The 106,550-nt window shown below is 37.1% G+C and overlaps 2 protein-coding genes across 4 annotated transcripts; both read right to left on the bottom strand.

Annotated features, from left to right (window-relative positions):
• Positions 1-345: 345 nt before the first annotated feature.
• On the bottom strand, positions 346-86,193 carry grin2ab (glutamate receptor, ionotropic, N-methyl D-aspartate 2A, b). Its single transcript, XM_052544770.1, has 14 exons — positions 85,173-86,193; positions 84,427-84,613; positions 78,768-79,163; positions 22,882-23,477; positions 12,816-12,930; positions 10,654-10,856; positions 10,217-10,382; positions 8,257-8,410; positions 8,040-8,165; positions 7,621-7,850; positions 6,469-6,629; positions 6,162-6,349; positions 5,030-5,268; positions 346-4,601 (listed from the first exon to the last, which is right to left on the bottom strand). Exons 3-14 carry the CDS (start codon positions 79,146-79,148, stop codon positions 2,820-2,822), a joined length of 4,341 nt encoding a protein of 1,446 aa, XP_052400730.1. The 5' UTR covers positions 79,149-79,163; positions 84,427-84,613; positions 85,173-86,193; the 3' UTR covers positions 346-2,819.
• Positions 86,194-94,740: 8,547 nt separating this feature from the next.
• On the bottom strand, positions 94,741-102,956 carry LOC127949234 (uncharacterized). Of its 3 annotated transcripts, none has more exons than XR_008152268.1 (2): positions 94,905-102,956; positions 94,741-94,798 (listed from the first exon to the last, which is right to left on the bottom strand). XR_008152268.1 is itself a non-coding variant. In XM_052546265.1 (2 exons), exon 2 carries the CDS (start codon positions 101,752-101,754, stop codon positions 95,479-95,481), a length of 6,276 nt encoding a protein of 2,091 aa, XP_052402225.1. In that variant the 5' UTR covers positions 101,755-102,427; positions 102,534-102,956; the 3' UTR covers positions 94,741-95,478. The 3 variants fall into 3 exon arrangements, 2 of the variants coding, with proteins under 2 accessions (XP_052402225.1, XP_052402226.1); XM_052546265.1 differs by having other exon boundaries at positions 94,741-102,427; positions 102,534-102,956; XM_052546266.1 differs by having other exon boundaries at positions 94,741-100,636; positions 100,745-102,956.
• Positions 102,957-106,550: the final 3,594 nt, after the last annotated feature.

The following is a 106,550-nucleotide window of genomic DNA, read 5'->3' on the forward strand; positions in this document are numbered from 1 at the left end:
CAAACCAGTCACTTTGATGTTTGATTTACTTGCACAGCTAGATTTCACCTAAAATAATGAAACATACTGTAACTGGTCATATCAAAATAACCTAAATAATCCAAGTGATACTAAAAGTATATTTCAAGGGAAATGTTGAAAAATAGAAGTAGTTGCATTTTCTAAAAATTTCTGCTTTAGAATATAAATGACTTGCTGTCTGCTAAACAACCTAATGGAAAAAATAAACCGCTTTTAATCGTACTTTTCCATGGAAATGCATACATATCAAAACAACACACATAGCAAGACAAATTAAATTTGACTATTGTGTCTGTTTTTAGCCTACAAGTGACTATACTTGCATCTATGGTTTTAGTGGACACTAATTTCACATTTTTATAATGTGAGCTCTTCCATTTTATGACAAATTCAGATCCTACCAATTGTTTGTGAGGAATGGGACTCAGCATTAGCATAATTTGACATTATTACACTATTTTGAATTCTAGCGTGGATCAAGCAAGTGTAAATTGGTTTAAATTTGCATAATGGAAGGGATGTAAATGATGTAAAACAGATCAATGTGCAAATAGATTTATTCGAAATCTACCTGTAATTACAAATGCATACCAGTGGTTTGAACCACTACAATCTAAATCACAACCCATCTACTCTGCACATTAAAATATCCTACCGTGTCTTGGGTCTGGTTGCTGTTGTCTACATTCAAGTGAGATGTTGATGCACACAGACATGGCCTTTTCCATGGAGGCTGATATGAAATATGAATATGCAAGTATTGCGTAGACATTAATGAGGTTAAAAACAACCAGCTAATTTGAATATTTCTTGAGTGTGTTAACACAAGAACGCCTGTTCGGACACAGAATGGAAATGTTTAGAGGCAGACGTGTAGCATCTGACAGACTGACCTTAAGAAAAATCCTTCTCTTTTCTAAAGCCATAGGTTCTTTATGATTTTCAAACCATGTTCGTGTGGTGAGTCTGAAACCCAGAATGTACCCTGAAAGGTTAACCTCACTTAGCATTTACTGAAAACACAGCAAAGAAAGGTGATCCAGTTAGCATTTGGTCATACAACAGTTTTATGTTTGTATTCAAATGAGAATCAAAATCACATCTGAGATGAATCCATATTTTCACATTCACTGTAAACATATACTCCCATTCACATCAAAATCAAAAAGAACAATTCTAAAAGTTTGAGACCATAGAGAAGATTAACATGCTGTTATCTTTTTTCTTTTAAATATATATACGCAATTAAATCACATTGATAAATAAATTCCACATGTATAACAATTCATAAAATGAAAAGGGACTAATAATAAAACATATTAAAACTAGGAAATTTCATACATAAATATAATATTGCAACCTGATATTGTGCATATCGCTGGAACGATCATATAATTTAAAACAACCAAAAATATTTGTGAAGTATGAGTGTGTGGTTGGATTCTACAGGAAGTGGTGTGTTTGTGTGTTCGAGGCAAACAGGAACTTTTTATATCTCTGTGGGTCTGTAATGACATCATTAGTTGGTGTGGGCTTTTACATTTTCTACACCTTCTCCGAGTCCCTTACGACCACAAAAAAGACTGTATACCTTTTTTTTCTGTCACTTCCCTGCATTTCTTTTCCTGCAGTCTTCCTCTCTATAACACAACAAATACACTTGGCACACCTTTTTCAAATATTTGGCAGTGTAGAAAACTGTAAAAATTGACTATCACTTTTTTTCGATATTCTAGACAACTATAGAAATATGCTCAAGATGATAAAATTTAGATGAATTAACACTGACACTTACTACACTGTTGTGCTGTGAGCAGACGAGTGTCTTCCTGCATCTGCGCTCTGCATGCAGGCAAGGTACAGACAGATTCAAGGGTGGGGAGGGTCAAAGACTTTTTCCATTTGGTGTCCTCAGAGACACGAACGAGACGTAGGCCTTGTGTGCATCGAGTTTTCCTTGTCTGAAATTCTCTAACGTATTTGATTTCATAGAATACACCCGAGACTAACCATACAGGTAGTGCATTTTGTCACAGTTCAGGCTGAAATAGCTAATCTCTGAACTCTGAGCAGACTTTGTGGACCGTGCTTCACCGCAGCTTTTACATCGAAATGCACTTATACATACATTTATAAGCCTTTCAAACAGTGTAACAGATGTTCTGCTACCTTTCCAAAAACTCATTCAGGTTTGGATCTGCTAAGTGATTTATTTATTTCACAGCATGTGCTTGCGTGCAAGTGCACACCTGTCAATTCTGCTATTACATTGTATGTGGTACTCAGTTTTTTTGGTCGAGAGATTCTAGTTTATACCTAATGTTTCCTTTAGTAGTTTGAGATCGTTTGTGCCTCTTGAATGTGCATGTGTATTTTTGTGTGTGTAAAAGTGCAGTATGTGGGTATATTCACTCATGTTTTTATTTACTCCATTTTTTGGTTGCTTGTGTTGCGTGAAAAAGGAAACTCTTTGGAGCTGCCCCTGTACTTCCAAGCAGCTTTTGCTGCTCTCCCTTCGCTCGAAGGCGCGAGAGCGTCCTGCCCACCATTTTTGATGTTTTCTGGAAGACACAGAGCTGCCGCTCGACTAGAGGGGAGGACCTGATGTAAAGTTGAACTCTGACTTCTGTTCTGACAGATAAGTCCAAGAAGGGAAACAAAATATATTCCAGACTTGCTTGCCTTATAGTCAAATAGCTTTACAATCCCGCCAAGTGTTCCACGGTTAAGCCATATCCTGGTGGAAATATCCATGCATGTCTTTTCATAGTCTTTCAGACCACTATACACTCTATCCATCAGACATCAGACTCGATGCTCGGCATCTTCTTGTAGACGCGCCGAGCTCCCCCAGCGCTCATTGCCCTGGGAGCGGTGTATGTGCCGAGAGGGGGAGGGGCTACATAAGGCATGACATGCTCGGAGTAATAGAGGTCAGGGGTCGGCATCCCCACGCTGAGCATATTGCCATCAGTCTGGCTTAATGTGAGTGGCACGAGCTGCTTGTAAATGTCTGTGGAGCTGCGGCCGTGAGCTAGACGCTGGTCGTCACGGAGCGTCTGGAGGAAAGGGTTTTCCGTTGGGCGTGTCGGATACATTGACTTGCTGCGTCGACCGATCCCGAGTCCGCTGATGCCAACCCCCCCGAGCGTGTGGTTTAGGTGGACCGACTGATTTTTGGGGGGTTTGTCTAGGATTAATGTCGCTGAGGGAACGTTGGCATATGGCATGTTGTCCTGCAGACTGACCCGCCGTGAGGAACTCTTTTGGGGCAGGTTCTCATACGAGTGCTGGCGGATGATTACGCCCTCATTCTGGTAGTGACTAATAAGACCGTCACCCTCTTGGTCACTCTGGGGAAGATATGCTGTAAAGGAAGCATCAGGCTGAGAGAGAAAAGGAGAGAAGGCCCTGTCAACACTTCCGCCGCCAGTGCCCCGTCCATCTGGATGGAGGAACTGATCCTCGCTGATGTCGTACAGGTTTGCAGAGTGCAGACAGGCATCGCAGCGATACTGAGGGGACCGTACAGTGTAAAGCCCAGAGTAACTGGACACTTTCGACAGGCAGCTACGACAGTGTGTCTGTCGTGGATCCTGAATACAACCAGGCCCGCCGGCGATGGTCCCCGCACCACCAGGCTTTCCATATGTGTTGTATTTTTTATCCTTCATGATGGCAGTTTGCATCACATCTGGTTCGTGAGCCTGTGAGAGCAGACTGCTGTTGAGCTGCAGGATTGGCTGCTGTTCACAGGAAGAGGATGGCCGGTGCTTGTTATCGCGGTGATCGCTGAAGATATCTGGGTAGTGCAGGCTATGCTCCTGATCAATGGAGTCAATGGTGTAAATCTGACTCCCCTGGCTGCTCTGAGAGTAGATCTGAGCGCTGTGGTTACTCTGCTGGCTGGGCTGGCTTCGCAGAGTTGAAAGCTCCACATCGCTCAGATCCCGCGGTAGGCGGTTCCGTTTCCGAAGCGTTTCTTTTAACTTGTGCTGCTTTTGCAAGTCCACCCGACCCGAGCAATCTGACATATCTGAGCGGGCGGGTGCATCTTCAGGCAGGTAGCGCTGGCTCTTCATAGGTAGGGTCTCGGTGGGCTGTGGGGTAGAAGGAGGGGAATCACCCCCAGGACCTGGGTTCTGCCGCAGAGTATCCACAGACTTCTTCCACAGAGCACGTGGCTTGGAGGCTGGAGGTCGAGCGGTCTCACCTCCGCCTCCTGAGCCACCGTTTCCAGCAACACCTGACTGAGCATCCGTCAAGCTCAGGGCACGTTGCCCTAGCAACAGAGTATTGTTAAGTGGCTCTTTGTGACGGTTGCTGAGCATGGTGCTGGTATTGCTATAGGGAGCATTTTTCTGGGCGAGGTTGTTGCCTTTTGCTCCATCCAAAATCTCCAGCAAGCCCGTAGTAGGACGGAGAGTGCTACCCATGGGCTGTTTGGGCGAGGTAACTCCAAGGGTCGTGATCTCTTTAGCCGATTTCAGAAGGTGTAACATGTTGGCCTGAGGGCTGAAGCCCAACTCTGGGGATTTCTTCATCTCAATGTGGACACCGTGAATACAACTCCAAATCCCCTATAGATGAAACGGAGACGGAAAGGTTAACAAAAGAAGTTCATAAGTGCAGGCTCACACCAAAAAGAATATATTAGCACAATATTTCTCAATTTAGTCCCGCTGTATTTTTTCTGGGGTCTGAAACTCTATAAAACCGATGAAATAAAGTAATATATCCCGCTGTGACAAACAACCGCACCCTGTAACTCATTTCTAGAAATGGTTGCTTGTGCGATTATATTCTGTTATATAAGCTCTTTCTTATTTCGCAGCAAAAAAATGTGTTTGTCAGCACATAAGCAGCAATCCCTACACTGATGAAGCTTTAAGACGACTGTGGTAAACAGCCACCATGACAAGTTAATATGTCAAGATTGAGCAGATAATGGTTGCCTTCAGAAACGGAACCTCTCTAGTTAATTTACCACAGTCTTTCTGCGACATACCCTGCTGATAGTGAAGAGAATTCCTGGCTGCCCAGAACAGAGACCAGTGAAACAGTAACGTAGCCTCCAGTAGAAGAGGTGCTCCCAGACAAAAGTAATTAGCGACAGAGCCATGGCAGCCGCGAGCATATAGAACACACCAGCCATGTTATCCACATCCAGCTGACTGCTCATCACTTCATTCTTCTCATTATGACAGATACCAGTCAGCCACTGGGCCTCCAGCTCCTCCATCTCACCTAATACACAACATCACACAGTTAATACTTATGCACAGACTCACAGAAAAAAACAGGCTCACATCCTGGCTCTGTTCCAAACGCTAGCGAGCAGTTTACCTGGGCTGCATTTTTAAGCATTTCAGGCAAGCTCCTGATGCAAAGGCTGTTAAATAGGCGGCAAAATAATGTTGCCTTGTGACAAAAATAAATATATTTTTAGCTAGTTTTTTTTTAATTCATCTAAAATAGCAGAACAGTCTAATCTAAGAGAACTACACTGAGGAAAAAAAATTAAAAAAAAAAAAATTATACTCAGAATATGTTTTGATTATTTAAATGTGAAATGGTTAAGTAGAAACACTGAGATTGTATTTTCTTGTAAAAGCACAAAATAATCTTTATTTGGAATTTTATTTTATTTATTTGCATTTACCCATCATCTTCATTATTATATATTTTTTTAATAGCGATGACAACAAATTGCATATTTGACCTCTGTCCCTGCCTTTCAGTCTCCTAAACTTTCTTCTGCTATTCAAACATTTAGTCTCTTATGTTTGCCAAGGTCGCATATACTTTATCAGAAATACATGGAAAAAATGTAGTATTGTAAAATATAATTACAATTTAAAATAACTGTTTGCTATTTTAATATATTTTAATCAGTATTTCATGTTCAAGGTCAAATCTGTTCTAATCAACTGAATGTACTTCATGATATTTATCCTGCACATCAGGGTGTGCCTTTTATCTCTATGTAGTGTGTTTCAAATGAATAATTTATGAAGCTGCATACTATATATAGAGAGCAAGAATTCACTATGGTTGGGAACAGAGGTAGTGTTTAATACAGAGGTCATGAAATAAGTGAAAAAAAAAAACAGGAAAGAGATGCAGGAAAACACTTATACCATCTCCAATGATCCCGAGGATAGCAAGGTCAACCAGCCGTTTCCAGTAGGATCCTTTCTGCAGGGCAATGCCATATCCTGTTGTGGCAAAGATGTAGCCACTGCCAATAGTTACTAGCTTACAGCCATCATCACGCCCCGCCATATAGTTGAGCACAGCCGCGTCATATATGAAAGCATCCAGTTTACTATACAAACCAACAAAGCACCATTAGTGGCTTGTGTATACAGAAATATCAACATTATGTATACCAGAAGTATTCTCGTTGACCAAGCACAGTGAATAATGTGTGTATCCCAGCCATACCCTGTCTTGAGGCTGACCAGTGCATCCTGAACTCCAGTCTGATGGTATTTCACCATGTACTGGTGCATGTCTGGATAGTTTTTCCTGATGTTTCGCTCTGTGCTCCCATTTGGCACGGTCCCGAAGCGAAAAGGTGGTGAATAGGAATAGGGACTCTGAAACTAGAAAGGATAGAAAAAAAACACACCAATTACATGAAGAACAGTGAGGGCACCTTTAAGAGATACATGGAGAGAATCAATACAAGCTCAAATACAGAAACACATCCAGGGAGAAAAACCTAGTGACTGGTGTAGTTCAGATGCTCCATCTAGTTCATTTATAATGACATACGGATGCTTTCTCAAAACCTAGTGAGCTGCCAACTAGACAGCACACTGTAAAATATGTTTTGTCAGGTTTTGCTTCATGTGGTTACATCTAAATTAACTGGTTTTATCCAAGTCAGAGAAATTATTTATTACGACTTGAATGAATCAGAATACATTAGTTTACACTACCAAAAAAATGTGTGTCATCCATAGATAAGGTAATCTCACAATGGATTTGTGCTGAGCTCAGCAACAAATAATTGCTTAAATGGCTGACAGAGCCAGAGTAAGATGATGTTTATAAATGTAGGTATATATTTATATTAAGTCGGAACTTCAATCTCAAATGTTGTATGCATATATTTTCTCAGGGGGCACCAGTGCCCTACACAAGATAAGACATGATTAAAGTAAAAAAACACATCAACTACTAGTGTATGTAGGTTCTCTACATACACTACCATTCAAAAGTTTGAGAGGTCAGTAATATATATACAGTATATATACACAGTTTAAGACATGAATACTTATAATCAGCAAAAACTTTGAAACATTGAAGACTGGTGTAACACTGCAAAAAATTCTGATTTGCCATCACAGAAATTAATCTAATTTTTAAATATAATAGAAAACAATAACAATATTTCAATTTTTTACTGTTTTTGATCAAATAAATGCAGCCTTGGTAATTAAGAGACTTATGCTTATCAAAAACATTTAAATGGAAGAATAATTATCAGACAGTATTATCTAGTCAAATATTATAGTTCCATTCTAACATACAGTTACAGGTACAGATATAAATGCAGGTTCATGTGGCAGACACACACAAAAAAATTACCTTTCTGTCACTAAGACCTGTTACTTGGTCCACAAACTCCTCTTGGATCATAAAGGCAGCCAAGTTGGCAGTGTAGCTGGCCAGGAAGATCACAGCGAAAAAGGCCCAAACAGACACAATAAATTTACTGGTAGTGCCCCTGGGGTTCTGTACTGGGACAGAGTTGTTGAAAACCAGACCCCACAGCAGCCAGACAGCCTTACCAATAGTGAAGGAGGGCCCATGAGGGTCTATAGAAATGCAAGACAAGAAAGAGGGAAAGTTAATGAGTAGGAGTTAGGAGTAAATGGGAAATCATCAGAGCTTTGTGGATCTACAGGTTTTTTAAGGTGCTTATTGTTTCCATTTTTAATGCTGGAATTTAATTTTTAAACATTTTTTCAAAGCAGATTTACTGTGGTTGAGGTTGCGTATCATACCTTTGCCCTGTGCCAGGTTTCTATTAAAACCGAGCGGACTGATGAATTCAAAGAGGAAAACAGCGATTGCTGTGACGATGAGTAACATGACGAACATCATAACCCACACTGAAGCACTGAAGGGTTCTGAGGGAGGAGAGAGAACAGAGAAAATGCATGAGGGAAGGCAGAGAGAAAAAAAATACTGGTTCCAGAGGGATATTATTTCATCTATTACCTAGAAACGCAGAGGGCGACACCGTTCCATTGCTACGTGACACCATCACACTGATGCCTGTCTCAACAAATGGGACAGAGAAGTCTATGGCCTCTGACCGCTCTTCATTTATGGTCAATGAACCCACAGCCATTATAGCCTTTTTATAGACTACCTATACAGCAGGGAAGAAAAGAAAAACACCTCAAGAAACAGAAAACACACTCATACAAACAGAAATAGACAGAAGAATATAGATAGAATATATAATGAAAGACAAGTATGGATAGATTGATAGACAGACAGGCAGACAGAGAGAGAGACAGAGATAGAAAGATAGATAGACAGACTGACAGACAGAGGTTAAATGATAGACAGCTATATAGAAAGAACAGCCATACAGACAAACCGAACGATTGATAGAATGATAAACAGAATGACAGAAAGGCAGATAGATAATAGAATGACGGAACAATAGAAAGACAAGAGAATGACTGATAGACAAACAGAACAAAAGATATACAGAAAAGACAGATGAATGACAGATAGGTAGATAGACAAAGCGATTAGATATTTTATAAGTATTAGATTTTAGTCAAAATATTTCCGTCTAATTCTAATTCCATCTCATGCATTATGAATTATCTACACTGGTAAAGAGTTGGATTCTCATGCGAAACATGGCCAAAGTTTAAAAAGCTATTTGAATGTATGAACTATATAATTCGGTGTCAAATACACTCCTTCTGGGTTTGTACAAGTTTGGGAAAGTTTTTTTCGAGCATGGCTCTTCATGTCTTCATGAAGGGAGTAATTTCTTGTATGGGCCCTTCTCCTGGAAAAGCATGTGCGCCCTTCAACTTCATCGGCAGCGCTGCATAGGACTTGCTCAAGAAACATGTCTCTAAAGGAGTGTGTTTTTAGATGTGAGGGAAAGATAACCTTGTTCAACTTCCCCAAAACCCAATGTTACGTGAACAGTGAATGCAGTTTATTTTTTCTGGGGCAGCAAAGGAGTTTCTCAAGTGTTTCACAAGTTCACGCTTACATATAATTAGCTGAGGTATGGTATGCATATTTGGCGTGCTGTCCAGGGAAGGGCTCCGAGCTTGGGAATGGCCCGAACCTAGAGTACCCCCCCCTTCCCCGTCTATTTATAAAGTGAACTCAAAGTGAGGCGATGGGGTGGAGGAGGGATGCTGATAAACCGTCAATGGATAGAGGTAAGTCAGCGATATTTATACTATGGGATTGATTACTTGATCATGGTCCACCTGTGTTGATAAGGCTAAGTATCTGACGCGCTCCTCCCGAATCTTGTTAATAAAACATCATTTATTTGTTCCTGTCATTTTGATGACAATTTTTTAATAAACGAGGCCCAGTTTGGTGCTGGATTTGCGAATGGTTTGATACTGAAAGACAGAGCAGACCTAGCGATAAAAGCTCCTGCTCATTATTCCGAACCAAAATTTGTGAAACTGCATCAAATTTCTGTGTTTTCTTGGCAGTCGGTGCACAACTTCTCGTCACTATATAGCTCCACTCACAGCATGCCTCCAGGAGCTTGGCTGTTTTTGAAGAGAATCGTAAAGCTGTATCTTTCTTTTATAAATATGATAAAACTCTGTAGATATGACGGATGCAATACTACTCTATAGGTACTCAAGATTAACATGAGATTGGGCAAAACTGTGTGTGTTATGTCCCCTTTAAGCTTAGAAACATCACCTTGTTTTGGATCCAATAAAATGTCTTCATGCATAGACTATCTTGTCTCTTCGAATTTAATCTAGATTTATTAAATCTGCCATGTGAACATATTTTCCCAAAAAAGTTCTGGGGACGAAAGCCTGATAGATTAATATAGACACACAGACAGAACAATAAATTGACAGCCATACAGCCCGGAAGAACAGACATCTGTGTGACTGCAATTTAAACTGATGATTCATTCATTAGGTTATTGAAAGTGACTTACCTCCCCCACCATGCCGTTCCACACATTATTGATCTTCTTGCCATGTTTGCCATTTGTGACCAGGTAAAGATCATAGGTGAACTTTACATTTCTGGCAATCTTCTTCAAGATGTCTATACAAAAGCCCTTGCAGCACTGCTTGATATAGGAGCCCTCCGTGGTATTACTGCAGCATATACAGGCACAGCAATATAGAAAACAGCTGATACCGAGAAAGACTGAACTCAATCTAATATGTTCTAAATTTAACACAAACAAAAGTTCATAACCACATTAGAGACTGCACAATTATTTTTGCATTCCCCAGGGAAATAAAGCTCTCATGCTAAAGCTTAAGATAGGATGTATAATACCTGCACAACCTGCAAGTTTATTCAAAACTGGTATTAATTGCGATAGTTTTTTCTTTAAAGTTAAATAAACGAAACAAAACTCACTCTTTAATGTGTTTCCTGCAAGGTACAGAGTTGCGCATACATGTTCCAGTAAGAATGTCCACATCATCCACTATAACAAAGGGTCTTTCCTCTAGAGTCACAATGCTCAAGTGGTTCTCATCAGCGTCCATGTCCCCAAATGAGTTATAACGTGGCCAAACTGGAAACTTCAACTTCAATGTGTGGTTTTCCCATCGTCCCATCTGTAGACACACACACAAACAAATATTGGCTCACAAATAAACAAGGTTTGACGGTTCTTCTGAAGTGGCGTCCATTATTATTATGAGTTTGGGGACAATAATGTGATTTTCCGCTCTTCAAAACAAAGCGAAGAAATGTGATTGGAGAGGTGTTGTATATTTTATCCAGCAAGTAAATAAGTCACATTAAAAGACTGGGACCCATAGCTGTTTTTCCTTCAGTCTTCCTTATTCTCATTCGCCCTCTTTTAGAATGTTTTAATTTCCAGATTTTAGGGGTATATACATATTATACATTAAATATATTTATATATTATATAATTGTTTATTATAAAGAGTTTAAATCTTTTGAAATTTTTGCAGGCAATTCTCAGCTGGTGGATTGTAATCTAGAAATTGTATGCAGGCCTGTTTTGATGGGGTTTAACTGACAACAAGTGGGAAAAAAAGAAAAATGCTAATAAATAAAGCACAAACCTAGCCTGCAAATGTGCACAGTCAGGACAGAAAAATAAATGTGCTTATCAAGTTTTAAAATGGAGGAGAAAATGCTTCCTATATCTTTTGTTTACGTTAAAGGCTGTCCAATCAAACTTTATCGTGTTTTGATGCAAATTCATCTGTTTCTTATAATAATATGACTAATACAAATATTATATTTGGCCTGGTATTTGTTCCATGTGTTTGGCTGATAAATCACACTTGTGCTGCTGTTTATGCATTAGCAAAATTCTCAGTTTTCCCATTCATCCTATGTCATGTTAATCATTTCACACATTGTTTGGCCTGTGGAGTTCATGCTAATATTAATGTTAATGTTACTTTTGTACAATAAGGTCCTGAAACAAAACCATTTAGGAATCACAGATTTAAATAGTCCTCTGGGGTACAAACTAATTTTAAGAAGTGCCTTAAAACTGCATGTGCACTAATTACAAAAGAAAAAAGCGGTTTAAAGTAATTTCAGATAGTACGGCAAGATATTGCTGTTGCTGCTTGAAATGCCATGTCGACTACTGCCATGTCAAATTTACACCAGGTATATGCACAGCACTCTATGCAATAGTTATGCATTCCATCAGGTGTGTGTGCTTTTCTGTTGCAGCTTGAAATGCCATGTCAGCTACCACTGTAACAACATAATGTGTCAGGTTTACCCCATGTATGTGCACTGCACTCTTCGTGCAGTAGTTATGTGTCCCGTCAAGTGTGTGTGCTCGTCTATAAGCTCCGATAACACGATCGGCTCACACTCTGTTCAAGCCCCGCTGCAGTGAGAAATGATTAGTGTCACACTTTTCACACAATCACTGCAGGGTTTTAATGTGAGTGTGTGTGTCTTCACACACACTGCAGGGGCACTGTCAAAACACACAGCATCCAACACACCTCAGAGAAATAACAAGTCATTAAAAGAATGCATGAGTGAGCAAACGATTACGAAAATGAGTGTGTGAAGCACCGAGATAGAATAGGAGAACATGTAAAGCTAATAAGAGAAAGGGAGCAAAGACAGAGAATAGATTACTGTACAAAAAAACAAGCAAATTATCATTGCTAATAGCCAAAATAGAGACCGAAATGAAAAAGGGCATTAACCAGCACAATCAAACTGGATGGAGACACATGTGCACTCTTCTTCAATTTAAAGCTTGAAGTAAATACGTTATGAAACCAATGCCCTAATAAGGGCTATTTTGACTCTTTATGACGAAGTAAACAATAGTTTAAGTCATATGTCATGTGAAAAAAAAAAACCCAGGCTGGGAAAAGGGAAGTACAAATGAAATGTTCTTCTTCTCTAATAGCAAAGCCCAGTGCATTTTCAGTCACAGTCACAAAAAGGCTCTGAGCTAGTAAACAGAATATTGATTGCTTATGGTTCTAGAATCCCTTACAGGCAGAGCTAATAGAAGAAAATGAAGATTCGGGCCGGATATAAAGATTAAAGGCTCTTACCTTCTCCCATTCTCTCTGTGTGTTCAGAACAATGACGACCAGCTTGGGATTGACTTGGTAGCCATCGTCCATGAATGAATGATCTCTACCTCCTAGACTGACACCCATCATATATCTGCAACAAACACACAGACGCACACAATATCAGGAAAGTTACGACATGATTTAAGGTTAACTTGTTGGTCTGTCTGTCTGTCCGCCATCCACCCATCCATCCATCTATCTATCTGTCATATTGTGTTTGGACAAAAGTTTTCATTGTCTATAATCATTCAAATGTAAGTGAAAATCTCTGAGGTAAACAATATAAATAACGTCTGATTGAATGCCACTAGCTGTCTTATCTATTTTCGCAATACATTAAAATGCCTTTGTAATCTTAAATGAGGTAAACATAAGTGGATCCTAGTTTTGTATTTTTTTTTTTTTGCCAAAACCCAAATTCACTGAGCCAGCAAGCACAAACACACAGTCTTGCAAATGCATTTAGACACTCAACTAATACATTTTAAATGGACAAATTATGCATAGTTTTTTTTTCATCTTTCAATGCATTAAAAGTTAAAACTTTAAATTATTTTGATGTTGAATGTTAAAAGTATTCTGAACAACAGCAACAACAGTTTAAAAAACTATATCTTCACTATTTAATATTTGGTAGATCCACCCTTTGCTGCAAAGACAATCACTTCTTAGGGTGTGTAGTAGGAGCTTCACACACTCTACAGGTGTTCATTTGCCCTTTAATTGAATTCTGGCGGATTAGCTCCAGGTTTTTCAAGGTAAGAAGATGATACTCATGTTGTTTGCAAATTTAGTTTCACATACTGATGCTGTTGGAAATTCACCTTTATGTTCTTAAATCTGTTGTTATTTTGTTATCAGTGACTGACTGACTTTGTTTGTTTGAGAAACAGGTTCTCTTGTTTTTTTTTTTCAGCGTGTTCTTCATCTTTTCTGTAGCCATACACCAGTTTACACCAAACTGTTATTCACTCATTAATATTCTCCTTCTCATGGACAGTTTTCATGGAGCTTTTTGTTAGGAGCTTGACAACAGACTCCATCCTGTTTCAAAGCCTTAATATTTTTGTTTTTAATTAATCTTTGTTGTTCGATGCTTAAAATAAGGTCACAGGTTTCACACAACATGAAGGTGAGTAAATAATGTTTGGGTTGTTTTCCTTGAAATGTTCCCAATGGGGAATATTATCTAAAAACACATTATTCTAGTTACTTCTGAAAGTGGTTTCTTTTGCTACATCAGCCTCCTATATGGCACCATGATAATGCCTGACTGCTCATTCAATTTTTTACTTTCTTCTCAACTGTTGAACTCTGTAACTCTTTCAAAGTGATCTCTGGCCTCTCTTACAAATCTGATTGTGTGTACAGAGACTTTTGAGGGATGACCTTTTCTCGATTTCGATTCACGTCTTGGGGGTTTGTGGTAGTTTCCACTTCCTCATAATTGAACCAACACCGCTGGGACATCCAAAGATTTGGACAATGTTTTGTAACCTTTCCCTAAAGAATTTGTCTAACATTATTGAGGACATATTAAGAATGCTCTTTAGTCTTTATTTTCACAGCTGTCCTTTAGATTAACAACCTGAATTATTATCCTGTAACTGTGACATTTTTGTTTATTTAGGGAAGGTTATAATGACTCACAGGTATAATGCAGCTGAACCTGTTCAGATCCTCCACCAGCATATTTTGTTTTATTTTTTGAAAGTTATCAACTGATTAAAATTTTTATAAATGTTGTGCTGTTTAAGTAATCAAATGAACTGAATTAATAGCATATTTGCTGAGAAAAGCCCCCAAATGAATTCAGGGTTTTATTGTAAACTAAAACCATGTGAATTACTGAAGATACATTTTCAGTCAAGATAAAATAAAATGGTATTGGCAACTAACTGAAATAAGCTTAAGTACTAAATGACTAAAGACTAAAAGAGAAATAAAAATAAATTTAAGCTAACTAGAAAATGCTTAAAATGTCAAAAGCACATAACTAAATTACTAAAACAAATTTAGAATTTTTTTGAAAATAATGAAAATAAAAGCAAATAAAAAATCTATTGAAATATTGATAATAATACTATATATATACTATAACTATAATAGTATATCAATAACTCTAAGTCATCTTTTTTTGTATAATTAATTACTAAATCACTATTTTATTATACATTTACTCTAAACTTCCAAACATTGTACTTTTGCCATAGGGGCCGTTCACATATCGCGTCTTTTGTGCGAGCAAGTTCGTTATTTCCATTGTAGGTGCGCGGCATGCGCGCTCATAATGGAAGCAATGCGGTGCGACGCGCCCGTTTTTTTCCAGGCGCGTCCACACCGCATAGAGTTAAAAACATCTCAACGTTTCACCGCGGGTGAAACTAACCAATCAGCTTCATCCTTTCCCGTAACAACGTTGAAAACTCAGCCAAGATGAAGGAACAGCTGTTCATAGCTGTATATGGATTGCCATTTTGAGATAAATTTAGTAGCAGAGCTACTGCGAGCGATTTTTAGTGCTGCAAATCCACTATCCTTTGCTGAAATTTCCGCGTCTTCATGGAGAGAGCACGTCATGGTTGCTAAGCAAAGGCAGACGCCTCAGGAGCGCTTCTGCCCGAGTGCTTTGGAAAGAAGGAAAAAGCGTTTTTAGGCGCGATATGTGAACGGCCCCATAGTTGTGAACTTCTGTAACCTATAGCCATTAAATACACACACACACACACATCATATTCCAATTTATGTATGTATGTATTATGTATTAGATACAATGTAACCATGAACTCAATAATTTACTATTTTAGTGCTTAAAAGTACAAGTGCCACAGGAACCTGAACAATGATTTGTAATGAAGTAAAAAGACGGTTTGGTTAAAGAATTCATTCTCTCAAAAAGAAAACATCTGTTGTTTACTCACCCTCATGTTGTTCCATAACCATATAATGTTCTTTCTTCCGTGGAAAACAAAAGAAAATTAAAAGTTCGACATCTGCCCTAAATCTCCTGGAAAAACAATCAGCATCTTTTCAATTAAATGTTGATCCAGTTTACAAAAACTGTCTGACTCAACAGTTCACAGGAGGGGAAGATTACTATTATACACAATGCTATCACATGGCTTCAGAAGACTCGGAATAGAGTACACAAGTTGTATTGACTACTACTATCATACTTCTACAGTGCTACTCATGTCCTTTGAAGCCTGAAAGCTTCAGTCCCCATTCACTGTGATGGCATGGAAATGAGAGACCAGTCCCGTAATACAAAATGTCTCCATCTGAATCACACAGAAGTTTGGTCACATGGGTCACATGGGTTTGGCTCAACATGAGGGCAAGTAAATGAAGCCAGAATTTACATTTTTGGGTGAACTAATCCTTGAATACTTTTGCCAGTCCGCGTACAATCACACAGACTCCTCTGAATAACAGAATCTCAATACTGTATCTCTGCCTTCTCTGTGTAATGCACAGTGAAGATTAGCTCAGCTGGGCACTACTCAGATGGCACAAACACACACAAATTCTCTTCGGAATTTAATTAAGAAACAGGAACATAACTGGGAAATGGGGCTTAGCTTCAGGCAGAAATGAAAAGAACAGGGTCAGAGCTACACCTGCTACTCAAACACAGCTTCTGTTGCGTGTGTTTGTTTGTAAGTGTGTCTTATTCATATATTAGAGATTTCCACAGTGCAAAAATGAACATTGATTTTTGTCACAGCCATCACAGAGTTTTCTCTTAAACAAACACATCATTGTGTGCATCTAACAGAGAGATGGGGGAGAATATTATATACTAGACATTGTGCAGGGTGACCTTTATTTTGCATAGTCTTCTGGAAATTATTGGAAGCTTACAACTAATTATGTCAGTGAGAGTTTGTGGTTTATAAAATGTCATTTCAAATGGCTTTCTGTACACAGAGCCTCTTTATGCATGATCTCAATTAACAGTGAAATGTTAGTCGGAGATTAGATGTAGTTAAATGCATATTAGGTAATGATTATTCCGCATGGCGCCGCGAATGCTATTAATCTTTCTCTGGTCAGGTCTTTGTTAGTGCTGTGCTAAAGCGTATGATCATTAACAGCACTGTCACGACAAATTATTGCAATAGATCACTTTGTATAGATGAAATGTAAGTCACTTCATATTTACATAGAAACTGGAACCCTTGAATAATAAATCAGGCTTTGTAATACAAATATTGCACCTAAGACTAAAATGAAACATAAAAAATGAAATAAAATATAAAATAAAATCCATAACACAATATACATATAACACAAATAACAAATATATTCTATAGTCTGTTTTTCCTTTACTTTTTTTAAACCAGCCAACCTGAATATTTATTTTTATTATTCAATAAAATATTATATATATATATATATATATATATATATATATATATATATATATATATATATATATATATATATATATATATATATATATATGTAAAATAAAATGTCGTCCCATGAGCCTTTATTTCACATGAAAGAAGTCCTTTACATTTCTGTATATATTTCATAAGTCTTTTCATGGTGATTTTCTTTTCATATTTCTTTTCATCATTTTTTCATATAGTCTTTTCATATTATTCATTCTCTCCTCCCCATAAGTGGTTTATCTCTTCTGTTTCATGCCGTGTCAGTGACTTTGCATGACAACATAAAAAATATGTTTGCTTATATTAATAGTTCACAATGCATATTAGGCCTTTTACATTTAAAGGACACAAAAACATTATTATGATTATTTAGACAATCACAAACTTTTATGTAATAATCATGTCAGGCCAATCACATACTAGGAACACCTACAGTATATGTCAGTACGAATGCCCTAGCAGCCACATGTTAAAACTCTTCCAGAACACCCCAGCATGTCCAGTCTATAAATAAATGCCAAAATGTTGAACAGTTGAACGTCAACAGACACGAGACAGAAGAGCATTTACATAAGACTTATGAAATGTATTGCATTTTAAAGTAAAAATTTCTATTAAATGTATAAAGTAAAACTAAGAATTTCTCAGATCATAAACACAAAAAATGCAGAATTATTAACTGAATATCAGAGACCTTTAAATGGCATTTGGCTAAGATAGACTATGTAAGTAAACACAGGTTTGTCAGTAATAATACCCGGGCTGACATATACAAAGCAACCAATAAGAACTGGCCTAGCAGTTATTATGTTGTTTTGTGCGCTGAAAGACAATAAATAGGAGGTCAACAACGAGGGAAAGCTACAACATAATGCTTCAGAATCGATTTTCAGAGATCCTGCCTTGCCTACAAGCGAGGGAAGTAAACAAGGCCAGAATCAAAGGACAGTAGGCGCAGAGGAAAATGTCTGATGGAAAACAGATTCATGTTCCCATAATACAGGGCTCCCACCGCTAAGGTGTTTAATGTTTAAAAAGTATATCAAACGTTGGAAATACCCCCAGATGAAGTCGACTTTAAATCTGTACAGTGAGAAATACAGTACATGTGACTGCATTAAACTGAGTGAGGGGGAATAAATGAAACCAAACAGCAGCCCTCTATACGAGCAGATGATAATCGATGCCATTAACAGTTAATGTGTCAGACTGTGAATAATTTGGAGTAAAGGAGTTGCAACAACTTTGGCAAAACAAAAAGGCAGACACCGTTGCCTTAAGCTGTGAAATCACTCAAGCGCTTAAAACATGTCAGCCTCGTGGCAGCGTCTTCTGTGTAAAGGTGATAATGTTGCAGAAGGTGCTTATGAAAGGAGCTGTTGTGTTTACGCTTGAGCAGATACAGCAGGTCTGTGTTGGGCTCACAACAACAGTCAGATAAACACAAACACAGGCAGAACTTACAGAGTTCTCCAACTAACTAAAGTTAACCTTAACAACTAGGGATGCAGAAAATAACAGGGACTGCCGTTTGGATTAATGATGTGCAAAACTACACAAAAATATGCATATGAGCCCATATCTGATCATAAAAAAGAACAAATGGCAAAAACAAAAAGAGTTGTGATTTAACAACTTCTGTCTGTATACTTGCATGGACCTTGCAAAAAAACTAAATTACTATAGTTAAATCCAATTCATCACATTCCAAAATTCATAACCCTCACAAAAATGGGGATCTTGAGATCATGTAATAATAATGGGAAGTGATCAATTGATATTAGATTCTGAAAATATGGACAATAACAACAAAAATATTAATATGAACAAAAAAAATTGCAAAATGCACTAAATGTTACATTTAAGTTTATTAGAAAATTAGCTAAATATATAAAAATAACTTTTAAATAAATTAAAATACAGCTTCGTCACTAGTACTGACAATGACTTCATTTTTTATTTCATTGTCACATGAAATATGTAATGTACAAGAAGTGAGAATTTTTTTTAAACGCACTGTATATCTTTTGTGTGTCTTCACATGATATTTTCCAGATCATAATGATGTTAAGGTTTTTCATATATAGATCAAGTTACTGTCATACAAACTCGTTAGGTCTCATTCACTAATAATTTTGTGCATGCTGTGTAAAATGCATTAATTCCAATGTTGAAATGTTGGTATCATGACAACCCTAGTCCAAGCAACACAATCGAGGTGCTTTATTTTTTATCTACTAGAGAGAGTTATTCATTTTTTTGATGGAGTCAAAGATTCAATAATTCACATATATTCACATATTCTTGATTCATATTGCTAGATGAATCAGTGTTTTGAAATAAATTGCTTGAACGAATGATTCAATGATTCACACTTCATTCTAGAACGAATCAATGTTTTTGGGGGAATTTTTTTTTTTTACTATTAGTACTAATGCATAGACGGTCTGTCTGGAAAGCACAAAGACAGATAATCGTGTGAGTAATACAAACAGTGAAAAGTTGAAACGCTGCTTCACCAATCAAACTGAAACAAACTTTTATGATATATGATCAGATATTCAGAACAACAACACTTACTTGCTTATGTTATATTACTTAATTATACTGTAAAATCTGATTAATCTGTACTGAAAATACTGCGTTATCGTTCGAGGACAGCTGTATGTATACATATGTGTGTGTGCGGGAGAGGAATAACAGTCTTAATTAAGACAACACGTACAGTACATTTGTCAGAAACTGGGTTTAGCCTCTGGGCAGACAGAAGGACAAAAGCCAGATCTACACCTGCTACTCAGATGCAGTATTTTTGGTCTTAAGACATAGCGTCAACTGTTTTATGTTCTCCAACTTTCACTAAAATCTTACAGAACATCACACCAATATTTCTGATTACAACGCCATAATTCTCTTTGATGATCATTCTGTGTTACATAAACTCCGCTGCTCACACTATACTATATTTGTGTACTTTGCTTTTACAAGTATCACAACACATCTATCCATCTTTCTTGGAGGCATTTCGAAGGTTAAATCTAGCTCTGTGGATGGTGGCGTCATACAAAACGTTCCCACATTGAAGAGTCTGCAGTGTCCCAGATACAGACAGCCTTAGCAACGAGGGAGAGATCAAAAGGAACACCTACTCGGAGCAGACGGATACCAACACTGCAAACAGCTACTGATGGTAACCCATAGCAACTCCTGATAACTGTGCATTCTGAAAAAAAAAGAAAACAGCCACAGCAAGTGCCTTCGCAATCTAAACTAACAGTAGATTTTGTTTCCGACTACCGTGTGTGATATGGACGTCCTCTTCCCCGATGAAGACATCACAAGGTTGCCCTCACAGCTCAGAACGGAAATGAAAACCAATCCAATCATTGAGATATAAAAGGAATTGGGCAGGAGGAATTAAATGGGAACCAAAATAGCAAGCTTTGTGCTTCTTTAAATATCCAGCACCTCTCAAATGGAGCAAGAAAATGTCTTGCCTGAAAAACACTCCTTGTTTGTCACTGCTTAGTAAGCTGAGACCTAGAATTTTTTTTTTTTTAGATGCCTAAAGGCCAAGAAAAATTATTTAAGCAACAATAAATAAAGGGTATTTGCAGAGTTTTTCTAATTAAATTCAAGACATTTGCACAAATAAAATCAATAGTGTGTCCAAGTAGAACAAATCAAAACAATTTCAAAATAAATTAATCAATTTCATTTTCTTTTACTCAATTTTTACTTAAACACATTTAGCAAGTTACTGCAAGTTTAAAATACTCAAAACATATTCAGTATATACTGATGTACTGACACTTATTTATGTATCAATATATCAATACATACAGTACTGTATAAATTGGAGGTTAACCGATATTGAAGTTTGCTGATAAAGATAATAATGAAAGGTAATAAACAGATTATTGTGCTGACACTAGTAAAATATACATCCACCAAATGTGTTAAAAACTCTTTATCTTCTTTTAATTACAAATAAGCCTGAAATAAACTAGGACTTTTGTTATAAAAATGTCTATGATTTCCTACTGCCAGCCGCTAATTCAAAAAGATGACGAAAATAAAATATGCACTCTAATAGTCATAATATATCAAAAGTAGATCATAAGCAATCAAATGGCATAAATGTATAGTATTCATTGACTTTGAACTGCTGTGGAACCACAGGCCTGTAGAATCTGCATCCGCAGTGCTGCGTTTGTACATGCAGCATTCACATTCAATTAAGTCAGTCTTTTGAAGTTTCATAATAACATTAAAATGTATCACAATTTCTGTTTTTCAATACCCCAAATTTAAGACCTCTTTTGTTATACCATTTAAGATACTTTGGACTTGAAAAACTTAATTTCAAACATTTTAGGGACCCACAGGATGTATTAAGTAAATATTGAATCATTTTATACTTACGTAATATCAGTTACACAGTTTTACAATTTTCTGATTCCAGAAGTTGTAAGATCTATTTGTTCTTCAATAAAACACATAGTTTTTAGTTATTGACATAATGGTTATTGATTGTTTATGTTTTAGCAATTTAATTTAGGTCATTTAGATTGCCCATGTCTCCTCAACCTATGTCTTATCCACTTTGTTTGGCTCTTTTTCCTCATTCTTTGCAAATCGCAAGACCTTCCTCCACATTGTTTGCTGACATCTTGTCAAGAATGGATTTAGCATGTGCATGATTTTGTGCCTTGCGAAGGGTGCTGAGTTTGTGTCTTGTAGTGCGTGGAGGTCTGTAATGCCTGGAGAAAGCTGTCCGTTAGCATTCGTTTCAATGCCAGTTGCGCAGTCTTCTTGGAAGTACGCAATTTGAATGCTGCCATCTTTGCTCGCAGCCACACAGTACCGGACACAATTGTTTTCAAGTCAATCAGGGGCCAACTGGACCATGTTAACCAGCCAAACCTTGACCTCTTGGTGTATTGCCTGTCCTGATTTGTCTTCTGAAATAACCAATATGATGGCTTTAGCTTGTCTTCTGGCCCCAAAAGCTCTAAAAAGCATCCAGATAACAGACTGACCGGTGCACAAGTTGAAAAATTGTTCTCTGAAAGTTTGTCTTTACAACTCATTCAAAGTTATCTCAACATGACGGTTACAATGAAAGGATCACTTACATACAATAAAACTGCTTTTTTTAGTCCACTCATGTAGTGAAGATCATTTTGACACATTTCTCAAAAGTACTACTCATTTCTTTAAGTACTATTCTCATTTCTAAGTGCACCTATTGCAGAGTGGAATAATGCACTCTGGAAAACCATGTTGGCCACTTTTCTGGATTGAGTTAGAAAGAAAGGGTACTGTTAGCCAGTGAGTTTGAGGCTTATAAAAGGAACTGCTTGCCCAAAGAAGTAGGTGGCCAAGCTGTAGTACAGAAAGGCGAGCCAAAAGACACAGCATGAAGCATCTACATAAGTATGTTGAGATTACAGAATTTGAAAAAGATTGTGCTTTATCATGTTAACGTTGATGTAATCTCTCTTTCTCAACGTATAACTACCATTGCACAGTAAATATGAAAGGATTTGCCTTGGGTTAGTTTTGTATATGTGTATGTTCATCCATTTCATTATGAAAACAGATTTTCAAGCATGCAACCATAAGCAATCCATTCTTACCTTCGCAGAGCACTTGGCGGCACCTCCGGCTTCTCTGATTGGCCGTGGCAGCTAGCCGTTCCATCAGGTATCCGACCTTCCTCTCTGAACATGGCAGCGGCTGCAGAACTGATAATTCCCACAGCGTCGTGCACACGAGTCTCCAGGGGATAATCCCATTCGTCGTACACCACAGATATCATCCCCGTCGGAAAGGTTTCTGGGATTTGTTCAAGATTTCCTGTCGTCAGACCAGGAACAATCCACACAAAACCAGCCCCGGTGAGCCCTAGCGAACGGGCTTCCTCCATAACCAATGTCGCTTCATCTTTGGAGCAGTAGAGGAGGATGACAGGCGACTGGATGCGTTTAAGCTGCACGTGGGCTCGATCCTCAGGTTCGCCGACGCCGTCCAGCGTCACTACACTCTGAAGATCCCAACGAATGAAACTGTGGTCCACCGTGACGCGGACGGTGGCTATGAACTCCTGGAAACCTGGGAATTTGGTGGTGACCACCGAGAAGACGTGCCAGTCGTATTCCTCCATTATAGAAAGCATCAACAGCGCCTCCTGCTGGAGGGAGGCCCCAAACTGGAAAAACGAAGAACTGGCATCCTATAAAAAGTAGAGATAGAGAAAGAGCAAGAGGGAGAAAGAGCCAGAAAGAACAGGTGGTGGAAGAGAAAAGGAGAAAGGGAAACATGAGTAGGAGTGAAGACAGAAAAGGAAAGTTAGATGAAGAACTGCAGGGAAATACAAACTATGTGTTGTCACATCTGACTCTGATAGTTGGGTAATTGTACTTCCACCTGCATTCTTGCCAATGAAGAGTCGTCAGTTCTGATAAATCAACTAAACTATCATTATGTATTCAAGCTCATTTGGTTGGGGCTAGAAATATGCCTTTATCTGAAATGTATCTGAAATCCAGCCTTGGTGAACATAAGAGATGGTAGTGTACTTTGATATTTAATGTCTAATGCAATGATATTCGTAGATTTTTAAGTGTGTTACTTTAGGTACTCCTGCTTTAAACCATAAAATAACTGCTTTTATCCAGCCGTAAAACGTGAAATCATTTTATTTCATCACCCCTGAGAAATATTTGAAAATGGTGGAAAGGCTGTTTCTCACTGCCACTGATAAAGCAGAAGTTCCTTTAACCTACGACTGAAGCCTTCAGCTTTGCGAACGTGAAAGTGTGAAAAGGTTTACAGAGGGAACAGGAACGAGCAAGAGAGAAGGGCAGGCATCAGGAGCAGACAGTGAGCCGTTGAATACAGGAGAAAGGAGAAAGACAGAAATTGCTGCACACTGTCACACTGGAGTCACTGACTGAGTTAAGAATAATGACTGCATCCTTGTGCGGTGACAGCTTGATATCTCAGAATACACAAACACATAAACGAGCAACAATGGAGCTTATGAATATCATGGTTCACGGGCTGTGCAAACACATTGGCGCTGATCTGTCCACCACGGTGCTGTGACAGATTTAAAATACTGAGCTTAAGCAAACAGTGATACGCAAATAAACAGGTAAGGAGGAGGTATTTGCCGAGGATTAGCACCATACTTTGAGCAAAATAAAATAAAGAGGCCAAAGGCAATTGAATTTACATGAGGTAAATGTATGCTACTCAAACTGTACTTCACTGTAACCGAACCTACTGAGAAAATTGAATCTTCAGCTCGTAACTGAGTCACAAAGCAAAACATCTCCACTGATCCAAAACTGAGCGAGTACCAAACCTCACATAAACCAGTTATGTCACATTCTAAAAATATATCACACAAACAATTCAGGAGACATTAAAACTGTGTCCCAGATACACTGAGGAGTTAATAAATCAATGCAAATGTAAGGGCTGCACTCGATTGTTTTGGATGGTCCCTTTTGCACTGTGAATGCAGCACTTCAGCATTTAAGAGGCTCTAGGATGAAACTGGATTAGAGGTATGCACACAGCTTGGGTGCGCTCACACATACACGAAGGCCCACACAAATCTCAGGTGTAAACGGATATAAGCCAAGGTGCATATACTGTACGTATATAGCCATGTAAATGTGCGCACACATATAGTGTGTTTAATCAAAAAATACCCGCTCTCAGACCCGGTTTTTCGAAAATTAATCATACAGACTCACACATAATTTTTATATTTGGTACTGAGGTGCTGAAAGGTTTTCCAGTTTGGCAGGAGGTTGATAAGCATGTGAAGAGGGTTAGAATTTAGGTGCAGACCTGGAGGTTTGCAGGTAGATGCACACACAAACAAACGCACAAAAGATGTGTGACGGGAAATTGCTTTAATCAGAGAGGGTCTGGAGAGTCAGAGTGTGGAAATATCCTTCCATTAAAGCACTTCTTCAATTTTGTCACCCATTTATTTGTCCACACATCCTGACCTTGGAGCTGCCATTTTCTTGATAATGATGCATATGAATGTTGCTCAATGAAATTTCTTTTTTTTTTTTTTTTTGATTGCCAGTATGAAGATACGCAGTATAATCATTCACTTTTTGTATTCCAGCTTTGGAATGTCATGCAAATTTTAAAACAGAAGGAAAAATCACATCAATAATTTAACATCTGCTTGGATCTTTTGAAGTAATCTCAAATGATATGGACAGACTCCAGAGATTATCCTGATTATTCACACATACTTACTGATGCTTGACATCCACACATACTGATAGCCCTAGAAGAAGTTCATAATTCATATTTGTATTTCCGAAATACAGTTTATGAAAGATTATTTTATTTGTTTATGATGGTTGTTAGCATTATGATTCAGAATACAACGCTTGGGAGTTTGCTGTCCTACGGTCATTTATTTATTTAATTTTAAATACAGACGCTTAAACACATTAGAGAGTAATGAGCTACTCGTGCACTAAAGACATTTGGAATAAATCTTTCTGAATGTATTCTATATGTCCCAAAGCAATCCCATTTTTTGGTGGAAAATGCCTGCTGTTCTCACTTCATCAAAGCAGAAGTAGTACAGAAAAAGCTTCCTGTTCTCCTATTACTCAGCAGAGACTGGTCAGGGTTTGAACAACTGTGTGACTGACACTCCTGGGCAAAAAACAAAAATAGCTTTAAAAATAATAATAATAATGATTTAAAAGAGGACCTCAGGACAGGAAAAGAGACTAGCATCCACCCCTTGTACTTCTGGAGCAGAATAATGGAGGTGGTAAGCAGTCAGGGTTGACTTGCATCTCAATATTTTAGTAAAACTGTATCAGTAGCATGTTGGTAATTAGCCAATATTAGAAATGTTTCAGATTATTGATATTGGTTGTTATTGGTTATTTAATTGTACAGGTTCATTATTTTTACATTTAGAATGAGTGTTTTATAATGAAAAAGGCAAAGCAAATCTTTGAAAGAAATAATAATTTAGTAACCCTGTTAAATGAAAAATGAAATCTCCATTTTCATTTTTTACATTATAATGTTGTGATGCTCAAATGTACTTTTAGTGAATGATTGATATAATTTATTTTTCAGAAAAAAAAGTATATGGAATGTAAATATGATGATTCATCATTCAAATATTTATACTTACCAAGAGCTGTCAGTGTTTTTTTTTTTGTCTGTTTGTTTGAAAATAAATAAATTAGTGGTGGGCCGTTATATTCACCTTGATATTTTATATAACCGACTGGCTGAGGCCAGCCTAAAAAGATGCTCAGGACAGTTGACGGGCCACTGCTGCGCAACGTCATGAAAGCTTATCATTTTCACGTGTTTTTAAGCCTTACCGCTTGTCGATTTAAACATAGAGCATCCAAACACAAGACGCGGAAAAGCTGAACAGAGTAGCTGGATACTCGCGCGCTGTGTTCGGTGCGCACGAGAGAGATTGGGAGCTGCGTATCACGGACAGCGACACTGAACCTAGCTCTCTTCTGTGAATCTCTCCTCGAAGTCCCTCCTGCACCTGAACGAACAAATACAAATCGCAGTTTGAACAAACAAAAATATGTGAAAGAGCCCAATTCAGTACTAGCGGTGTTCTGGTGTTCAGATCTAACGCAGAGAAAGGCATCTCAAAACACTTCAACAACGAAATTGCTTATTTTTGCTCTTGTGCCGACAAATACATACAAAATATGTCAAAATATCCACCTTGGAAATTATGCTCGAAAAAACTGTCAGTTATTTCTGAAGCGAAAGTAAACAGTTGAGGAAAAAAATGGGATGTGTATGATATTGGATGCGTTCATCGTCTCTTAAAGTGACCAAATTTTTGATATATATATATAGCAAAACTGTAATAATGTGAGAAATGTTGAAGGTGTCTAAATAAATGTAGGTTTGATTGTATATTTCATTTTTACATTGAAGACTATCCAGTGCTATTTTACATTTAATTATTTGGTTTCTGTACCTTGACACCTAAAAACTTGAAAAAAACTTAAACATTGGTGTGAAACTGGCGTAAGGTTGTTTGCACCTTGTGCAATGTGAAATTAGTTTACAGTTTTTTCAAGCACTTTGTGATGCATTTTGGAAACAGGAGATGAGCCCCTTTTCTAATGCACCACCTAGCTTGATTAACCCCTTCTCAAAGACTTACTGTTTGTCAATTTTATTTGGGTAACACACATATTTTGTATGCCTTCGGCAGAATTCAAATGAGCCATTTTAATCTAGATTAATTTCAAGATCACAGTGAGATTAATCTAGATTAAAAAAATTAATCTATACCCACCACTAAAATTAATACTTCTGATTAATTAAATGCATATTTGCAGAATAACAGTCAATTCAAGACATTTAATAATGACATTTAAAGATATGTTACAAAAGCTTTCTATTTCAAACAGGCCACTTGTGTTTCCACTTTTTTCTAGCTGCTGAAAATTCAGTTTTGCCATTACATTATATTCTAAAATATTTTACAATAGAACATAACTATTACAGCTGTAGTCAGAAAGGACAAAATCATTTCAGCTGGCATGATTTTGGAGAGAATAAAATACATAGTCCATGATGTTTATTAATTTAGACAGTACTCATCCAATTATCTCCAAGTAAGAGCCAACAACAGAACTTGCCTTTTTTGGTAGAGCATGTTCAACCCTTTAGCATCCCCTCCTCTGATGATCACTGAAGAGCTCAGTCATAAAGGATAGGAGCGATTTGGACCGTAATTCTTCCTTGGAATGAAAGTGGTACCTCAGGCATTCTGCTAGATCACCTGTCTCTGCCATTGCCACTGGGTGCTGGGGTTCCACCATTGACCTCTGAGATCAGATCAAGAATGTACACTCAGAAAGGATCACCTTTTATACGCTGGGAGCCAACACCATCCAGCCAGCTCATGTTAGCCAAGGGCTTGAACTTACCTTCATAAAGATATATTAGAGCCAAGGGATCCATCAGTCAGAAACTGACCCTTACAAAAAAGTCCAGGTACACAGAGGTACATGAAGCTTTTGCAAACAAGTGTACTGTTCTGTTGATAACATCTATGAAAGTAATAGAAAACCAGACTGACCTGAACATGATTTCTTGTACATGGTGCCAACCGACAATCCTTGACCTTGCTACTTATATGCTACAGCCACTGACCCGGAAGCTTGACAACAAATATTTCCTTTTTACCTCTACCACTTCAAGAAACCCACTGAGAACAAAAATTTCGAATCATGTACACTAACCCAAGTATCTGAATTAGTTGCACTGCATTTTGTCTAAAGTTCAGAAGGGGTGGAGCATTAACGCGTTCACACTGCACAATTTTAGCCCTTATTTACACTCGCTGACACGTTTTGCGAAATCGCAGACAAATGCCCGAAATCGGAGGCAAATCCATGCTTGTTTATGCAAGTGACAATCACGCAGTGTGAATTATCAAAGATGTAATCTTAGAGAGTTGCCAAAGCCTGTAATATATTTGGCATGCTAAGTATATGGATCTGTCAGCGATTCAAAATTGACTGCTATGAGAAAAGCCAGTGGATATCATACAAGCAATTTGCTAACTTTGTGCAAGTCAGACTTATGCCGGCAAACGTCTTTTACCATGATAGTGAAAGTAAAAACGTACGCCGCTTTCGGCATCTAACAACGCATTAACAGCATATATTCTCACAGCCTGTGAGTCCATGACACTTCTGGGGATGGGGACTTCAGACAGATAACCATCTAGCTGTTGACCAGTTGAGCTTGTCATCTGCCTGACATTTGAGAAATATTTGAGAAAGTATATTTAAATAGTACCAGGGCATAAATAAACAATTTTTTAATCAAATTAAAGCAGAAATCTAGCAGAAATATGGCTACAATCTGGTATTAAGTATGTATATGTATATGTATATATATATATATATATATATATATATATATATATATATATATATATATATATATATATATATATATATATATGTGTGTGTGTGTGTGTGTGTGTGTGTGTGTGTGCGTGTGTGTGTATATTATTATTATTTGAGGCACTTTCTTGCAGAGTTTCAATTTCACTGAACATTCACTGAACATATCAGACAACGATGGTGCATGCCCAGAGACGAGTCTTTTTTTCTGCGCTCTGATCTGTCTCCTGCGCTTCTGCATCCAATTATTGGTCTTTATAACCCGGATCAAGCACATTCGCAATGAAGTGCAGAGGATCCGAAAAGATCTCAGTGAGACGTGTGCTAACAGACTCTATAAGACTGTAATTTTCTTTGTTTTCACTTCGTGGTCCGTCTCAATCTCTTTGTTGGGAGACGCTTTAGATCTGCGAATAAAGGAATTTAGGGGTGTGACGGTTAGTATATAACCGTGAGACCGACGGTTATAGTTGAACACCGTCATTAGAACTCTATAACCGCCAAAACCGTGTCATTAAAATATTTTTTACAAACATTTTTTATCAAAAATTATTTTCATTTTTTAGATAGGATCATAAGATGCACAATATATCGGGAGACATGGTTTTTACCACTTAATGAAGTTTTGTAAATCGTCAGACATGATATTTACCACTTCATAAAATTTTGCTTTGTAGAAAACCTTTCTTAAAAACGAATTTCGTTTTGTACAAATTTTATCTTAATTTTAATAAATGTTTCATCAACCAATTGCATGTATTTTAATAAATAAAAAGCAAGTAAAGCAGACAATGATAACCGTGACATGGAAGCACCAGCGCGCCGCTTGCACTGCACTGTGACCTAGAGCACATCTCATTGTAAATGAAACTCAGCGTAGGCCTATGCCTCATACTTTAGCATTAAATATCTTTGCTGCATCCTTTCTAGAACAGACAATGGCTTTTTTTTGCGGCTCGCATCAGCAAAGCATTGCATCGCCATAGACCGCAAAACAAGCAGTGGATGGCGGGCGGGTGCGGCTTTGAAATTTGCTGTATGATTTCCATGAAGCAAAAAACGAGGACGGAATCTCGAAATCCAGTCATGAAAATGAAACTTGCATTTTAATATGGACAGTCATGGAATTTGCCAAAGTTAGCATAAAATAATCAAATCAAATCTCCATATGGACCAGTATCTGTAAATGTTAAGCCGCAAAAGTTCTCTGCGCGCCTCTATGTGAATTAATGAATGGCAGAGACGTGCGGGTTTGTTTACTACATAGACTGAAGCGCATGACGCTTGCATTAATTTCAGCATCTGAGCTTCAGAGTTCTCTCTCCTTCAAGCGATCTGAACTTTTCAGCTCATCTCAATGGACGCACAGCACACCTGTATTTGATGCTCTGTAAACTCTTTGTGAAGGCACACGACTCACCGTCACTTTACTGATAGCGCTGTTTCTCACACATGCAAAGAGAGAGAGAGCGAGAGTCTTACCACGCTTAAACAACACGCTATATGTAAACTATTCTTTGTTGTCTTCTCCTGTCAAAATAATGGATTTAATTTAGAATTATTCATATTCATTTTCGAACAAGCAGAAGACATACCAGTTTCTCCGGTAGTGGGCGGAGCTAATGGGCAAATGGCAATGGCTTTTTTTTGCGGCTCGCATCAGCAAAGCATTGCATCGCCATAGACCCCAAAACAATCAGCGGATGGCGGGCGGGTGCGGCTTTGAAATTTGCTCAAAAAACGTTGGCGCGGATGATGAGTTTTGTGACAGATCTCCCCCCCCCCCGATGGTTATGTTATGAACCGTCACATTTGACTCACGTCATAACCGTCATCACCAATTCTGGAACCGGCACACCCCTAAAGGAATTAGAAGAGAGAGAATGTTCTCTATTAAGACCCACTGGTGTGAAGTGAATGTCGCGGGGAGCTCGTGGTCTGTGCTATGCAGGTGCACGTGCAGGTCCCGGTTTCTGTTTGCGTCATCACAACATTTTGGCCGTGTTGTTTTGGTGATAAAAGTATTTTCGGAAAATTTTTGGTGGCCGAATATTCAATGCATCTCTACCTAATACGTGATATATATATATATATATATATATATATATATATATATATATATATATATATATATATATATATAAATAATGGTTTCATTTGTTTTATTTTTTTTTATGTTTCTCTTGTGACCTGTTTTTGAAAGTTGGTGCATAAAATTGATAATGTTACTGAAGTGTAACAATTTTATTTAAGCTATAGGCCTACAATTCATTGTAGGCTATAATAAATCGGTTTTAAAATACATTTTAAAACATATTTATTGAGGAGTAGCCTAAGCTAATAGCCTAATTTTTTATTTTCCTCACAGGCTGTGAGTCACAGCGTGTCAGTTACGCGGTGTTATAATAAAAGTAAGTATTTTATTTGATTTATTTGTAAGGCAGATTTATGTTTGATTTATGTTTAAGTGTTTAATGGCTTTAAATGATGATACTTTTTGGTAATCAGGCTATCAAAAATTATGTAAAAATGTGGATTTAGATTTATAAATAACATATCGGTTATTGGCATATTGGCTTATTAAAGTTAATCTTTTCATTAGTCTTCTCCACTAGATGTCACCCTCTTATTTACCTGTCACAATGTTACAACCTGTTTTTATACAGTCTATGGTTACAACAGAAAGCTCTTCAGTCACTCATTCAGTGATTATCATGGTGGAGATACTGTTGACGTGTGCCGAACATGCCGCCATGCTGAGGGGAGTGCAGGCCAGAATCATGGGAACACTGAGTACCAACACTACCATTTCCATTGGAGTTGTCCCTGGGATGTTTAGACGGCTGTCTGTGACAGTACCCCTTACGGCCAAAGTCCTAAGCTACATACCCAACTTATATGTTAGGGCCTCTGCCCGGGCTAGAGCTGAAGACTTGGAATCAGGAAAGAGATACGGCTAAGAACCTAGCATTTTACAATAAATATAAAATGTCTTGCCTGTCACACAGGGGCTAATCTTCGTCTTCGCACATCGCCTCAATGTCTGCACAACTCTTATGCCGAAACCGATGGATGCGAGAAGAAAACGGCCTCTTTCATTTTTTTTTTATCTCTGTATGGAAGACTCACCTGAGCTGGAGACTTATGGTCAGAAAGATAACGCTCATTGAGGCGGCCTCACGGTGTCACCCTGTTAGAGCACTTTCATGGCAAGTCCAACTTTGCTGTGGCGCGATCCATAACCTCCAACAGCTCTACATATGCAGGGCAGGAGAATTGAGAAGGCTCCGCCTCAGCTTCTTCACCATCCTCAAATATCTCCTGCTTTTCCTGGTTAACCTCAGTATCAGAAATTGTTAAAGATATAACATCCTCCTCCTGAGGCTCTCTCTCTTGTCTGCCGCCAATGAGCGCAAAAGTGAAAGTCCCTCTCTAAACCATTCAGACAGATCCACCTGAAATTCTCACAAGCTCAATCTCCTCCAGGCCTCAGCAGTGGTGGGTCCTGAACCGCGGCAAGCAGATGGCTGCATTTTTTCCAAAGAGAGACAAACGGGAGCGGAGCTTTTTAATTGAAAAAAAGAAAAAACGCTCACAATGCACGCAGACTGCCTCCTCAAAGACATTGCGTGCATGCTCTTCATCCAAACAAATGACGCAAAGATCGTGTGTCATCGGGTGTCAAATAACACAGAAACAGATGCACACATTGTCTTAACGCTTGCTAGTAGTCGCCATGACAGACAGAGAAAGATTGCTCTTACCAGTTCTTTCAGATGCACGCTTCAAACAGAACAGTCAGTGAAGACGAAGAAGAGAATGACATTTTCTCCTGGTGCCTGTTTATAGACACGCCGGTAGTGACGTCAGAGGCTGTCGCCGGCCAAATCGTTGGTGTTTTTTCAATGTATGCTTCAGACACGGGTCATGACAAGGTGTTCCCCATAGCAACCCCTAGAGGACGCAGTTCGAAGTTTCCTTTGAATGGGAAACACCAATTACATCCCCAATTGCTCTGAGAGTTCATTAGCATTTTTTTGTTTAATTTGACAAAACTACTTGGCTTCATCACACTGTCTCCTCTCCACCAGTACGCTGTTGTGTGGTGGGCGTTCTGGCACAATATGGCTGCCGTCGCATCATCCAGGTGGATGCTGCACATTGGTGGTGGTTGAGGAGATTCCCCCCTTTCATGTTGAGTACCCAGAAATCACATTTTATCTAATAGTTAGATTGCAGTACACAAAAACAACAGATTTCAAAATATTTTTTCAATGTGCATTGTACCATGACCGAACTATACTATAATAATATTGTGTCTTGGTATTCTTTCTCATTCCTGTCTCTATAAAGACTTGCTGAAGGCAGCGATAGAAAATTTTAGCATCATAAAATTACTCTTGCACAGAGAGGCTATAACAAATGATGAAACCTCAGGAGTAGGAGATAATGAGCCAGTTAAGCTAGCAAAACAGAGATAAATTAGATAACGGCAGAACTGGACAGACTAACAGAAAGGAAAAATGTGCAGCAAGAAAGATCCTGACAGTACCCAAACCACACAATTTCATCTGTGAATCAAAGGTATATGGGTACGACTGGTTCTCTCCAATTTGTCATTGTTGGTGATTAAACTGTTGGCTCTTATCCACTCAAATGCCTTAATCACTGGATGATTGATTTTTCCCTTGGCAGCTTGACTATAACTCTGCTTAGGCACCCTATGAGCGTTCAGGCACAAACAAACTATTTTTTTTTTTAAGCAATTGTTTAATCTGAATCCAACTGTGTGTTTTTGATATCAGAATGACAGCAAACAAAGGTTGCAACATTACAAGCCTGGCAGAGCAATACAAGGGAGCATGTCCATTGTCTATAGTCTATGAGCTGTTAGTGTCAGGTAATGAATAATTACTAAACTATAGTTAGTCTACTGCTTTCCACCGGGTTGTGCAAAATTCAGTTTTGAAGAATTAGCTCCATTTCAATTCAAACAAAAATAAAAAAATTAACTGGCCATGTCACACAAGAATTTACTGAACTTTAATTCATAGACATTTAACACAGGCAACATGCAGGGCAATTAAATGTTCAAGTCTACTATGTGTCTGTCTCTTTTGGACTGTCCAGCTATCCACCCATCCATAGATCAATCCATCTATCTATGCACCGATCCATCTATCGTTTTATCCATCCATGCATCTGGGTTTCCCATACACTATTTTATTTGTGGCGGCCCGTCACAATATCCACATTGATCGCCACAAATATCCACCACCCCTGCCCTTAGCTACTGCGTCTCACACGTGAGTGTGACTATGGAACTATATTTAACAACCCTTTTAAGTGGCTTTTTTCCATAAAAGGTACATAGTGACATACCTAGTGCCTTTTTTGGATAAATCTTGGCTATCATTCGGTTGGAAGATGTCGCCAGTACTGCTCCGCAAGTGCAAAGTCTGACTTTTCCTGCACAGTATCCCCTCTCTCTGTGTCTGTTCTATGCGGCAAGCGACAGAGAAGCAGCACATTCAGTTGGCCGTACCTCAGCCGACTCATCAATAAGGGAGCATAAAAGAGTGTTTCCAAGCTATTGTCATTTACGGTTTTGATTTTTAAATGAACATAATTCATGTTAATATGCTCATAGTTTGTTACTCAGACACAGGCAGTGTGCTGCAAGTGACAAAAAAGTAATATTGCCAAAACCATTGCATAGTCGGTTTTAAGTGTAGATTTTATCAGACGGTGTCGCGATTATAAAACAGGATTTAAGGAATAAAGTGAGAGAGACTCCTGGTTAACATGTAATATGTATTACAGTATTGTAAAATGTTGTAAGAACAGTACGTGACAGTTCATGGAGTAAAGTGCCTAATTTTGTCTGAATGCAAACTTAAAGCACTAATGTCATACATATGCAAATTAATGTGACATCATCTGTCTGTTTTTATGATACCAGTGCCAAATCAATACTTTATAACTGTACCAGTGCCTAAACAGTGCCTGAACCAATACAAAAAAAAAGAGCCACCAAAAAACAAAATTAAAAATGTAATAACATTAAAAAAACATTAAAATATTTAAAATAAATATACATAGCATTCACATGCTCTTTGGATGCTCTCATTTCCCAAGTTGCGCTTCCCTTACTCTAAGGCTAATAAATATTTAGTTTCAATAAATGAATTGACTTAGTGCTGTCTGTCACTGTCTTTAATCAGTTCTGTGAATGACTATGTTATGCCACATGCACTGTAATATGTTTTTTATTAAAAATATTTTTTTTTATGGAAATAGCAACATGATCACTTTATAAAGTATGCGTTCATATGTGATAAGGGATAGATTTTCGCTGAAGGAAACAGCTATGGTGTGATGAGGGATGAACCCAGTGAAAATTTCACAGTAGATGGGAAACCGATTGCTCCCTCATGACCTTTAGTAAACTGTATTTCAGTCAGGATCACTCTGTTCGAATCAGAATATTGTAGAGGTCCTGAACTTTATATTTGGCCTCAGGCTTCACTCTGAAGGGATTAGATTCTGAGCTATCCACAGGCAAACCTCACTGAGGTTTAAACCCCCGAAGCCTAATCAATTAAAGCTGCAGTAGGGAACTTTTGACGCTCTAGCGGTTAATAAACAGAACTGCTTGGATCTTGCGGAAGAACATCGTAGCCGGATCTACTTCTCTCTGTTTATGTCTATGAAGAATCACAAAGGTACTGGGTTACTCCACCGCAGTACCCCCGAAGCAATCTAAAATAGTCCGAATATAAACACTTATTATAGGTGCACCCTAGTGATTCAGGACAAGCTAAAAACACGGTTTGGAAAATGGATTCATGGTGTACTCGCTTATTATATACATTTTTCTACATTTTGAACACAAACAAAGTTACAGACCGCAGCTATGATTGGTTGTTTTTTACCGGGAGCGCATGACTTTCTGCAAATGGCAATAGGACCACTGAGAGGAGCCAGAGGAGCTTGATTTTTTTCACAGATTATCTGTCTCATATTCTACTGTCAGGACATAATGACAGGTTTAATGAATATGTAAAAAATATTTTTTTACAAAAGTTCCCTACAGTACCTTTAACAGATATATATTTTAATATGCCCAGCTATATATACCAATAAGAGTAATACCATACTGTGGATAATATTAAACAATCTGATAAACATGAGCTGGATAGATGATATATCTCCATGGGTGAGCAGTTAAGAAATTAAGTTATGAAATTTAAAATGTACTGTACTGTCTCTGAGGCTATCACAGACCCGGTTCTTGACCGCTATAGAAGGGTGGGCTGGCAGATATCCTGGGTGGGAATTTTTGGGTGGGTCTTCATAATCATCACATAGTCTAGATATTTATACTGTACATATTGCTATATTAACTATATCAACTATATTATATGTGCACTGAAAAAAAGCTTTCATAGGAAGCCTAGAATATCATGCACTTTCTTTTCTTTATTGAATAGTAGGAAAAAAAACAACTCTGTTCTCTTTCTCTGGATCATTGTTTCTACAATGGTGACTCTTTTTCTGTATTCAAAATGAGCAACATGTATACAATGAGCTAGTACATCATGAATTCATCTTCAAAACCATGTTTTTGTCTTATCCCAAATCACTACGGTACACTTATAAGTGCTTATTTTTGGACTATTGTAGCCTGGTCGGGTCGTCACCGCTGTGGAGTAACACATGCCTGCGTGAATCGCCATAGAATGTTCTTCCTCGGTATGCGTGCAGTTCTGCTTATTAACCACTAAAGCGCCAAAAGTTACATAGTGCTGCTTTAAATGGATTCAGGGGAAAAGTAAAAGAACAAGAATAATAATTTTTGTAATCAATCTGAACTGCAAATAATATTTTTTTCCAAATATGCACCTATTCAATTTCGGGTGTATTGCCTACATGCATTTTAGGTGCTTATATTATGCTCCTGCCCCGATCATGCTCGATGTTATATGGCCGGGTTTTTTTTAAATCATTAAAACTGCTCAGGTAATTTTTGTTATTAGCTATGATACATGTTCATGTAGCCTATTAAATTCCCCATAACTCAAAAACTCCTTGTAATAGCGCACAAATATTTCTGCCCATTTTTTGCTCCTGGTCATACCTTTTTTTTTGCAAAAGGCTGAATCTCCGCATGAATTCAGCACGCCTTGGATTCAGCTAATAAAAGAAAAATGCTGCAATTTTCTGGTGTTATTTATCCAATTATATCTTTAAAATACATATTTTTTATATATCTATAAATATATCTTTTGAAAATACAGTCCACTTCAGATTGGTTTTAATCACTGCATTAAATTTTTTTTTTTTTAAATCTTTATCCAATTCTGATTGGTTGGTCAAGATTGTCATTAGGCTGCCCATCACAAATTTGTGTACAGTTTATGGAGCTTATCGCTTTTTTGGAGAACCAGGACAAATATTTCAATCGGTCCCTCAGGCATTTAAGTGGCACCGAAATCTGAGTTCTGATTCAGTTCTAGCACATACCGGTTACATAGGGACGTGGGTTTTGGTACCAAACCCTACTTCCACCACTCTTTCAAAACAATCTTTCATCAGAACACTGTACTTGTTTATTCTAACCATCCATCATCCACCTAACCATACACTCAGCCATCAAAACGTAACATTTCTTTCTTCACCTCCACCCTGACATCTCTCCATTCCTAAAGGCCTTTATCACAACAACTACTCATCCATCAAATACCACTATGATGCATGCACACACACACATAGACGAGAGATATAGGCAGGGTTTCTATTCTGCCACATGTGTCACTTATCACTTGTGTGTTCTCTCTTTTGAAAAAAGTAGAATATATTATATAATTTAGTATTCAGTATGCATACAGAAATACATGTATGTGTGTGCGGATGTACATTAGTATTCAGTGCTGAGTCTCTCTTTTTGAGCGGAAACACATAATTGTTTCTGCTTGCAGAAACAATGCCTTTTTAATGTCTCTATTATTCTCCCCTAAGGCCATTCAAACCCCCAAATACTCAAAATCCCAGAATTCATTAGAACTTCATTATTGTGGAAAACTCAAAAGTCCAATAAACTCGTAAGAGCAGAAGCATCATGCGACTAAAGAAAGACTGAGTTCATACTGTATGGTGCAATTCAACCAAAGTAAGCATTTCCTCCAACACCTTGCCTTTTTAGATCAGAAGTAATGAGAGCTCAATTAAAAATCATATTCAAATCTCATATTAAACACTACCTGTGACTGGATCCACACAGAACATGAATTGCATTGGTCTGGGGATCCCTGCCAATTATTATTAATATTATTATTTACTTAACCACTTTAAAAAAAAAACTTTTTGGTTGCTTTTAGTCAGAAAACGTAATTAAAATGGCACATATGGCAAGACAATATAATTTCACTTACCTGGCCTATCACTTAAAGCAAACCCTTCTTAAAAGTCTGTGTTAAAGAGCCGTGTTAAAGAGCCGACTGCTGTGACGGAAGCCTATTTCCAGCTTAGGCATGTTCCCCCTTTGTTTTAAATTTTTTAATTAAAGGGAGGCTAACCTCCCCTATAAGGTTTCTTTTGTCTAAAATCCTCAACGCTGAAAGTGAACACTCAATCCTGATTGGCTGATTATTTTTGTCAACGGAGCCACAAGAGCTCAGCTCTCCCCCGGCCTCCCCCTCCACTTCTTTATCACTTAGCGGATGTAATTAATTTTTTGGGGAAGCTGTGCTGTCCCCTGATGACCCGCCACTGGTCTTTGCACATTTTTTTTTATCTGACAGTGATGGAAAATCGGTGGAATGGATTTAAAGTGTATTCACAACCCATTTTACTTAAGTAATGTGACATATATGAAGATGGATATTACAGGATAAACAAAAAGTTGGATAGCACTCAGTTTCATCCATTGAAATTGAATGGACTGTTAAAAGTGGGCGTTATAAACCAAAGTGTGGCAAATTCACAAAGAAGGCAAGTTAATGCATTTTGCTGAAACATTTTTAATACTTTTTTCTTTGGAATAACATACACCAACGATGCACAATAAGACCAGGAACACATTAAGGATGTAAACAGGGTTAGTTTTGTTTTTTTGTTGACTTAAAGCGCACATGATCTATCTCCTTAGATTGAACCCATTGGCCATTGGTGAAGTGGCTACATTGTGTTGTTGCTGACTTGCATGATGTTAAGCTGCTCTTAATTAGGTTGCATCGCCCATAATTGTTCATCATTTAAAAAAAACAAAAAAAAAAACATTTCTTTTCATTTTACTGCTACAAATCACTATTATTGTGAATATACCTTTTTTTGATAGCTGAAGGTATTACCAAATTGTCCAAAACATTGATTTAAAAAAACAAACATGCAAGCAAGCAGATGCATGTGCAGAGCATTTTATGTGGAAACTGCAGAAATTATGCAAATTATGTGAAAATCTGTCCAGTTTTCTGCTAGTTTCATGCAAGCCTACCTATAACCACTGCTGTTATGCCCTTAACCCTTGTCCATGCCAGGAACACCATTTATGGCTGGCTGCACCCGTCTTGTTGCTCTTTCTCCTGTTTCTGTCAGTAGAGCATTGGCATGCCAAGCAGCCTTTCCAGTATTCCCAGGTAGATCAACTACATTAAATTCATGCAGCAGACCCAGAACTTCATACAAAAAAAGCAAAAAGGCAACTCTGGATAACAAAACAAAACCTCATGGGAGCACAACACTTCCCGGTTAACTCCAGGCAGAAAATAACAAAATAAATGGAAAACAATAATAAATGAAAAAAATAATTATTAAACTTATTATTATTATTATTAAAATTAAAAGTTTTATCTAGGGATGCTTGACAAATGATATAAAATAAAATAATACAAATTGTAAAAAAATAAAGTCATTTTTGTAAACAATTAAGTTTTTTCATGGTCGAAGGATATTCTGACCTGTGTGTCTGTGTAATTGAACCTTGATTTAGAGTGTATAGAGATTTGTGAATAGCAACAGAGGTTCAATTTTCTTTCAATAAAGTGTGCAAAAATCTCTTCGTAATGATGGAATAAAAAAAAACAGCCTCCCATCAAATCTACATTGCAAAGAAGTGATGCAACATAACATAAATCGCTTCAATTAAAATTCACAATGATTTCTACACTGCAAGCACAGTTTTGTTGATTATAATGGGAGCAATTTAGTTCTGTTGCATCTTCCAGTATAGATAAACTCTACTGATTTATCTTGCTTTTTAAAAGTACCTCTTAATCTCACATTCAAATGTTTTACTTAATTTAGAGGCAAATAACTGTGAATATTCAGCTGATTACTTTAAAAGTAGGGGGAAAAATTCTGTCATAATTTCTTTCTGTGCTCATGTCTTTCAAAAACCATATGCTATACCCAAAGGAAATCATAGAGTATGTTAACTGACTCTAATTACTAAGACTAAAAACTGAAGTTTTTAAAACTAAAGAAGTGTAACAATAATGCACTTTGAAATCAGTTTAATTACACGTTTGAATATGTAAGGGAAGTGGATTTACATTTATTAATAATAAAAATAAATACCATGTCTATTTTCTGGATGTGGGCAATATAGAAGAGCATGTGCTTTGGATACATTTATAATAAAATACACAAAACCCACTTATTGCAAATTATATAATCACATAATTCAACATAATTACAGAACAGAATTAAGGTGAGAATGACACCCAGTGCTGCTGAAGTGGCCATTCTAAGCAGTTTCTGGAAATGGACTCCCTTTATAGACATAAAATTATGTTTATTTGGATGGGATGCCAGCTAAAACCACAAACTTTTACAAAGGCAGTGTAAAAACTTTAGTTTTCAGCTTCAGTTACACTATACCATTACGATAAAGGTCAAAATAAATGAGAAGCATTGTGAAAAAATATTATACCACAATCACATACATTTCCATCCCAACAGGATTAGATTTCTCAGAGGACCAGAGTTAGCTGAAAAACACTAGATAATTTGCCAAGGTTATGTGAGAAAAACACAAATGCGCTTGCTTCGGATGGAATTAAAACCATGACGGTGTAAAAAACGTCTGTGAAAAACAGTCCTAAACAGCAAAAAGATAGGAAAAAAGGAAAGAAAAGAAAAAGAGAAAAAAATTAGCATATGAAATGAAAAATACACTGAAACTAGTATATACAGTATTGTAGTGCAAAACTATAATAACCTTAACACACACAGGCATGAAGATGAACACATTCCCTGTTTTTATATGCAGAAAGTATGCAAAAATCAAGTCATATTAGTTTCCTGTTTTTTTAACCTTACCCAGAGTAATGTTCTGTCAACATTCTGTCTAGCACATGGCAACAGACACCTATCCAGTTCAGACAAATACAGAAACATTTACAAGGTGGCTCACAGACTGAAGAAAAGACTTTACTCGGATCTCATCAAAATCATTCACACCCCCACACACATTTAGTTGTGAGGCACTTACCAAACCCTTCATCACAATCACACACAAACCAAACATGACAGGCCAATTAATTGATTAGACCGCCAAACAATGATTAAAACCATGCTGTGTTAAAAGAGGTGAAATCATGGTGAAACATTTTCCTTTCTGTTTTCCTAAAAGAGCATCTGCCATATTAAGTGTGTCTGAGCGCTGTAATGACGTTACTAGCATCTAAAAATCTAAAACCCATTCACTTGATCTTTGTAAGTGCTGTTGGTGAGACTGCTGAGGGCAAAATAGTTTGTGCCAACAGCTTGCTTCAGCAATGTAAGCAAAATGTATATTAAGCTTGATTAGAAAAAACATTAGGAACCACTTCCACAAAACATCCAAGTCCAATATCTGAGGCACTTATGAGGGAGCATTTCTTTTTCAAGGAACGCTTCCTGTAATTTAGCTATCTGACGTCTATGCAAATGATTATTGAACTGTTACAAATAATTTGCATATTCCAATGCCAAGCTATTAAGCCACAAGGCAAAAGACATCAAGCTACAGTATGGTAAATAAAACTACAGTGCAACAAGAGTTCAGTATCTGTATTTGCTTAACAACAACAAAAAGTAGTTTTACAAATGCATAACTATTAGGGATGTACTGATATTAAAATTATGGGCAACAAGTTAAGCTGAAACTACGGGCAAACACAATAAATGGACAATATTCAAATTACAGTATTTCGAAAAATAAATAAATAAAAACATTTGATTTTAAATGCTACAAGTGAATTTAGGAATCACAACGTTACGATTTAGAGCAGTGGTTTTCAACCTAAAAATGTCATAATGATCACAATTTGATATATAATTAAATAATGAGAAATAATAAACTGTTACTATGTGTTCACTATTTGAGCTTGCTGATTGGTTTAATAACAATCCGCCAGTTTATCTAACATATTTTTGCTGCATACATCATATGCTACAACAGATTTAAACTAGAGCCCGACTGATATATCGTTTTGCCGATATTATCAGCCAATAGGAGCCTGTCGCCTATATATGGTATCGGCGAATATTCTGAACGGCCTCTGAACGGCCATAAATTACGGATTTGAAATTATGCTGCACTTCATTCATTTGCCCATTGTCATATTCATGTAATTTTCACTGTGTGCTGAATGTAAAATGAGTGTTAGCCTGGCTTTATTTGAAAAATATGATTCCCAATGCACACAAACTTCCCAGAATACTGAGTGCCCTGTTGGTTACAGTGTTTACTTTTTAATTATATTTTTATTAAAAATGTATTTTTGAAAAATACTTTGTCATCTAAAGTATGTTTTTTTACACATACATTTTTTAATCCATTGTCAAATTATTTAAAATTGCTTAAATACTAATTAAAATACAAAATAAATTATACCGATTATCGGCCCCCCTGCTTTCCATGATATCAGCATCAGCATATCGGTTGACCACTAGTCCTAACCAGATGTGATGGCGACACGCAAAGCTTTTATTATAGAAATGGTTTCTATTCTTTGCAACGTCGCGGCTGGAGCAACAACATACAAAATATGAAAGTCACAATCTCAGGTACTGATTCAATGTTAAAAGTGTCTAATGTAAGTTTGAATATTATTTTACGTGTCATTTATAGCCATACTGAAAAAAAACAATAGATAGTTTACCTCAGATCTTAAAAATAAAGCAAACATGTTCATTAAAACTGTGAACTTGGAGTGAACCAACTAGTGTATTTCATAATAAAGATGGTATCAGTCACTTGGAATGTAATTCTAATGATATTAAAAAGATTTAATATTCATAAATAAGATTATAAACTTGTCCTTTTCGAAGGGAGTGCAGTGAGTTTCTGCTCTTCTGAAAGGCTGTGATATTTGATTGATTCTGTGGCGTCACATTGCGTCGCATCTCATATGGACAGCCAAATTACTTGTCCAGGTATCTTGTTGAATATAGTTAGGACTCGGTTTAAGAGTGGAGACATCTTATCGTGTTGCAAAGCTCATCGGAAAAAACTGGAAAACCTCAACCAATTTTACCCGCCACAAATAGCGGGAGTATTATTTTTTTTTTGTAGAGGGCCGCAGAAACATACATGTTTGGCTGTGTGAGCCATGAGTAAAAAAAGGTTGGGAACCACTGATTTAGAGTATGAAAAATGTATACTTATTTTGAAACTTACTTTTGCCCATCATCTTAACTCACTTAATTCAATAGGGGAAATGAGTCTACACAATTATTTATTAAATAACAACAATACCAATACTTAAAAAAAAAAAAAATTCTAACTGGGCTACTAAATAGTAAATAAATAAATGAACATAAAATATGAATTTGAGCTAAAATTATTTGATTAGAGAAGAATAAGATCATATTATTAAAAGGATTGAGATGAGTTAGACCTCACTATGCCATACTTGACCAATCAGAATAGACTTTCCAAAGAGCCGTGTTCTAACCTCAAAGAAACCTCTAATTTAAACATCAGAGCAACAGCTTCATTAATAGTACATGACAAAATATGAATTAATGTGTATGTGAATAGAACAGCGTTAAAAAAATAATGAATGTGAACAGTTACAATAATTACCACAGCTAGCTAAAAAGAAATTTAAAAGGTACAATAGTTTCTTGCTTTGACATTATGTGTGATCTAAAGGTTTAACAAATAACAAGAAATCATGAAACACTTAATCAATAACATACAGTATGTGGAATTCTATGGATTACCATAGAAAATGATTTTAGATTCCATACAATTGCATTGAAATTTTCAATACATTCTTTTATGTTCCACTGAAGTAAGAATACAGGTTTGTAACAAAATGAAAGTGAATGCATTAAAGTTAAATGTAGCCTATAACATACATACATACAGCCTATAACAAATCTGCTGGAGCAGATTCTGAGCAGGATTACAGATGACTTCCAGTATCTGCTAAAGCTGTACTCCCCGAAGTTTTAAATGAAAGCCATTATCATGAGCCTCGATGTTTACTTTGTTAAAAATCTGTCAGCGTCAAATTGAAAGAAGTGAAGGAAATTAAGACCAACTCTGCTGTAACAAGTTAATCTTCTTGCTAGAACATTGTCAAGTTGTCATCTCTTGAGCAACAGCCAGCAAGCATCATCTAAGCAATACAAGAAGATTCACTCAACACTGCATTAGGATAATTGATGATGGAGATTATTATGAGAAATGCTTCAGACTAAGTGGGATAAAAGGGCAGTAACAAAGATTGAGCAAGGGTGCAGACGATAACAGCAATGGAGAAGCAGCTGGCTCAGTTCAAGCTTGAATAAACACATTGGAGAAGCAGGTGCATGAAATAGATCACAGTGATAGTTGGAAAAATAAAAGGAGACAATGAGGATGGCGCAAAGACTGAAAAACATTTCATCATAGTCTAGTTCCCAAGATTAGATTGAGAAATTTTCACGACTGAGAATCAGATTTTGGATGGGACTCAACATTAAAATACTTGTGTTACTATTTAGCAGTGCCACTGATTAAATCTACAGTCCAAAATATACCATGTGACCAGTGTACTTCAACTTCAAAGGACTCTGAACCAGTTGTGTTCAGTGAATCAAATACACTTTTGAATCATTTAGAGTGGAAACAGAATCTGACTCACTTACTAAATCAAATGATGTCTGCATTTAAATCTGAAATCTGATTTATGCTGTCTGTCTGTCTATACAAAATGCAAAAAAATTGTTTTACTCCAGTAAAGAAATTACTTAATTTGACTGAAATTACCTGAATAATTGGGCAATGTAATTTTTCAGGGTTAGATCTGGTAAAATCATTTCCATTTCATTTAAATAAAACCTCTGAAAAACACACCAAAAAAAGAAAGAGCAAAAAAGCTTGTGGCCTTCCTGGGTCCAAGAGGTTCTGGAGCATATGGTGAGAACTGAAAAATTCAAAGGTTATGTGAGTAATCAAGAGGCAGACACGGGCCCTAGTGGACACAGTTTATAAAGGAATCCAACTATTCACACTAAAACATACATTTCCTCTCCATTTAAAGGGATAGACAACCAACAAATGACAACTCTGACTACTCAGCCTCGAGATTTTCTTCTCTTCCAAGCAAGGTTTCTAGCAGGTTGTATTAATTCTGTAGTTCAATTTAAATAAATAAACTGTAAGAAAAACAGATGGGTGAATGAATAAACCAAAAATAAATAAAAACAGAAAAGCATCATTAAATGATCAAAATCAATTACACGGTTGATCTATTTATGATGTGCCAAATAATTATTTTCTTACATAAAATCTCTAAATCAAAACACATTTAATTTATCATATGGCTATATATAGTGTACAGTTATATGGATTAGTGTCTTTTTTTGGAGTTTGACAGCTGCTGTCATCACCATGTGTGTAAAACACAAGTATGGATGTTCTGCTATATCTAAATCTTCTTTTGTGTTCCTCTGAGAAATAAAATCCTACGTGCTGAGGAACATTAGGGTGAGTGGATGACAGCTGATTTTGGTGGGATATTTTCACACTTTATTTTGATTGTATGTAAGAATATATCCACATGCGAACCAAAAACAGCACACACAACTGAATCCAGCTAATTTGGCATAGTTAAAACACCTGCATAATCATGCAGATTAAGCATCTCCCTTTTGTAATCGTCCTGCCAAATCAGTTGAAAACTCACTATGCAGGGCCACAGCAAATAATTATTAGACCTACATGGTGGAGAAGTGAACATAACCCAAAATGTTTGCTTGCCAGTCCCACCAACACTATTTTTTTAAAAAATATTTATTAATATTTCATAATAGTGTTTTTAAAGAGTATGTTGAAAAACATGCCTGGGAAACATTTTCATTCAGAAATAGTTGTAATTACAAAGAGACCATGAGTAACACTGAATTAAATATTACATTTTGAATGCAGACTTCAAAAAATTTGATTGTGCATTGTGGTTCTGCCTTTCTTTTCTTTTATGGAGAGAAGCAAATGTTAGCAGAGATAACTACGGCACGGTTTCAAAGAAGGCAGCCTGCATTAATCCCCTTTTTCTCTCTATCTCTTTCTCTCCTTTTTATTTGACCTCACTGGCGGCACTGTCTCCCTTTCTCTCTCTTTCTCTGTCTCCTGTCATTACTTTGTGCCTTGCTTTCACCAAAGGTTCGTCTAGAGTCCTGCTGGCCAAAATCTATGAAAGGCGCTCAGCTTATGCAGCCTATTTCATTCCTTCTACAGGGCAAAACAGTATAATTTTTTTCATCTCTCTCTGCCAACATTTCTACTAGGACCACCATAAAAACACTGCATATTTAGCATGTATTATATTTTACAAACATTATTTTTATACTTATGAAATGTGAAGTTTCATTTACAAAAAATACAGCAAGGCTTAAAACAAATGTGCATGATCATCAGACGTGGGATGTAGTGACAGCAGCCACAGTTGTGACAGTTGTGTCAACTGGCCTAAAACACTGTCACACTGCCCCCAGGCCAGCGGACCATCATTACTGTTGAGCTATGCTCTGTGAATTTCTCTTCCTCTCACACAGAAACACATGGTCAGAGCCATAATTCAGAAATACTGGGTTTTCTGATTCACCAAAAAGGCTACTATTGAATACAGTATCTATTGTTATATTAGTATATTATATAAGTCCAATTATAATGTTAATCAAGTCTTCTTGAATCAGAAAGTCCAAAACAATACAAATTATTCTAATATGCTGATCAGGTGCTGATAAAAATTGTTTCATCATTGATTAAATTTGCACTGTTATTAAACTGAACTGAATCAACACTGAACCGTCTATAGCTGAATAATGACACTACTTTGTTTTAACTGCTTTAAAGCAGAATTTGGGTTGTGTCATATTTGGCGTTTGCATTAATGATTCTGTTATTTAGCTCTTTAATACTGTGAAGCTGTTTTTAAAGGTGATTTGAATAGACTAGCCAAAAACAATATCTAAATAACAATTTGGCTAGTAGTTAAGTGGTTAATTTTTTTTCACTCAGTCTTGGTGACATCAAAAAAAAAAAAAACAGTTTTACAGAATTGTTGACGATAGAAAATTGACCTAAATTTGGTCTAAATGTGCACTGACAATAATTAGACCAATAACATGTTTTAAAAGTAGTAAACAGGATCAATTCTGAATTAATGTTTACATTTGTATTAAGATGCGTTTTGGTCGATTGGATCACAAGTGCACATTGAAGACACATACCCATTTACACCTGGTGTTTTAATCCGTCTCTTTTGTCCACTTTCAACCTCTTCTGACCATATTACCCCCAGTGATGCTAATTATGTCAAGAAGTGGGTAAATGGGTGGATTCTCCAGTCTGCGTCAAAAACACGGGGGATGGGCTAAAGTTATCCCGCACTAATATTACTTCTGCTTGTACTTACCGCTTTTGTTTATTTTTGTATTATTTTATGTATTATTATTAGTAATAGAAATGCAAACATTATAACACTTTCTCATTTGCCGTCAGCACTAAGCAGATATGTATTTATTTAATTTAAACAAATCTTTGAATGCCTAATTAACATTTAATTTCACAAACCTTGCAAACTTAGTCGAATACAGCTGTGAGATCTTGTGAAGTGTGCATTTTTATCCAGCAAGATAATGTGTTCTCTGTGCCACTTTCGGTCTGTGTGAATTGAATGCCTTAAAATTTAAACTCGTGTTTTAAAATTATGCTTTGCCCACTGTTATATTCATGTCATTTTCTCTGTGTGCTGTATGTAAAATGAGGTGCAGCTGATTGAGCCGCAGCCGGAGCAACGCAGCGCTCAGCTGATCTTGCAGTTGCTCAGTGTCCATGCTCAGCGTCTTCGTAGACAACTCCCTCAAAACAGCACCGCCGATCCCACCCTCGTCGCCAGTATTTTGTAGCACACTTGAAGGAATGAACAAGCATGTGTTTTGGTTGGGTTCTTTTATTCAGCCAGCATCATTCGCAACAGCTCCGTACCACACAGTACAACATAACTCAATACTGATAGTCTCGTTAAAACCTCGCGTGAACTAACTTTTCTTTTCTAGGTTTTTCTCCGCGGGTTGTCTCTGGCTTACTGCCACCAACTGGACACCCATCACATAGCTGTATACTACAAATTGACATGCATGTACTGAACACTTAAATAACCATTATTAATAAAATAACTGAAATTACAAAAACTATTACATGGGGGGGGGGGGGGTCTAGCTTTTAACTCACAATTATCTTATAACAATTATACTATTCTATCAATGTATATTCTAGATTTCCCCACAGTTACCCTAGCTTTATTTGGAAAAATATAATTCTCAATTCACAGAAACTTCCCAGAATACTGAGTGTACTGTTGGTTACAGTGTTTACTTCCTTATTAATTATATTTTTATTAAATATTTATTTTTGAAAATTACTTTGCCATCTAAAGTATGTTTATTTTACACATGTATTTTTTAATTTTCTTAAAGATTAATCTCTCTCTCTCTCTCTCTCTCTCTCTCTGTCTCTCTCTTTATATATATATATATATATATATAAATTTATATATTAGTGGTGGGCATAGATACATTTTTTTTCTAGATTAAAATGGCTCATTCGAATTCTGCCGAAGGCATTCAGAATATGTATGCTACCCAAATAAAATTGACAAACAGTAAGTCTTTGAGAAGGGGTTAATCAAGCTAGGTGGTGCATTAGAAAAGCGGCTCATCTCCTGTTTCCAAAATGCATCACAAAGTGCTTGAAAAAGCTGTAAACTAATTTCACATTGCACAAGGTGCATACAACCTTACGCCTGTTTCACACATACTCCGTCTGCAGTGCGTATTCATTGCATATTTTTTTACACACCCATGTTAACGGATTCCAGTTGCGTTCCAGGAGCATTGCATTTATGTACCGAGTAGCGAACTGCAAACTGGTCTTGTGTGAAAGCACATCGAGTCCGTGCTGCACCACATACGTAACAATAATAATAATAATAATTCCTTACATTTATATAGCGCTTTTCTAGACACTCAAAGCGCTTACATGGTCAGGGGGTATCTCCTCATCCACCACCAGTGTGCAGCATCCACCTGGATGATGCGACGGCAGCCATAGTGCGCCAGAACGCCCACCACACACCAGCTTACTGATTGAGAGGAGACAGAGTGATGAAGCCAATCAGCAGATATGGGGATTGTTAGGAGGCCATGATGGTCAGAGGCCAATGGGCGAATTTAGCCAGGATGCCGAGGTCACACCTCTACTCTTTGCAAAAGACATCCTGGGATTTTTAATGACCACAGAGAGTCAGGACTTCGGTTTGACGTCTCATCCGAAGGACGGTGCTTGTTGACAGTATAGTGTCCCCATCACTACTACGTAAAGCACAAGGACTGCACACGCACTTCAGACGGAGTATGAGTGAAACAGGCGTGAGCAGGGCTGTAGCTGGGGTCAGCGAGGTTGTACCAGTGGGCCCTGTTTGAAATTGTTTAATTTGTATGTTCGTTTATTTTTATTTATTTGTGTTATTTACACAATGTTTAAGTTTTTTCAAGTTTGTAGGTGTCAAGGTACAGAAAACCAAATAATTAAATGTAAAATAGCAATGGATAGTCGTCATGAATGAAATATACAATCAAACCTACATTTATTCGGACACCTTCAACATTTCTAACATTATTACAGTTTTGCTATATATATAAAAAATTATATCTGGTGTCTGAATAATTTTTGGTTTGACTGTTAAAACTACAAAGTAATTCAGTCAAGAGCAGTGAGTGATTTTCATTTTCTTGGATTAACATTACAGCAGCCAGTAGCTAAATTAGACGCGGTCACTTTAAGAGACGATGAACGCATCCAATATAATACACATCCCATTTTTTTCCTCAACTGTTTACTTTCACTTAAGAAATAACTGACAGCTTTTTCGAGCATAATTTCCAACATATTTGGACATATTTTGTATGTATTTGTCGGCACAAGAGCAAAAATAAGCAATTTCGTTGTTCAAGTGTTTTTAGACACCTTTCTCTGAGTGAGCCCTGAACACCAGAAAACCGCAAGTACTGAATTGGCCTCTTTCACATCTTTTTGTTTGTTCAAACTGCGATTTGTATTTGTTCGTTCAGTTGCAGGAGGGACTTCAAGGAGAACTTCGCAGAAGAGAGCTCGGTTTAGTGTCGACAAAATCGGTTGACCAAAGATTAAAGTGCAGTGGTGGGGAGAGAGGGGCACAAAGAAACACTTTATGACTTTTTATGAGTTTGTGTAAATCCACATCGGGTTCAGAATATATATATATTTTTATCCACACACTTGTCTATTAAAAATATGTTGCTTTGTTTCAAAATTACCATATTTTTCGGACTATAAGTCCCACCTGAGTATAAGTCGCATCAGTCCAAAAATACGTCATAACGAGGAAAAAAACATATATAAGTCGCACTGAACTATAAGTCTCATTTATTTAGAACCAAGAGAAAATATTACTGTCTACAGACACGAGAGGGCGCTCTGTGTTTTCAGTGTAGACTACAGGAGCACTGAGCAGCATAGTGCGCCCTCTCGCAGCTGGAGACAGTAATGTTTTCCCTCAGTTCATGTCAAATTAATTTGGATAAATAAGTCGCACCTGACTATAAGTCGCAGGACCAGCCAAACTATGAAAAAAAGTGCGACTTAAAGACAGTATATATGTTTTTCTTTATTTACCCTCCAAAAATGAAAGTTAAATGTGACCACATGACCCGTAGGTGGAGTACATTGTAACATCTGAGGGGCACGTTGTAACTTGAACATATGACAGATTAAAACGTTATCTGATCAAATGAAAAAAAAATATACAAGACAAACTAGAATATTTATGTAATATATATATTTAAAAAATGCCGATACTGATTATCGGACGATATAATGCTATCATCTTTTTTTATTCCCTAATATCGGTATCGTATCAGCCCCAAAAAAACATATTGGTCGGATTCTAATAATACACATCCTAATAATTACATCTCATAATAGTTTCATCCTCCCTTCAATGCAAGTCCATCAGTGGAGTGGAACTCAGTAATGATCAATCGGTCTATGAAAGATACATATATAATCTGCGGGATTCTCAGTTCTTGTGAAGTACAAAATCTATGGTTTGTGTGTGTGAACATGAATGTGTTATTCTTAGAGCATCAAGACTCTGCTGATGGAGAGAAATAGCTGCTGCAGGGTACTCATGAATAAAACACCAAAGTTACTCAAGAGCATATCTATTCACACACACACATGCACACATACTAATCTAATGGGAGCTATATGACTTGATGGTTTACACACTTCTCACACACGCACCCAACACAGGGAAGAAAAAAACTACTATGAGCTGAAAACAGCTTTGTCAGTACATACAAGTGGGTTTTTTTGGGGGACGTAGCTGTTTTGCACATTGAATTATATTGTTAAATTTTTTCTTGAATGGCTTCTCTGGCCATTAACTTTGAATTTTCTCTAGCTCTCTTCTAGTGCAACATCGGGATGTCTGGATGTCGGTCCACACTAAGTGACCTCAAACTCACTAAATAATTCACTGGGCTCTGGGATGCATTGGAATGTTTTTGCAACTTGACAAATGTTGCCACTGCAGCTTCAAAGACAAACTGACACACTTCATAATGAAGTGGACCGAAACATCAGAGGCCAAGATTTGCAGTCACTTTTATTCTTTGACCAACACAATCATAGCAACTGCTAGGATCCAGAGAAATGGATCTCTGCACTGCAAATAATTTGGTTTATTCAGATTATCCAGAGCCCTTCAAGGTGCTTCAGAAATCCCTCCCCATGGGTAAACTCCAAACGGATTAGACATTAAAAGCATTATTTTCCTGCCATAACATCATACAGCATTGGAAAATTTAATCAGTGTCAAGTATAAAATTACAGACTGTCAAATACAGGTCATTTTAAACACTGTACTGTTCTAAATGCACATATGGAGCAAATAAAACAAAAAGCTTCTCAAATAGGTCACATGTTCATTTGGTGCGCAGTTACCCAGTTTAGTTATTGCATTATGAATTATGACTTTCTTTTTATGCATTCTGACCCCTGCAAACGCCTACACAAGAACTATACATGAGATTTAGAAGCAGGACTGATGAATAATGAACAATCCGCTTCCGACAACTCTATAGTTTCCCGTCTGGACCAAATGTACCAGCAAATGGGGATATACTTCTCTCATTAAACTACAAGTTCAGTCTTCTGTGCCGTATCTCAAATCCTGAAATCAAATTTCTGCACCATTTAGTGCATACCCTAAAGTTTTAACTTTTAGCTCTTTCCACTCAAGTACAAATTAGATTAGAAAAATCATATATGCAATGCAAATCAGACTCAAAAGGAATAATTACCTCTGTCAGCACTTCGTATTCACTTAATATTATTACTCAAACTTCTTATGGACTAATCTACAGAGTTCGTTTGTTAGCAGAATTAAGCAGATAATAATATCTTTAAATTGGTATTCTGAAAATAAAAAGGCCCCATGCTGCAAGCCCCTCATATGCTAGATATGTAACCGGATCTAAAAGACACATAGGGTAACCCGTCAGTTTCCCGCTTTGCTTTCATCCTGTGGTACTAATGGCTCTAATGCTTTCATCTTCCACCTTATGACATACTGAGATTGATGCACAATCCAAGCAAAGGTTGTGCCAAAAGACCTTAGCTCAGAGCCGACCAGCCAATAGCAGCACAAGATGAAAGCAAAGGCAGGAACCTGACTAATTTTTGGAATTATGATTTCCTTTGACTTCTTTTAGACCAACTTGAAAAGTAGAGTATTGTGCAGAGGATTTTGAAGTTTATCATTATCTTTATTGCTGGGAGATTATATGTTCAAAAACTTATTTAGCAGCGCTCTCTTGATCTGGATAATTTTAATAAAGTTGAAAAACAATTTTTAGTGTACTGGAGAACACATTTATAATCTTAGAAATGTAAATGTAAAATAAAGTGTATATTAACCTAGATTAATCAATTCTGCCAAGGATTGTTCATTGATATTATACATTACCTAATTAATTGTTTAATATGAACCTTCTAAACATTATATATATATATATATATATATATATATATATATATATATATATATATATATATATATATATATATATATATATATATATATATATATATAATAGAAATCAAAAATTAACCTAATAAATTCTGCAAAAGCATTATTAATCGTTAGTTCATAGCATGCTATTTTGATATATATCAAAATGATAACAAAGGTGTACACCGTTACATTGCGTTTTCATTAAAATGTATTTTTTGACATTTAGCATAAACTGGAAATAACCTTATTTTAAGTCACAATTTTTTCTACTTAAAACCAATATGAAGTCTATGAAGTCCACAGTGTCTTTCACTTGACCTTTAAAATGTCCCTCATCAAATATTCTCAATTGATTTTATGTTAACCTCGTAGCTTCCTTCAATAGCAATGATATTCAATCACTGTAAAATTATATTGATATATTGGAAAACATTTTGCATAGTATAATAAACACATTTATCCATCAAATATATTTGTACCACTAGAACAATGTCAGACTGACAGGGCTGTGTGTGTGACCTGAGCTAGGTGTGATCAATATTTCATGGGATTTTTGCAGTGACAGTAAGCATATCACTCTGGCACATGCTGCTGCCTTTCAATGTATTTGTACAGCATTGATAAGCACAGTGTGAGACCAGCCATTAGAACAAAGCCCTGCTGATGCTAAAACACACACTCCATTCGCTTTCTCTCAATCTGTTTTTCCTCTTTCCTTTTTCTTTTCACTCTGTCATACAAACACACACACAAAGCCATGCCATTACCGCACTGCTGGTTGCTGTATTATGCCTAAACACACCCAGCAGTGAGCCAAAGACTTATGCAAACACTGTTAGCATGTTAGAAAAATCATTTATGTTCATTTGCTATGGTATATTAATTTGTGTGCAAGAATAATTTGGTGAATAACAGTTTTCGTGAGCCCTCTGCATATGTAATATCCTTTTTAAATGCATGCTACTCTGCAGTAAAAAGAGGTCAGCTAGTGTTACCATCGGATGCTTGATGCAGAGACATCGCTGCTGACTGCACAACTGACAAATGTCTATCAAAAATGGTTTTGTTACTCTTCAGTGATTTGGATGGTTTGGAATCTGAATCTGAATGAATGTGAGCAGCTAAATCGCATAATGGTCTGCAGCAGTGATTCCCAGGCAGGGGGCACTTAAGCAGGATCCAGGGGGTCCTTGGAAAGATTTCAGTTTTAGATTGTTAAATCTATAAAACAGAAAATACAAAAAAAACCTACATGTTTTATTCAGTTCCTTAAGAAAAGAAAGGGGAAAAACTTGTGCAATGGGTGTAAGAGTATCTTTTTCACTAATAGGGCTGTGGGGGAACAAAAGACAAAAAAGATAAAGAAAAAATCTGTCTACACTATGTAAAATACAGTATTTTAGAATACAGTAGAATGTACTGTAAAAAAATGCTTGTAATTTTTACAACAAGAGACTTGGAATGCTACAGTAAAAAGCTGTAAATTGGCTGTAAGTTAACTAAGTTTAACATGAAAAAGTGTACCAGAGTTTAACGCCATATTATATGTACATTTTACTGTAAAATAATAGGCTAATAGGGTTAAATTGTTTTTACGTACATTTCACGTGACATTTTGAAGTGGAAAGACTGACAGCATTTTCTTGTAAAACAAACTTCAAAAAACTTTGCTTTATTCACCACTTCAAATATAGTTTTTTTTTTTTTTTGCAGTGTCAAATGTTTTTTTTTTCATAGTAAAAACTATTAATAACTGTATAATGAATATGGTGAAATGCATTCACATGACATTCCCAGAATGTATATTTTATTTCTTATTATTTTAGCTTTGCTACAGGTAATGTAGATTAAGGTGTTTTGGGTTACATTATCTTTTATTTAATTCATGTTTATTGCCTTATTTTATTGTTTTGTGTAACCCTGATAATTTTTTGTCCTTTTAAAACCCTGCTCTTCATCTATACACTATACATACAGTACTGGCTATGTTTTAAAGCAAACTAGAATTTCCCGTTTTATCACCTGCATTATTATAGTGTTTTTTTTTTTCTTGTCCATTTCAGGGTAAATAGTGTAAATATTTTTGCACATTAACATTACATTAATGAACTACACAGCTAAAAGTTGTAAAATATACAGGAACCAATATGCCATCCCATAAACACTGGAAACAGTCACAGTATTTTTAGCGTGAATTTCTGACAACCAGAGCCGTCAGTTTTCTGTATTTAACAGGAAATTGAACTTTGAAGATTGAAAACAACACAGCATAGCTTACTGTTACACAGGAGAAGAGGAAAACAAATCACAACCAAATCTCTGTAATCTAGTGACAAATCAGAAAGGATTCCTGACAGAAAAATGAAACGGCTTTGACAATATACTCAAAAAAGAAAAAGAATAAAAGGGAGTGCTGTACATGCAGATCTACGTGGCACAGGTTTCACTGTCTTTGAGGACTGTCTAAAACATCCCTCAAAAGACGATTATGTAATGTAAATGGTTTACGGTGCACTGTGCTATAGAGGGACGAATGATATGGCTGAAAAAGTTCCCATGATGCCATGCGTATTTTGCTCACCCCCATGGGGGCTTCATAAAAAGATCAAACTATAAAAACCAACAAATTTTTCCCTCACTCAACCCTTCTTCTGCTATACATCTTTCACTGTGTCTTTCCCATGTGTGTGAGTTAAAAAGCTTTGAAACAGAAAAGCTCCCTGTGGTTTTTAACCTTTTCTGACTTAATAACTCTAATAAAGCAGGATTATGCAGTGTACATCCTTTGCACTGTAACGATTTTGATCTGTTGTTCCCACTGCTCTGAGAGCCCTTCGAGAGCAAGCGTGTGATTGCGAGCGCACGCGTGTTAGGATATTTGTGCACACGTTTCATATAATTTCTCCACAATCTTCACAGTAACAGCTGGGGTTACGTTGACAACACCCCATTACTGCTCCGGTAGCCTTGGCAACACCGTGGTGACACCACGCCGTCTGCCAGAGGTAAGAGAGGTGTTTAGTGCCGTGGACACAGAGCATTTAAATTCATCTCCCTCATCTCGCATCTGCCTTCTCTCAGCGCATTACTTTTATATAAATTAGATTCAATTTATTTTAGAGTTGAAAAATGTAATCAACTGTAAAATGGCCTTTGAGAGTCAATGTGAACGTGGGGCGATGTTATAAAGATGATGATGCTGCCGGTGTTCAGAGATCCTCCAATATTTATCATCTGGCCCTCGATCTATACGTCTTCATCTGCATCTCTCCCTCACTGCGGAGGAGAGTTGAACAGTCAAGCTTTATTCTGTCAGGCTGTAATTAGTTTTCAGATTCGATGACACTTCTTTTGTTTATTCATTCATTGCTGTGTCTTTTTCCACACTGAAGCCTGGCTTGGAGGAGTAACAGCCTTTATATCAGATGAGAAATAAAACCGTGTTTCATATTCTCAGAACGCTCCCTCACTTCTCTCTGAATTCTCCCCGCACCTTCTCTCTATTCTTCTCAAAGACTTTAACTTTTGTGTTTCCTTTCTTTTTTCCCCATCCCACTCTCCCTGTTGTCTTGTTCTGCAATTCCCTCCCTCTCTCCTTCCGTCCATATGTTTGTTGTGCTTTTCCTCTAAACTCTCGTTCAGATCTCTCTCATGGCCTCTCTTTGTTGATACTAATGTCTGTTTGCTGTTTTGTAACTTCCTGTAAATGAAGCCAATCTCCAGCAGATATAGGGCACTCAAGGAAATAAAGTCAGCAATTTAAGTTATCACTCTGAACTCTGGGGAGACGGTCAACTTGCTAATGCTATAGTCTGTCCTGCAATCAGACAATGGCTAATGCATCTGACATTTGTTCTGTCTGATCCTGCATGCATAATACCAGTAATAACGACAATCTGAAATGCAAAAGGAATAAAATATACCTGATTTGTGACCAAAACTGCAAAAAAATATTTGTATTACTATACTACTACTACTACTACTGCTAAACAGAAAAGACATGGCAAATAACAAAAAAAACATTAATAATAATAATAATAAAATAATTTTGCAGTTTAGGAAACTTTATGGAGTTTTACAAGTGTTTATCCAAAAGTATATCCCTTTGCTGTCTAGAAAAAAAAAAAAAAAGAAGATATTAACTAAATCTAATTTGTGATTTGTCTTTCCTACAGATGTTTTTCTGCACCATTTAACACTAATTTAGTCACATCCTCATGAACGTAGAGAGTTTTAAGATTTCTCTTGGTAAAACAGAGATTAGAAACTCCCATCACTACTAATGCTAAAATCAAAGTCAAGCTTGTTTTTCCAAACACTTTGTTCAATACGTTCCCAACTCTTTTACTAAACAGAAATGACAAGGCAGATGTGATGTCTTGTTACACCTACTATGTAGAATCCATTTTCAAGAGCTGCACATCCTGTCTAAACCAGTCATAACATGACAGGTTTCCAGCAATAAGTAATATCTCTCTTCACTTAGAGTGAAAATGCTGCATGACTTGACAAATCACAGCCAATCAGAAAATATTCCATGTTTAATATAAAATTATGTGGGCAGTGATTGTGAATCAGTAAGATTTTACTGTGTGCAGTGGTACCCAAAATAGAAACTAACTTACCCCTTCACTTGACACGTCTAGCCAGGAGACGTAAAATACATATAGTATAAAATCACATGCAACATATGTATATTGCTGTAGATTCCTGCTGTTAAAATGTGTCTTACAACAAAAACTAAAAGCATATAGGGTTCTGATAACTGCCTGCACTAAAATGTATTTAACAGCAATACAATTTTGGTTGGGTGTCAATATCCCTCGCATGAGGAGACAAGCAAATGAGCAAGCCAGTGGTCAACCATTAAAAATCCTTAAATGGCTGCTGTCTCTGGCCTAAAAATCTGCAACAAGTTTTGTAAATGGACTAGGGATCAGTCACTAATGAACTGTGTAATATTGTTGAGTCACTCATCCATAAAGGGAACTACACTTTACTTACAGTTATTCGGACTGAACATTGGTCTTCTTTGACATATTGCCTAGAGGAGTTGTTTAATTAGTGTAAGGAAGATGTATTATTTCTGGGGCACAGCTGGCTATTTAAAAACATCTGACAGAACCATATGACATTGTTCACATTTTTTCAAAGGTTCAGCTTGAATTTAGCAAAGAACTCCTTTCTAGGAATCATTCCTGGTCTAAATGATTCATTTACAAAAGGATCTGATCTGGTGTTTACAGGTTTGTAATATGGGCTGTCACTGAAAAAATCATTTTCGATTTTTAAGACATAAGTGTTCATTGAATCGATTGTAAAATCGATTTTTCATGTCTAAAAAAAACTGTTTCTTTTTCAACGTCAAATAACGGACGAATGCAAAGAGAGTGCTGGAAATGCATAAGTCAGCAATATTTCTTATTTATTGGCATGAAGTGCAGAATAACTAACAGCAACAGGAGTGCAACATTCTCAAAAAAAAATGTATATGCAGAGGGGACGGCTGCCATAACAAAAGAAAAACTTCACTGCAGGCTTCAACCCAGCTGCATTTACGATTTAGGCAATTCAAAAATCTCCAAGATTATTTTAAATAATGATTCAATCCATTTCAAACAACTGTTCAAAAAAATTTAACTTTAAATGGACTTGAGAACAGAAAAATGTGTATTTTTTTATTGAACGTAACCGACACTTAGGCTAGGTGGCACTAGGCAGGCATAAGGAAATGCACCAAAAGGCTAGGACCATTACAAATTTATTGGACAGGAAAACAAGTCGATCAACATTTCAGGGTCCAGAGCAGAGCGTTTTTTATTCACTGTATGTCCAGCTGTTGAGAAGACCTGCTCCCACCGCACTGATGTCCCAGGGACACTCAGGTACAGCTGCGCAAGGTGGGGGTATTACCGGTCGCTGTCAGCATGCAATGGTCCTTTTCATAACTCAGAATCTCCTGTAACTAGATGCGCAAATGAGGCGAATTCGCGTCTACCGCACCGCGAGACCTCCAGACGCACGTAAACGCGTCTTTACATTGACTTAACATTGAAATAATTCACGCCATTCTCTGTGAACGCAGAGAGATCACTTTCGACGTCACTGGGTCTTATAGGCGTATAAAATTGCTGGTATTTTATATCTATCTTTCGCAACGCATACTGCACTTTCGGAATTTTTCATTTTATTTTTCTGCTTGTTTGTGAGTTTTGTTACAGCTATATTTTTTAATTGTTTAATTCTTTTAAAATGAATAGTGTACATATTTGGTTAAAATCGATTCCCTATTTTCATTTTCGAAATGTTTTTTGGTTGGTCCGATCGATTGTGTAATCGATCTTCGAACTAAAAGTGACAGCCCTAGTTTGGAATGACATGAATATAGGATTACATACATTTTGACTGTCTACAGAGATGTTTGGACATTGAGACAAGACGCAAACTTACAATTTGAACCAAACGGAGAAGATATAATGCAATGTTATTTGTCTTTGCAAATTGTCTTTGTGTGTGGGGTTCAAAATGTTTTAAAGGCTTTCTTTTATTTTTAATATCCCTCGCTCTCTGTACTTGTTTGGTAGAGGTCAAACCAACTGTGTGATTGTAGGAGTCTTTTCATGAGTCACGCACTTTTAGATACAACAAATAAACTGGATCCTGATTCATAATATTATACACATTTACCTATTTATTATTATACATTACATTCATGTTGCTAACTGAACAATTCAAACTATGGACATTCACATTCAGAAATCAATCAATATACGTATGCATACACCATAAAGCATCACTATTAGTAGTCTTCATATGTTGGGCTAAGGTTTTTTTAAGCATTAAAATCCATTGTGTAATGTGTTGGTGCTACAGACACAGATGAAACCACAAATCATGTTGCTTGCTGAGAAGAGGTGTGCAATTACATTTCTAAGTGAAACGATTTATGATTTTCGCCTAGAGCATGTTAAAACTGGTGTAAAAGTACCACAAATGTTCATTGAGGGAAAGAACCTGAGCCATTATCTATAGGTACTAGAACATCAGAGACTTTGGGGCAGGCTTTTTAGATTAGCAAACACCAGAAGACCATAGCAACTGCACAGAAACACACTAAAAACAACTCCGAACACATTAGCAACCACACAGCGATGTCCTGGCAATCATCCCAAACACCCTAGCAGACATTAAGATCTGGAATATCTAAGCCAGAGAATGTTCATTTTCACATTTCATTTTGAAGATATAGTTCACCCAAAAATCATATTTCTGTCATCATTTACTCACCCTCATATCATTCTTTTTTCTGTTGAACACAAAGAAAATATTTGTAAAAAAAATTGTAACAGTTCTGACTTCCAAAAAAAAATTTTTTTTCAATAAAATAAAAAAAATGCACTAAATGTTCCTCAAACGAAAATGTCATACAGGTTTGCATATTAGAACCATCCCTTTCATTTCTTCCCAGACATTTTCACATTCAGCAAATGCATTCTACCCTTAATGTCACTAGTGATTTTTTGAAAGACCCTGAGATAATCTCTCAATTAGTCTGCCTTTATTCTGCCTAATGTTCATCAGTGCCATATTAGTCTTGAGGGTAGCTGGGATTAAATCCTTTGGGGAAGTTCAAATAAGATAAGATATGCACATTACCTTGTACATTTTAACCTAGACTCTGGTTGGAATCATGTTATGAATCAACTACTCCTAAGTTTCTTGGCAAAGCTTCTTTAATAGCTGAGCTTTAAAGAAAATACAGTGTTTACCTTCGACAGAGTAAACTCAGCAGGAATGCTGGCAAAATGGCAGCTCTAATACTAATAAATGAAAAATTATCTTGTTCTGTAATGGAACAGAGCTACTGTATCTCCCTCTCCCAACCCTGATTTTTTGTTAGTGTGCGAGTGTGTTTATACTGCACACTTCCCACGCGCAGTGAGCCTATGACTTGCATAAGAGAACCTCACCTCTTTAAATCTCTCCTTCTCTCTCTTTCACACACACACAAACAGAGACACAAATACACAAATCAAACTCATACTAACCAGACTAATATTTCTTTAAAAGCCCCAAAATAAGACATTTTTCAAAAGGTTGGAAGCTGGAGAGCTAAATCTCACACAGCAATGTCAAAACCAAACCACCAGCACAAGATGGTGAGCAAACCATAATAAGCAATAAGCTTCAAATTCATGGTTCAGTTCACTAATAGCACATGCTGTGAACACAAAGCACTTCGGGTCATTTCTCAATTACAAATATTTTTGGCCTTTACAACTTTACAAACATATTGACCCAACAACACATGATGGACAATTTATCTACTTTTATAGAAAGCACAGATTTTAAGTATATATAAAAAGTATCTTAAAAAAGCCACATCAGTATATAAAAATTATGTCAATGTTTGGCATCAGTAAAACATTCTATTTTGCACTTGTACTTCTATTAAGATAGGCTTACTAAATATTACAATTAAAAAAAAAAAAAAAAACCTATTCATCTGAATGATTTCTGAAGGATTATGTGACACTGAAGACTGTAGTAATGATGCTGAAAATTCAGCTTTGCCATCACAGGAATACATTTAATATTAAAACATTAAAAAAGAAAACAGTTTAAATTTAAATAATATTTCACAATATTTCCATTCTTACTGCATTTTGATTAGTACATCACACTGCATAAGCACTTTCTAATATTCAATGTTAATTGCCGATATCCAATATTTTTCAACTCATTTTGGCCCATGGCCGATCCTGATGCCGATTCCTATACATTTCCTTTTGTAAACAACACCAAGTTTAAATTTTCAATTATTTGATTAGTTTTTAACAACTTATTTGTTAGAATTAAATAAACAATAATTAAGTTCTTTCATAATGACAGTACACTGAAGCTTTGAAAATAAATATTAATAATCTATATATCAAATCATTGCATATTTCTTTCCCCCAGAAAGATTCAGTAGTAACTGTTGATCGTGGTAACATCCTTGCTGTCTATGAAGGGGTTTGGAATGACATGAGGGTGAGTAATTAATGACATAATTTTCATTTTTGGGTGAACTATCCCTTTAAGATGTGTGTAAAAATCTGTTCTGTTTTTGTGAAATTCAGACTTTATTTTTTTTTTACTACCACCACATATTCCCACCACGTAACGGTTTTTATCTCTTATACTCTCAGACACAATACCCCATTCTCTGCCATTTTTCATTACCGGAGAGATGCTGACAGCCCTAACATCAGTGATTGACAGCAAAGAATAAACCACAACATTGTGCTAATGTCATACGCATGTCAATGACTTGCTCACTGCAGTTCATGCAGCAACAACTGAACTTTTTCGGAAAATGTTGTTGTGACTCTTGAAATTTAAAGGTAGTCACTTTCATTACACAGTAGATTTTTCTTTTTGTAATAGAATTGTGCATGAACATAATCTGACAAGGACTGACAACCATATTCTGTTGCCGTGTAAATATAGACATACAACACTCTCACTGTTCAATGACAAATATGTACATATATCTGTATGTATGCTGTATATCTTCTTTAAATCTAATATGTTTTCTTTGCCCTTCTCGAAGGACTCTAGTACATAATGCAGCTGGACTGAGAAAGTCATCCGACTTCATAAATTCAAAAGAACATTTTACCTTTTGAACCCAGTTGGTAAAATGTCCACTTGTCAATAAAAAACAGATTTCTGCCTGAGGCATTGTGGGAAGACTCCATCTTTCTCTGGCTTCCTCTCCTTCTTTCTCTTGATCTCCTAAAGAAATTTAGAGGATACACACACACACACAAAAAAAAATCCTGTAGCTAGGGAGTCTCTTAACTATTCGATTTAGTCACATAAGTCATTTTAATTTCATTTTGCTTTATTAATTAAAAAAATATATATGATTATTTATTTTAATGTGTTAATTTCGTGAAGGAAAACTATTGAGAAAACTGTTCGTTGACAAGCTTTTTTCCCATGACTAAAATGTGACGATGTTGAGACAGACGTCAATGAGGTCAATAGATGATAACTATCACCATGCAATTTTGTTGACTATAAAAGATGAAACTAAAATTTATTAAAAAAATAAATACTTTACCAAAAACAATTTTATTTTTGCCCAAAAGGAGACAAAATATTATTGCAAACTACTGTACACACATCTACTAAATGAGCTTTTTGTGTGTGTAGCCAGATAAAAAGAGTTCAAATCTCTGAATCAGAGCTCCTCTGTTACAAGGATACATTTTCTGCCTGGTGATTTGCATATTTTTTGCAATCTGGCAACCATGCGCACACTCACTCTTCAATGCGGAAGTGCTGACGCCGATGATCTGAAAACACAGACAAATCAGCTGGAGTTTAACGTAGGGCTGGACGATTATGGCCTAAAATCAAAACCTCGATTAATTGAACATTTTATCTCGATTAAGATTAATCTTTGATTCCGTAATCTGAATGATTCCGATTCTTATCGATTCCTAGTTTCGATTGCAATAAGATAAAAAATCCAATATAAAAAAAGTCAAACATTTAGACGTCAAATATTTTTACAAAGCATGCTGTTGCAGCTGAATAACATGAGCAAAAATAAGCAGCCTACAAAACACTGCAAGAGGAATTTTGCCTGTGATTAAAAAAAAAATACCATGGCAAAAACAACTAGATTAATATAAATTTTAAATATTAAAGTGTTAAAGACAAGTAATACGATAGGTCACTAATAAGAAAGGAACAAACAAATCAATTAGCAATATCATAAATAAATACAACTTAACTAAGTTTCAGGTACAGAAACCGGCCTGAGTCTCGGTGCTGGCATGAGTTGTTATTGGGGGAGGAAGTTAATGAACAGTGGTCTCTTCCACCCTCAATACCCATGGCTGAAGTGCCCTTGAGCAAGGCACTGAACCCCCAGTTGCTCCCCGGGTGCTGTATATATAGCTGCCCACTGCTCCTGGTGTGTGTTCACAGTAGGTTCACTTCTCATTGCTGTGTGTGTGCACTTGGATGGGTTAAATGCAATGCACCAATTCTGAGTATGGGTTACCATACTTGGCAAATGTCACAACTAAAATGCTCTAAAAAAAAAAAACAGTACAAGGTTGACTAAATATGCTAATAATTAAAATGTCCAAAAATAACACTGCTTTATAGTTAAATAATAATAGTCTTATTGCTAAAATGTTACATTTGTATTTACTTAAACTAGTCTAAAATGCTGAGACTTTTAGTTGACTAAAACTTGACTAAAAAGAAAACAGTACATTTAACACAGAACTAAGTCTAAGGGGCCCATCATACATACGGCACCAGGCAAGACGCAAGTACTTTTTGATAGTTTCAGCCCAACACATTTATCATTTGAGTCCTGCGCCACGTTGTTGAAAGAGCAAATGCATTTGCACCCATTCGTGCGCTCATGGGGGTGCTGGTCTGAAAACGTGGTGTTCAGGACTTCAGGCACATTGTTGGCGCGTTGCTATTTTGAGACAATTGAAATAGACTGTGCCATTGACCAACTAAAACCTGATGTAAAGTCTATGGTGCAGTATTTTCTTATTTAAAGATCACAAACATGAATCAAATGATTATTCAATTAAATGTTGAATAAGAAAAATTATATTGACTTCTAAAAGCATTTTTTGTCATGTCTATTTTATAATCTTTGTTTGGGAGCTTTTCTCAGGAAATACTAATATACACACAATACATTTTTGATTAGTTAATTGCCATATCAGGTCATAAATTGAATTATAATCTTTAATAACAACATATGAAAAAATCATCTATAACATTTACTACCCGTGGAGCAACAACTGTACAATTTACATGTCTAAATACATATTTATGTATGTGTCCTCTGATGTGCTACCGATCAGGCATGTGATGTGCTGATACTGATTGCATAATCATTAAACCTGTGTATCACCAGCAAAGTCACGATATGACACCTATCACAATACAGAGGCTAGGTTACGATACGTATTACGTTACAGGACTACACTGAACCTCAGTAGAATTAGTAGAAAGAGTAAAACAGTTGTTTATAAGCAGTTGACCTCTGCAATATGAAGGGCCTCCATAACTGTACCACAGTACAAAAATAGGTAATGGCATATGTTTAATGTTTACATTTGGCACTCCCCACCAGGTACATTCTGATTTTTTGCATTTAATTTTTAAACCCAGAAATAATAATTTACTAATTCTAATAAATTGATATTGTAATGTACTGATATTAATAAATGAAAAAAATATAATTGCAAAAATGAATGCACGCTCTTCTTTTTAAAAATAAAATGAAAAGAAGAGATTAATTCTAAATTAATGAATTGTCTTCTGCATCTTACGCACACACATGTTCAGTCACTCACACAGATCACGCTTTGAGTGCAATCAGACATTCAGGAACAAACTTTTTAGCACTGCCCCGCATATTTTTATAAACTATAAATAGCTTAATCGCTAAAGAGCTACATCATCTTTCTCAAAATGGAGCTGGTAACATCATTGTTTCTAAAGGAATTAAAGCCACAGCTTTAGTTAATAGTGAAATGTGGCAAAACGGAGGTAATTCATATGTGCACAGCCTCTCTCCTTTCTTTCTCTCTCTCTCTCTTTCTCTCTCTCTCTCTCTCTCTCTCGTGTAAATAAACACTTGATTGATTACAATGTTCTGAGAATAGAATATTGAAGTGGAGATCACTAAACTGCAAGCTAACAGGTGTTTTCAGAAAGCAAGGGTTTATAGTGGAAAGAGAGCACGTACACAGGGTTGCCAGGTTGACAAAGATAACTAACACGCTTAACAGATATTTCCATATTGCAAAATGTTTCAGGGATAACATCCCTTTATATCAAGCTACCCCGGTTGTGTTCCTCTGTGGCCAGATTAAACCTTGCTGTAGCCTATATATTATGCTCTATTCATTATTTTTTAGAAACCTTGCACTTTTCCACTCGATTTTAAATGGTGTTCTTGTATCCAAATTAAGCACTGTCCACTGCTGTGCACGTGCCACAATATCGATACACGGCCAGCTGTATCGATATTTGTATTGTCAAATATTTGTGATCAAACATTCTCGTATCGATATTTTGAACACAGCACTAATAATCATCCATTAAAACTTGTTGACAGTAGTACAGCGCAGCACACTGTCGGTTAACTAATAGTGAAAGATCCCTGCAGCACATGAAATGAGCTAACACTTGATAAGATGACAAGTCAAAGGACGATAATGACATGGCATATAAACGTAATATGCACGAAAAGTTCTATTTCTGTAAATCTCTGGCAGACTCATAGCATGAACACACAGACTGAGGACGGGGGTGAGGCACAAGGTCAGCCAAACTGCAGCCTGCCCGGAGCAGAGGGTGCTCAAGTGCCTTGTTCAAGGGCACAATGAAGGAAGGTTGTACGATGCAGGGTCTTTCAGATACACTCTTCAAAATGAAGGTTCTTCAATAATTCTTAGATTAAGTGAAGAACCCCCTTATCAACAAGAATCATTTTTCAGTGTGTAAAGAGTTCTTAAGGGAAGGTGGTTCTATATTATTGGTTTTGAGGCTCCTCTTTCAGAGCACGAGAGACTTTGAGGAATTTTCAAATGTTCTTCACTTATCAGATATTTCTCCAAAGGCATTACTTAGGGAATACAAAGAGACTAATATAAGTTGTTGACATTCAGTAAATTAGAGGTACATTTGGTAACTGCAGTTTTTGATGAGAAATGTTTGAATTTGCACTTTCAATAAAGGTGATATATATGATAATCACACTATTTATTTTAAAAACAGCAAAAGCACGAATAACTTTACATCTGAGGCTTTTAAAGACTCCGTTTGTCCATTATTTATTTCTAAAGATACACGACAATGTATAAAGGGCTCCATTACCTTCTATGTTACATTATGGCCCTGTAGAAACAGTTTTTGTAAAAAATAGGCTATCGATAGCGTCAGAACCACTCGACTCTCTGTCCCATTACCGTACAGACAGGAGGAGAAGCTCGCAGGCAATTAACTTAATATGGCGTACTGGCGTTACATTTTAAAATACTATACAAAATAATTTACGCACAGCTACTAGAAGATCTACATCTGTCAGACAGGTTGCTGACGTCGTCAAGCTTAGTTTGAGTCTGCGCGTCAGAAACGGAAGTGCTATAAAACGCTAAAAATGGGCTTCAATTGTCTCAGTTGAGTTCCAATGGGGTCGCTGTGTCCATTTCTTTTACTGTCTATGGTTTTTACGCCTTACCGCTTGTCGATTTAAACATTAAATCATCCAAACACAAGACGCGGAAAAGTTGAACGGAGTAGCTGGTTACTAGGGCGCGCACTGTGTTCGGTGCGGAGAGAGAGAGAGCCGCATATCACAGGCAGCAACACTGAACCGAGCTCTCTTCTGCAAAGAGAAAGGCGTCTCAAAACACTTGAATATCGAACATGCTTCTTTTGGCTCTTGCGCCGACAAATACATACAAAATATGTCAAAATATCCACCGTGGAAATTATGCTCGAAAAAGCTGTCAGTTATTTCTTAAGTGAAAGTAAACAGTTGAGGGAAAAAATGGGATGTGTATTATATTGGATGCGTTCATCGTCTCTTAAAGTGACTGCGCCTAATTTAGCTACTGGCTGCTGTAATGTTAATCTAAGAAAATGAAAATGAAAATCACTCACTGCTCTTGACTGAATTACTTTGTAGTTGTAACAGTCAAACCAAAAATGTAGGACAGTATGGACTAGTGGATGCAAATATTACACAGCAAAAATATAAATTTAAATATGAATCTTGCACAGTGCAACTGCACTTAAGTTCGATTCCCGTTTTGAGGTCCTTTGCCGATCAAGCCCCCCTCTCTCTCCACCGATGCTTTCCTGTCAGCTCTCTACTGTCCTGTCCCAAAAAAGGCAGAAAACTCTCATAAATTTTACTCTAAAAAAAAAAAAAAAAAAAAAATATATATATATATATATATATATATATATATATATATATATATATATATATATATATATATATATATATATATATATATATATATATATATATGTATCCTGCAAGTTCTGCGTCTCTCACTGTGTGAATTAATGGTGCAAACACGCGGTTTTGTTTATCACACACACAAAGTAGCGCATGTAATGCTCAAGGTGTTTTTAGTAGGGATGCACTGGTTGACCGGCCATAAATCGGAACCGGCCGGTTTTTGCTTAAAATACGCGATCGGTTTTTGGTCTTCTTTAGGCCGATTTTTCCGGAAATGTGGCCGCGTGCACAGACTACATTGTAATCTTTCGCTATGTCACTTGTGTGGAAGTATTTCAAAATCTGTGCGCAGGACACGGGCAGCCGTTCAGCACTGGAAATGCAGAACTACATGTATGGGGCACAGATAACAGCAGGAAGCAATCAGCCGTTGGTGTACTGGCGCACAAATAAGAGTCCCTTTTCTGCGCGCACTAAAGCTGCGCAAGCTTACTGTTATCGGTCCGAGCCCTGAACGAGAGTAGACCGTGAAGAGTGTGAAATCGTGAGAGTTGTCATCTTCATCCCCGTTGCCGATACGATCCGACAGGACTTGGGCAGAAATCATATTCATGATGAGCTAATGATTTATTAACGTAGTAGAATGAAGCAGGGTGAGGCTGAAAGCCATCGAAGCAAAAGGCCGCTGAATGAGTGCGACACACAGCACGAAAGCAGCGGAGCTTTTGTTATGCCACAGTTGACTGCTTCCAGTCATGAGTATGGTAAAATAGGGCTGGGCGATATATAGAATATTAGCGATAATGTGGAATAATTTTGACAATTATTATATATTATATATATATTATATTGGGAATATAGAATATACGAATATAGAAACACATCCACAGCAACGTGCCGTGAGCACACGCATGCTGTTATTCACACATCTGCCTGCATCCCTGTGTAATGCATGTACCGTATTTTCCGGACTATAGGTCGCGCATTTTTTTCATAGTTTGGCTGGTCCTGCGACTTATAGTCAAGTGTGACTTATATATCAAAATTAATTTGACATGAACCAAGAGAAATGAACTAAGAGAAAACATTACCGTCTACAGCCACGAGAGGGTGCTCTATGCTGCTCAATGCTCCTGTAGTCTACCCCTAATAAACGTAGAGTGCCCTTTCACACTGTAGACTGTAATGTTTTCTCTTGGTTCTAAATAAATGCAACTTATAGTCCAGTGCGACTTATATATGTTTTTTCCTTATCATGACGTATTTTTGGACTGATGCATCTTATACTCAGGTGCGACTTATAGTCCGAAAAATATGGTAAGACTGCCGTCATTCAAGTAATGAAAGCGTATTGCAGTAAACAATGTATTTTGCAGAACCACAAAATAAACGATAGAGCAAAATATGAATCTACAGATTTTTTATTTCGTACATCTGATTTATATAGTAATATTGCCCAACCCTACACACTGTGATCAGAGTTTCCACAAAAATATTAAGCAAGGCAAATCTACATATTAGAATAATTTCTGAATGACTGGATTAATGATAATAAAAATTCAGCTATGCATTACAGGAATAAATGACATTTTAAAATACACTGAAATGACTTAAAATTGTAATAATACTTCACAATATTGTAGTTTTTGCTATATTTGATCACTCAAATGCAGCCTTGGTGAGCATAAGAGAAACCTTCATTTTAATAATGTAGGATCTCACCATTTCATCTGTTTCTCAACCTGATAAAAAAATTAAAATAAAAAAAAGGAGAATATACATGTACTGTCATACAGTTCGGTAACAGAAAAGTGAGAAATGCTATCCTGCCTGATCAGACAGAGTATGGAAGTGAATCATAAGGGGTGATCAGTCCCACACACAGCTACCGTGCATCGCTTTGAACAGCTACACATTTCTTCATCTAATCCTACGCTAGGCAGTCTTTGATCATGCAATGACTGCTAGACCATTATGACCAAACATGGACATTCTCTATGAAACAGCACCTGAAATAAATATAGGCACATCCTCTAGATTAGTATTTATGTAACTTCAATGTGAAATATCAAAAGCATATTTAGCTGTGCCCTGGTGCATGCTGACATATCTATCTATCTATCTATCTATCTATCTATCTATCTATCTATCTATCATTTTTGAAAGAAGTATCTTATTTTCACCAAGGCTGCATTTATTTATTTAAAAATACAGTAAATAGTCAAATAATGAAATCTGATAAATTAATATCATTTTCTCTTTAAATATATTTTAAAATGTAACTTATTCCTGATCATTATTACTCCAGTCTAGAGGTCTTCACAGTGCACCCGAGACCTGTCGACCCGGGACCCGTACGGGTTTTGGTCTATATTTTAAATGATCAGCCGTGTCCGGGTCGGGTCTGAATCTATTACCTCTGGTCCGGGTCTGTTTAACATTGTGTGTAATACCCGTGCGATCTGAGTCATCGGACTTGTGTTTTTTGTAACTTGCAACTTGTAAAATTAGGTAAAGAAAAGTTAGCTGTTAGAAGCAGAGCGCGCAGACTCAGAGTTAATGCAAGTGCCCGCACGGTAATAATGCTTGCAGGCTTGACACAATTATATTTAATATATTTCAAATCAGCAACACAATCTGAGGTGAACTGTAACATGAATGACGCTCAAACTGCGTTAAACATATGTTAGGTTGATACAGCTAGCACGCATGTGCAGTCTCCAGCATGTTTCATGTTTCTATGGCAACCAGTGAGGGACACTTCGACTGCCACACCGCGCTTTACATTTTCGTTTAATCTTAAAGTTTTATTGGTCAGATTCAGACTCGACGCAGAATAGAGCAGAGAGAACAGAGATGATAGCATAAAAATAACGTCAGTGGCGTTATTATAGTTCAAAAGGGCAAACAGTCACAGTTATTGTGCGAGTTAACTCGAGTCAGAATGTAACGTTACATGTGCACAGTTGCATTTGTCATCCATCACCGTGACATCAAGTGGACTTTTGAAGCTGAAATAATGAGTGGATTAAGCTAGGACTTGGAATAACGAGAGGAATAACATGGATAACTTTCTTGTCGGAGGATTGTAATGCATCACAGGCAGTCAGGTACAAGGAAGAGAGAATACGGCTCCTTAAATTAGGTAAGACAGAAAGTTGTATTTTCCCCAACAGGTTTATTGACTTGTAATAGCAATTTAAGGTGGAATATGTGACAATCGGATCCAGCCGGGTCTGTGTCTTCCCGGGGGGTTTGGGTCCAGCTTGCAAATAACATATGGGTCCGGGTCGGGTCCGGGTAGACATTTCTCAGATTTAAACAGGTCTGGGTCCAGCTTTTGAAAAAATAGATGGGTCCGGGTCGGTTCTGTTTAGTACATTACAGGTCTCTTTCGGTTTCGGGCACAAATATTTGGACCCGTGAATACCTCTACTCCAGTCTATGTCACACAATCCTTCAGAAATCATTCTAATATGCTGATTTGCTGCTCAGAAAACATTATCTTCTTATTTCTAAACATTCTTTATTATTAATGTCAAAAACATGTTTTTTGGAAATTACTTTTCAAGATTCTTTAAAAAAAAGGTTCAAAAGAACAGCATTTAGAATATAAATATTTTGTAACATGTGAATGTTTATGACACTGCTGATTTATGTACCCCCCCCCAAAAAAAACAAAAAAAACAAATTGATCTTAAACTTCTGAATGGTAGTTTATATAGCAGTGACTTATTGTTTTAAAAGGCAACTCGAGCTGCCTGATGCATATAAAAAAACAGATCAGTTTCAACGTATTAACAATCTCTTGAACTCACATTGCCTGTCTTTATAATTCAGTCTCTCACCCTCACACACAAAGAAAAGCCTCTGGCCCAAGACAAATCCGAAAAACAGTAGGAATTATGAGGTTAATGTTTCACTCTAAATCAATTAGCCTGTGTGTCTACTTCACTATACAATATTCATAAAGTTAGTGTCGCACAAAACGCAGAAGGCTGTGGAACAGGGAATCTAAACTTAGCCCTTAAAAGCTGCTTTCAAAGGTTTTTTTAGTTGTTCTGCCCGTTCTTCTCCCAAATAGACTGTCATTTTCAGTGAAGGCAGTGCAAAGAGGGAAAATGACCTCATTCGGTCTTGAATGCAGCCACCAATCTCCATGTTCGTCGATTGTCCTTTACAACCCGCGGGAAAGAAGTGACGAGAGGAATAAGAAGAAAGAAAATAAGTGAGGACGAGAGAGACATGTTTTTGATCTGCCAGGGAGAGGAATCCTTTATGTTCTGATAAACCCTGAAGGAAGAATGAGAGAGAAAGAAAATAAAAGAAAGGGAAAGAGTGAGAGATGGGGAGAAGGAAGGTCCACATATAGAGGGATTGCTGAGATTAAAAGAAGAGGGGACAGACTGAAACTTGACAAAGGTCTGAGAGCTTTATCTCTTAAAAGCTCCATCTGATCCTATGGTTCAAAGCACCACAAACAGTACGGGAGCTTCCCTGTAACCTGACTTGAAGTGACACTGACTTTACTAGAGATTTGTTATCCAGTGTCCTAATGACAGTAACCGAATGTAAACGAATTTCTAATTTCATATCTTCCATCTATAACAGCTTTAAGAACTGCAGTGAGTCACTGTGACAGAGCCCAAAATAAGTAGGTGGCCATCAAGGCGCTACTGTTAGGAGAGAGAAGGATTTATCATACAGTATTGAGCGATGGCAGATCGTTTGTCCACTGTGTACCATTCCGGAGCCTTGTAAAGCATCTTAAATTACATTCCAGCTTAGGTCTGCCATTGTAACTTTATTTCGGTGTCTGGTTGAAGTGCAGCGATACATCACACAAAATAACGAAGGACAAGTTTATTTTGGCTTATACAGGACTTTCACTTAAGCTGTAGTGATCCCTCCTTGGGGGCATTTGGGAATGTAGGAACACAGGTAAAGTGTTAACAAGAGCTGGCACAGTATTTCAAAATGACAGAATGCTGTTCTAAGCTAAATAAAAACTGACATCTTAAATGACACAAAAACATCGGTAGTCTATTTTCGTGCTATAGGCCTAAATATTTTGGTAATAGATACAGGACCATTCAAAAGTTTTTTAATTGATACTTTGATACTTTTTTCAAGAAGAAACTGTTAAACTGATCAAAACTAAAAGAAAAATAAACTTGAATAAATGCATAACGGACATTTTCAATATTGCCTTTCATGAAGTGTGTAATGTACCTGTATTTGAATGCAAACAAACTACAAGGTGTAAAGAGGAAAGTGCATGATAAATAAATGTATTGTCTCCCAAAAGAAACAATCAACTCTGAACAGCAAAATAGAATCATTAGAATTTTCCAACTTCCATGACAGCTACATGGGGTTACACATTTGCAAGATGCCCGTCTAGGGATATGTCAGTATCAAATTTTCCTGTTGCGATTAATTGCTCATGCTTTTATCACGGTAAATGGTATTATCACGGTATTGAAATATATCTATGGTATGTTGTAGTCCAGGTTAAAAAAAGCCTATTAAGTCTTAATACTTAAGTATTTGGCACTCTGATGAACATCATAGCAAATACACAGATCTGAATGGCTATTTAATATTATTTAACCCTCTGGAGTCAATTAACGCGTATACGCGTTATGAGTCATTTTCTCCTGATAACCCCGAAAATAATTTAAATTACACTTTCAATTTTAACCGTACAGATAAGAGCAATACATCAATCGAATCTGTAAAGGGTCTATTTTTTTTGGGATACAGACATAATAACAACAAAACTTTGTGAACTTATAAAATAAAGATAACAAACAAGATGTGCTTTCTGCAGCCTTTGTCTGCGCTGATCTTCATTTAGAAACACGTAATTAAAATGAACTGTAACTCTGTGAATACTCAACGAAGGGGCATGAGAGAAATATCTATAGAAAGCATGATATGTCTACTTTTAAATATGTTTTAGGAAGTAGCATAGCTGCTATATTTATGGGGTTTTCAGGTTAAGGACTGTCTGCAGTTTAATGCCATCTGCTGTCAGAGAGTGAATGTGATTTCATTCAGCGCGTTTCTCAAGTGTTCCCCCATGTGCTTCTCATGGGTGCTTGTTTACATCAGAGTGATCACACGTCTTTTAATCAACATACAGCGTTGTGGTGCATTTTGAGAATAGTATTCTTAAAATGCATTCCAAATTTGGAATAATTTGTAATGTATAATTATTCACTGTATTTATAAGTGCCCACGATAACAATATAGTGCATTAGCCAGTTGCCCCAAAACTATACCCACCTTCAACATGTCATTTTACTGATGACTGCTTTTCTCAGGGAGTTGATCACAGTATACACAAACCACTTGCTCTATAAAAAGACAGTACCCAGTTTATTTGTACTAGCTGGCTCCACTGAACCTGTATGACAAATAACAGATGTTTATATTTTCTATTCAGTTCATAATATGGAATTATGGCAATGGACGTATAGTTTCCGACAAGTGCTGCAAGCTGTAGACCAATCACCAACAAAATTGACCATCTGACCAATCAGAGCAGAGAAGACTTACAGAAAGGAGGGGTTTAGAGAGACTGAATCTTAGAACTGCTCTGAACGAATCGTTTGAGAATTGTTGGAAAATTAGGTGATATTAAATGCATATTATGAGAAAATGAAAGCAGTGTTTGACCTTGAATGCATGTACACCTATTGTAGGAGACTCCCAAAACAATATTAGGAACCTTAAAAATGGCATAATAGGGGCACTTAAAAAAAACATCTTACTGGCTCCAAACCTTTAAATGTACTATACATCATGATTTGAAAAAGTATCAACTGAAAAATTACCTATTAGGAACTGCAGAATGTTTGTGCTAAAACTACACTTTTTAAATTATAAAGATGTTTTTTTTTTTTTTTACATTTATTTCTCTCTTTTCTTTATAATTACATTTTATTTTAATTTTTTTTATTATGCTACAACATAAAACTAAGTAGCATTAACCGATCCACTGAAGGGAGTTTTATTGTGGCTGACTAAAGAAATCATCAAACTAATGTCACCGTGACATCAGCAAACTGTCTTATAAGCTTGTTAGAAACAAGTTGGCTTTTAACCTTCGAGTGGGTTTTCTGTGCGCTTCAGTGTTTTTTTACAGGCACTTATTTGGCACTGCTGATGACATCATATGATCTAATGTGCCAGTGCAACCTCAGTCTATTGTTAAATGAATAACAAGAAAATTTGAGTGTGTGGGAGATAGATAAGCGAAAAAGAAAAGGACTGTGTGTGTCTGTACACGTCTGCCTGTAAGTGTATGTTACATATTTAATTTATGTCAGCCCCTCTATTTTGTTCTTTTCTCCCATAATGCACCTCTCTAATACAGATGGGATAAAAGCTTCAATGGGGTAGAAAACAGCTTTAGTGTTTAACTCTTCAGGCCTGACTCTCTGTCCTTCTTTTACTCATATAGACCCTAAACACATATGCCCAGACCTCATTCCAAAAACATGCAACATGCAAACCACATAAAGCAGCTCATCGAATATTCAGTCCTGCCCCCTCAGTGTGCGTTAGTGCTCCCTGCCCTTTCTTTCCCATATCAGGAGTGGAAACATGGATAAAAAGATGCGCCTTAGCGCCTTCATTTTTAATAACATAAGAAGGACAATCTGGGTTTACAGTGAAGCGAAGCATCCTCCAGGACCCTCAGATACACACTCTTAAAACACACTCATGCTCTCCCCAGAGTACACTGCAAAAAGACATGCAGTTGAACTTGATCAAAGAGAAACAGTGGTACAAGAGAGAACACTGTATTATACTATAGAGATAAAGGCCATTCTGAAATATTCTAAAGCAATAGCTCACACAAAACATACAATTATGGCATTATTAAGCCACTCCAAACTTAAAAGTTGTAGTTTTTCGATGGATCACAAAAGGATACATTTCGAAAAATCTTTACGTGATTCTGTCTAACTCCTACTTTTTTAAATGTCTTCTTTTGTGTTTCATGGGAGGAAAAAATGACTAATATAATAGGTACTGCACTTAGAGATTAACAGATAATCAATAATTGAGGCGGGTCTACTGTACCTACAAATGTACGTAAGTGTATACATGCAGTATGCAGCCACAGTTTTTAACAAAATCCACTCATACAATACTTCAATACTGACAGTAATGTAAAACCATACTCTTTACTTAATTTTTCATGCAATTTGTGATTTAAAAAGAAAAACATTTTGTGTAGAAAATAAGTCCTGTGCTAATAGCATCATGTATGCAAAAGTTAAATTCGGGTGCCAAATATTCTATAGCGCCAAATCAACTTAATATGTCTAAACACTAAATTCATGAACACAGTTAACTCATTTATCTAATCTGACACTGAAGTGGTTTTATTCTGTTCAGTCTAATCAGAAAGACTGAGACCAGAAACATCTCATGCCGACCTTGATGTAATGGTCAGAGGTTATTTATATAAATAATTAATAAAGCGCTGAGAAAAGACTCATTTCATTTGTGTGCAAATACATTTGGCTTGATATTTTGCTATTTTATGTAAGGAAAACTTCATACATGCCAATGTACACTTCTCAGACACATTAAAAAAAATCTTACTGACTTGTTATTGAACGTGAACAGATCTGACAGTAATTGTGATATTTTCTGCCTTTCTATTTCTGTTTATTTCAAACTTGGAAATGCATTGTGCTTGACATGTTATTGCGCAGCCAATACAGCCAAGACTGTATCAGCCTCGGTATCAAAAGGAACTCTGGGAGATGATTTAAAGAAGGGATGAGAAGTGTTATGGGAGACAGCAAGCAGGGGGCCTCTTAATGTTTGAGTTTCATTCACATCAGCCACAGCATTTGACTCCCTAAGCAGCGCTTCCCTCCCGAAGAGTCTCTTCAATTATTACCCTCCAAGCTCTACAGCGGCAGCAGGGCCTAATGTGTCAAATACCAAGTTGGAGAATGTCGCTCGAAGGAAATTAGATAATGAAAAATCTGATCCTTATGAATTCTAAGCAACTTTCAATATATACACTTGCCACCACAAATAACTTGTCATACATACAGTGAGAGAATAAGCAGACAGTAAAACAAAAAACTAAAAGCAAGAAGCTACTAATTACATAAAAACTAAATGCACATTACATTAAGAATTAAAACATCACAAACTTAAGCAAGAAATGTTTCTAACCATGAGCTTTGACAAAGTAGCACAATACACTTACTTTGTGGCTGTATTTCATCACTGTTAAAAGGGATTGTGCGTTCATCTAAAATTATCAAATCATTATTTGGAAGGGTAGTTTGAAGTGAACTCAGCCAGATGATGCAATGGGATGACATGGTCGTCTACAAGAAGTTTTTACAGTTTATGTGGATGAAGAGTGTAGTAATGGCCTAATAGTCAAATGCATCCATTTGATGATTAATTAAACATTTTTAAAAATCATTGATGTTTAACATGAAATAAAGATGGCATCAATGAATCCCTTTGCAATCATGAACTTTCTTGGCTTCAATGCTCAACTCTTTGAGGCAGCTCTGTCACTACCCCGGCCGTAGGTTTCTGTCACACCCACACAACTGCAACCCATTTTGCTATAAACACAGCTCATTGCCAACTTTGCAAAAACAAATAGACAGACAGAGGGACAGTGACAGGAAGACTGGCAATCCGTCAGGTTATATCTGATGCAGATGGCATGACTGATAAAGAAAATCTGTCAGGTATCTGAATTGTGTCTCGTTTAATGCAACACAGCTAGACAATCCAAAACATGGCATTAAATATTTGAAATTCAGCTTTATGTTTAGGCCTTGGTGGTAAACATCCGACTGATGCCAGATATGATTAAATATTCTGTGGTGGGCTGCTGAAAATGCAAAGTTGAGGACATATAAAGCACAAAGCATGCTTACCTTTTCGGCCATTGTCATGGCAGAGCCACCATGGATTCCCAGTATGGGCATGGAAGTCTGAGAGGAAACAAAGTCCAGCATCTGTGCCACAGCTTCCTGGTCCGTGCCATCTCCATAGACCAGCCCATGCAGTCTCTGTCGGGACATGAGCTCACACAGGTGTGTAAGCATGCTTCCTGGGTCCGTCTGGTTCACCTGGACGCTGAGAACAGTCACATCCAGAGGCGCACCTATCCCACGAGCCGGACGCAGGGCTGATTCGGATACAGTGGGGGTTTGGCCCAGTATCACAGCTACACTCAGGGATGGAGGCTTCTCTGCGGCCTGCGACCAACCCAACAAAGCCCATAAGACCATCAAGAAGACTACAGCTCCCATCATTCCTGGCTTCAGCCCCTGTTAAGATAAGAAGTTTTAAAAAGATGCAAAACATCAGGCTTACCAGATCTCAATAGACCAAAATCAGATCACATCCATAAATTACATTCACCCTGTTACTTTGCATGCAATGATTCAGTGGAGGGGGACTGGTAAGCGAATTCGGAAGACAAGCTTTTAATGATTAAGATGATTTGGCACTCTGTTCAACTACTCTATCATTTCAAGTCAATACTTTTCAATTAGCCTAAACAGTTAAATGGAACAGTGGTTCACTTATTAGCAATTAACACTGATGTACTGTCTTACAATATGTCATCGTGGTTGCATTTAAATGGCCTTTCTAATTGATAGGACTCGTCAATAGTTTATAATGATTCTAGGCGGAATTTGATGCCCGAATGATTCCAGATGGCTAGTGTAGCTGTCTCTTAAATTACAGTAATAATTGATGAAACCATGCACTAACTGGAGTGCATTATAACTTCATGAGTGAAGAACAGCTTACACATGGTTAAATTTAAGTGCGCTGATGTCAGTGGTTAAAAGATGGTTTAATCTCAAGAGACTGAATGTAAAAGTCAACTTTGGAATTAAGGAAATTGTACTTATGGCTTAAAGGAATAGTTCACTCCAAAACTCAATCGGCACATATCCCTATTCATTTTTACTGTAAGGAAAACAGCAGTGTGAACATACTTCAAATAAATATTTTATGTTACAAAGAAGAAAAACCATACAAATTTGGAATAACTAAACAGTAAGTGAATAACTGACAATAAAATAGATTTTACTTTTTCTGTTCATTTGGCTCCTTTTATCAAGGTAGAGATACTTTGCTATCAAACATGCTTTGATAGCAAGACTGATCGAATTCACACTGAACTTTTCACTCTCAGAAATATCACTGGATACACCTTCTTCATCCCTGGAGTTTAGTCATCAGTCATATTTGCACCTCCATTTCATTCACCGACTACATTGGGCCATAGTCAGTAAGCACAGATTAAAAAGTACTCAGATATTGTTGAAAATTATATCAAATATATATTAACTAGAACAGTCAAATATCATGTTTCTTATTTAACTCTGGCTGAATATATCACTGGTAGTACACAAGCAGGGCACGTATACAGCAGCATCATGAAATCATATGAGTTTGTCTCTTAATATACTGTATGTGCCAGGGCATGTAATTTTAAATCAATACTCATCATGACACAAAAATCAATAAAATGAAATAAACCCTACAGTCTTCAGAGCTTGAAATTTGGGAGTTTGTTTGGGGTGCTCGGTAAGGAATGATGTGATAAGAATTTGCTGCCATCAGCTACTACAAATAGTACCATTTTTTATCACCAGTTCTCAACAAAGGAAAAAGCTTAATGCAGAAGCTCATGAATGCACAGCTTAACAGAAAAAGTCCTACATTGGAATATTAGATGGAATATATTGCAAACTTGCTGTACGTGAATATTTCCAAGATCAGCACATTTTGAATAATTTTATCTGCATTTGATTAAAAAAAAAACTCCTGCAATGTGACAATTTTTTTAAAGTATAAATATTAAATATAGTCTCTTAATTAAGGAAGCAATATTCACACACACACAGATGTATACATACACACATATATATATATATATATATATATATATATATATATATATATATATATATTCATAAATATACTAGTGTTGTCACGGTACCAAAATTTCAGCATTCTGTACCGATACCAGTGAAAATCCACGGTTCTCTGTACCAATTTCGGTACCAAAGCAAAACACAAAAATATGCTAATTTTTTAAAAAATTTACTTTTTAGCACTAAAAATAAAACCAAAGCCATTCTTTATACTTATTTACAATTGTATTTAAAGTTTTTCTACAGTTATATAATTATGAAAAACAGTAAACAAGTTTCACCCAAATTTAATTTGTCTTCTAATTTATGAAATTTAAACATTTTATTTTTGGTAAATAAAGGGGATTTGCTATTAAAATTAAAACATGGAAGAAATATTTGGATTTATTTCTTTAAAAAATAAAGTTTTATAATTTTTTTAAACAGTAGTAGCAGTATCACATACATTTTACTAAATAATAGTAATATTTCTAGCACTTTATTAATTATTATTAAAAGATAATACTACTACTAATTCTACTATCATACTAATGTATATACAATGCACTATGAATTGATGAGCTGCTGGGTTCATGAATATTAATCACATTGTCTGCGTTCGGTCAAACTGATTTGCTAAAATCAAAACGGGGACAGTGCCAGCCAATGAAATTGCCATTTGCGCATTAGCTCCACCCACTACCGGAGAAACCAGTATGTCTTCTGCTTGTTCGAAAATGAATATGAATAATTCTAAATGAACATTATTTTGACAGGAGAAGACAACAAAGAATAGTTTACATATAGCGTGTCGATTCAGCGTGGTAAGGCTCTTGCGCTCTCTCTCTCTTTGCATGTGTGAGAGACAGCACTAGCAGTAAAGCGACGGTGAGTCGTGCGCATTCACAAAGAGTTTACAGAGCATCAAATACAGGTGCGCTGTGCGTCCATTGAGATGAACTGAAAAGTTCAGATCGCTTGATGGAGAGAGAACTCTGAAGCTCAGATGTTGAAATTAATGCAAGCGTCATGCGCTTCAGTTTATGTAATAAACAAACCCGCACGTCTCTGCCATTCATTAATTCACACAGAGACGCGCAGAACACGGATTCATATTTCAAACAATTTTTGCAGCTTAACATTTACAAATACTGGTCCATATGGAGATTTGATTTGATCGATTTATTTTTATTAAGTTATGCTAACTTTGACAAATTCCATGACTGTCCATATTAAAATGTAAGTTTCATTTTCATGACTGGATTTTGAGATTCTGTCCTCATTTTCTGCTTCGCGGAAATCATAGCGCTGAAGCGGGTTTGAACGGGACTTCGGTACTACCGGTACTTAAAGAAACCTGGTACCATCACATGTAAAAAAAAATTGTACCGACTTGGTACCAAAGTACCGGGTCTTTTGACAACACTAACATATACGTATACGTATACATATATATGTTCATTCATTACACACAGACTGATATATTTCAAATGCTTATTTCTTTTGATTTTGATGATTATAACTGACAACTAAGGAAAATCCCAAATTCAGTATCTGAGAAAGTTAGAATATTGTGAAAAGGTTCAATATTGAAGACACCTGGTGCCACACTCTAATCAGCTAATTAACTCAAAACACATGCAAAGCCTTTAAATGGTCTCTCAAAATTAATCATCAAAATTAAAAGAAATAAACATTTGAAATATATCAGTCTGTGTTTAATGAATGAATATAATATACAAGTTTCACTTTTTGAATGGAATTAGAATATCATCAAAAAGTTGATTTATTTCACTAATTATATAACCATGACCTGTATAAATAAATATATATATATATATATATATATATATACACACACACAAGAAAATTAAATTATTATGCTGTTTTTTATAAGTAATTTTAAAATCACAACATTGATACAGCAATTCATGAGCAGAAGTGGATGACTGTTACTGCCTGATGCATTATATAATTCCTCCTACAATGTCATTTTTGAATAAATGAAGCAAAGACTTGTTTAACACTTGACAAACTAATAATTTATTGATGCGTTTCCAATTGTTGGCAAACACTTATAACAGATATTAAGAGGGTTTTGCTTCTGTCAGCTTAAACATTCAGCTGTATTGTGAAGCATACTAATTAGTGCCAATCACGTAATTGCCTAATTGCTTTCTTGATGGTTGCACTGGTAGTTTGTGAGGGTCCAAAAGTGGTGCACGCCTCAATGAACACATTACAGATTCCAGATACAGGCAGTTGTGCTCTGTTTCCCCTGTAACTTTCTCATTTAGTATACTTGCTACATCCATAATTGGCATACTCACAGAGCAACCCCAGCAAAGCAACCATGCCCTTAAGTCTACCCCGGACTAGCACTAAGTGTTTCCAAATGCATCTGTCATATTTGTTGGATGTTTTACAAGTAAACGGTGTGTTTTCAGTCACATTAGACATCACCTTCACCCTAAGCTTGCAGAATACAACTAAAGAGCAGCCAAGGATATAGAGACAGTTAATTTCGCTTGCATACAAAAACAGACCCATGGACTTTTATGCATCAAAATTTAAGCAACGCTGCCAAAAACGTCTTGCCAATAGGAGTGTTTGTACGAGTGAGGTTTGAGTATATGCCTGGAAGTACCAACCACAGTTCTGATGGTCTGTCACAGCCCATATTTCATAATTCAAAACCACAGCATGAAGTGCCAAGTGCATATCGGCTCCTCTGTTAGCAGAATATCACCGCTGAGATCACTTCTCTTCGCAGGCGAATGGGGAGGTTGTGGGTGGATTTCTGAGTTTGACTGTGTGGAAAGGTGGAGGGGTCAATAGTTACGAGTACTCTCAAAATAAGCACCTGCACTAGGTCCTCCTCCCCAATCCATCACTCCACATCACTGACCAACACGTATGCTCATGTATTCCTTCATTTTAAGGACCAAAACATATTCTACAGTATTTAAATGCAGATAGTTTTTAGTTTTTAAAATATGTGTAGAAAACTGTGGTATTAAATAGATCCATTTTCTCATTCATGTCAGCTACCGTTATGGTGAGGGCAACAGTTTGAAGAAAATTTTGCTATGCAAATTTAAAGTCAGTGCATATTATAGCAAATTCCATTTTAACTGCCAGACATTTTTTGTAAGGTAACTCCATTACCCCCATTATTCCTGAGGTTTGGTAACATCACAAGTGCGTTCAACAGGGCAGTGCATCAGCCAAGTGCTCATGTATGCATTCACATATTTTATTCAATTTTGTTCCTGGACTAAGGCATCACAAGAGTTGGCCCAATATAGCAAATGTAAGGAATGCATTGCTGTATGTATCTCGGTGTTCAGTTAAGGTCATTTTATCAAGAATAGGTGTCTCTATACATAAATGTGTAGGAAAGAAGGGGGCGGTTTTTAAATATTTCAGCTTCTAAAATTGTATCCTCCATTGCAGGAAAGACTATTTCAGGCCTGGTCCTGTAAGCAAGAGGAAAACATCAAAAATGTGCTTGGACAACGTGACTGCACCCAAATCTGCAAGTCCCTCATTCCCCGTTTAGACCGAACCCGCGAGACAACGGCGCCCCCATTCGGATCTCCCCGTCAGCCACTTCACACCTATTACTAAAACGTTCAATATTTAAAACGTATCTTACCTTGCGTGTCACGAGGTGTCTGTGAAGGAGACTCGCCGTGGTTGAAATGTGCCATCTGTGAAACTGACCGATGACTTGTGAACGTTATCCACGAAGACTTCCTCACAGAGAAGGCGCGTTTCTCGGCGCATTTTTCTTTTCAGACCTTCGGCGAACCACCTTGACAGGAGCTTAAGTGTTCAATGTTCTGGGGGGAGGGAAAGTCAACCACAATCCTTACACCAGGGTAACAAAAATGACAGAACTCATTATTTAGAGTATTTCTGTAACTTCTCGTTAGTGTTCAGTTGTCTACGAGCGAAAAGCCACACCAAAAGGCTTCGCGAGTGGGTAAACTGATCTGCGTGGAAGCGTAACGGTTCCCCCGCACAAAACCAAGTCCCCTCAGAGGCGGACTACAACCACATAACCGTGTTTTAAACAACAACTATCAGGGAGCTTCGAGAGTAAAGTCGGCGGTTAAAAGTGTGTGAGAGACCCGGCGTGTTTAAATAACGGCCGGTGTTGTATTCCCCTCACGCGCAGCGCGCGCGGGGTTTGTCTCTATGTAGGGCGCTCGCTCGCGCAGCAGGTGTTGCGCATCAGACGGTTGAAATAATTTCTCCCGTCACAAAAATAAGCCGACGATTTCGTCAACGGGAAGCTCCATCGACTCCCAGTTGGCTGTAAGAGAGCGAGCCCACATTTGTTAAGGAAAAATAATACGTTTTTGATGTTTTATTGAAAGTAAAAAGAGAACAACTCACCTGATATCCCCGTTGTACATTTCCAATACACCAGTCGGGAAATTAAACCGCGTCCTCAGGAGTCTTCATCGTATAACCTTGATCTTTCTTTATAAACAAATCCGTCAAGTTCAGCGCTCTTAACGGCTTAATTCCACCAGTGTCCTTGTGTTAACCGTGTCCATTCCTTACAGAGATTAACCAGAAAAAAAGCAAAAGGAATACACGTTCAGTGATTCAGTCGACAAACAACGACCACATGGGTTTTTTCACCTTAATATTTCTGTTATTTTTTTTCTAAGACTCGAGTGCTTTCCGCGGTAGGAGATTGTGGAACAGGTCTGTGTGCCGCCTCTGAGGGGGATTCCGTCAATAATATCGCATCCTTTTGGAGAAAACAACAGCAACGCGCCGTATTCAGTCGTTAAAAGGTCGATAACGGGGGTGAGGTGTATTTTGGATAGAGATTCCTCTGCGACACCATCGACTGAACTCGAGACATCATGGGAAACTGTCGAGCGCATGCACGCTCCTCAACATCTCAGCGCGGATTGAGACTGTACTCGCCAATGCCTCCCACGCGCTCAGCTCCGCTCCAAATTCAACTCAATTCTCTTACCTTACCACTTATAATTAAACACAAACATACGTTTCATACACGGATTTTCTGTCTGTTAACGCAAACAGACTAGTGTCATCGCTTAACTATTTGAGGAAATCATTTGGTTATGATGCGCGTTCATATTTCCATCCAACTTTACAGACCATTGCTCTCAGACGCACACTCCATGAATCGAGTTGATGGTAGATTGAGGCTCTCTCTCTCTCTCTCCGCCACACACATGAATACAGTCAAATGATAATGAGCACCATTAACAGTCCCTGCGCACGATGGGTGCGTCAAAACTGTGGAAAATTCTCAATCACAGGACGCCTCAGTAAACAAGTCATTTTCCCGCTCGATGTTGCAAAAGTATGTCCCATCCACTGTCGCCTCCACGTGTTAAAGAGAGAAAAACAGTTCAACGAACCGACTCCTGTCTGTCTCAATCAAAACGGTGATTTGGGGCTTGCTCCGTTTGCGCCAAAATTGGTAGTTCGTTATGAGTCAGACGCTCCCAGCTGTGTAATTTCCCTGCAGGAAATCCACGGGAGCCGTTATGATCCCCAACTCATGCAATTAAATCAAATGATTTTATGCTCTAAGATCATTCACCCAGTCAAAAGAAAAACTGCTTGACAAGTCTATTTAAAGTCTTTTAAACTTATGATTATGTGCGCGTGTTTAAGTATAGATGTACAGAAGACACGTGCCCCCTCATATTTTTTGAGCCAAGTGGATTTTAATGCAAATATCTGTATCTTTAAAAAATTAAGCCCGCACGATTACTGTGAAAAAAAAAAAGTTTGCCTTCTGGTCATGTCTAACCTTACAAAATCTGCTAGACAGAAAGTTCAGCAGATTACCACCAAATTCATAAAATGCAACACCATCTGATTCCATTACCTGAAAATAACGAGTAGCTAATATACTGTCTAGCTATGTTTTATTACATTTTACTGTACTGAAATTCATTTTGAAGATTCTCCCCCCAAAAAACACCACAGATTCCATCTGGGCATAGTCATGTCTTATCTCGCCTAAGGTACTGAATGAGTCAGAACTGCCACTGGTGCCCCCTGAAAAAAAAACTCTCTGTTTAGATATATTTAAAATAATGATGCACTTCTACTCTAAAAGAGATGGTGGAATCTTATTTGAAACATTAAGATCAAAAGCATTTGTAGCACTTTATTCTGCTTTTCACAACACAGACCAGCCAGTCCACTGTTTTATGGTTACCAGGAAAGCACGCTTCAATATGATGTAACACTACAAATTCATTTAACAAATATATCATTTAACCATTTAGCATAAACACACAGGCACGCATCCGCAAGCTACAGTATGCCTCAGGAACATTATTTGTCTTGCTGTTTGTCCTCACAGGCATTATAATTACTCATTCTTTATAGGTCAACCTTTATATACTAATATATTCATGTTTAGAAATTACCCACTTTGACAACCTACATTCCACACAACGATTTTAAAGAAATAAAAGTGAATACAACCATGCAGACTACTATAAAGTAGATCTGACATATCTAAACTCGCATACATTGTAATGTACTGCTGCTTTTTGTTACCCCCAGCATTTTTTGTCTCCCTCAGCCAACCAATCATGTTTCAGAATAGGCTGGAAAATGACATTTTACAGTCCAGTGAACAAATTTCAGGATGATAAACTTTACCATTTGTAACAGCAGGTCCATTGTGATTATCCATGTCTGTGTATCTAAGTTTGGAAACCTATGCCCATTATCTGCTTGCTTGAGCAAATAATCCAAATTCATGGCTCAAAGGGAACCCTGATTTGCTTTGGCAGGAAATATCTTCCTTATCTTTTCAAATCATACATCATCTCATATACAGAACACATCAACAAATGTTTTAGGACATTTATAGTAGCAGAATCTAAACCTTACAGACTTCCAGTGGCTCAAACAGTAAAGAATGGATAGCAAGGTCGAGCATTCTGATAAAATCTATTTCTTGAGTGGAAAGTAAATTGATTTAGATGAAATTATCTAACAAATGCATGTTTTCTGGAATGTATTTCTGCTAGCTATCCATTCTATTCATTAATTCGTTGTCTAATTAACACAGGTTTGTGTTTATGTGTGGGCATGGAAGCAGTTTTGCAGACCCAGAGTATCTGAAACAATTATTAAAAATTATTTTATACTTCGTGTGAATCACTCAAAGACACAAGCACTTATTTTAAATTGGCCCTAATATGCAGTTAAACTGGGTCAAATTAGCAGTTGTTTACTCATTAAACTAAAGCCCAGAACTGACTTGAAAGGAGTCGCAGGTAATTATCCAGAAAGCTCATAATGAAAAAAATTTTCGATTGAGAACAGATTTTAGACATTTTCTTTTAAGGAGAGAGCTAAATGATATGCTTTGGCAACAGACACAAGCTCATGTTGACTAATGAAGATCCCATTTCCTTGGACTGTTTGGATTTACAATAAACATTTCACTCACATTTCATCTCACATCCACTAACAAACATCAATAAATTGTAATTTTGACGTAGACGAAATAAACCAAGTGCAAACAGCTACAGGATCACGAAACATGCACAACTTCATGAATAAATGAAGGAATTAAGAAATAAATGAGTAAAGAAGAAATGGAAGAGAGGTTTGCACAAGTCTGTCATGAGCACAAAAAAGTGGGAAATTTCTGTCTCCATGGTAACCCAATTTTCAGTGTCACCACTTTTGTTACCAAACAGACCATGCTACATTACATAAAACACACACTCACAACCCCCTTCACACACAGGCAAATGTGTGCATACACACACAAACATACATTCATGCAATAGAACAGCAGCGTTTCGCTCTAACAATAGAATTTGCTTGACAGTTTTAGCTTTGATGCACCATAATATCTCTAGAACACAGCCATCTTTTGTAATTGCATTATTTTTTCTTCATCAAAAGTAGTCGTTTACACTTTAACACCCTATCTATACCAGAAACATCTTGAGCAGTTCAAAATGAAACACTAAGACAGCGTTTACTATAATATTAATTAATATGCAGTTGTGCATTTGCAGTTAGTTTAAATTAAAGCTAATCTTAGTCCTTATGCATCTTTCTTTATACACAACATACTAAAACAAATGCACTAACATGAGCCCTGATGTGCATGCATGACCTCACGTAAAACACGCATGCTTTCACACATACTATGAAAATTGCATTCTGCACATAATCTCATGACAGAGTGGTGGGGTGTTTATAATGTCTTTAAAATGATACATAGATTTAAGTATTAATTATAATTCAAACCTATCTTCATCAAATTTATAATAATAGATACTGTAGATAATGCAGAAAACAGTAACATTTTTCCTCGAATGCAGTGAATCATTCTCTAGAGAAAGCAAAATGTCTCATTTTATTTGGGATGTAATTTTGCAGGATGTCCAATTTTGTAGTAAATAGTTCAATTTATTACATTGATTCCTGTTTTATACGCTCAATGCAGAATGAGACAGTACATAGTGTGAAATGATGTTGAATAATGGATGCAGTATTATCACAATGCAATGTGGATGCAATGTTGAGACTGCCAGGCAATCTTGCAACAAGCTACAATACATACTAAATCAGAGGTCATCTCAGGCCAACACTGTTACTAATTCAATAACAAAAGCCATAAACACACACAGTACATCCAATATTACAGACATAAACTACAGAGGTTTTCTGAGCTTTGTGTATTCAATATCCAGCACATAGTCATTAAATGAATTTGAATTCTCATTTTGTATTCAAAAAAGTGAGCTTTGAGGTTTTAGCTAAATATGTTTTGCAGATGAGTGGAGGTGGAAATGTCCAAATACAAACTGAAAGCATTATGTATAGCTGAACCTGATGTCCTTTTTTTTGTCCAGGACATTAGCATATTGGGGACCCTTGTCACGTTTCTGGATTGGTCTGAAATTTTTCCCTTATATAAAACGGCTACTTTGTTAGGCCAACTTTTCTGGCAAAAAAAAAAGATGTGACATCTGGTCAACATATACTTATAGGATAATTTCCTTTTTGATGATGGTAATTTCAGTCAGATGATCCAGTTAATGAGATGAATGGGGAGAGAATTCGAAGGCTCTTCTGAATGCTAATGAGCAAGGTGTACAATATTGCAAGAACTCATAAACAGCCAGATGGACAATGCTCTTGTTTTCACCACAGAAATGGTAGCACTTTATTTTAGTCTTGTTCCTTATGTACATACTATGTACTTATTATAGTAATTACAATAACTATGTAATATCTAGGTACTAACCCTGAACCTACCCCTAAACCTAAACCTAACCCATGTAGTTACCTTGTATTACCAGAACTTTCTTAGATAAATACACTGTAAGTACACTGTACATGTAAATAAGTAGCTACATGTAATTACACATACTGTAAAATAAAGTGCAATCACTATAACACTATATATGAATAAGAAAGTAATGCAAGGAATAATATCACTGCTACCCAAAACTACAGTTTAAAGACAGTTTTAACCAGTAATTCAGTATCTCACTATTTCTGAGGTTTATTTGATAGGACAGCTGTGTCCAGTCCTGTTCATGGAGGGCCGCTTCAATGCAGAGTTTAGCGTCAGCCGTAATTAAACATACCTTAACCAAACATACTTTTAATCAGCTAAGCTTTTCAGACTTACTAGAAACTAAGTGTTGTGATACAGAATGGAGAAAAACTCTTCAAGCTCGAATTATGATGTTTATTGTAGTGTGTCAATGATTATTTCAGCGTACTGTTTCCACCTTGTTACATATCAGATTGTGACAAAGTGAGAATGCTCTTGCAGAGAGTAAAATAAGGAGAATGGTAAAAGGCTAATGCAGTAATCATAATAAGGCAGACACGCTCAATAGTTTTCAGTTACATCAGACAAACAAATCCAAATATGGCATAAACCCAAGTACTACAAAGAAGTATGCGATTGAAGTGACTCAACTGCTTGTTTACACTATCATGACTTATAACAACTTTAGATCCTGGCTACTTAAATATACTACCAAACAGTAAACAAAGAACAGGTGCGTTCAATTAACTCGTAGCAATGCAGTAGGGTGAGACATCTGGTGGCTGGTGAATGGAACTGCAAGGACTGACTATACAGTAGTCACCTGGATGTGTTAGCAAATCATGTAAACTCAACAAAACTGTACATTTTGTACAATTGTACAATTCAGCTGCTAATCAGCATCAAGATAGCAATGTTATTATGTAATATACACTGAAATAAAAACGTTTTTGTTTACATAATATATGTATGTGTGCTGTGTATATTTATCATGAATGTAAACACATGCATATATATGTTTATATAATATAAATATTGGCATGTAAATACATGTAAATATTTACAATATATACTGTATGTGTGTATATTTACTTATAGAAAATAAATATACATAGAACACACACATACTGTATATTATGCAAACAAATATTTTATTTTGGATGCGATTAATCGCGATTAATCGTTTGACAGCACTCATTTTTATTTCATTTTTTTCAGGAAGGATGCATTAAAATTGATTAAACCTGATTGACAGCAAAGAATTTCTAATTGTTACAACAGATTTTTATCCAAATAAATGTAGTTCTTTTCAGCTTTTTTTTCTCCTATCCCAGCTTATGCAATTTAGCATTAAATGTGATGTATTTAAATTTTTCAATATTAAAATACTTTCTTCTATTTCAGTTTAATGTGCAGAGACAGCTCTAAATAAGCCATTCGTGATTGATTTCCCCAAAGAGGGTAACCAATGTGGCTCTGTGGTGCTTTCAGCGTTGCTCTATTAGTTCAAGTCTATACCTGGCAGACAGGAGGGACTGGTTGGAAACTTATTATTTTTTCAATTCTGATTGTGCTGCTAGAAAATTATACTAAATTCAAAACAATATATATGGTATAATGGCCAATTGCAGAACCTAGATTATTAGTGTTCTTTATGGTAGTCATCAATTTACAGTCATTTGTAATTAAAATAATAATTCAATTTTAAAATAATATTTTACATTGTTCAGAGTTTACCACCTAGCTTACTGTTACTGCATGTTACATCGACCCATGAAGTTCCAGGTTCTTTAATAACTGTTATCAAGGTCAATGGAAGCCAATACAACATATTTTAGCTCATGACATGCAACACAAAAGTCAGTTCGTTAAAGCTTGAACGGACTCCCTCTACGGGTGTAAATCACTGAAGTGTGTGACACTAACTTGAATGATTTACAGTCCCGCAACCCCAGTGTCACTGCACTTTAGCCATTAGGAGAGAGGATGTGCAGAAGGACATTTGTAAAAGTCAGCTGGTCATTAAGTCGAGGGAGGAGACGCACTGTCCTGTCTGATAATGATTTATTAAGAAGCGTTCAGATCTAATGGGGGTTTGTGTGATGGCTTGTGTGTGTGTGTGTATTCATCTAAGTGTAATCCGCTAATTTAGGGTTGCATGGTTAGCTTCATCAAGCTGAATGGCTCACTGTAGAGAGCATGTGCTTTGCTCCACAGTTTCTGTAATGACAGTTTTACTCCGAGCCAATATCTGGAGCACGCGTGGGCCTAACACATACTCTGACGCAACACACACATGGTGTCCTGGTTACACCACAGATCCGACAACAGCCAGGAACCACATATATTCAGACAAACAGGCTATTAATCCACTATTTAACTTTAGTTGTGTCTACAAATGAACATTGGCGTGTCTGTTAAAATGTACAAGACAAAAACACTTCCTGCATGACTTTTATCTATGGATCTTTGTGTGTGTGTCTGTGTATGTTATAACTTATTAATTTATTGCTGACTGTTTTTACTTTAATGATTTAATAATTTTTTCTTTTACAAATTTCAAATGTAAGTTCACATAAACTCTGGTTTAAATGAACAGGGATCCACCATATTGAATTAAAGTGATAGTTCACCCAAAAGTGAAAATCCTGTCATCTGCTCACCCTCAAGTTGTTTCAACCCTGTATGAGTTTTTTTCTTCTGCTGAACACAAAAGAAGATATTTTGAAGAAAAAAAAGTATATATATATATTTGAATATTTAAATATTTGAATATGAAGTTGATGGTCCCCATGAACCATCCCTTTAACCATTCAGTGTAAGGAAACTATAATGGAAATCAGCAACAGATAGCATATTACACTAATAATATCCTATTTAATTTGGAAAAGTATTCAGCTGAAGTGATTATTTAACTCAATCAAACAATCAACAAATAAAAATAAACTCCAGTTTTTCAAGACATTTATGTAAAACTGGCTGCATACTGTAATTTAGCCACGATTTGACTTCCTAAGACAAATTTTGTGAATCCTAAAAGATTCTTCTGACTTTAGGCCAAAATTCTGTTGTCTTTCATCACTAGTTTGACATATTCACCAGCAAATGATTAATGATGATAAAGCAGGGGATACTTTCTCTTCATTAGTTGTATTTTCAGCACAAGCCTTGATCAAAATTAACAGTAGATAGTTTTTGTATTCAGCTCACATCACTGAACATGTCACGGATTGATGGTGTAAAACTCTGGACAAGTCTCTTTGCGTAAAGGACTATTATAAATCACACAGTGAAGAATGAGAATGCTCCAAAGAGCATCTTTTGTCTCACAGTACATCCAAGCACTTATAAATAAAAAATAAATAGATAAAAAATCTGTTTATGTCCACGTTTAAATGACGAAAACATCCCTAAATCTTTGTACCTCACTGTATGTGTAGAGGATCTCAGCTGAGCTCTGCTTCAGGCTTCTTGGTTGTACTTTATAACCTACTTTGGATTTCTGAGTGGGACAGATTTCCCCAAAGTCCTGGGCTTTCTGTAGCTCAGATATCTGCAACTAAGTCCACACTCCTCTACTGACATGCAATATAAAGTGCATTTAATATGCCATAATACACCAGAGGCAAGGCATTGTATTAAATTAATTACATAACATAACATAGCCTCATAACATAACCACCCCTCACTTGTAAAGGAAAAGGGGTATACTGGACATTTGGTGTTTTCCCAGGGAATGGACTTTTGACATTGACCTTGTGGTCTTGGTCTTAGGCAATAGATGACAGAAACATGGCATTAGTCTGGGTCTTTTTCTCTGATGTCTTGATCTGGATTTGGGTCACTGGTTACGGTCTCAGACAACAGACAGTCTATTTCCAGTGTTTTTGGCACAGCATTTTTTCATAACATTACACAGGGGAAAGAAGCCTCCACAGCTCCTGTCCTCTTTGGTGGACCCAGAAGTCTTTGTTTTCATTTTGTGTTCATCTGGGAAATCCATTTTTAAGGTGGTTCATGTTTTTGTTCACAAAAAGACAGAGTTTCTGTCAGAATTTCAATCGGAATATCTGGGGTTTGGAAACATTGAAAATAGTGTGACAACTTTCTTAAAAGATTTTGTAAATGACTGCTGGAATAGGTTTAGCATTTCCTGTATTTCTGGTCATTAAGTGGAGTTCTTGCACTACGACCTTTCAGACTGTGTGCCAAAAAGCAATGGCAAAATGAACATTATTATTCTTTTTTAGTTCCACTTTATGATTATTTTGACTTCTTCACTCCACAAGTGTTGCTGATATTGTAAAAGAATAAAAGAAAAAAAGCATATAAATGAAAACAAAACATCTTATTGCACAATTCTGATAATAAAAAAGGCAATTAACTAAACTGTTTTCAACCGAAATTATATATAGTTTTTACCTGCAAATGCAATGCAATGGTACATGCAATGGTACATTTGACAAAATTTGACTTTGCATTACTGTAGCATTTTACAGTATTTTTTTTAATGTAAAAATTGTTTTTTTCTGTGTACCTTTCTTGATTACTTTTAAAGATGAGCCATGTTGCAGCTGATTATTTTTGCTGCACAGTTGTTGTGGACTATGCCCGCCCTTAGTCATGACGCGAAGGCTGAGGTTCTTTAACTGATGTTTAATGTGTTCTGGACTTAGACTCCAACACCAACACCGTAGAACTGAGTAAAAAAGGGTGAATATACAACAAACATGTCATACATTCAGTTACATGTAAAACACACATGACTTTAAACTCGTACATAAACAGAAAATACATCCACATACCACTTTTGCCTGCTTATGAGCTAAGAGAGGGGGTTATCTTGAAGCTTCTTTATCGGATGACTTCTAAATAGAAATACTTTAAACTTTGCAATGATTACATCATTCCATATGATCAGCAGAATTGCTCTGTGAAACTCGGACCGCAGTTCTGACTCGTTCTCCGTGACAAAACAGGAAGTGACATACAAAGGCACGATGGGAGCAAAATAAAATATAACCAAAGAAAACTCTTAGAAAGAATAAATATTCCTCAAATATACAACAGTTGAGTATATAAATCACAATAAGCATTATAAAATAGTCGAAATATAAAAATATACAGATTAGACTGATCAAAAAGTTACTGAAATAAATGAGTGTTGAAGTACACAAGTGCCATCTAGTGGAAATAAACATTATAGATTCCGAAAGCTTGTAACAGCAAACACACTCCCACCATCACGCAATGTGTGATTCTTAAAAGAATTTACTTTATAAATACTCAGTAACTCAACATGAACTAATAAACATTCAGTGGATAAGTATTTGTACACGTTTAACATACACAGTTAAACACTTTTCAAACTTAACCCTTTTAATCAGCTTCAAGTAGTAACACTGTTTTGTGTATGGGTCTTTCTAAGTAGACTGACTTATTTGTGCGTGCACCCTTGCTATCTAGTGTTGCATCACTAACAAGAAGTTTAAGTCTTCTCACCATTCCATCAGATCCTGGGAAAACTTCTACCACTTTAGCTAGCTTCCACTGATTTCGTGATGCCAAATCATCTTGAAGCAGAACGATATCATTTATTTTGGTGTTTCTCCTGCTCTTATTCCACTTACTTCTCTGCTGCAGATTCAACAGATATTCCTTCCTCCACCTGGTCCAAAACTCATTTGCCAGAAACTGAACTCTTTTCCATCTTTTCTGAAGATAAAGATCTTCCCTCACAAACTCTCCAGGAGGTGGTGCAATGATGGTGGACTTCATTGTTAGTATATGATTCGGCGTCAATGGTTCTGGTCCCACAGGATCATTGAGGTGCTCTGAGGTCAATGGTCGACTATTTACAATCGCCATTACTTCATACATGAATGTTCTTAAGGAAGAACTGTCCAGTCTTGCTGCAGACTTGTCTAGGATGGACGTTAGTACACTCCTTACAGTCCGGATCTGTCTCTCCCAGACACCACCCATGTGACTGGAAGCAGGCGGGTTCATGATAAAGGTACAGCCTAACTCTTTCACACGTTCTTGATCCATTCCCTTCATCAACTTCAGGAACTCTCCCTTTGCACCCACGAAGTTGGTACCTTGATCACTATAAAGCTGACTTACATTGCCACGTATAGCAATAAGACAACGCAGTGCATTAAGAAAGGCATCAGTACTAAGATCATCCAGCACCTCAAGATGAACAGCTCGCGAACACATGCAGGTGAAAAGTAGTCCGTATCTCTTCAACTCTTTCCTTCCCTCTTTAACATAGAACGGACCGAAGCAGTCCATGCCACTATAGGTGAACGGAGGGGTAGCTTCCATCCTTTCTGGTGGCAGGTCAGCCATCCTTTGCTCCTGATTGCATTTCCTCAGCTTCCTACACTTAATGCATTTGTAGATGAGAGATGAAACTTCGCTACTGCATCCCAGAATCCAAATACCATTGGAGCGGATTTCATTGATGGTCATGCCACGACCTTGATGTTGCACCTTTTCATGGAAGTGTTTTATGAGTAAACGAGATATATGATGTCCTTTAGGAAGAATGGCTGGATGCTTGACATGAGAGTGAAGCTCTGCCTGTGTCAATCGTCCTCCCACTCGTAAGACATCATGGTCATCGATAAACGGACTTAACTTGTACAGCTTGTTGAAAAGACTTGAATTAACTTCCTTGCCTTGTCTTAGATGCTTGATCTCGTCACTGAACACTTCTTCTTGAACGATGTAAATTATGAATTGTTCAGCATCCTTCCTTTCTTCAAGTGTTGTGGAATTGTTGGATCTTTCTACCAAACCTTTCGCACTCCTTGCACAACGTTTGAGCCTTGCTATGGCTTTCACTGCCCTCTTCCAATCTGAAAACCTTTGCAAGCGATCTGACAGACACCACTCTTCCCTTGCCTTGGTCATTAGAACCTGTGCCCTTTTGAATTCCGGGTCTCCATCATTAACTTCTCCCACCTTAATGTCATCCTTAGGGAGTTCTCTTTGCCATAGGAAACTTGGACCAGTAAACCAGTTCGATCCCATGAGTTCCTTTACGGTGAGCCCACGAGAGGCATGGTCAGCTGGATTTTGTTCTGAAGCCACATATCTCCATTGACTAGTCTCAGTGCTTGTTCTGATCTGCTGAACTCGGTTGGCTACAAATACATGGAAACGTCGTGCATCGTTGTTAATATAGCCAAGGACAACTTTGGAGTCGGTCCAGTAGTATTCACGAATGCCATCCAATTCTAGTTCTCTTTTGAGCAGATCACCAGTTCTTGTGGCAACCACTGCAGCTGAGAGCTCCAGTCTGGGAATTGTTGTTACCTTTGTTGGAGCAACCCTAGCTTTACTCATAACAAGAGTGCAGTAGACTTCTCCAGACTTGGTTACAGCTCTGAGGTATGAACATACTCCATAGCCTGACACACTGGCGTCTGAAAAATGGTGTAGCTCATATTGTTGAACATCCTTGAATGTTGATGGCACATAACAACGTGGTATCTTCACCAAAGACAGGTTATGGAGGTCTCGCAACCAAGCTTCCCAATGCGGCTTGAGGTCATCAGGAAGTGGTTCGTCCCAGCCTAACTTGTCTTGACACATCTTTTGTAGAGTCCTTTTCCCAACTAAAATGAAGGGAGCGACGAATCCAAGAGGATCAAAAATGGAAGCAACTGTAGACAGCACACCTCTTCTAGTAAAAGGATTTTCCTTTACTAACACTCTGAAATGGAACTTGTCTGAAGCCACGCACCATTGGATGCCGAGCGCCCTCTCTACTTTAGGTTCTCCTAGGGTCAAGTCAAAGTCAATTGCCCCTTCAGTACATTCCTCCTTTGGAATTGTGGCAATCACCGTCTTGCTGTTGGTGATGAATTTATGCAAGCGAAGCTTTCCGGTATTGCAGAGACCCCTGGCTTCCTTTACAAGCTGGATTGCCTCTGCTTCAGTGTCCACACTCGCTAAGCCATCGTCAACATAAAAATTACGTTGTATGAACTTCACTGTGGCTTGATTAAACTTGCCTTGACCTTGTACGGCAAGGTATTTGAGGCCGAAGTTTGCACATCCAGGCGAGGAGGCCGCTCCGAACAAATGGACCTTCATTCGAAAAACTGAAGGTGAGGCTTCCATGTTTCCATCTTCCCACCATAGGAACCTGAGGTAGTCCCGATCCTTTGGAGCAACGTGGAACTGGTGGAACATACGCTCCACATCACACATGATGGCTACTTGCCCTTTCCGGAAACGACACAAGACTCCAACAAGGGTATTTGTGAGGTCAGGCCCAGTCAGTAGATGCTCATTCAGAGAAGTATTCTGAAATCTTGCAGAGCAATCAAAGACGATACGAATCTTGCCTGGCTTCTGTGGGTTATATACTCCATGGTGAGGTATATACCATGCTGGTTGACTACTTAACTCCATCTCTGGGACCCTTTCAGCATCGCCTCTTGCTATTATGTCCTTCATGAAAGCCATGTAGTCCTTTTGGTACTGTTCATCTCTCTTTAAACGCTTCTCTAGGGATTTGAGTCGATGCTCTGCACACGCTTTGTTGTTTGGCAAATCTGGCCTCTCACCCTTAAAAGGCAATGGCATCTCATAGTGTCCATCTTGCACTTGCTTAATGCCTTCATTCAATTTTGCCAAAAACCTTAAGTCTTCTTGCGACGTTGAGACTTCCTCATTATCCCGTTCTACAAAGTCTGACTCAAAAACCTTCAATATCTCTGCCGGAGTGATCATCTCTTTAACCTTGTTCCTCTGTACAAAGCAGACTTCAGACTTGAGTTTGTGAGATGGATCACGAGCTGGTAGAACTTGCTTCATGATAATCCTGTGACTCACACCGATTTCATCTTCATAATAACTGTCGTCATGGTTGTATCCAACGATACTCCAACCCAACACGGATCTTTGTGCAAATGGCTGATCTTCATTGCCACTGAGAACATCCCTGGGAAGTAAGGCTTGAGGGCAGTTGTAGCCTATTAACAAACCTACTTCACAGTCAAGTGCAGGAGCCATTTCATCTGCCAGATGTTCTAGATGAGGCCAATTCTTTGCGGTTTCACATGTGGGTATATGAGATCTATTTGCAGGTATGTAGTCTCTAGTATAAGTTGTTGGAAGTTTGATTTTAACTTCAGACTGAATGCCTCTTACTTGTAGACCATTCAATTTGTGACTGGACACAACCTTCGTTTTGGATGTTATGGTGGAAATCTTGAGTTTGACAGGCTCTTTCTTGATATCAAGTGTCTCAGCTGTGTCCTTTAAAATGAAAGTAGTGTCGCTCTGAGTATCAAGCAAGGCATACACTAAAATCTCCTTCCTTGGTTCATCTGTTGTTGAGACATATACTGGAATGATTGATGACGTATGAGTGCCGTTCCTTTCTTGAACTACTCTGTTTGAAGTCACAGGCTTAGACTCTTGTACCTTCTGTGATTCGGCTGTTCTATCTGCAGATCCGTGATTGACCTTGAACTGATCTTGACTGGTTCTAGAGCTTTGTCCTGGGCATTTATTTACACGGTCCTGGTGTAGGCTTGTTGGGTGACACTTCTCACATTTTTCACACACACTCCTAGAGGTGCAGCTTCTGGAGTTATGACCAGTCTTAAGACAGCCAAAGCACAACTTCTCAGACTGTACAAACTTCAATCTTTCCTCAATTGGTCTTTCCATAATTTTGCGACACTTATGAAGAGTGTGGCCTAATCTCTTACAAAAGACACACATAAGGCTAGTCCTTTCACTGGAACTAGTGGTGAATGTCTTTGCACTTGAGTTGCGATTCCTCTGAAACTTATAATGATCTTGATCTGATTGCTTGAACCTTTCTTGCTCTGCTGGCTTTATCGCTTGCAGTGAGGTGATAGGATTGCATGCGATTCTAGCTTCCTTGTTAAGAAATTCAACAAAGTATTTGAAATCTGGGAATCCTTTGTATTCATCTTGAAACTTGGTGACTACTCTATTCCAACGTGAACTCAACCAGTCTGGCAATTTGGCTAATATTCTTTGATTTTCAACACAGTCATTCAGAGCTTGTAAACCTTGTACATAAGGCATTGCTGATTCAACACTGCTTAGGAAATCTACAAATTCCTGGAGGTCTTTGCTGTCTTTGGTAGCAATCTTGTGCCAAGACTGTATTTTGTCACGGTAAGATTTGCCAACTACGAACGGATTGCCGAACCGGTCATCAAGGATGTTCCAGGCTGCCGTGTAAGCCATTTCTGTTCCAGCCACAAAATGTCCTTCAATCGCTCTCTTGGCCGGACCACCTACATACTTGCGTAGAAAGAATAGCTTTTCTTGTGATGGCAAGTTCTTGCGATCAATTAACGTCTGGAAGGACAGCTTCCAGTCATTATACTTCAGGGGATCTCCAGAAAAAACAACAGGTTCTGTAATTGGAATCCTATTGGCTGTAATCGCTTCAGCCAGTGCCTTCACAAGATCATTAGAAGCTTCGTTGGGAGCAGGCCATGTAGGTGACTGAGAGATATGAGCTTGGGGTAACCTTTGAGAAGAACAAGAGGGTTGGTTGAAAGGAGCAGTGTCTTGAGCGAGCGTAAATGGCTGAGAGAGAGAAAAAGGAACGCTTGGTTGAAAAACATAATGTTCTTGCCTTTGTTGAAGAAGAGGAGCAGAACGCTGTTCTCCCTCATCACCTTTGATGCTTTCAGCATAAACTTGCAGCCTTGCTTGTGCTGCGTTATGTCTTTTTAGTTCCTCCAACCGTTCCACTTCTTTTTTCTTTTCTTCCAGCTTTATTTTTCTAACAGTGCTTTCTGAAATAAATTGAGCCCTTTTCCTTGCATTCTCAGCTTCGGTTTCCCTTTCTTGAGCTTCTCTTTCTGCTGCTAACCTTTCATCCTCTGCCTCCAGTTTCCTAATTTCCTCTTCATGTTGATGTTGTGTCTTCATTATTTTAATCACTTCTTGTGTAGCCGCTACTTCAGCCGCTGCTTCTTGTCTTTTCTGCAGAGAATCACTGTAAGATTGACTGGACATCTTGGAAACAGACTTTGACTTACTGGAGGTTGCTGAGATGATGCTGGACACAGTGGCTTCAAACACTGAATCTGAATCAGGCCAGGGAATGTCCTTAGGATCACCGTTGAGGAATCTTTGAGACTTCTCATTTGCAGTGCTAGTAATGGCAAGGCAAGTGTCATTTTTCCTCCGAATTTCAGGTTCAGGGCTTGTGATGCTTCTTATATCACCATAAATATGGTCGACCTCAGACTGAGTGGCATTAATGGTGCTCACAACTTCACAAATCAATTCTGCATCATCATTGTTCTTAATGGCTCTTTTCAAACCATTGATGTGATACTTCCACCTTCTATACTTCTGCTCAAAGCTTCTTTTCAGATCATTTAGTCTAGCGTCTTGCAGCGTTTTACCCTTCTCGGTAAGCGTGCGTGCTCGCTGGCTTCTTCTAATATCTGAGAGCTGTGTATTATCTATGTCCACCTGAGGTTGTTGTACTTGTGCAGCCACTTCAACTTGTTCAGTTATATCAGCCTGCTCTGATGGAATGACCTGCTCTGCATTGTCTACGTCTTGTGCAGTAGGGGTTGTATAGCTAACTTCTTTAGTAGCCAGCAATGTATTTTCACTTGTGTTTGACATGCTAAACCTGTGTTGCACTATAATGTGAATATTCAAAGAGCAATCTAAAGTTTAGTGTAAAGCGGTTATCTCAGCTACACTTATGTGATCCAATCATGTAAATGATAACAAGCTACAGAACTGTCAAGAAGTAGTCTATGAATTCAACTTGTAAAGAAAAAATGTGAATATCAACACGCTTAAATGATGAAGTATACACAAATACTTGAATACAACAGAAAATTCAAACTTTAGTCTTATTTAATAGTAGCAAAATTGTTTATCTGTTTAGTCCCTTTTAGTTTCTTAATAAGTCAAACGATAATAGAAAAATGTCCAACTTTATCTTAGAATGGGAATGATGGAAATACCAGAGCAATTGAAACCTCAGTGACAGTTCACAAGACCTTGCGCTGCTTCCAAGTCACTAACTTCAAAAGTGCTTGCTTGTTCAGCCTTTGCTTGCTTCAGTCAAGTCAATTGCAATCTTTTCATGTTGTACTTCCCTCATTCAACATGTGGCGCCTCTTGATGGCCGATTTCCTCGTGCAGCTTTACGATCTGATGCAGTTGGCCTTCACCGACGCAGTAAGTGTTCTACTATGCCCGCCCTTAGTCATGACGCGAAGGCTGAGGTTCTTTAACTGATGTTTAATGTGTTCTGGACTTAGACTCCAACACCAACACCGTAGAACTGAGTAAAAAAGGGTGAATATACAACAAACATGTCATACATTCAGTTACATGTAAAACACACATGACTTTAAACTCGTACATAAACAGAAAATACATCCACATACCACTTTTGCCTGCTTATGAGCTAAGAGAGGGGGTTATCTTGAAGCTTCTTTATCGGATGACTTCTAAATAGAAATACTTTAAACTTTGCAATGATTACATCATTCCATATGATCAGCAGAATTGCTCTGTGAAACTCGGACCGCAGTTCTGACTCGTTCTCCGTGACAAAACAGGAAGTGACATACAAAGGCACGATGGGAGCAAAATAAAATATAACCAAAGAAAACTCTTAGAAAGAATAAATATTCCTCAAATATACAACAGTTGAGTATATAAATCACAATAAGCATTATAAAATAGTCGAAATATAAAAATATACAGATTAGACTGATCAAAAAGTTACTGAAATAAATGAGTGTTGAAGTACACAAGTGCCATCTAGTGGAAATAAACATTATAGATTCCGAAAGCTTGTAACAGCAAACACATGGACTGTAAAAACTCAGTTTAGTCTGTAAAAGTATGACTCACCTCAAGTCTGAGTTGCAGGTATTCTAATATTTGCCAAGGTATTGCAAATACTTGCAGGTCTTCAAAATTGTTATTGGAGTATACAGTATGTCATGTATCTTGAGCTGCATCTCAATAATCACTTAATGCAGATGTGGATACCTATTGAGTTTAAGGTTACATTCACATTCAAAATGTATTTTCTCTCTCAAATTATGGTTTTGCCAATAATAAGTCTATCAATAAAAAATTCTCAGGAACTGCCACCTTAGCAAAGTGGCAGTTGTTTTTTAATACATGTGGGTAGTGAGAAGAGTGTTTTTCTGACAGTGCCAAACCCACATTTCTTATGCTGTCGTCTCTTTACACTATTGCAGTTAACACTGTTTTCACCTGGACAATGTCTCTCTCTCTTTCTGCATGAGAATGACTAAGATCATTATCACATGCAGATTCCATGGCTGCAAAACTGACATGCTAGAGAGAGAGAGTGAAAATGGGAGAGAGACAATACAGAAGAAGATTTTTACAGATGGACCAATCAGAATGAGTCAAAAATACTAAGGCAGGAAATCATCAGAACGAGAATAACTTGGCTAGAGAACATTTGGAAGTAGGACATGGGAAGTCAAGTAAGAAGACAACTCTACACTCTAAACATTTTAGGCTTAATATTTATGTATTTTACTTGCATACAAATCTCAATGTAGTGTATATTTTCCGGTCATACATAAACAATAATAACAACAAGAAACAATACGATTTGTGTAAAAGTATTCAATTTGTGTATGTGTTTCAAATACACAGTGACCAGGTTTATATATTTATCAGGAATGAATCCAGTTTGTTTCAATCTCATACATTTTAACTTGAATATTGCTTGTTTCATGGCTAGCCATATTTAAACCACATCCAGATTTTTTTAACTGTTTTAAAATGGATTTATATACAGATTTATGCAGATTTCTTGGGATTTTAATAAATATATATATTTTTTTTAAATCTTCAAATGATGAATTTGTTTGTTAGAAACACATGACTTGAGTTTTGTAGATTACTGTAGTGTTTTATCAGATGTTTGGACTCTCATTCTGACGGCACCCATTCACTGCAGAGGATCCATTGGTGAGCAAGTGGCATACTGCATAATGTCTCCAAATCTGTTCTGATGAAGAAACAAACTCATGTACATCTTCAATGGCCTGAAGGTGAGTAAATATTTAGCAAATTATCATTTTTATGTAAACCATTCCTTTAATAATATTCTACTGTGACATTATAAAATTTTGAGAAAGCAATCATTTTCTCAACCATAACGTCAAAGCTTGGGTATTTTACCCTGAAAGCAGCTGACTGAAGATTTATACTTGCATGTTTCCTGGAAAATATGTTAAAATGTACAAAATACAAATTCTGTATCTGATGTTTGAAATCAAGATTGAGGAATTTATTTATTTTATCATTTTATTTTAATTTATTCATTAATACATTTTTGCAGAAATAGTGAAAAAAAGTGCATTGAGTGTATTCAGGCTTCAATAATCATAAGGAATATTACATGAAGAAAAAAAAAACACAATTATATTAAGAACATCCATAATATTATCCACCAGAGGGCATCGGGTAACCTTATCGAAAAAGGGCATCTTATTGTTTTTTAAAGAATGCAGATTTGTTCTCAACATGACTCATCTGGGTCAAATCAAACAAAGAGAAATACTCAGTTTTCATCTCCTACATAAAGAAATCCTTTTGTGTTAGGTGATACGTTTTATCTGTGCTAAATTTCCAGAGTTTTTCCAAAATATTAGCTATCAATGCAGCTTAAATAAGAAAGATTAATGGAAACTTTCTGTCTCTCTCATCTAGGAAAGACAGATTTTTAAGTCCAACAAACCATTTGCATGTGTTTCAGCAAGGTGCGTAGAAACCAAGCAAAATCAGCAGGATCCACTGAGCTTTTGCGATGGCAATTTAAACGTGAAAAGCTGTGGGCCCAATATATGTTTGAACCCTTTGACAGGTTTAAAACGCTAAGGGTGGAACTGATCCAATATGTTTATAATGTTTGCGTTAATCACCTTGTCTGTATACATTTAGCTGGAAGTTTATTTATATAGACAACTACTTTGTGATGTTTATGCAAATGACGTGATGTAACATTCTCAGCTCTGGGAAAACCCCAAGGTGTCGTTCCAACCATTGACAAGATGCAATCACTGCAAAAGATACACACGGCCTGAAGCAATCCAGCTTGTCAAATGAAAATGCTAACAATGTACCACTAAGTATTTCAGTTAAATCTGAGTGTTTAGTTGCACATTCGATTCTTTAGTGACCGCAAAAAGAAACCTATCAGTTCTAGCGTAATGTAATTGCTGTTGGTTTTGAAAACCTGCCCAGTTAAATTACATTACATTTTAAGTGCAGGAATCAAGAATAGTTATCACTCAGTTGGTGAATAAAAGGATAGGTGCTGACTGATTTCCTTGATCTAAATACAACCGTATGATTTCTAAGAAATCACTGGTTTCTGGTGGAACCAGTCCCGCAGAGTAATTGCACGAAATGCCACATTTGTTTCTTTTTCTTTCAAAAGAGCACACCGGTTATTTTGTTTGAAGAGGCCATGCAAGACGGTGAACGTTTCAGAACTTGTACAGACAAACACACAGCCCATGCTTGGTCAACAGCAGTTGTGCCAGTAAATATTCCAATTATAATATTTGGTTTTGGTGGATTTATGTCATTATTATTTATCCCATCTCAGATTTACTATCAAGGGACTGTGCACATGCAAACTAAATGTGAACACACATACATAACACCCTATAACTGTTACTAAAAACCTCATTACATTTGATTTTTGTTCAAATCAGAACTGCAAATATCACACTTCTCAAATCTGTCACTACTCCATACTCTCCTTACTTTCACTGTTTTGCTGCTAAAGGAGTTATTCTTGTTCATTCTACTCCTATATATGTTTTTTATGTTTCAGGATCAGGTTTCTGTACCAACTAAGCTCCCATTTAGTCATTTGATTTGAATTTTTGAATGGTATGTGTATTAAAACGTCCCATCAAAATAGTAAAATCCAAGGAATTACCACAGGGAAGCAGTGCCCTCTTGTGGCCAATGTACACGACAAAGTAGCAATAATGTCTCTCATTTCTGTTCAATTAGAATATATCCATATATTTTAAAATAAGAATATATCTATATCACTAAATATCACCAAACCCCACGAAAGCAATAGGATTAAAGCCCGGATCCACGTGTTAGTTTACCTGAATGAGGTCAACAGTTCATGTTTTCCATAGGGATTATAGGCTTTAAGGGGTGGATAGCAAAAAGAGATATAACAAGTCCGATCAGCTTTGTGTATTTTAACAAGTATTGTGGGAGGTGTAATTCAAAGATCTTAAATCTTTCATTGCTGAGAAACTGAAGAAATGAAGGTAACTCCCATTCACTTACTCCTGATATAATGTAGCCTATTTTCTATAAGTGTAGGTATAACATGTTTGAACTCCCTCCCACCAAACACAGTATGTGATTTTCTT

This window comes from Carassius gibelio, chromosome B1 (genome assembly GCF_023724105.1).
Source record: "Carassius gibelio isolate Cgi1373 ecotype wild population from Czech Republic chromosome B1, carGib1.2-hapl.c, whole genome shotgun sequence".
Lineage (NCBI taxonomy): Eukaryota > Metazoa > Chordata > Actinopteri > Cypriniformes > Cyprinidae > Carassius > Carassius gibelio.

Excerpts from the sequence above, each read along its gene's own strand:
- grin2ab (XM_052544770.1), bottom strand. The coding sequence starts at position 79,148 with ATGATGGGAGCTGTAGTCTTCTTGATGGTCTTATGGGCTTTGTTGGGT. Across the intron at positions 23,478-78,767 it reads CCATGACAATGGCCGAAAAG|GATGCCAGTTCTTCGTTTTT; the intron begins GTAAGCATGCTT and ends TACTTTTTATAG. Across the intron at positions 8,411-10,216 it reads GGAACGGCATGGTGGGGGAG|GTAGTCTATAAAAAGGCTAT; the intron begins GTAAGTCACTTT and ends CCTGCTGTATAG.
- LOC127949234 (XM_052546265.1), bottom strand. The coding sequence starts at position 101,754 with ATGTCAAACACAAGTGAAAATACATTGCTGGCTACTAAAGAAGTTAGC.